Below are 121,896 nucleotides of genomic sequence, written 5' to 3'. Positions count from 1 at the left end.
ATATATTTAAATTTGAATAAATGAATGAATAAATGAATGAATATTACTTAAAGGATTATTATTTAAAAACATTATAAATCTAAATATATTATAATTATTGATTAAAAAAATTAAACAATTTTCAAAATAAATAAAGATAAAAAAAATAAAATATATATTATTAAATAATTTAAAATAAAAAAATAATGATCTGTCAAATTAATCTGTAACTTTATTGTGTATTTTGTCTTTTTTTTTTAGCAACATAACTTAACGAGTTACACTTAGGCCTAATATCTGCAATCACCATATGACCATGCGTGCATTATTAATGATAACCATGATGTTTAAAAACATGCTGCTCTCCTGTTGATACAGATGCATCGTGACGCCCCCACCTTCATGCTCTCCACTTAATTCTTTTTATAAATTCTGCTGCGTTTCGTGAAGCACTTTATGACCTGTTCTTTTCCTTACGAATAAAAGGTTATTATTGTAGTTGAGAGTGAGAAGCAGCTGCTGGCGCCGCGTCTGTCCATCAGGCTGCAGGTTTACAGAGTCCTGCAGAGACCGAACCAGATCCTCTCTGTTCCACGACTCGTGTCTGGAGGAGATTTACAGCTCGACTCTGCTGCCGACATCCACAGCGTTCAGAATTAATCCCCAGTTTGTTTCACCCCCACAGAGTTTTTATTTCTCTAATCTGTTCCCTCTCCACATCCACGACTCCTACATCTGTTCTCCAGGAAGAATTTGGATGGAAACATTCAGAGCATGAAATCTTATCATTTAGACTTTGTAGCGTGATAAACATCCTTATTAGACAGTTGCAGAGACGTTTTTTTTGGGGGGGTCTTGAGGCGTATTGGGAGGGTGGTGCTCTTCCCTTTATCTCCTCTCAGACAGACAGTGTGTGTGGATCAGACCGTCTTCTGAGGACGCTCAGAGAGAATTTAGATTTCTTCAGCTTTTGTTTGATCTGTTAAAGATGAGATGGTTTCAACAAGTGAAGCAAACAGAGGGGCTGATTTCTGTGAGACAAACCCTCAGACTACAGATGGGAAATAGACCTTTTCTTTCCCTCTCTTTGTTTTCCATCTGTCCACCTGTCTGCCTCCTCCTTCAGAGGCATCCCAGTATAGAAGCTGATCAATAAATCAATCAATACCCCTCTGCCACAGAGGAGCAGAGTGAGTCTGTAAAAACAAAGAGTGAGCAGGAACAGACAGTGGAACTAAAACCACTTCAAAGCCTTTTGTTTTCTCCCTGAAAATCTTTACTCCAAGTAAACGAGTTGTAGGTAAAAGAAAATAAAAGTCCATTAAGCTCAGCTGCTTCCTGTTTGTTCCCTAAAAACTACACTGACCTGCTGTTTTAGAAAATAACTGAGTCTGTTGGTTCTTCATGGGGTTTGTTAACAGTGACTTATGAGTTAAATTTTAATGGTTAATAATATATTTTAAACTGAGCGGAACCTATTTTAGCCTCCTTCAGTTTTCTCTTAACAATAAAAGAAGAAAAAACAGTTATTTTTATTTTACAGTTTTATTTTTTTATTTTTTATTTTTGGGTGGGGTATATACCTCAAGTTGTTCTTTCCTTTTGCTCTTATTACTGTAAGGGAATGCAATTTAACAAATAAAGAGGATAAAAATATGTATATTTTAAAGGTAAATAATTGCACATAATCAACATTGATGTTGCCATATATGGGGATAAATTATTATCACATATGCATGTGTGTAAAATTTGCATTAATTATTTCTAATAATGATGGATTTTGATATGATTTAAGATGTTGCAACCATATGTTAACAATATATATTTAATTCATATGTTCAAGTTTATTAAAACAACATAAATAAAGTTTGTATGTGCTTATATATGTTTTTCTGATTAATTTCTCATTACCTTTAAACATCTCTCTTCACATGCTGAGAAAGTGTCTCAGACTTTTGAACCGATATATATATATATATATATATATATATATATATATATATATATCAACATATATTAACAGGCTTTGGGATGGATATATATTCATCTTACATATGTCTATAAGCATCTATACATAAACATATATAGGTTTCAGGTTTGTATCTTATATGTACATATTTCATACATGCAAATTCAATATATACATACTGTATATTACATTTGCGTACATTTCTTCTTGTATTAAACCTTTTGATATTAGCAGATATTTACAACAAGAATTGTGATCTGTAGTATTGATCCTGACACTATTGATCTTATAGAGAATTATCAGCTGAATCTGCAGCTTCTCTCTGTTTGCTGTTCTGGTTCAGTCTCTTCACCCAGTCAGAGAGCAGCCGGTGGACAGAGCAGCATTTAGCAGCTAAAGAGAAGCTGGTGGAGACCAAACACAGAGCTAAAAGAGAGATGACTCCACATGAATGATCATGTTGGAGTTCACTCCATCAGCTTTAAAGGTGGTGATGTCAGTGTTGTGTTCACTACTTGTTTCTCCTGGATCCTGACTAATAGTCGCTCGTCCTCTCGAGGTCCAAACAAAAAACACATTTGAAGAAATATTCACATTATTTACTGAAGTACAAGTTATAATACTACACTGTAAATACTGCATTACAAATTTTACTTGTGTATAGAAGTATTAACAAACAAAGTATCATAAGTAGAAGTACTCATTATGCAGAACGTCAGTGTTGTTAATGATAATTATTCCATGAACGTGTTGCTTTACACTGATGTTACACATACTTTACCGTTGTAATTGATTGAAGCAAAGCTAATTTGAGCTATTTATAAAATGCTGTGTTGTGTAATCTGTAAAATAAATCAGTACAATATTGTCCTCTGAAATACAACAAGACTGATTAATACAGTATTAAAATATAAATGTACTTATTTTCGACAGTTGCAGAAATAACAAAGGGTGATGTAAAATAAAAACACAGTTGGTCTAAATGACATTTAAACCGTCAGCAGAGAAGTTTTCTTCCAAAAAACAAATTAGGAGGAATCTTTTCTCGTTTTTAGCGGGAACTCTGGCCTAATTCTGGTGGACTTATAGCTGCTCTTTGTGGGCATGTAGTGGATTAAAACTCACTGATTTTCTAAGTGTTATTTATTCCTTCCTGAAGCGGGGAGCAGGGTCGGTGTAATCTCCACCACTCAGTCCTGACAGGCTAATTTACGCAGTCAGAGCCTCCATTAGGAAAAAGCAGTTTAGTGTCAGCTCAGTGTGGAGGCCTGGGCCTCATTTAGAGCAGCAGATTTGCACTTTGAGAGTCTGTCTCTTCCAACACAGACACAGCTGCTGTTCCCTGCAGAGAAAAGAGAAAAGACAAAGAAAAGACATTTCCAACACGAGGAGTCCATCTGATTTTTAATAGTATTATAGCAAATATTTCTAATGTTACTGCTGTGGCTGAAATCAGGCAGGACCCCAAGAAGACCAGTGACCACTGTATGGAAGCTAATGTGAAACCAAATAAAGAAATAAGATTCACTTACTTTTTGTCCCCATAAAGAAGACAGGTCCCCATAATGTCACTGTGTCCCCACAACATGAGTAATACCTGTGAGGACTGAACAAACACACACACCTGTAGGAAACAAGAACCTGCAGGATGACGAGCATTAATTAATATTAACCCACTTAACACGAGGGGGAGGGGCGTGTGTGTGTGTCTGTCTGTCCTAGGCTACTTTTGGGGACAAAATTCAGATTAAAGACCAGTAAACTGGGGACAGGTTGTCCAACTGGGGAGAAAAATGTGTCCCCAGTTTGGAAAAAGCAGATTTTTGGGTCAGTAGTTAAGGTTAAGGTTAGGATGAGGGTTAGGCAGGTAGTGGGTATGGTTATAGTTTGGGTTAGTCTCCAGGAAATGAATGTAGGTCTTTTTACTCTCCTCATCACTTTATTCAAAATGACTCAAACAGAAAGTGTTTCATTCCTCAGAGTCCAGTCAGCAAAATATTATTTATGACTCCATGATGCATCTTTACTTTGAGGATAGAATATACACTCACATACGGTTTGGCAGCTTTTTATTTATTTAAAGAAAAGAAAAAAACTCAACTCTGGAGCTGCAGACTTGTTAATGTGTGAATCCTGAGCAGTGTTGCCCCATATTATCCACTGATTTATTAAGAACAACTTGATTCATATGCAAATAAATAAATAAATAAATCGATGAATAGATAAATAATAAAACAGTGTGTGACTAAAACCAGGAAGCGGCGGAGCAGTGAATGCAGCAGGGTCGAGAGAGATAAATTATGCAGACTGAGCGGTGGACAAAGTGGGTTTCAGCAGGTTCACCTTGTGCTACGTCGCCGTTTGTGCCAATTAAAGCGCCCACCAGCATCACCGCCCCTCCTCCATTATCCTCGGGCCTCAGCGCTCAGAGCAGAGCGAAGGTATGTGGGCTCAGCGCCAGCCGGGCCTGGGAGAAAAAACAGCCAGGCTGCCCGTGTGGGGTTCAACTTTGAGGCAGGCAGGTTACCACGGCAACCAACCACCGCTGCCAGACGGGGGGGGTGGGGGTGGTGGTGGTGGGGGGGGCTCCTAAATGTCAACTTTTCCTGGAAATGAGAAGAAAAGAACCTTTTTCAGTCTTTTAATGCAGTTTACAAAAAACTTACAAAAGAGCTTTCAGAGGAATCTGCTCAGAATCGTTTATTCTTTAGATTATTTTAATAAAACTTTATTTAAATTAACAGATCACTGCCCAGTTTTGTAAAGATCATTTTCATAGGTTTTTTCATCACAACAGAAAAAATAGAAGAACAGAAGAAATCTAGAAGCAGAGATCTTTTATATCACACATTCAAACCTGGCGCCTATATTACCCACAATGCAACTCAACTACCGACAGTTGATTTTATTCTGACAACTCTGAGCTCAAATTTCAGCATCCACTGAAACTGATTTCTAATGTTGTTAAATACATAAACCTCTCAAAGTGAAGACTGTTTATTATGGCTGTATAAGTAAATTATATTTGAAATTATTGTGTTTAATATTCTGACTGAACTCAAGCGTCAACCTCCAGGTCTGAAACCTGAAGCATCAGCAGTGAAGAGCTGAGAACTGCAGTTCCTCTAATGACCACCAGAGTCTGGCTCCAGCAGTGAGTCAGTGCCACAGACTCCCATGTTCAAATGTCCAACTTTACAGCAGAAAGAAACATGTTTACAGCCTGGTACAGAAACTGTTCTGGTCTCTAGAGATCATTTCCTCCTTCATGACACCTGTGCGGCTGAATTTATACAACTCACCTGTTTACATTTTATTAAGGACTAAAGTGATGGAGAATTGAGGGCGTGGCCTCTTTGAGTGACAGGTGGGTGATCATATGACTGACACAAATCAACATGCACCAAAGTTGCCCTCAACACACGCCCCACCTCTTTGACCATATTTGGATTAGCTGGGAGTTAGGGGCGGAGTCAGGCACTGCCAAGATGGTGATGGTGGAACAGCTCACTCTGAGCTTCAGAAACCTGTGGGTGATGTCACAGAGGCTCCGCCCATCTTTATTTACAGTGAATGACTTTGCTGATGAACAAAGGATGTAGGTGACAACATGATCCTTCCTCCGGACAAACCACAAAAAAACTGTTTCCTGTGTGATGACCATCACAGATTTGTTGTAAAGTCTCAGTCTTGATCTCCTACACCCATACACCGTGTCACCGTGCCGCTGTTCGGCCTCCCGCACTGTGCCATCTGCCTGGGGCTCGGACGTGATGAGGATCTGATTCCAGCTCAGCAGAGTCGGCCTGCGGTGGCTCCAGGAGCTGGAGCCTCATTAGCAGCTGGGATCCACACACGGCTCAGATGCCCTCCCCTCTGAGAGCAGCTCCACAGTCTGGGGAGAGCAGAGAGTGATGAAGTCACATCCAGAGGCAGATCAGAGTCTAAAGCAGGAAGTGGACTTCTGCAAGGAAAAGTAAATCTGTATTAAAAAAACAAGGCTCCTGAGCAAACATCTCTGAGCAACAGCCGATGTTCCCCCAAAACAGTGGAATTAAATTTATTCAAATACTGAAAACAGACAGTTCTTAGCTTTAATTACTGAAGTTTAGACGTGGCTGTTTTCAGCTCCATTTAAATTTAAGAATATTCTTACAAAACACAAAAGCTACAACACAACATGTTTGCTGTGTTACTGATGAACACTGCGCTGATGTAAAATGCTGAGTCAGTCTGTTTTTTTAAGCTGCTGCTGATTCGCCAGCATCCAACAATAAATCTAATGATCTTCCACATGATGAAGTCTCTGCGGTGCCTCCACCACGGTGTGTGGGCATCAGAGGTAAACTCACACCACTGCCGTCTGTCAGACCTCACACTGTTATACAATAAGAATAATTCTCTAAATAATGCACAATTCAGCTCTAAGCATTAGCTCAATAAAATGAAATTACACTGATGAAAATGTCAGAGTGATGCATGTGTACTCCACCAGAGTCTGTACAAAATGTCTGAATCATGGTGACATTTTTTTTATGTCTGTAATATGTTGCTGCACAGGCTCAGTCACTTGGCAACTATAGCAGACACATATTATAGTAACAAGCGTCCGTCTCAGCTGGTGAAGAGTAGATCCAGAGTCTCAGATTTGCTGCTTTTTCTTATGTGATAATAACTGAATATATTTGAGTTTTTAGAAGAGAAAATCAGTCATCTGAGGACACGTCTGGGCTCCAGGAAAATTCACCTTTTTCACCAAATGACAGATTGATTGATACTGAAATAACAATGAGTTTCAGCCAGTGTGAATTCTACACACTGGCTGAAACTATGGGTGACAAGGAACCCATGTGTGTTGGGCCCATGTGTATTTTATTTATTTCAAATGACGGTTTAAAGACGGGGCCAATGATAAAAACTCATAATAAAAGGCAAAAGACTCAGTAAACCACCACACAAAATGAAATTAAAACACTCTATATCGATATCAAAATATATCTAAGCTAACACTGGATTTTTTTTCATTAGTTAGCTTGACTGTAACCTCCAGCTAAAGTGAGAAACTAGCTAACAGTTAGCAAAACTGTAACTTAAGGTAAAGTTAGAAACTAGCTAGCATTAGTAAGCAAAACTGTAACTTACAGCTAACGTGAGAAACTAGCTAACAGCTAGCAAAACTGTAACTTAAGATAAAGTGAGAAACTAGCTAACAGTTAGCTAATTTATAACTTAAGATAAAGTTAGAAACTAGCAAACATTAGCTAGTTAAATTGTAACTTAAAGCTAAAGTTAGAAATTAGCTAGCATTAGTTAGTTAAACTGCAATCTAAGGCTAAAGTTAAAAACTAGCTAGCATTAGTAAGCAAAACTGTAACTTACAGCTAAAGTGAGAAACTAGCTAACAGTTAGCTAAATTATAACTTAAGATAAAGTGAGAAACTAGCGAACATTAGCTAGTTAAACTGTAACTCAAGGTAGTGAGAAGAAGTGTGGAACTAGTTAACATCCATCTGTAGACAGTTGACACGCTCTAATTCAGAAGCCGTGAAGATAAAGTGTAAGTTAAACGAGCTACACAGTTAGCTCCTGCTGAACGGCTCAGAGGAGAGGAGAGAAATGGTACAGTCCACTTTAGGGGTGCCGCCAGATCCTTCCAGGCATGAATATGAGAAATGTATTGTAATATTTACAATGACAGGTAAGAAGATTATATGACTGTTGTTTTTTTAACCTCTTTCTTTTACCACAGTAATGATCTCTTTTTTTTCTCAGTACCAAATTGGATCATTATAATAGTCGTATAATAAATACTTTTCTTTATGACTTAAATTTCTGTGTCCGTTATGAGATGTTCCACCCTGAGCAGTGACAGCTCTGTTCAGAGGCCGCAGTCAGGGAACCCTCCGGGCACTAGGACCCAGCGGACTGGTCAGGCAGTAATCTTTCGGCGCTAGGACCCCTCGGGCACCGTGATCTTCCCTTTGTCTCCACCAGTCAGCGCCTCCTCCTCCTCCTCCTCCTCCTCCTCCTCCTCCTCTCCGTCCGCTCTGTGCTCTCATTCCATGTCTCTCTCCATCAGCAGCGGTCTGGATGCTTGCAGGGACAGAAACATGGCTGTGAATCTCGGCAAGAACAGACTGGCCCTGCTGACCGCCTACCAGGACGTCATTGACGAGACCTCGGACACCGACTGGTGAGTCCTGCAGCCGGCCCGGCCCGGCCCGGCCCGGCCCGGCCATCCCTCCCCTCCCCTCCTCCTCTCTCTCCGTGTGTCGCTGCGCTGCTCTCGGGGTTTTGTTGTCCGGCTGGAGGATGCGCAGGGCCGGACAGGGCATCATCATCATCATCACCACCAGCATGCTCTTCATCATCATCTTAACGGGCTGGTGTGAAACTACAGAAATGCCCCACACACACACACACTCACACACACACACACACTCACTCACACACACACACACACTCACACACACACACACACACACACGCACACACAGACGAGTGTTGTCTGCAGAGAAGCTGGGAAGCTGCGGCCGGTGGGAGCCGGGGTTGAGAGCAGAGAGCGGCGGCTGCTCCAGCCTGCACTCAGCTGCTCTGCAGACTCAGGAGCAATGTGCGCACTGTGCCAGCGGAAAGCTTTTGTCTCCTCTCAGTTTCTCCCGCTGCCTCAGCCGGGACCCGGCGCCGCTCCGCCGCCGGCTGGAGGCGATTTCAGCTTTCTGTGTGTGTGAATGATGCGATGCAGCGGCAGAGGCTTCAGCAGAGGTGGCTGGGCCTGGTCCAGAGACACCGATGAGCCCCTGCATCCCCCTGAACGAGGGCGAGGCCGGGGGGTGGGGTGGGGAGGGGTGAGGGGTGGGGGGGGGGCGTCCATCATCACTCTTTGTGGCATTTCCTCACTTAGAAATGGTGCAAGAGGTGGTAATGAAATGTCTGTTGAAATACTGAATGTTAAAGTGAAATGAAATAAGATTTTTAGGAAGACCAACACATGATGAATTCATAAACAAGCTGCAGTTGTTTGCACATGTGAGCCTCTTAAAGCTCCATCCAGTCTAAAGGCAGATGTCCATGTGTTTGTGATTATAAAGCAGGTCTAGGTTCTATATTAATACTGTGAAAGTATCAAAGCCTCAGTCCACAGAGAAATGCACACAGCCTGTATTCAGAAACTGAGCCTTAAAACCAGCCGTCAGGACTTCTGCAACTTTGTGATGTCACAACAAAGTCCCCGCCCTCAGCCCCGCCCACCTGGACCCACCATCCAACCTTTACAGGATTTGGTTTCTCTGAGTGTTAACCTGAAATCTGCTATATTTTTATCGGATCACTTAGAAAACAGTCAGCCAATCAGAGGAGAGACTCAGATCCTCTCTTCTGATTGGCTGACTGACCTAGAGCTCCAGAGAGAAGCCTGAGAGAGGAGATGTAAAACTACACTGAGATGGTTTTTGGTTCTTAAAACCACAAATATATCTTCTGATGGAGATCAACACTTCAGATAAAACAGTGGAGAAGTAAGAAAAAAAGAAGTTGGATAATAAAGTTGCAAAATAAAATAGTTTCTCAATCCTCCAAATATGGAAATCCTTTTTTTCCAGTGGAAGTTGTTGTTTTTGATAAATGCTGTGTTGCAGCCGAGGACTTAATTGTGCACACATTTGTACAAAGACACGTCATGCACTTTATAGTATGTCCGAGAAGAGTCGGCTTGAGGGCGGCTGGACGAGGTTGTAGATGCTTGCAGACGCTTTATTCTGAAGGTGTTCAAATCCAAAGGCTCAGTAAGACGTCTGTGAAGACCCTCAGTCATCCAGGTCACTGGGTTGTGTTTGACGTGAGCCAAAATATTGTATAAAAATAATTTGATTGTTGATTTAATCAGTTTATCATTGGCTGTCCTGCACTGCAGCACATGAATACTGAGTCACTGCCAACCAGGAATTCCTGGATGCTGGACTTTCCCAGCAGCTCGTGAACCCAGGACAGGAATGTTATTGGTGAATTAAGTGATGTCAGAGAAAAGGAAAGAGTGCCATGGGGATTTTATGGGGCTGTTAAGTTGGTTTGGTGTTGCTGCCAGCGTCTCCTTCATCTGTCTTTCCTGTTTGTGTGTGACAGACATTAAAATGAGTTTATTCAGTTTCAGATGCTGTTTCACTTTTAGGAGTTAATGAAGCGGGTAGAAGCCATTAGAGGAGGTCATGTTTGACTTTGAAGGTTTCCAGTTAAACTGTAACCTGTTGTCCTTGATCGGGATTCAGCACAGTAGCAGTGTCACAGAGCGTTTGGTAAAGGCCTTTTCCAATCAGAGACAAACATATTTCGATATGCTGTGATCAGCTGACCGAGGAGTGTGACCTCCAGGAGTCGGCTCAGATTTCAGGCCCTGTTTTGAGCTGTTTGTCACCATTTAACTATGAAATGTGAACCTGTGCCATCTGCTGCTGGTCATTAGGCTAAATGAGGTCAGATCGCCTTGAATGCTCGCACCGTGGTTCTGCTTTCAGTCTGTAGCCATCCTGGTTTGAGGGGGGGGTTGGTTTCAGTTCGCAGTTTTGGTTCTAGATATTTAATAATAACATCAGCATGAGTGATAACAACTGACCTTCAGTCAGTGTCGTAAGCACACAACATCTTAGGGGCCTCTCTGCCTCTGGGGGCCCTGGATAAACTATTTAAACAACACCCCTGATTCTGTTTGTTCCCAGTATCACCTCATTTCCAAAGGTTTAAGATGGAAACTATCCAGAGATTAAAACAAATAAGCTCTGGGTGAATTATTGGACTGAAATAAAAGCTTCTCACATGTTAGTATTTGTGGCCTTTAACGGTTTTATGTGATAGTTCACTGCGTATGTTTATCATGAAACTGGTCGACACAGTTTCCTGTTACAAACAATTAATTGGGAAAATAATCAGCAGATTAATTGATTAATTGCTTTACCATAAATAAAACCTTCAGAAAATGCTCCATGATTTTATAACAGTAAAACCAACAATTCTGGGGATTGGGAGTGAAAATAACAAATGATACATATGAGGGCTGCTGTACCAAAATTTGGGTTCAAACAAATACATTTAGGGGCCACTGTGACAGAACTGAGGACTTATCAGACTGGCCTATGTTTGCTTTTGCTCCTTTTCAAGACCAGTGCCAATATATGATAAAACCTTTTTATACCTTTTTGAAATGAGGAATCTGAAGATTTCTTTCTACCAAACTCTTTTTTGAATTAAATAAAATGAGCCTGATGTAACAAAGCAGCAGGAAAAGAACGTATTTCAGTCAGCACTTGTTTTGTGGTTCAACATCGAGTCCTGAGGAAAAACTTCTGTAAAACTGTTAAGTCTTTTTGTGTGAACGGGACCAGCCCTTTAAATATAAACGCTGAATCAAAGCTACACCATTGGTCGGCTGGGTAAGTGTTTCCTCATTGGTTCTATCACTTCTACATCTTTTAATATTGTCCGGTTACAAACGAGGTCATAGGTCGTCTGTCAGCAGGTTGTTATGACCCAGAGTTAGGTTTTGTTGGCAGGCGACATCGTCAGCAGGAGGTTGGGGTGGATGGATGAATATGACACAGGAGAGCGGTGTTCGATTCCCATGTGACAGTAGCAGTTTATGTTGTTTCTATTATCCATGACCGTTTGTTGTTATTGTTGTAACCATGACAACAAGGTCCAGTACACCTGCCACCACCAGAGCGCTATTTCAGGAGACACTGTCAAATTGGAGGGTTGTTCAGGTTTGAGGACTGGTTTGATGATTGGTTGGAGGATTGGTTGGAGGACTGGTTGGAGAAGCAAACAGATAGAAGTTTCTTTGTTTTGGTTTGGACTTCAGTCTTTACCGGACGTCAGGGTTGTCAGAGACAGGAGGATGAAGTCCTGGACTGGTTCCATCCCTGTTGCTGCTCATGTTTGCGTCCTGACGTCTGACAGCGATCTCTCCGGGGATGAAGCCGTCTCCATTAACTGCTCGTTAAGTTGTTGATCTCTGCAGGAAATGATGCTTTTTCCACTCGCACGTCTCCGTGGGCTTCGACCTGTGAGAGTGTGAATATGGCGCCTCGTCCCTGTTCATGTGAGTGAGAGCTGTCAGCATCGACCTCAAGGTTCATGTGTGTTTATGGTGGGTGGTGGACGTGGTGGAGCAGGGAGATGATGCACTGGGCCTCAGGCCTGCCCCCGTTTTTCACACTTGATGAGATTTGAACAAAGGCAGAGACTTCCAAACACGGCTGACCCCAAACAACATGGGACCCCCCCAAACAGCCCCCACCCCCTCTGTCCTAATCTGTCCATCTTCTGTATCCACGTATCTGTGAGAGAAGATCTTCTGTGTTGTTTTATTAATAGAAAATATTTTGTATCTGTGTCAGGGAGGAAACTCAAATCACACATGTCCTGATTTGACCAGTGATTCAAACAGAACTGTGACGAGCTCGTTGACGGCTCTTTTCTCCTGGTTCGACCAATCAGAGCTTTGTAGGCGGGATTAACAATCACCACCAAGAAACAGAGATATGGCCACAACAATGAAGTGAAACAAATTCAGAGCTGCAGTTATTAGTAGAAACATTGATTAGTTGATAGACAACAACAATTTCAATAATGATTCATTCAGTTTTTAATTAAAATGCAGAAATTTAAACCGTCAGCTCCTCAAATGTGAATATTTGAGTTTTTCAACAGTAAATTCAATATTTCTAGGTTTAGGACTTTTACACCAACTGTGATGTAGATTTTCACTGTTTTCTTGACTCTATTACAAACCAAACAACTGATCACAGATATAATTAAGAGGAGGATTGATTGATAATGAAAGTAAAGATTAGTTGATCAGTCGTCAGGTTTGTGTGTAGCTGATGAAAAAATAGGAAAAATATTCAAAACTAAAATAAGAAATCCTGAAAATAATTTGTGGATCAGTGAAATGTTTATTTCTTTGCTCATGGTCGAACTTGAACAGGTTTCTGATGAGAGATTAAAGCTGAAACAGTAAATTCAGCTATCACCTTGCAGCTGTATCAGTTCATGGTCCCAGTCGCTCTGATGTGAGGATTTGCTTCTATTTTGTGTATAAAACCACAGTAAACTGAATATTGTTAGAAACTGTGATCAACATGTGGTTTACAGACTAAACGATCAATCAATAACTTCACTGATAATCAGTAAAATCTCCAGCGTAAATGTCTCCTGTAATCTGGGGAAACCACTGGCAGAAGTAATAATATTCATTTGTACTTTAGTTTGTCTTCTTCATTTCCACAAGTTCTTCATCGTCTTCATCCTCGCTTCCTGCCTCGTGGTTCGAGGTTTGAGTCGTCTGTGCAGCAGCAGGACGCCGTTTCTTCTGCAGAGGTTTGTTCATTAATTACACGACGTCCTCACATCACAGCCGTCCCCAGTGAACAGGCCTCGTCTCTGCCTCGCTCGCTCACACATCCACCGCCGTGTGATCCCGCTCGTCGCTCAGCCTCTCTCCGTCGCCCGCGCCCGGCTCGGCCCTCGTCACGCCGTTAGCTGTGCTGTTGAAGTGATAACAAGCAGGAAGGATCCAGATGACGGATGAGTCGCTGAAGATCTTCCTGCGCTGATGAGAGGGAGAACGATCCCGACGAGGTTTTCCTCCTGCTCAGTCATGAATCTGTCAGACGAAGGAGGACGAAGGAAATCTGCCAAATGAGTCTGAAAATGAGGCTGGTTGGTGTTTTCAGGGCTGTTTTTATGCCTGTAGAGAGAGAGAGAGAGAGAGAGAGAGAGAGAGAGAGAGAGAGAGAGAGACATGCAGTGAACCAGGGACGTGCTGCTCAGGCCTCATTAGGCCCATATGGTCCCAAGTGTCGACCCACCGTGACGTCACCCACTGGTTTATAAGCTGCTGTTTTCAAGCCTCCAGTTTGTAATCTGTCCGCCGCCATCTTGGTTTTTGGAAAGCAGGAGAAACTTGGAGGAGAAGGTGGAGCTGAGGAGGAGAGAGGGGTGGAGCTGACCTGCTCTGTCCTCTATCCTGATTGTCAGGTCAGTCTGTCAGTCACACGGTAGCCCCGCCCTAATGCATCCCCAGCTTTATGGACTATTTTCCTCTAAATGGAGCATAATATAAAAAATTAACATCATGTTGTGTTGAAGAAGACTTGAAACTAGAGACTGAGACATAAACTCATCAGGAAAACGTTTACTGAGGTAATGAATCAGTGAGAAGTGGATACATTTTCCCATAGACTTCAATACATCAGACTTCTCTTTACAACCAGTGGAGTCGCCCCCTGATGGTCAGTAGAGAGAATAAAGGTTTAAGGCTCTTCAGGAGTCTACGTCCAGATTTATAAAGAGTCTGTTATTCTTATTAATCGTTTGATGGAGGAATGTTGCTCAAACTTGTTTTCAATCAGGCATGAAAACGAGGTCACAGGTCGTCTGTCAGCAGGTTACTGTGACCCAGAGTTAGGTTTTGTTGCTAGGCGACATCTGGTGGTTGTAGTAATGATGACAGGAGCAAAGGGAAAAGTGCGGTGACGTAGTTTATAGAGCGACAGAGTCCACGTCAGGTGGAGGTTGGGGTGGATGGATGAATATGACACAGGAGAGCGGTGTTCGATTCCCATGTGACAGGAGCAGCTTATGTTGTTTCTATTATCCATGACCGTTCGTTGTTATTATTGTAACCATGACAACAAAGGTCGTGTACAGAGACGCTCCTCTGGGTCGTATCAGAGGTGGGTGGTCAGGTTGGAGGTCTGGTTGGTGTAAACCTTGGTTTTACACCAACCAGCAGTGTTTGTAGATATGAGGACCTGAAGCTTGGACCATGTTGTTCACCTTGTTGACCTCGTGCTGTCTGCTGAACTGGCTCCTATTGGCTCGTTTTGCAGCAGGAAGCAGCAACAATGACATCATGTTTGAAATATGAAGAACAGCTCAGTTACTGTGAACCAGCTTTGAAAAGTGTTGGAGCTTTTACACTGAAGAGACTGAGCGACATCAGGTGGAGGTGATGGATGGCCGCCACAGTCTGGTCTTTGATGTTACATTCACACCAGCGCGGCTGCATTCAAACGTCAGCATTAAGCCGGGATCCACTTCACAGCCTCTTTATTTCACTGGGTGCCTGAAGCAGAGCGGCGGCTCCTGAACCTCTCGTCAGAGCTGCAGTGAAAAGGCCGCGCAGCGAATCAGGCTTCTCCAATATCAAACAATCCACCGACCTTCAGGAATGCAGAGCGCTCTGTGGCTGCTGATTGGCCGGCGGCTGCTGTCATATGACCCTTTGACCCCCCCCCCCTCCAGCTGTTCGAGGAGGCCATTACCTGAAGAGTCACCTCTGCCGGGCTGACAGAAGCAGATGGTGGAGAGAGTCGGTGAACTCGGAGTCATGTTTGATTAGCTGAGGCCCCGGGACACAGTGCCCTGCAGACCGGGGACAGTTCCGGATGTTTCTGAACCCTGACACACCTGGATCTGTGTCTTCCTGCTCACTCTCAGCTTGTTTGTTTAGCTGACGAGAAGCTGCACTCGGGGTCAGTCACCCAGAGGAGCTCTGAAGCTCCTGGCTGTGGACTGTCACTCATAAAGAGGGGGGGCTCTCAGTCTGCTCACTGGTTTCATGAGGATGAAAATGTGTCACAAGCTTCCGTCACCAGATCCTAGACTCCGGGGGGTCTCCTAAATGCATCACATGCAGACTAGTGGTGGACGCTACAATTTACAGATGCTCCCTGAATGCCTCACATCCTTGCAATAGGTGGAGGTTAGTTTCAGCACACACTGAGGGGGGGTTGGGGGCAGCAGCAGCGCAGTGTACAGCGTCTTTATTGGAGGTTAAAGGGGGTTTGTAGTTGTCATTGCATAATGTGCCAATATGAGGGGCCATTGGGGGCCCCTTTTCCCGCTGGGGCCCCAAGTATTTGGCTGGTTTGCCCCTCCTGCCTCTGGTCGCAGTCATATGTTTCTGGATATTTCTGCAGTGGAGACGTCAACATGAAAACGTCTTGTTTTGGTCTCAGTCAAAATCAATGGGTGATTAATAATTGATCAATCATCTGATGTTTGCAGCTGAATATTAACTGTAGATTAAAGCAGCTTCAGACACTAAGGAAAACACAGCAGGGATTTTAACACACACACACACACACACACACACACACACACACACACACACACACTGTTCCCAGCAGGTCAGGAACCTAACAGGAAGTCTGCTCAGACCGATTGGATGTGTTCAGGTTTGACCTCTGACCTCTCAGATGTGTCCTGTCGTCCGTCTCTCTCTCTCCCTCAGAACAGAGTCAGTGGAACAACATGTAAAACAGGTTTTTACTTTCATCACATCGTGTCTGTCAAACTCACTCAGACATCAACTGCTGTCTTCCTCTTCTATCCTCTTCCTGCCGTTAGTCTACTGCTTCTTCATACTGTGTGTCTTCAGTTCAGATTAGTTTGGCTACAATTAGCATCAAATGATTTATCAATAATTTTTTTAATCTCCTTTTATCTATAAAAACGTCTGTGAAAAACAGAGCAGATGTTCTGATTTCTGAATCCTGTAATTTTGAGATTGAAATGATGAGGACGGTTTGTCTGTATCATGATACAGGACGTTCATTACTAAACAAAGAGGTTTGTATAAAGGTCGGTCGTATTTATTGTTGGATATTGGCTCATGATCCTTTCACAGCAGCCACTCAGCTTAAATCTCAAACATCTTAAATGACTCGAGAGAAAACGTCGGTGCTCACAGATTCTGAAGGTGTCTGAGGAGTTTTGTGAAGATGAATTTTATTGATTGTGTAGTTGTGAGACAGTCATGAAAGAGCCAGTGTTAAAAATCCACTGCAGATTTTTGTAAAGTTAATTATTAGTGTTTATTGACTCTCTCTCTCTTAACTCAGTGTCATTGTCCATTTTGCTCAAATCCATTTCCTTCTGTAGGAACGTCTTCTTTTATCTGGAGTGAGATGTGATGACTGCTGCACTGGGATCAGTGTAAATAAACCATGTCACTGACAGCAGTCAACAGAGCACATAGATCTGGAAGTAAAAAAAACAGGTTAACGACAGGTGAATAAAACACACAGAGAAACTCGTCTCTGCTTCTCTCCCTCGTCTCCGTCACAGGAAGATTTAAAACAGACGAAATCTGAAGGGAAATCAGTTCGTTCCAGTGGATCTGCTGTGATTGGTGGATAATAATCTGAGTGGCTCTTTTACATAGGGATCAACTGAAGCAAACGTTGACATGGTATTTGTGTTGTTGACGAGAATCTGTGACAATTAATCAGTTAATTGATTTGTCGATTGACAGAAAAATGTTCAGCAACTATTTTGATAATCGATGAATCGTTTTGATTTTAGTTCCTGGGATGTGAATATTTCCTTAGTCTCTAATATTAAATATAAAACCTTTGGGTTGTGACTGTTTCTGTTCATTTTTCAGCAGAATTACACAAAAACTACTGAACTGATTTGCACCTGGTTGGGGACGGTCCAGATCCAGATCCAGATCCAGATCCAGATCCAGATCCAGATCCAGATCCAGATCATTTCCTATAAATTAGCATTATTCTCTCTGAAGTCTGGTTTATGTGTTTGTCGGAGGTCTGTGCTCTCTGAATGTCCTTCCAGCCCCTCCACCTCCTCCACCCTCCAGTTCTCTTTCATTCAAAAATAAACAACCTTCCCTCTCCATCACACCCTCCTCCTCCTCCTCCTCCTCCTCTCTTGGCTCAGCTCCATAATGGGGTTGTAACCTCCAGTAAATATCCTGGAGAAAGGTGAGAGCGGGTTTGGATGGTGGCCGGTGTCGGGCCGAGGTCGGTGTCATGATGAGGAATGAGGAGGGTGACGTTACATCAGTCCAGACCAATCAGAGCTGGACGCTCCTCGGTCTTTACAGCGATGAAGATTTATTCTGATGTTTTCCTCGGCAGACACTTGACATATGGAGGGAAAGTTAACCCACTGACACTGAAAAACAAACTTTATTGGTATGGTTAGCATCCTCACTGACGCCAGCGACCACACTCAGCTGTGATTTAGGATGATTGGTTAGGAAGTGTGCAGATCAGCTGTGGACAGTTTCACTGGTTTCCACGTTCAGAGGAAAATAAATCATGAGAACTGAAATACTGTTGATAAAGAGAGGCAGTTTTTCACTGGTTTGTGAACCTTTCACCTCCATCGTGTCACAGTTTCAGCAGAAACCTCTTGAGTCCAAACAGTGTCTCTTTGGATCTGTTGTTATTAATATTATTAATTTGTGATTTGGGTGAACTGACCCTGTAAATGTGTTTCCTGTGGGGAAAGATGACTGGAAATCTACATCTGTCTTTGACAATCTCACTTGCAGTGCTTGATTTTCTTGGAGCTTTTAAACACATCACAGCAGAGAAAAAAACTCCATCTGCTGATGAAGACCATGAGATGCAGCTGAAAGCTTAGAAAAACCTTACAGTTGGACTGTGGGCTGAGATTTTCTTTTTGGCTGGTGAGTGTGTGTGTGGGTGTGTGTGTGTGTGTGTGTCCTGGGTCTGGTCCTGGACCTGCAGGGTCATTAAAGCGTCAAACTGCTGCTGTGTTCAGGACTGAGGGTGTTTGGACCTCAGAGACATATGAGCTGAGATGATGAATTCAAGGCACCGTGTCAGAATGACTTGCCTCAGGCAGTTTCGGGCGTGGGGGGTGGAGGGAGGGGGGTAACTCCCCCGAAGGCAACAAATAATGAAGGTTTTCTGTTTTTATTGTACAGTGTGGAGCTGGTGACCGATGCAGCAGACTGCACTGAGAATTAATTTTCATCCAGAGCTTGTTAATTTTTGATTTTTGACAGTATCCTGGGTTTTGAAGTAACCAGCAGAGTCTCTGTTCAGATCAAACCGGCTCTGATCCCAGTGGTGGATGTTTTCAGAGGGCGCCGCCTCCAACCAGGTCTAGATAAGATATAATGAGTTGTATTCTGGTAGAACTAAAGGTCAGTGTTTTTCTTCCCCTGGCACATATCTACTGATCTGCTGACTCCAAACTGTCCTGTAATATTTTTGAATTTATCTCCATTCTCATTGGACAACAAACACTTCTTCTGAAAATGATGCTCATATCGACCACTGTGCATTAGCAAATGCATTTTGTTGGAAATATAATGAGGTTGAAATTTGTGATTTTAAAGGTGCTATATGTAAGTTTCTTTTGCTATCACTACATAGCCAATGTTAGCATTAACACCACATTAATACCAAATACCTGTAAAATTGACTTTTCCATCAGCCTCAGCTGCTTATTAGCAAATGTTAGCATGCTAACATGCTAAACTCTGATGATGAGCATGGTAAACTCTCTACCTGCTGAACATCAGCATGTTAATGTTGGCACTGTGAGCATGTTAGCATGTTGTCATTAGCATTTAGCTCAAAGCAGTTGTGTCCTAACTACAGCCTCAGTTAGGACACACATTACATTAAAACAGAGGAAGTTGTCACACACAGTCGTCACAGGGAAAAAGGTTCATGATTTGTTTGCAACTCATCCATGAAAATCTATAACAGCCAGTTGAGCCAAAAGCCACTGTTTTGTTAAATGAGCAGCGCTAAACCCACTTCATAAAAATGTTGAGTCAGTGAAGTGCAATGAAGCCGAGTGTCAGGTTGTCGTTTTGCTGCTGCAGTCAAAGGTTCTGAGTTCAACAAGACAGCGCTGTGGTGAAAGAGTCTGCAGTTGTAACCTTGAGCTTTTTCAGATTTTTTTTCTCCTGAGTGAATCACTTGCTCTCTGCCCTCGCAGTTTCATAGCAGGAGGGAGAGAAGAAGAAGGAGAGCGAGATTAAATTGGCCAGAAAAGAGCTTCGCTTCCACACAGAGAACACATTTAAATTCAGAGCAAAGTTACAGGACTCAATCCTTTCTGCAGAAAGAAAGCAAGAAGAAATAATGTTAAAGTGAGTCCTTATTACTTTATACAGAGATATAAGCTTTGGACATGCAGCTGTCTGTCTAAATAGTCTATAACTGTCAAACCAGATTCAACTTGCAATTATATCAGCTGAAGACAAGGTGCTCATTAGTCCCAGACCAATGAATGAAGGAGGAGGCTCTGACAAACATTTCCCACAGTCATGTGGCTGCTAATCTTCCAAACTGCCTCTCAGGCGTCAGCGGACTCAGGTGATAGTCTTGTTGTTTTCTGACGGACGAGTTGCATCAAGTGTTCATGGTGAAATTCGTTTGTGTCCACTCTCTGAACTGCAGGTCACATGACTCACACTGGACTCAGTAAACAGAGGTTCATGCTCTGTCAGGTGTAGCGCTGTCACACCTGGTCACAGCTGATGTTTGATTATTTTTCCTAAAAGAAAAACAGGTTCGAACCATTTCAGTATCTATTTATGTGCATAATGTCCACAATAGGACGAACCAACACAATGAGAGACGTAGTTACTTGTACAATTGCTCATTCAGGTGCATATCTTTGAGATGTGCTGGAATGGTGAGCTAGGCTAACTTTAGCTTACATAGCTGGCGTGTAACTTTAAATAGTGGAGGTCAGTCTCTCAGACTGGACCGGAGGCAGCTTGGTTTCAGGTCGTCCGTCCGTCCCATTGTTGGGGACACGATATCTCAGTAACGCCGTGAGGGGACATTAATTTGGTCTCAAGGATGAACTGATTCGATGAAAGAAATTTGGCTCAAACGTTCACCTGGACTCACCTGGAGACAGAACCTGTTGACCTGTGAACACCAGACGTTGTTAGGCTGATCGTCATCTCTGCAGCTCGGAGCTGGAAGCGTCACTTTTCTTTGTGAAAAAATAAAAACAGCACGAGTCAGATTTAGATGAACCGGCTGTTGAAGTTAATCAAGACATCTGCCAAGTGTAGTACGCTACACACATGATCACAAACACACACAGTTCACACTGACAGACTGCAGTCAAACATTACGTCAGTTAGACAGAAAAACTCTGTGACTGCTGCAGCAACATTAAGTCTCCTGGACTCAGTTTTCGCTCTGAGGTTGGACAAAAAGCACAGACCTGTCCGACCTTTATTCAAACACGTAGTGACGGACGCTCAGGCCAGGTGTGTGTCTGCAGCCGCGCTGTCCTCCGGTCTGCTCCGTCTCTTTGTCCGCTGTCAGTCATGCGTTGTGGAGCCTGAAGCTGTGTCTCAGGCTGATTCATCCACACTGAGAGAAGAAGAGAAAATTGTGGGATGGCTCTTCGAGGTGAATGAAAGCTGTGATTACAAGTGGTTTTTAAATTGATTCTCCAGTGTGTGACGCTCTGAATGGTTGTGTGTGAGTGTCGAGGTTGAACAAGCCTCGCCGTCTGACAGACTCAAGGCTGCTGGAGAAAAGACTCAAGTGACTGTTCTTTAATTCTCAGCTGTTGATCTTTTCAGGTTTCTCACCCTGATGTGTCTTTTTGCTGCCAGATGTTGGCAGCTGTGTCCTGTGGTGGTCATGGTCTCACTGTGGCCTCTGAACATGTGCTCATCACCGTATGTGTTTGAGCCTTGATGAAATCTGCTTCTCGGTCTCATTTCCTGACGTAGTGAAGTTGTGATTTGATCACATTTGGATGATTAAACTGAAGACTTTTGTTTTACTTGGATATTTTTACTGTGATTCACAAAACCTGAGGAGTGAGTGATGACAAAAGGCAAAAGGTGCCAAGTGCAACAAGACGCTGTGATCACATGGTGTGTGGATTAATGTACCCTGGCTGCTCGTCTCAACTCTGATCCTGCAGAACAACCTCCACCTGCAGTGGTTCTGGTTCTGTTCAGACTCTGATCCTGGTTCAGGTTGGGGAAGGATCCTGGTCTGGTTTAGAACAGAACAGGTTCACTGTTGCCTCAATCTAACCACAGGCAGGACTGTGGATGAAAACTCTGGTTTCTGGTGTGACAGTCCTGGGCTCTGTTCACCCTTTAGCATGATTAGCATGTTAGCCACCTCATGTAACTGGGGAAACAGTTACTTGTATATGAACGAGACAGGGCTGGGCTGACACGTGACACGGGAGAAAATGTGGGATCACTGCATCCACTCTACAACGTTTCAGTTTTAAACTTCTCTCTTCTTCTCTGGTTCCTCCTCCATCCACTCTCCTCCATAGTCCTCAGCCCCTCAAACAGAGACTTTCAGAAACTGGACCCGTTTTGGTCTAAAAGCTCCAGGGTTGTGTTGCAGTGTAGACGGACACAAACAGAGACCTTTGGAAACGATGATGTGGCTCCTGATTGGCTCTTATCAGCCTGGACTACCAGTGGTGAAACAACACGGATGATGGATTACAGGTGTTACTGACCTTGATGCTTGCTCAGCGCACCTGAATGGTCATGTGATTGAAGTTTTCAGGTGTGTTGGTGTGGGCGGAGCCTGAATCTGTCTGATACAGTGGAACCTGGCTTGGCAGCTGTTTCACAGTTCACAGGTACATGTTGTCAATGCACACGTTGTTGTGACATCATGAGGAGGCTCTGGAGCAGGGCTGTAGTCACTCAGCTGCTGCTGGTGACTCCGTGGCCCTTTAAACCCCTTTGTCTCCTCTTTTATTGAATAAAAGTCCATCAGACGTCTGAGTCTCTGACTGGATCCAGATTGGAAGTCGATGTAGTTCGGTCTCCGTCCCCTGTGACCGGGCCCCTCCCCCGAGCTCTGGGCTGAAGGTAATTGTTTCTTAAACCAGTTAACCTTTAACTGGAAGTGTACTGAGAGACGTTGAGAGTAAATGTGTCTTACTGAGGACGCTGTCTCTGTCTCTGTCCCTGCAGCTTTTATTCTGGAGGCTGCAGCTGATTTGTTATTTGCACTTCATCTATCTTCTTCATCCATCTTCCTCCAAATCCTCCTCTTCATCGCTCCGTTTCTTCTCAGTTTTCCGACGCCTCCTCACTTTTGATCTCTCCTCCCTTTGTCCTCACCCCCTCCCCTCCCATTTCTGCCTTTTACAAAAACAAAAACTCACAGATTGTCTCTCTCTGTCTCTGCGTAAACAATGGACGCAGGGACGGAGGCCAGTGTTTGTCCTCTGTGGACGTCTGAGTCACACCGACACTGCCTGGGACAGAGACAGAAACATCACCATTATCTGTGTGTGTGTGTGTGTGTGTGTGTGTGATTGTTCTCGGTTTTTTTGGATGCAAGCTCATGAGTGAGTGCAGCAGCACCACCGTGTAGTGTGTGTGTGTGTGTGTGTGTGTGTGTGTGTCTGTTGTCCTGTCTGGACCTTCATCTCAAAGTCAAACCACAAACCTCTCACAGACAAACGCTGCTCCGTCTCTACAGTGATAATTATACTAATATTCTAAGGATCATTATTATTGTTATAACTGAAGATTTGGTTTTAGTCCTTCGACAACATGTTGACCACACTTTAATGTTCACACAGACATCGCTGGGTGTGTTGTGTTGAGCCCTGAACACACCTCTGCTAATTATACTGAGAGACTGACGACAGGTGCATCAGTTTACTGAGCTTTTCATCAGGGAATCAAATAAAAAAATCCAATAAAAATCCAAAAACCTCAGATTTTTATTTTAGGATTGATATAATTTATAATTTTATTATTTTGTTTGGATGTTTGTGCTGTGTTGCACAACTCCAGGAGCTTTCAGCTTCATCTCAGTGAACATCCACTGTCAAAAGCTCCAGGAGAACTAGTTCTGTAAGTGGACCTTGAGTGAACATTCACGCTCAGCTGTGTGGATCTGAAACTAAACCTGGAGGATGTTAAAAAAAAAAACAACCCACTGTAGTGAAAACTGTGTAACCGATGTTTTAACAGCAGATCAGTGACTTTAATTCTGTGTGAAGAAATGAAGAAATACACGACTGAGCTGAAGAAACGAGAAGTAAAAGCAGAAGTGCAGACCGAGGGCGGGGGGGGGGGGATTTGGGAGAGGATAGAAACTGAGACTAGGAGCTAAAGAGGTCAGAGGAGGGAGGTGTAAATACTGGAGTAATGTTGACAAGAGGCCAGATGAGACGCAGCGAGTGAGCGAGTGTGAGGACGAGTTACAGGCAGTGAACACATCAGTGTTTTGATGAAAGGATCCAGAAACGTCTGCAGTTTATTCTCATCCTCACAGGATCGTCTCCACTCACAGCTGCTCGGTTTGGTTTCATGTAAAGACTGTATTTTCTACAGTGTGGACGGTGTTTGTCCCCTCAGCTGCTTTTCTCTGTGGCAGGTTAAATAAACCTGTTGAATCTTTAAATCAGCTGTTTAACGAGTTAATCAGTCAAACGTGTTGAGAGGCTTCTCTGTTTTTAAGACTCAACATCTCAGAGCAACAATTTTTAATAAAAAGAAGTTTTGGTTTTGAGTTTCTACTGAACTAGTGACATTCTCCAGTGGATTTGGTTCCTGTTTTGGTTTAATTCTGTGATTTATTGTCTCAATAGTTTCTAATCAGTCCAGGTTTAACTGTGAACAGGCTGCTGTGTCTCACACAGTCAGGGTTTGGCTGAAGAACAAACACCACCTGATGGGAATAATCTGAGATACTTATTTGATATATAAGACGTGTACCAGCCTCCATCGTTTCCTTTCCTTCATGTTAGAACTAAATATTCTGGGAGAATTTTAATTCTGTTTCTGCCGTTTCTAACGAAGTTAATTTACTTAGTTTAGTTTCATCCGGTGGATATTTAGTCAAACAAGGTAACCAGAGCTAAACTGATGATATGATTTGCAGTGAAAATGAACTAAACTCTGAAATTTGCTTTGAGCAAAAGTTGTTGTAGTTTGATCGTCTGATTAGACCTGATTACCAACACATTACCGTCAATATGTGGCTGTGACATCACATCATCAAGGAACTTTAAAGGTCCCATCCAGTCTAAAGGTAGATGTCCATGTGTTTGTGATTATAAAGCAGGTCTAGGTTCTATATTAATACTGTGAAAGTATCAAAGTCTCAGTCCACAGAGAAATGCACACAGCCTGTATTCAGAAACTGAGCCTTAAAACCAGCCGTCAGGACTTCTGGAACTTTGTGATGTCACAACAAAGCAGTCACCGCCCTCATGCCCCAAGCCCCGCCCACTTTCTGAGGATATCATTACTGCCAATGACCATCACAAATAATCTTCATATGTCCACTGAGAAATCATAGAAAAAACACATTTCCTCTTAATTGCAGAACTTGCCTGAGATTGATCCGGGTTCCTCGGGTCTTCAGGTTCACAGAGGGTCATTGACAGATGTCTCTACATCTGTGGGTTCACTGCAAACAGGAGCTCGTCAGAGCTAATCCTGCTGCTTTTAATTGAGCCAATATATCAATAAAATGTTTGAATCTTCTTGAGCACAAGCAAAAAAAAAGGACTTCCTCCTCTCAGACTTCCTTCATGTCATCAATCAGCACTGACGCCCAGATGATGATCGTCTGAGGCTCATCACACAAACACTGACACGTTTATTCTCCAACTGTAAAACTCACCAGTGGATAAAACAAAGGGATCCTTGTCAGAACTCCAGCATGGTTTGGCTTTCAGTACATACAGTGCTATATCCTCTGTGGCCCTTTTTAAATGAGCTCAGACCACGAACTGAATCTTTACCAGCCCAGTCCAGTCTGGTGAGGGATTCAGGGACCAGAGGATTCTGGTTGTGAAGGTTTAACGGCCAAATCTCTCTGCAAGGAAAGAAAATCTGCTGAAACCTCTCACCCCTGGCTGTGAAGATTAGACTGGGATTTTCTGGTCTGGCTCAGGGACGGCGTCTTCATGATGTTCAGGCCTCTGTCCTGGGAGACCGAACCCTTCAGTCCAGAGGAATTTACTGTCAGTAAATGAGAAATATTATCTGTGTCTCTCCTCCGGTCGGGCCACATGAAGCTGGACCAGCTCAGAGGAATGTGAACTGTATGAGTCTGAGACGTCTGAGGGTTTCAAGCAGCTGTAATGTAAACTGTCTACGTGGAAAAGACACACCTTCTTCTTCTTCTTCTTCCTCTGGTCAACTGACAACAGAAATATCTCCTCCCCTGCTCACAGTCACAAAATGTTTCTGTGCTCCAAAAGTCAACATCATCAAGATCTCAGCAGTTCATCAGGCTCAATTCATCAAACTGATGGCAGCAGCTTTTCAGGTGTGTGTGTGTGTGTGTGTGTGTGTGTGTGTGTGTGTGTGTGTGTGTGTGTGTTTTGGCCTATGTCTGACCTTCAGCGAGGAGCCGTCCCAGCTGCCGAGTGACCACAGTGAATCAGTGAGTGGAAGTGGAGGAACAGTGTGATCCAGATGTGGATCATTCACAGAGAGCCGAGCCGTCCTCGTGTGTTTGGTTGTTACTGTCCTGTGAGGACCTGAATCGAAACCACAGCCAGTGCATGGTGGGAGTGACGTGAGGTGTCAGAGTCATAACTTTATTAAATATCTTTAGATTCAGGGTGATTTACACTTCATTATAATCAGATAAACGTCCATGAACCTGCAGAAGCTGCCTGAGAACGACCAGGTCACAGTGATGCAGCGGCAGTCGTCTGTACGTCCACGTGTCTCTGTGAAGGATCTGATCAGAGATCAGTCAGCAGGATCCACACAGTCAGACTCAGTGAATCCTGTACTGTACCAGCTGGATCCTCAATGTTATAATTCCTGCGCCTCCACAGTGAGGGTGATGATTACTGTAGTCAACAGGAAGGACGGCCAAAACTACCAAAATAAGACTCAACTTTCTCTTAAGCAAACACTCCTTTGATAGCTGAGGAATGATAAGCAGCTTTTCTCTCTCTCTTTCTCTCACTCCCTCTCTCTCTCTCTCTCTGATGATGACGTTATCTCTCTCGCCCTCCCCCCTCTCTGCTCCTCTCTCCAGCCTTTGACCACAAATTGCTGCTGTTTAACCAGGGAAGAAGAAGAAAAATGGCCTTACATGGGCACAACAGTTAACCAGCCTTGTTTTGATCGGAAAGCTTTTGCCCCCCCCCCTCCCCCGCCCCTCCCCCCTTCCGCAGAGTCCACCTATCACACTCTGATCAGTTCCTGGAAGAGAAGTGTGTGTGTGTGTGTGTGTGTGTGTGTGTGCAGGCTGCTGACTGAGCAGCCTGTGTTAACAATTACGCCGCAGAGCTGTTTATTTTCCGTGATCGCTCTTGAACTGCGGCGATAACGACAGACAAGGTGGTTCTGTTTATTGTGATCGTTTTTCATTGACGTCCTAATTTTTTTTTCCTGTAACTTAGTCGTCGTCTTCATTTCTGCTTCAGCTGAGAGAGACGAGGTTTGATGACGAGGATCACAGATACGATTTTATGTTGAAATCACAGAGATGGGCGGAGCCTCTGTGATGTCACCTTCAGGTTTCTGAAGTTTGGAGTGAGCTGCTACACCGTCGCCATCTTGGCAGTGCCTGACTCCGCCCCTAACTCCCAGATAATCCAAATATGGTCAAAGAGGTGGGGCATGTGTGGAGGGAGACTTTGGTGCACGTTGATGTGTGTCAATACGATCACCCACCTGTCACTCAAAGAGGCCACACCCTCAATTCTCCATCACTTCAGTTTGTTTCTGCTGTAAAGACATTTGAACATGGGAGTCTGTGGGGACTGACTCACTGCTGGAGCCAGACTCTAGTGGTTGTTAGAGGAACTGCAGCTTCTAGCTTTGCTTTTCAGCTGCAGTGGTATTGATATTGGTAATTGGTCTAAACTGTGTTATATTCATTTATTGCTGAAATAGAAACTAATGATAATAATACTAAAATTAATCAATGAAGCAGAAAATCTAGAACCAGAGAACGTTTGTTTGGTATTTTTCTCTCTTAAATTTCTCAGACAATTAATTGATGATCAAAATAGTTGCTGTGGATTGACGAGTTTATTGATCAACTACTTGCTGCAGCACTGTTGTAAGTGATTTCACTGACCTGAGGAGAAGCTCCTGCCTTTAGATCCATGAATTATTTAAACATTGAAGTGATTCACTCAGATTCCTTTTCCTGTTTCTGTCCAATGAGCAGATTATACATTTGTATTTAACAAATATTGATGCATGAAATGAAAGGAAAATGGTCCAGATTCAGTCATATCAGGACACCGAGCAGCAGGTGGGAACAGTAGGAAACACTTTCAAATACAGCATCTGATAAAAACAGAGATTAAATCCTTGTTAAACACAAACACACAGTTTCATGACGTTTTAACACTTGTGTTGTCGACTGAAACGAGAGAACCGGCAGCTGTGTGGGTGTGAACCTGAGAGCTGGCTGCTGTTTTAATTAGAAAATCCACACTTTGAAATTACACTGAACTCATGAGCTTTCTGCAGGGGAGACTAAAAATATTCCTCCTCTGTGTCAATGTGACAGTGTGTTTTTATTGTATTGATATCGCACACAGCAGAGGGGACGCTGATGCTGATGCTAATGCTAATGCTAATGCTAATATTCTGATCAACACCAAGATATGTTATTGATTGGTCAGATGTTTGACTCATTAAATGTCCTGAGGTTATGGAGGGAGGAGTTTGACCAAACGTCTGAAGCCTCTGCTCCATGCTCCATGCTACATTAGCCGCTACTAGCATAACACACCTGAATCTTCAGAAGCTATTTTTGTTGCTTGTTGTTTTTATTATTAGCAAAACCAGTTGATAACATGACGCCGTATTAAACAAACGTCAGCGCCATGTTCACAGATAGAAGACGCACAGAGACACAAATAAGACACAAGCGCTAATAAACAGTTTGTTTTTACAGCTTTCACCTCTGTGGACGCGCAGAGCAGCCATCTTGGATTTTAGGGTCAGGGTTAATGAGGTTCTTGTGGCTTTTCCAGTTGGACATCCGACTTCAAGGGGTGTTCAAGTTCAAATGTTCAGACTGGGAGATTGGAAATTCTGACTTCATAGTTTAAATGTTGGCTGGGAAGTTGCATTGTGGGTAACGTAGGCACCAGATATTGACAAGAAAAATATGTGGAACAGAAAAGCACAATCTCTGTGGTTGTGCTACATCAACTGTTACAGAGTGTGATGCTTCATCAGTGGAGTTTGAAGGGGCTGCATTTGTTCATTATTTCAACTCTGCTTCTGAGAAAACCACATTTTGTTTGTTAGTTTAGTAGATGGCCATAAACACTACGATACCCATGAGCCTTGGCAGCTGTTGCCATGGAGAAGAATCAAGTCAAAACCCTTTGGTTCTGAATTCACCAGAATTTAAAAGTGAATTGATTTAAGCTGCAGAACCATCATCTTTGGTTTCCTTCACTGTTAGCTGCGCACTTAACACAGTTTTAGGCTGTTTCTTGCAGAAATGCACCCTGGGAATTGTAGTGAATGTCTTATTTGAAGGTTTTATGTTCACTGGCTTTTACCTTTGACTTTTTTTTATACTAAAAACTATTAATTTAAAAGAGCGTTGTTTCTATACTCGTGTGAATCAGAAGCACAGAAGGTAGAAAAACGAGCCGCCTGTGACAGTGACGTGGCGGCACAGAGATTATGATTTAACCAGAACAGTTTCATGCAGGTCAGACTGTGAGTCATTAACATTATCTATGGGACTTTGACTTCCAGAACCAGGAGCAGCCAAACTATCTCCTCCTCGCCTCCTCCCTGACATAGTATCTGTGGAGTCTGCAGATCCCGTCTCTGTCGTAAAGCGGCCGCTCATACGGCGTCACGTGACATCGAGTGGCGAGGGGAGGCGATGACTCAGGCCTCCACCTCGACATCAACACTCTTCAGTATTTGTGAACACAAGCATGACACCTGCAGGAGGTGATAATGAAAAACAAAGCCTGCAGCAGGTCACGGGTCCTGGTGTCAGGGTTTATTTCAGACCCAGACTGTGATGACTGAAGTGTTTTCACGCAGCCCCTCGTCCCTCCCCCCACCTCCTCAGTCTGTCACAGACATTGGCTGAGCTCCATCTCTTCACCTCTCTTCCTCTTCATCTCCTATTATTATCCATCTGTTCTTCCTCATCATCTTCCCCTCATCTGGATTAATTTCCACTGTAATTAAAGTCAGTAGTCTCTCTCTCTCTCTCTCCCTCTCTCTCTCTCTCTGTGTATCATGTTTTAGCAGAGGAAGCCTCCCTCCACTTGACGTGTCTATAAATGAACTCCAGGTGGAAAAATGTGCCATAATCCACTGAAATAAGCTCATACTTACCCCCCCCTCCACTGAGATGTTCACTTCTGCTCTGTCTCCTCATATCGTATGTTCTCTGGATGACAGCTGAGGTTTGGGGATTTAGGGGAGAAATCAAGTGATTTATGGAACAGTGTGCAGCTTATGGGCTCTGCCGAGGTGCAGGTTGGTTCTTATAGAGAGAAGCAGGCGATATTTCATTTTCAAGAGTTTAACAGGCAATTATTGAGTTTGGAGCAGGAGGAGGAGGAGGAGAAACTGTACGTGTTGAATTCATTCCACTGAGGAAACAGACAGAGATGTTGAAGCTGCTGTTTTAAGGAGGATACGCTTCATTTCATAGGTTTGTAAATTCAGTTTTTTAGGTCAGCGCTGCTGTAGTTCTGTGGGCAAATGTGGCAGTAGGTTGATATTTAGAGTCTGACCCACTCAGACACCAGGTATGAGGCTGGGGAGGGGGAGTCCTGAAGATCTGACCCCAAACCAGGAGCAAAACTAAGTCAAAACCATCCCTGAATGCACAGTTTATAATTTTCTACTTCTCTGTGGTCAATCAAAACAATAAGGCAGTTTGGGATCATGGGAGTTGTAGTCTTCTCCTGGTCTGGATCCTTCAGTGTCAGTGGTTCAGGAGATTTCATCCACACAGTCTCCTCCTCTCCACAACAAACAGAGCAGCTGATCAGAACCAGTAAAAACAGTTTCACATTAAAGTCACTGATTGGTCGACACTCTTCAGTGACACAGGACGTCTCTGATTGGCTGGAGCTGAGCTGTCTAAGATTTCCTCAGCTTCTGAAAACCACTAAGGTGGAGAAAGAGGATCTGAAACATGAGACACATGAGCAGAGAGGATATTCATCAACAACATGTAGAACAGAGGTCTGGTGAGGAACAGTAATTAGTAATCTGACAATATTATGTTCAGAGGCAACGTGTCGTTTAAATGAATGAAGCTCTACATTCATTTTTACACTGAACAGAGGCACAAACATGGTGGAAATGTAATCAAAAAGGGGATTTAAGGTCTGTACTTGTAGCTTTTTATGTGTCCATGGGTGGGACGCTGTGTTTTAAGAGGTGCCCCGACCGTGCCCTCACCTGCCGTCTCTGCCAGTTGTAATCATGGGACATTTCCAGTCACTGTCGTCTGTCCCACCTGAGGTGAAGACGTGGGACCATGACACCACGTCTACATTTACCTCCACCTTCCACTGTAAAACCAAACCAGACCGAGGCAGTGATTTGAAAGGAGAGTTTGCAGCCGTTTAGTTCTGCCATGGTTCTCTCTGCCCTCCCCCCTCTCTCATTTGACTCATACATATTCACCCCCTCCCTCCACATGTGGTAATACTATTAAAATGTCTGTGGATGATGAATTTCTCAGCCTGGATCAGGAGAGAGAGACTGAGCAGAGCTTCCGAATATTAAAGGAATCTGACGTGTTTTGAGGAGATGAGTCAGTTCATGAAAGCAGCTGCTTAATGAAGATCTGTAGTTGTATCCTTCAGTATAATGTTTGCCACTGGTTGTGAATGTTTTTGGCTCGTGACGTCTTAGAATAAAGTAATGTCTGCCTGTGAACCAGCGCTCAGAACAGGAGTTAGCAGCCAGAGTTCGGTTTTAAGGAGGAGGCTTCAAATATTTCACAAGAACAAAACGAATGTGCAAAATTTTGTGTAATTGAAATATATTCTTTTCTTTCTTGTACTTTTTAATCATGTTAGTTGAGCTCTTAAAATGTATCCGTAGACTGTAAATAAAGATGGGCGGAGCCTCTGTGACAAGTTAGCTGCTCCTCCGTCGCCATCTTGTCAGTGCCTAACTCCGCCCCTAACTCCCAGCTAATCCAAATATGGTCAAAGAGGTGGGGCGTGTCTGGAGCTGAGACTTTGGTGCATGTTGATTTGTGTAAATCATACGATCACCCACCTGTCACTCAAAGAGGCCACGCCCTCAATTCTCATCACTTTAGTCCTTAATAAAATGTAAACAGGTGAGTTGTATAAATTCAGCTGCACAGTCGTCATGAAGGAGGAAATGATCTCCAGAGACCAGAACAGTCTCTGTACCAGGCTGTAAACATGTTTCTTTCTGCTGGAAAGTTGGACATTTGAACATGGGAGTCTGTGGGGACTGACTCACTGCTGGAGCCAGACTCTAGTGGTCATTAGAGGAACTGCAGCTCTCAGCTCTTCACTGCTGATGCTTCAGTCGTGTTAATAAATGATGTGTCAGGAGTTGATGCTTGATGAGCTGAACTCAGCAGGTGAGATCAGTTCCCTCTGACCAGTTCATACTAAATCTAATGATAATAATAATGAGCTCAGTCTTTAACTTAAAGTTCAAATCACAGACGATCATGTTAATGTTTCAGTTGTGTGTGTTCAGTGTGTTGTTCAGTGAGTGTACAGTGTGTTACTGAGTGTGTGTTGAGGCGTTGGCCTCTGGACAGATCCAGGCAGCTGTTTGTGACCACACCCTGACTCCGCCTCCACAGTCGACACAAACACATCAACCTCCTACTGAGCAGCTGGAGCCGCTGTAACACACTGAAGTCATTGTTATGACGTCAGAGTGAGCTGCATTCACTGTCGATGTAAATGTCAGTGTCATAAACTCTCTCTCTCTCTCTCCGTTCAATCCCATAAGCCCCGGCGGCCGTGCTGGCACACACGCAGCTGAGCACAGCTCGACTTATGAGACCTGGTCCGTGTCCATGAGGAGTCAGCGCTCTGCTGCGTCCAGCGGCTCAGACCGAGTCCGCTCACAGCTCGACTGTGAGGGGGCGACGTGACTCAGTCTGTCACAGGGTGAAACCCTGCAGAGGCGACGCTCTCCTCCCCAGAGGCTCACAGCATTTTGGCAGAAAAACAAATAATCAGCACGTTAAAAAGAAAAATCTCAGCTCAGAACATCATCTTTAAAACATCATGTGCAGTTTCCTCATTTCTCCAGATCTAACTCATCTCAGTCGCTCTCTCTGTGTCAGTGCAGCTGAAGAACAGCTGATCCTGCTGTTTGGGGGGTTTGGGGGGTTTGGTGTGGGGCCTCTGAGGGGGAAAGGGGCCCCCAGATGACTCCTCACATTGGCACTAGAAACCGCTTTAAATCTCCCACAGTGCACTGCTGCAAGATGATGGGTGGTGCTGCTAGCATCTACCAGTGGCCTGCATGTGAGGCGTTTAGGGAGCATTGGTAAATTGTACGTCTAACACAGGCTGCACCAAAGAGCTTTTGTTGCCTGCAGCTGCCAGGATGTGAACAAGTCTTCTGCATAAACCAAACAAAAAAATAATTAAATATATATTTGGCAGCAGAAATCAGCCGTGTATAGATGTAGTTTCTAGGCTTCAGGAGGTTGCTCGGTGTATGTGGGGCACATCGGAGCCGGTTTACCCTCCGGTGTGTTGACGAGACTGACTCTGCGTGATTTATCTGATGCCGTCTCTTGGAGAGGAAACATGGCCCTGATTTGTTTTTCGCCTCTTTGTGCATCAGACAGCTGATCCCCTGCATGTCTGCTCATCTCTGCTGCAGCAAATCACTGCAAATCACATCCTGAAATCTGACTCACTGACAAGACACCACTTACAAATTGTCTATAATATATATATATATATATATATATATATATATATATATATATATATATATTGCAATTTAACTTAATTTGGCTTTTTGTTTCCGTTTAAAGGGTGAAATACTCCTCACATGTTGACATTTGATTTCAGGCTGAATGTGTTTGATGCATCGTGAAACAAAAGCCAGGAGAAGAGAGGAATCTCTTCTCCTGGCTTGTTATTTTGTGGCTGCAGGGTGATGATCCTCCCTCCCCCTGGACCACAGAGTGAACAGAAACAGGGAATCAGCACTCGCTGTTTCCTGAGACCTCAGGTGGACGAACAAACACAAACAGGATCGGATGAAATGGTGTCGGTGTGTGTGTGTGTGTGTGTGTGAAGTAACGTACACACACACGCGCACACACGTTCAAATGCACCTGGATGTGTGCATGTATGTGCATCTCTGTGTGTGTGTGTGTGTGTGTGTGTGTGTGTGTGTGTGTGTGTGTGTGTGTGTGTGATGGTGTTTGATGGTTGCTGCTATTGTTCTGAGGCTTTGAAGGCTCCATCAGCTGCAGGTCGTCTACTTGAAACAAACTGTGTGATGCATTTTAAACTTAGATAAATGAGTTGAATGGTTTCAACTTCTCATTTGCTGCCAGAGTTTTCAGGTTGTCAGACAAAACAAGCAAATTCACATTAAATACCATTTTCTAAACATTTCATAGACTGAATATTTAATCAAGAAAATAAGCAGCAGGATGAACAGTAATTAAAATAATCATTAGTTGCAGCTCTAAAAGAACCCAGTGTTGAATTAACAGAGACGACTTCATAGACCTAAAAATCAAATGTCCTCCTCAACGGTTTCTTCAGAGGTAAAAGAACATCACACTTCTTACTGCTTTGGTTTATTCCTGAATTATTTATTGGAAGTAGGACAAGTATGTGCAAATAAACAAGACCAATGTCAGACAGGGTTCAGGATATTAAATATAGTTAAATGTAAGTAAAGAATAAAGCTGTAAGCAGCGGAGTGCATTGTCACAACCATCAGACGCTGTGTGGACTGTGTCATAGTGGATATGATGTAATTCATGTTTTACATTTCTAATTTAAAGAGAAACAGCAGCAGTGAAGTCAGTCAGAAAGTAGCAATGATTTCAATTTTAATTTATCTGTTGATTTATTTCTTAAAATGAATCCGTAACCTTCTAAAAACACAGTTAACAAAGAACCAGAAAACAGTGAGAATGATCAGTGACGACTCGTTTAGTCCAACCGGCCCGACAGGACAGATTACATGTGACCGTTCTTCTGCTGAGGTGACTTTAAAGGTCTCACTGGCGTCAGAAAGTCTGATGAAATGTAAAATGTGTTGAAATAATCTGTGAGCAGCTTTGTCACATGTGAACAAGGCCTGGGCCTGATGCTGCTGTGATGCAGCTTCGTCTGCGGCTCTGTTTGATGCTCAGGTGTCCTGCCAAAGGCTCAGTGTGTTTTTGAGAGTACTGGCTCCCCCTCCTCCCCCCTCCTCTCTCCCACCTCACCCCTCTCCATTAGTCTGTCATGTCCTGGTATTAAACAGGGATTTGGATGGCAGGAGTGTGTCTGCAGCGCAGGATTTGGCTGCACACGTCCGGTCCCAGCAGGGGTGAAAGCTTCGGCTCTGAGCCCCACAGGACAGGAGACTGAGGAGCTTTATTCAGCAGAGTACCAGCCACTGTCGGTCCTGACAGCTGACAAGAAATATTAAAACGCACAAAGATGAAAACATCATCTCTCCAGTTATTGTCAGGGATGCAACAAAAAGGCAAAAGCTGCATTCAGGCGACAACCAGGAGAAAAACTCTGAGTCGAGTCTCTGAGGTTTTACAGCTCGACAGCATCCTGGAGCCAGAAAATCCACGACCACAACACCTGGTGTCCACGTGATGAATATACTGTAGGTCCAATATTCCTTCTCCTCTCCGCTGTGTTTAGCTGTGTAGGTGGTGCAGGGTGGATTTTCAGGAGCTTTTTCTATAAATGAAACAGCTTCTGTTGTGAGATTGAACCAAACCAGGCTGTAAAATCTAAAACAATGAGCTGAAAGACGCTAAAACAGCTCAGAGCTCAGCTCAGTCAGGGCTCATCGCTGCAAACAAGAAACACTATCGTGACCCCCAGCCTCAGTATGTGTAACTGATGCTAAATGAGGCGTTCAGGAGCACTGACGGTTTTAGCCAAACACTTGGTCGTCGTCCATTGTGTAAAATGTGATCACGTGCTGGTACTGACACGTGGAAGTAAACTGTACTGTACTAGCTCCTAATGTACTTACAATAACTAAGGGTTTTATGTAGGCCAACTTTTTTTTTTACAGGTTCTATTTCATATGAATTATACAAACACAGAGTGTAGTGATGTATTATTAAAAAGGTCTGAACACAGTTCCCTGCAGGTTCGTGTCACTGGTGAGTGAAAAGCAGGAACACAGGGACGTTTACTGAAGGTTCAGTCCGACTCACGTTTACCTCCAACCCAGAGACGATCGAGTCGATTACAGGACTATTAGAGATGTTGAAACATGTTCAGAATCTGCTGCACATTCGACAGATGCTGCGGAGCTTTGTTATCACTGGGATTTGATGATAGTGTTTGTCAAACAGTCTCAGAGACAGTGATTTGGCTCGATGTTGACATGAGAATCAAGAATCAGCACAAACACATGAACCGAGCTTCTGCAAACACATTTGTAGATGGTTTGACACAGAAAATGGATTTTCCCTGCAGTGTAACTACAGTCAGACTTGGACCTCACACCTGTGGTTTCAGCTGCATATTTCTGATATAATGGATGATTTGTTTTGTGTGTGTGGTTTCGATCATCGTGTGATGACGTTCACTTGGGAACTTCAGTTCAAATGAGAAACAGAAAAAATGCAGCACACACTGTGTTTTCTGGTCTTTCGGCACAGACATGAAATCTCACCTAACCACCTCCTGCTGTCTGGTGTTTATCTCAGTGTTACTGAGCAGCACATTCAGACATCACCTCACAGTCTGTACCGTACACGGTGAAAACCTCCATGTTCATGCTTGCTCCGTCTTCCCGTCCACACTGAGCTGCGCTCTCTCAGCCTGTTTGCTCTGGTTTTGTTTAAGTGTGGTTTTTGGTCGAGTGGAGCACGGAGTAGTTTGTCTCTCTGATAGCCAGGATAAATCAGCTCGATCCTCTGCTGCTCCTGGTGGTAACGCTGCTGCCAGACCAAAACTTTGATTTTAGAGCCAATACCAGCGGACACGATACCACAGGGATCTGAGTGACGAATAGTTTTGGAAGAAACAGAAAGTCCTGCCAGGAAAACAACGAAACCACAACAGGTGTTAGGCATTAGCTGCAACTTTGAGGGTTTGATGCGCTGCATTGGTCATATATGTAGATTATGTAAATAAACAGCATGCTGGTTTTGTGGTTGAGTCTGAGTCAAGTCTCCAGTTCCCAATGCAGCCAAGTCACAGTTTTCACCAAATCAGTTACCAAGCCCATGTCTACTTCACTGAGCTCAGGACTGAGTCACAAAACTCATGTTGTAATCATCAAGGTTTTGTTCAGTTACAACATTTAGGTCATAAAGTCCAAGTCAACAAAGCCATTTTTGAGTCGCACGAGTTGCAAAAGTTCCCAAAGTCACGTACAAGTTCCTAAAGTCATGCTCGAGTTCCCAAAGTCATGTACGAGTTCCCAAAGTCATGCTCGAGTTCCCAAAGTCATGTACGAGTTCCCAAAGTCATGCTCGAATTCCCAAAGTCATGTACGAGTTCTGAAAGTCACGTATGAGTTCCCAAAGTCATGCACAAGTTCCCAAAGTCATGTACAAATTCCCATAGTCATACTCGAGTTCCCAAAGTTTTGTACGAGTTCCCAAAGTCATGCTTGAGTTCCCAAAGTTGTGTGAGTTGTGAAAGTCATTTACGAATTCTTAAACTCATGTGTTAGTTGCGAAAGTCAGGACTAAATCACGAAGCTTGTGTCGGAGCTGCTCTAATCACCAAAGTTCATCTCTGCGTCACCACTGAGACGCCAAAGTCACGTCCGAGCTGAGTCTCAAGTTCTCAGTATTCGAGTCAGAGTCTGATTTTCCAGGTCATGAGCTTTTTTAGATGTATTGTAAAAGCCTCTGTTTACAGCTGTTGGTGCCAAGAGCCAATTATCACAAATATGATTCTGTCACCCAGATGCCAACATTTACAACCAGTACACAACCGGGGGAAATGTTGTACCTGTAGAAAACAAAGAAAATATTTTGTTCCAGTTTATTCAGTCTGTCCCTCTGAAATGTGCAACTAACACATATCAGCAGATGGAATGATTTGATAGCAGTGAAATGAGCCGTTTAAAATCAAACGCTCATGATGCTCATAATGGTTTTGATCCAACATTGTAAACGTGGTCAAACAAACGCTCTGTTAGAAAGAAGCAGAAAACACTGAACAACAAGAGGCTGAGCCAAGAGACAAACAGGAGTGATAGCAGCTTGGCCTGCAGTTTGCTGAGTTAAGCACTCTGCCTTATTGGAGTGTGTCTGTGCAAGTGTGTGTGTGTGTGTGTGTGTGTGTGTTTCAGAGGAGGGAGGGTGGCAGATTATGTGAGTACACAGGGGCATTGTGGGTAGTTCCCTCACAGGTTTTCTCTCCCTCTGCCTGGATACAGGCAATGCAGCACTTTCCTCCGCATTTATCTCTCTTTTAGTTTTAATCTTTACAATCTTCATCAGTTCAGTTTGGTTGTGATGCAGAAGACGAACTGATGAATGTGGGATTTCAGAGACTAGCTACCTTCCACTAGCTTATCTAGTGCAGCCCGACCAGGTGAGCTGAATCCACCTGACGACCAAACTCCACCCATCAGGCTCCTGCAGGGAGAGGCCCACAGATAACTGTCGCCCGACTCTGCAGATTTTACCTCAACAACTTTACTGTTTTCGTTCAGTCTCACAGTTTTTTTATCAGCCTTATTTCCAGCAGCTGCTAAAGCTCCAACAATCGTCTTTATTCTACCGACCCCACAGCGAACAGCAGGCAGATGAAGTGAGCGACTAACAGGTGAATGTTGTGGAGCATTCAGCAGGTAGAGAGGCAGATATTTTTCTCAGGAGGTGGTGGAGACCAAACACGGAGCTGAAAGGACAGAGGCTCAGTGGATGAATAAGTAACTGTAGCATTAAGTGATAATGTGTCAGTGTTGTGTTTACAGCTTGGTTCTGCTTCCTCCAGTTGGTTGTTAATGTAGCTTTAATAATTAATGTACAGTACGAAGGTAAAACTTTATTTATATAACACGTTTCATTCCAGGTGGAAGCACAATGTGCTGCACAAAGACTGTGTGGATACTGTAAAGATAAAACATTAGACATATGTAACATTAAAACACACTTGTGAATTAAAACCATTAAGGAAAGACAATAAAACACACTCTGCTTGAGAAATAGTTGGTTTTGTTCAGTCCAGGTAACAAAGTTAAACACAACGCTCAGTAAGTTGTGCGTCCACTGATGGATTTACATCTTGAGATGCAGCTCAGGTTCATCTTCATGAAGAAGAGCTGTGGATCTGATGGAAGCTGATGTGATGCTGGGGCCTGAATGCCACAGACCACATGTTCTGGTGGTGGAGACATTATTTAAATCATCAAAGCTTCAACAGGAAAAACATTTTCGGCTTCAAATGAGTGTAAAAAAGTTTCAGAGACACTGAAACTGTTGATCTAGAGTTTCCATTCAGTTACCGTGCAACAAGAAAACAGGAGGGCAACGTCTCCTCTCAGTCGGCGGCCTGTTCTCTGCAGCCTCCAATAAATCAGCCACCGACGCTCGAGGCCTCACAGCTATTCGAACATGATAGTGGCCCAGTGTTCACAGCTTTGTGACAGAGGTCCTGAACAATGATCTACAGCTCTGTACACACCCCTGCCTGCCCACGCCCCCTTCTCTGGAGGGGGGGGGGGGTCACAGGCTCTATGATGTACTCAGAGCGACCACAGAGAGAACGACAGATCATAATCTTCCTCCTTCACACGTCGGTCTCAGACCATCTGGGGTAACACTAACCTCCTGATATCAGCTAAACTAACCGCTACATGACAGTTTCATGTGCAGGAAACACTGCATGTCTGACGGATGACACTATGGAGTTGCATCATGGGAATTGCAGGAATTTGCATCCAACCCAGCTGCAGGTTGTGTTTGTTCAGTTTCCTCCACAGCGTCATCCTCAGGCCCCACCTGCTGTTAATGCAACATGTGACTGAAATTGAAGCTCTGTGATAGGATGTTTTGTTTTGTTTTTTGCCAAAGTGCACCTTGGGAGTTGTAGTTAACTCCTTCCTCTTGAGTGTTTGTCCACAGGCTTTTATTTTTTAATTGAAGAACCAGATTTGTTCGTCTGTTTGACTGATGACTCAGCTGGAGAGTTTCACCTTAGAAACTTTGTGACTGTGACTCACAATGTTGTCTGTGGGAAAACTGAATGGGACTTGAGTGGGACCCAGAATAGCTGTTCCCACTCTGCAGCTTGTCAGCATTGTTGTTTTAAAATCACCAGCTTGCTCTTTAAGTCAATCACAGTCTTCCCTGCTTCCCACACTGATTTTATCCTCATGGTTTACATGAGAGGAAAATCATTGCACATGAACCCAGTATTTCCTCTGCTGCGCCGTGTGGATGAGGAGAAAAACAGCTTTAACGTCCTCGCTCTTCCTCCTGAGTCAGTGCCCAGAATCAGCTCTTTCCTGCTCCGTCTCTGGTCAGCGGGTCCCTCAGCTGTCAGCGTGTCACTTCCTCCCCTGCGGCAGCGATGACGGGTGACACCAGCACCAAATGTCCAACAGGTCTCAGTTTCACGATGTTGAACAGACGGATGTGGGAGCTCTGACTTCAGACTAGAATTTCTTCTTGTTGTTGGATTGAAATCGCGTCCTCTCCTGTTTCTTTGCCTCATTTTACCACATCAGTGCTTTGATATCAGCAGAGGAATGAACTGCTTTAATAGTTGATGGTATGAGTAACGACTCCGATCTGAAACTCGTGTAGCTGCAGAAAAGTGAAGTGCTGAGTTCTGAAAACACAGAAACCTGGAGGTGAGGACAGAAAAGAAAGATTAAGGAGCAGTTTCAGGTACAAAGCGTCCAGGAGGCTCCTCCCCCCTCATTCCAACAGCGTTTAAATCCAATAATGAAACACAGCGCCGCTCTGTCTCTCGCTCTCTGTCATTTAAGGTGGTTTCATCTTCTGGGCTCGTTGGTGAATAAACTCCCACAGAGATGGATTAGTTTGTTTTTTTTTTTCTTGGCAGAGCTCGGAGCTGCAGCGTAACAGCAAAATGCTATTATGTAAAATATGAAGCTTACTCTGCACTCTGGGACAGTTTGTGCTTGGTTTTCAGCATCAACACACACACACACACACACACACACACACACACACACACAAACACACACTGAGTGAACAGTTATCTGCAGTGTTTTAAAGGTCATTCCAAACATTTTGTTCATCAGTGCCGGAGCGAAACTGTTATCTGAGACACTGCCTCATTATGACCTTTAATAACCTCTCTCAGATGAGCTGATTATCATCATATCAGTTTGACTTCAAGACCTTTCATTGCAGCTCAAGCAGCAGCAGATTGTGGTGTTGGATATCGAGCTGATAGGAGACAAAAATAGGACCAAAGTACTGAGTCCAACAGCAAAGATGATCCCAACGTGAAAGTGACTTCAGCCTTTGTCAGACACATGACGTCAGATCCCTTCATGAAGTGAAACACACAGAATGGTCTGTTTGTGATCTGAGTTTCTGCTGCGTCAGTTTCAGTTATTCTCATCCAGGGTGAAGGACAGTGGGAGATCATCACTGCAACATGAAACTGATGCAAACAAGAGACACTGAGCTCGAAAAATCTGCAATAAAGTTGAAAATATTCTCAAAACTTTGTCCACGAGAAAAGTCGAGAGGGGATCTCAGATAAAACCGGGGTGAGAAACAGTTTGGTGGAAGAACTTAAAGCCTGACCTCAAGTCCACAGGTCGTCTGTCAGCAGGTTATTGTGACCCATAGTTAGGTTCTGTTGCTAGGCGACATCTAGTGGTTGTAGTAATGATGACAGGAGCAAAGGGAAAAGTGCAGTGACGTAGTTTATAGAGCGACAGAGTCCACGTCAGGAGGAGGTTGGGGTGGATGGATGAATATGACTCAGGAGAGCGGTGTTCGATTCCCATGTGACGGTAGCAGTTTATGTTGTTTCTATTATCCATGACCGTTCGTTGTTATTGTTGTAACCCTGACAACAAAGATCATCTAATGTTGAGGAAGAACTTATTTTAACCCAAACCACCATCTTTTCAACCATAGTGACCAAGATAGGTACGCTGCTCTCGGTAAAGTCTGTGTGTTTATTATTGTAACCATGACAACCAAGGTCCAGTACACCCGCTGCTGTAGGGGCACTATTTCAGAGGACACTGCTATTGGTCAAATCAGAGTGGTGATGGTTGTTCAGGTCAGAGACTGGTTCAGGTTGAGGACTGGTTCAGGTTGAGGACTGGTTGTCTCAGCCAGGTTGGTGACTGACCACAGTCTTGGCTGTATATATATCAGCAGTAGTCGGTACATTGTTTTTGGTGCTATTTGTCCAGAGGAGGAAAAAAAACATTCTAATTATTATTTTTCAGAAACATCTGAATATTTTCATTTACCTTGTAGTTTTGTCGTCTTTTTCTCACCTTCACCAACAACTGAAAACTCATCTTTCCCCATGAATCTCTCCTGCTACACCTCCTTCCTCGGCTCACTCCTGTGTTAAAGTGAAAAACCTTCTGCCTCAGCTCTCATTCCTCTTATTCCTGCACCTACACATCTCCACTCCCACATAACCACTCACACATCACGGGAATAGAGTCGGTCTCTACTGCAGCTCTGGTCAAACCGTTCAAACGCTTGGTTTTCATCTAGGATAAAATATTATTGCAGTTTCTGTGGCTCTGCAGAGGTGAAATGCTCTGGAGAAGAGTGTTGTTGAAACGGCTGAAATGTAAATGTGGATTTGAATAATAGAAAAGGTGAAGGACCAGCAGCAGCATCTGTGACAGATGCTGCAGAGCAGAGGCTATAGATATCCACTGTGGCCTAAAAATAACCCTGCAGGAGGGGACGTGTAATTGGAAACGGATGTGGAGGAACAGAGGAGGGTGTTCTATCTTTTCTTCTGTTTCTGTCGTTTTTTCCTCCCTTTCTCCTCCTGTCAGGGAGTTAGAGACAGAGGAGACAGTTTGGGGGACACAAGCACTCGGTGCAGGGAGAGGCAGAAAAAGCCCAATGAGCTTATTTAAGTGAAGTGAAGTAATGTTAAATATCACAAAATAAAAATACCAAATGAACATACAAAAAAATAAAATGATGACATAAAAATGATGTTCGTTGTCTTTGGTCCAGTCTTGAACTGATTCTGTTAAGTTCAAGACACAACTGCACAGTTTAAAGACTGTGAGACAAGATTTTACAAATGTGAGAACAACAGGTTTTAGGCAACTTTGTATGTTGCAAGTTGCATTAAGTTAAAAGTTGCCACAACACAATGGATTCCACTGATTGCCCCAGGATTCAGCACCCTCACTCACCTTCATTTATTTTGCTCTGAAATCAATAAAGTTTATAGATTTTTTTTCACGCAGCTCTAATGACTGAACGGATATTTACGGCGCTGCCCACACGTCACACTGGGAAAATAAATAAATAAATAAATTTCCCAGAGAGAGACGTTGATTCAGAATGATTGTGCAAAACACTTGATTACATTCACTTTCACCAGCTTCTACGCCTGGTAGCTACGATGTGGTGGAGGTTATGGAAAGATCTGCAGTGACTGAGTGACTGTTTTGTTGTGACATCACAAAGTTCCAAAAGTCCTGACGGCTGGTTTTAAGGCTCAGTGTCTGAATACAGGCTGTGTGCATTTCTCTGTGGACTGAGGCTTTGGTACTTTCACAGTATTAATATAGAACCTAGACCTGCTTTATAATCACAAACACATGGACATCTACCTTTAGACTGGATGGAGCTTTAATGTGTAGGCAGCATGTTCATATTTTCATTATTATATTATTATGTGTTGATATTTTATTTTATACATCATGCAGATTTTTAAAGTAACAGCTGTTTTGTGAATGTTGTGCAGTAAAAAGTTTAAGTGTGCGTCTGAAATGCAGCAGAACAGAAGAACAGAGTCAAATGTTAACAGTTAATTGTTCTCAGTGAGACTCCTCCTCTGCAGCTCAGGCTGTGGTTGGGTTCGTGAGTCTGCAGCCGTCCTCAGTGTGTTAGCGTTGAGCAGCCTGCAGGCGCAGAGCGTCGGCCCATTAATCTAATTATCGGAGTGGAATCACAGATTGGAGGGATTAGCAGACAGCAGCTGATCTGAAGATGTTTGTTAATCTCGCTCGTCTGGCGGCTCATTACTTTTATAAGTTGACGTTTTGCTTCCAGTCAGCAGAAGTAATCCCTGTGTTCCATGAGCGAGATAACGTCAGCGGTTCGATGCTGAGCTGGTACCTTGCTCAGGGGCACGTCAGCTGAGCCTGTGTGAAGGACAAACACTGAGTCACCCTTCTGCCCTTTAATGTAGTTTTATCTCCATCCTTTTATTTGATTGTGTAATGGCTCCGGTTTCCCCTCAGGGATTAATAACAATCTGTTCAGCGAAAGTTATCGATTGGATCTGAGAGGATGGAGGTAGAGCGAGGCAGACAAAGAGAGGGACAGGAGGAGAGAGAGAGAGCGACAGACTGCAGAGGTTAAGTGTTCCACTTTTCACTTTTCTGTTGACATAACACAAACTCTATTGGACACTGAGCAGCACAAATCTTTCTTTACTTCACATAATTTCTCATTTAAATCAATTTGTTCGAGTCCGTTTGTTATTCAGAGGAAATTCTCTTAGAGCTGCGTCTGTGTCTTATTGTTAACTGTATTTCAGCCACAAGGTTCAACGTAATGAGAGTCACTTAAATACAAGGTAGCAATTAGACTCATGGTCCATGGGAACAGCTGGGGGGGGGGGGGGGGGGGGGGGGGGGGGGGGTTGTTTTAGTTGGGGGGAAGTTTCAGGAAGGAATGAAAAATATTTGTGAAACATGGTTTTTATCAAACAAACAGGAGGAAATAGCGCATTAGTTGGGGACTATTTTCAGTGGCGTATTAATCCACATTCTGTGCTCTGATTGTTTCTGGCAGCAGGAGAGTGTGTGTGTGTGTGTGTGTGTGTTGGTGGTGATGAAGGAACATGTCACTCTGTGTCTGACTGATGTGTTTTTAATGAAGCTCTGTGGCTCAGGTCTGATCAGTCATCGTGGTTTGGCTCTGTGTCTGTAGGATTTGTTCACAATACATTTACATTTACATTTACTCATTTGGCAGATGTTTGTATCCACAGCCACAAGTGAAGGACGTCAGTTTAAGAATAAGAACAATAAGAGGAACGTAGAATATTATCAGACGTATCTTAGATAAATGTAAGCGTCACTGGAGCGATGTCGTTCTCTTTCCTTTAGACCATCGTATCTCCTCTCCTCTCAGGCTGCAGGGTTTCTCCTGGCCTACTTCTCTGAGCTGTGACTCCTGCTCAGCCACACTGAGAAGATGATGAGCACATGTTGGAGTTCACGCAGCAGTGAGCATCAAAGGTGCTTTTAAATCTGGTAGATCTCAGAGGTCTGGAGCAGAGCGATAAGGCAGCAGGAGATCCCGGTGTCATCACGCTCCGCCGCTATCACTCACTTCGTCTGGGCTGTTTCTGATTCGTTTTGTTGGTCTGTGTGAGCAGCCAAACAGTCGACCTGCTCAGCCATCACAAACACAACACTGTGTTGATATGAAACGTGGCGGCAGATAGAGCTGAAACTCTACGGATCGACTTCCTCCTGATCTACTCAGTCAGTCTGATTTCATCCCGTTTACTCACCACTGTGTGAGTGACTCAAAAAGCTTTTCAAAGATGACATGCAATGCTCACACACACACACACACACACACACACATACACACATACGCAGACACGTTGTCCTGTATGTCAAAACAGGGAAAATCCCAGCTGCTCTGATCTGTACAAAGCAGAAGGACAGGAGCCAATCAGATTTCACACAGTGCCGATTACAACTTTACAACATGAACCAGGAGTTAATATCACATTTCACATATTTACACTGATTAAAAAAAAAAAAAAAAAAGTGACATCACATCAAAAGATTAAGAACCAAGCACAGCGAGTTATTCAGTGCAGGTTAAATCTCTCAGTCTGTCTCTGACCTGGAGAAGAGTTTTCATCCTTCATCTCATCTGCACTAAATCTTCTTCAATTGGTCCAAATGCAGCTGCGAGGCTTTTAGATGGAGCCTTATGAGAGGAGGACACATTACCCCAATTTTAGCTTCCTTTCATTTGCTTCCCATTGCTTCCAGAGTATACTTCAAAATTCTATTAATCCATTATAAAGCAGTAAATGGATTATCTGGAAGCTGTATTTCTCATCTGCTCAGCCTTTATACACACAGAAGACGATGTGGAATAATAAGACAGTGAATGTGTTTTAGTTTAAATATCAGCTAAAAACACATTTTCTCAATCTGCTTGATCCTGGATTTCTTTAAAATTTATTATTTTATCTAAATTAGTAGTAGTTTTATATTTTAACTGTTTATTTTTATTACTACCATTCAAATTCTTTGTTTAAGTAGTTACCGTTATTATTAATGTTATTATTATTATTTCATAACTATTGTTGCCCCCAAACAACGAAACAAAACTAAATAACTTTCTTCACATAAATTTAAAAAAGTCATTTGCTAAAATTCAGAAATTTCATTAAATATCATACATACAACAAAACCTCAAGTAAATACCATCTAAACACAGGGATCATAATCTTGGCAATGGTGGTAAATCGAGTGTAATTACGTCTCAATCTGTTCAACCTGGAAACACAACAAAGAAACAAAACATATCCTAAGAGCTGCCACAGAAGAAGCGTGTGTGAGAGAGGAAGACGGGACTATTTTCAGCCTCCAGACAGACCCACAAACACAAGAAATATGCAGAGTATTAAAAAAATACCTCCTCTTAGATCACTTGAGTTTCTGTTGAGCTAAAAACTCAGCTATGTTCACAGACAGCTATGAATAGCCCCGGTAGAAGACGTCTGAAAGGAAAAATCCACCATCCATCCAACCACAAGTGATGATTTTGTGTTGATTTCTTTCATCGTTTATTGGTGTTGCGTTGATGTTGTGGTCCACATCAGATGCCAGAAAACAAAAATGTTGGGAATTGAAAGACAATGAGCCAGTTTTGGTGTCAGACCTTTATAAGACATTTAACAGGAAATTCCCCGTAAAGAGTTTCTGACTAACAAATGATGGAGGAACGTGCAGGCGGGGGGCAGAAAGAAAAGATGATTTATTGTCAGTTTATAGATGGACATTTGCAGCAGCAGGAAATTAAAAACATTTGTATGGGACTCTGATCTTTGCATTTCCACACTTTTTATTAGGCATCCTGCCTGTTCACTGTTAAATAGCATTTATTTTTATATCACGTTCTATGCAGACGATAGCCTCTTGTATGTCATTGGTTCTACAACAAACCAGACTGTCTCTGTGTCTCAGTCTTTTTGATTTCCAGACCTCTTTCATTTCATTACTTTAAAGCTTGTCAAAAGGACAAAATGTCAACTGAGCTTTAATTTTCCTTCAGTGATCTTGATCTTGAATATTAATGGATGGTAAATTTGTTCCACAAGGATCAGTGATACGTCCCCTGCTATTTACTCCAAAAGTGTTTTTTATTCTCTAAAGGAACATTGCAATGTCCAGTTTTACGCCGATGATACCATCTTGTATACTATCAGCTCTGCTGTAAACCAGCCATCTCTGTATGACGACATCCAGACCTGTTTTATTGAGTTAATACTTGTTCTAAACTTAAAAAGGCAAAGATTATCGACCTTTAGTGTTCCCACCTCGCTTCATTAAAAATGGACAGTGGTGGGAGAAGTACTCTGATCTTGTTCCTAACTAAAAGTATCAATACCACAATTTACAAATACTCTGTAACAAGTAATAGTCATACATAGAAAAGTACAAAAGTTTTAGCATTAAAATACACATTAAGTACCAAAAGTAGAAGTACTCATTATACAGAGTGGCACATTTCAAAACAGGTCACTGTACATTATTGTATATGATTGAATTATAATTGCTGATGGATTAACGTACATATCCTTTTAAGGCTGTAGCTGGTAACTACACAGAACATACAACAGGGCAGTGATACTGTGTAAACTCCTGCTGTGTGTCACTGAAACATGGCAGGAACTTGATGCAGTCCAGATGTCTGAAAATATTAGCTGCCTGTTTCATTTGTTTGTAGCTTATTTATCAGCTGCAGGGAAAGATGACATGAAGCTCTGCATGCTGAACCTCCTCCCATCGTCCATCTGTTTGTGATTTGACTCCTTTTCCTCAGACAAATCCTAACAAAATGATTTATTGTCTATCCAAACTCATCAGTCGTCCTCATCTGTTAAACCTGAGTAAACTGTAAGAGGAGTTTCCTGCCTGATAAACTCACCTACACCCACCTGACTGCCATATCCTGGTTTCTGCAGAGTTACATCAGATACTCTGAGGAAACTAATGGGAAACAGCTGTTGGTGTAATGTGGTTGGAAAGGTTGGTTCATCCCCTCTGGAGGAAACAGGATCTTTTATATAACTTCACTTTTATTCTCGAATTACAGCGACAGAAACTTGTTTTATTGTCATGTTTTTCTCTCTTATGAAGCAGGACATCAAAAACCTGCTTACTTTAACAACTCTAACGTTGTGGATCTCAGTGAGTAATGTAATCACTTGTTCACTTAAGCCAGACGTTATTTTAAACGTGGCTCGCACTGTGTGACCTCAGCATAATACTTTTAAACACTGCAGCTCTGGACGCACTTTATCTTATGAAGAGATGCTTTAATGTGATGTAAATGTGACTCTATAATCACAGTTAAACTGGTTTTCCATTTGTTTTTCATGCTTTAAGACAAATCCTCTCACTCTCTGTGATATTAAAGCTGATGGAAAGTTTCTCCTGGAAAGTCTCAGTAAACTATGGTCATTACATAAAGTGATCAGCCTCATACATAAGGACGAATCATTTATCACCTCATGGTTCTGCCAAACAGCCTGTCAGCATGTTTTATTGTTTCACTGCAACACCACAACTCTACCACAGTACTATCACTACTATCACCGCCTTTACTTCTACATCACATCTCTATTAGTACTACTACAGTGATGATAGTACCAGTACTCCTACTGCTGCTGTTCCCAGAGCTGAGACCTGGACTCAGACTGAAGTTTCCTGAATGAGGAACTGAGACATTGCTGAGGTCATGTTGATTCAGGTACAGGTGAGAAGCAGAAACACGGTGCAGCAGGTAACAGAGTAACAGGTTCTGTATTATCAGAAACCAAAGCAAAGCTCAGAGGATTTTAATACAATGAGACAGACACTGTAAAGTTATCAGATTAACAGATTAACAGCAGAGTTATAATCTGTTTGTGTGGCCGCTGCAGTGTGATCCCACATGATATGGTGCAAACTGAGACAAGTTCAACTTATGGCTTTGTCAACTCTGCTGCAGCTGCTACATTAAAGTGATTGTGTTGTGTTTTAACACACTGAAACACACCAGTACTGTGACACACCTGTGGCAGTAAAGTTGATGTACGTCACTGTGTTAAGATGCATCCTTCGGTTTGATTCTGCAGCTCTGCTCCCTGTTAAATCTTTGGAAAAGCTGTGATTTCGTCCGTTTCGCTCCCTGGCCTCTCTATATGGGCTTAGACGACATGACGCAGCTGCTTTACCTCAAACTTTTTAAGAAACTTAAATAAGTTCTTGTCACACGTTGAATAAAACAATACTAATTATTGTCTGTGATGTTTGTGCAGATGAGAACAGCTGCATCAAAAAACACTGCAGAAAAAAGAAGCTGTGTAGCAAATATAAAAGAAGCAAACTACAACCACTATTAATTTATTTTCAACACACTGCAGCTCTTAGATAAATCTCCTAAGAGAGCCCGTCTTTCAGGAGAGATACCAGCCACTCGCTCATATCAGCATTAATGAGCTTCTAATGAGTGTCAGGGCTCAGTCAGCCTCAGGGTCTTAGAGTCCATCAGTGGCTGCCCACAGCTGTTCAACTCTGACTGTCAGCGCCACAGGACTGCATGTGGCAACCACTGTCTACACTGAGCAGAGTCTCCACACCCCGACTTAGTCCTCACTCCTCTGTTGCGTTTTAAAAAAGGTGAATTGGACGATCTAGTTACTCTTTAAAGGTCCCATATTGTAAAAAGGAAGATGTCCATGTGATTATAAAGCAGGTCTAGGTTCTATATTAATACTGTGAAAGTATCAAAGCCTCAGTCCACAGAGAAATGTACACAGCCTGTATTCAGAAACTGAGCCTTAAAACCAGCCATCACGACTTCTGGAACTTTGTGATGTCACAATGAAACACTCACCACACTCAGCCATTCCCCAAGCCCCGCCCACCTGGACCCACCATCCAACCTTGCAGGATTTGGTTTCTGTGACTGTTTACCTGAAATCTGCTATATTTTTATTCAATCACTTAGAAAGCAGTCAGCCTATCAGAAGAGAAGCTCAGATCCTCTCTTCTGATTGGCTGACTGGCCTGTTGTTACTAGAGCTCCAGAGAGAAGCCTGAGAGAGGAGATGTAAAACTACACTGAGATGGTTTTTGGTTCTTAAATATATCACAAATATATCTTCTGATGGAGATCAACACTTCAAATAAAACACAGGAGAAGGAAAAACATGGAGCTTTAAAAGCAAAATGCTGCTAACTCAGTAAAACCTGCTACAATAAAGAATAAAAAAAGTTAGGCAGAGCCACACAGCCTGAACATTTAATAAGGCTTCTGTCAGACTTGGTCTCTGGTTTGGTAAACGTCACTGTAAAAATGCTGCATCATTTTAATGATCAGCTGATTAGAGGACTTCAGAGACTGCTCCGACTGCAGCTGTGGTTAGTACCTCTGCAGCTAACAGGGACATGCAGGACACAAGCAGAAAAGTGAACCGTGTCCGTTGGCTGATGCAACAGCGTGTCCTGAAGGGTCCCGTCATGTCAGGCTGCGTCCAGCAGCTGCCCCTCCTCTTCCGCACTGTCAACAATTACAGACGTAAAGACAGACAACAAACAGGCTGCAGCCCTCTGTCCTCTGTGAGGAACAGAGAGCGGCCATCTGTCTGCAGAGAAAACAGCATGTGGGACCCCATGTGGCGTCCTGGCATGGCGCACAGCCACGCCGTCTGATGACAGCCTCTAATCTACGATAAGACAAAAATACTTATTTTTCCATTAGATGGTGAGGCTGTGGATGGAGAGAGTTTAACTGAGGTTGACAGTGAGAGGAAACACTCCAAGCTGCAGGTGCTCATCTCACATCCACCACAGGATTAAACCTCCTCCAGCCCCTCCATCCTCCTATCTGTGTCTGCAGACGTGATATCCCAGCAGGCCGAGGTTTGTCTGACTCATTCTTTGTGCTCCAGCTGAAAACACCTCGACACACTTTCTCCTTGTCTGGTCACTGAGTCTCTCTGCTCTAATCTACTGTGCTGTGCCCTGCCGGGGGAATAACCGGGGCTTTCCTTCCCTCGGCAGAGATGAATTATTTCTGCAGCATGCTGTACACAGCTCAACTGGAGCTGGAGCACAGAACATCTCCTGCCTTGTTTGGATCTGGTATAAAGTGGGAGTAGCCTGGCTCTGTTTCCTCGCAGTGAATGTTGTCTTATTAAAACTGAAATGATGCAGTGTGATATCTCTGGAACAATGATCTGACAGGTTGCATGAAGGCAGCTGGCTCTGTGTCTCTCCGTATTGGCACATTCAGTCGTCATATGGCAGCAAGGAGGTGTGAATGGATGTGGCTGTGAATGTGGGACAGTGTGTTGATGAAATGGAGCTTGTTGATCCTCCTGGATAAGACGAGGTTGAAAACATCGTGACAGACACAGTCTGGTGGAAGGATTGTACAGATTACAGCTGGAGGTTTCATGTCCAGTGTGTTCATACATGTAGGAGTATGTTTATACACACAGCTGCTGATATTTCACAGCCCGGCAGTGGTGGATGGAGAATTCAGATCAATGGAGAAATCCACAGCTACAAGTAAAAGTCCTGTATGTTCTAAAGTTCATCTGCTAAATCCAGCAGGGAAGTAGGTGGTTTAACCAAATCTGTATTGTTGTGTAGTTTAATCAAATTGTAAAGAAAACATAAAAAAAACTTATAGCAAAATAACCCTGGTCCATACTTGGGCCACATGCCTATGTTTCTTCTGGTCCAGTGTACGCCTGGTTCCAGTTTGGCCAATATGCAGATCTGTCCAGATGTGGAAGTATATGGGCCAGATCTGGGCCGAGGACCCAGGCTTCTGTTGGAAGGACTACTTGGAAGAAAACGCCGTAATATTTGATAAGCTAATCGTAACAAAACCAGTAACAGCTGTCAGGTATATGTAGTGGAGTAAAAAGTACAATACATGCCACTGAAATACAGTGGAGTAGAGGTATGAAGTATTTTCAAGGGCAAGTACCTCATAACTACCTCACAAGTACAGTTCTTTGGTGAATGTACCCAGAGTCTACAGCCAAGCTAGCATCATGCTAACATGCTGATAATGAAAATGCTAACTATTAGCATTTTAAGAAGACCAACAGACTACAGCCAAGTTAGCAGCATGCTAACACGCTGACAATGACAATGCTAATGTGCTGATGTAGCATGGATTATCATAAGCACATAACCCTAATCCACAGAAGATGAATCCTACTGACTTTCATCCTCTTGAAAACTATTGGATGAGTTGCCATCTAATTCTGTACTTAACCCCCCCCCCCCACCACCACCACCACCACCATGACTCAGCTGTGTACCAGCTAATTAACAAATTCAGATTGTTGTCATTAAGTATGTTTGTGTGAAAACGTTTGTTTGCCAGGTCAACACAGAAAGTCTTCATGACTCATTTCCCTGTGGTTTTCCTTCACTTAATGGTGTGAAACTATAATGTGGTTCTGACTCTCATGTGTCACAAAGTAATAAGTTAATATTTTAGAGATGAAACAGGTTAATACAGGCTCCCGCTAAGTCGTTTATTGTGGATGAATAAGCAGAACAAAAGCTGATTTACGACAGATATTGTAATCTTTGAGCGGTTCCTCCCACTCAGCGGCCGCTCTGTAGCTAAATGATCCACCCACAGTATCTCAGGGACTCAGTGCAGCTTATTTCCAGGTTTCCTTTAGCAGCGAGCCAGTGCTGCTGCTAAATTTCTGAAGTGCACAATAATGCTTCTTGGCTGCTCGACAAAGGAAAGTCAGGATGAAATCAGAGTCTCTGTGATGACTGTGTTCTTCTCAGCGTAGCAGAGTCATCCCCTCTCCTTTCTTCAGCTGCAGTTTATTCACCTGGAGATTTTTGCGTCCTGAATCTTTTCCGTCCACTAAACACACTGTTTGCTGGATGTTTCACAGTTTAGTTTTCTTATGTTCAGCATCTGCAACTTGCCAAATGTATAAAAGAACAACTTCTAACATTCTGTTAATCGGAAACGTGATCTGGTTGTAATTAAGTTTCCTTCAAAATATATTTGCTCTTGCAAATTAGATGTATGCAAACATGACTTCTTGGAGACAGGGTTGTTAGTCTGTGCAGCTCCACCGAGAGTCAAACTCTGAACCCTGGCAGTGAAGTTGTTTTCTGTCCTCCATCCTGTTACTGGTGGAAAGTTGATGATTAATTGTGGTGAAATTACTGTGAGGTTTTGTGTCCACCAGCCCTGAGTTAGGACGATAACAGAGACATAACTCAAACATTTATTTCATTTTTCTGAACATTTGTTATGAGACTAATGTGGAAAAGAAAAGGACTCTCTCTGAAGGACGGCGTCTCGAACACAGTGAAAACCACTGACAGGATCGGGTTAACATGTGCCAGACAATACATGATCCAGTATTCCTCATTCAGCCTCTCTGAACCATGAGGCTGTTATTTACCTGGGGGGCTCGGAGGCACTCCAGCATCCTCCAGGCCCTGAATGAGTTTTAAAAAGCTGCTGAAGTTCAGTAAAAGATGCCGACTAGACTCTCCTTTAATGGCCGACACTGCCATATTGATTCAGTGTTTGGCTCAGAGAACAACTGTTCTCTGTTAACGAAAGGAAGAATCAACCTTCACCGCTTCATTACCCGTCTGAACTGATGAAGAAGAGACGTAATGTCTGTCATTGACTGATTGGTCAATGGTGGTTGGTTGGTTGATTGATTGGTTGGTTGGTTGATTGGTCAGTCGGTTGATTGGTTGGTTGGTTGGTTAGTGGATTGGTTGGTCGGTTGATTGGTTGGTTGGTTGGTAAGTGGATTGGTCGGTTGGTTGATTGATTGGTTTGTTGGTTGGTTGCGTCACCAGCTGTGCTCGCCCTTACTGTAGCGCCACAAAGCATGGCTCCTGTCACCTAGCAACCTTAACAACACCTACATTTTTTTATTCATAAAAACTTGAGGTTTTCAGGTCCTTGGTTTTAACAGTCGTGCAGTTACTGTTGAACTGAGCTGAAACACAATACGGACATTTAAAGTTGTGATCCACAGACTCTCTCAGTGTTATTACTGTTGTGCAATGAATCTTGGGATAGGTTGGGCCACAAAGGATCAACTTGTTGGAAATGAAGGCTGCATTTCTGAGGCAGCCTCTCAAATGGGGCCCCCTGGACACCCCACTGTGATGCAGTTGGTCTTTAAATGCAATCTTGGAAAGATGCAGCCAACTTGACAGGCAGCTTTAAGGGAGTCACGGTGGCTGATTAATGACCTGACCTTTAGTATTGTACTGTAATAGTATGTTTTTGTGGCTGTGGTCTCGACTGAGGCTGAGCTGTGATATAAATCCATCTGCAGCTCCAAGTTTTTCTTCTTTCTCCAGTCGTAGTAGAAACACTGCCGATCTCCTGCTTCAACCTGTGGTTCCGTGTTTATGTTCAGTGTGTGGTCAGTGTCATGGTCAATTCATCCATCCAGTGTGAGTCTCAGGTTCTGCTCCTGCAGAGATTCAAACCTATACTGCGAGTGCTATCATCCACCTGTGTTAGATCAATGAGACTAACTACTTTTCCTTTTGTCTCTTCTCTTTCATGTTTGCTCTCCTCCTGCGATCTCCTCCTTCCTGATCCTCTCAGGTAAGAACATTTCATTTATTTCATGCACAAATGTTCACAGTGGGTGTGGATGTGGAAGCTGACCTCCCTGTATGTGTCTGGGCGGAGCAAAGCTGAACCTCATTACTCTCACAGCTGATGATAAACATCTGAGGGTCTTTGAAGTTTGCAGGATTCCAGTGAAAGCTGAGGGTGTGGACAGGGAGACGTTATGTAACCGAAACGTTTCCACACAAACCTTAAGATTTCAAACTGTCCCCTGGGGATCAATCAAATCTGATCAGAGGAAGAAGAACACACATCCGCTTTTGAAGCTATTAACAGAGTTTCAGAGGCAGATGAATGGATGAAGTACAAAGAGACATTTTCGGACTGAGGCTGCAGCTTCGTCATCAGACACCAGACGTCAGAGAAGCGTCAGACAGACGTTGACCTCTAACGACTGATGTCATAGTTAGAAAGACAGATAGATACTTTATTAATCCTGAGGGAAATGTTGGCTAATTGACATTGTGATGTTTAGCAGATTTTATGTTCACGACTAGATTGTCAGTGTGTTTTATGTCATGATGGAGTTGGTAGTAGACGTTTGGAAGACGTTGGATTTTGGGGACTTAAAAACACTGAAACATCAGCTGTCATCAGTTTTCTATGTCAAAGAGACGTTGGCATCAGACGATGTACTGACATTAAATTTTCTTCACGACCTACGTTCAACCAAATACCAGCAGATGTGTGACGTCACGTTCAGGGTCGTGTTCTGCTGCTCAGATTTTCAGGTTCTGACTGCAGGTGATGAACATTCATCTGACAGATTTAGTGACTGGTTCGTTTGCTTCTATCATAGTATGATGCTTTGCCTGACAGCACAAGTGGAGCTGCAATGAATTGATTATTTAATTGAAAGAAAATTAAGTGGCAACTGTTTTTGACATTTAATCATTTAAGTGAAAAAATAAGCAATTTTCATGACCCCAGCTTCTTCAACATAAGAGCTGCAGCTTTTCCTTTTAATTCTAATTAAATTAATACGTTTATTTTAGTTGGATTTGTTCAACTAGTTGGTGTTGGTGATGGTGTTTGTTTGGGAATACCCAGAAATCACACTCTCAATCGCTTAATTGAACAAACAGTAATCAGCAGATGAATCCATAACGAAAATCAGTAGTTGCAGTCTTTATATGAAATAGTACATCAGTAAAATGCTTTAAACATCTTATTTTTTCTGCATTATATACCTCTGTACTTCTACTTCCACAGGGTCATATTAGTACTTGTACTTTAGTAAAAGGCTGTGAATACTTCCTCCACAGTCAGATTATCTGTGTGAAATGAGGAGTTAGGAAAGATTATACTGTGTACACATACACATGTAGTGTGTCTATATGAGGGAAATATTGGTTTTTCAGATCTGTTTCCTGCTGACATGTTTGTGAGTCACATGAGCGATGGCTCAGCCTTTGACCTTTAAACACACAGTTTCCCTCCATTTCCCTTCAGACTGTTTCTTTCACACCTGAGCTTCAGACGCTGTAGAGGTTTTTCCTGCTGCTCTCTGCTCCCTGATATTTACTCGTTTACTCTGGCAGGGTTTTTAAGGGTCTGTCCTTCCTGCAGAGCTGGGTTATTACTGTTCACTAGTATCGACCAGGAGACACACTTCCACAGTCTGTGGCTGAGGAAGCAGCAGGAGTGTCGATTATCTCAGTGAGGAGCTGCTGCTTTAAGGTCCAGTCTGCTGAAAAACACTGGGGGAAAAAAGCATCAGACAGAGACAACGAGAGGCTGAAAGTCACAAAGTGCAGCCGGAGGCCGAACGAACCCAACTAACAGTTCAAGGACAGTGAAACGCATGAGGCAACCAGACCCAGTGTCACAATAAATAGATTTTAAGACAGTGTTGACTTCCAGTCAAAGACTGCATGTTAACAAACTGAGTTATGCCCAAGACTCACCCTCCAGGTCTGAAACGAGAAGCATCAACAGTGAAGAGCTGAGAGCTGCAGTTCCTCTAATGACCACTGGAGTCTGGCTCCAGCAGTGAGTCAGTCCCCACAGACTCCCATGTTCAAATGTCCAACTTTACAGCAGAAAGAAACATGTTTACAGCCTGGTACAGAAACTGTTCTGCTCTCTAGAGATCATTTCCTCCTTCATGACGACTGAACAGCTGAATTTTATAGAACTCACCTGTTTACATTTTATTAGGGACTAAAGTGATGGAGAACTGAGGGCGTGACCTGTTTGAGTGACAGGTGGGTGATCGTATGATTTACACAAATTAACATGCACCAAAGTCTCAGCTCCAGACACACCCCACCTCTTTGACCATATTTGGATTAGCTGGGAGTTAGGGGCGGAGTCAAGATGGCGATGGTGAAGCAGCTCACTTTGAGCTTCAGAAACCTGAGGGTGACGTCACAGAGGCCCCGCCCATCTTTATTTACAGTCTGTGGTTACGTCTCAGTCTTTGGCCACTGGAAATACAAGCTTCTTTTTTCACACTTGGAAATGTTCAGACCCTGGAGATTGATGACACTGTGATCAAACTGCAAACTCAGTTCTGACTTCTTGTTGATATTATTCACATAAGGATGGAAAACAGATGTACTGCCCCCACCGTATGAATTTATCTAGAAATGTGGTTCAACAAATGAAACTTTGCTCCCACAATCCCAAACCCATTTCCTGTAGTGATCATCCTGACAAATGGAGGAATGGCTTTCATGTTAGAGTCTAACCTCGTACATGTTTCACAGCTCAGCGTTGGTCCAGCAGGCCTCTTAATCAAATGATGACCTCCAGCTCATTGAGCGGCAGGGACACAGATGTCCTGTGCTGTTTCTCTCTGCCCAGCAGCAGCACTACCAGGCGTTTAAGTCGAGCCATAAACAAAGTTAACGGAGTTAAAAGGCAGGCCTGTATCGACAGAGACGATCAATAACCTGCACTCGGCCACAGAGGGAGGGAGGGAGGGAGCTAATGTCAACATGAAACATGAAATGTCATCCCTGCCTCAGTGTGTGTTGATTTAAAGAAGACAAAGGGTCAGTGGAAGAGACTGAAATATCTTGATCTGGATCCAGTTCATATACGATCACATTCAGTTTTCTAAAACCTGATCAGAACATTAATTACACCAGATGATCTGAAGGTTTCAGTTAGGGAGACATCTGATGGTTTTCTTGTCAACCAATCAAACACCTGCCTCTTTAAATGGTTCATATGACTGATGTTTGGTGATTCCAGTGGCTCTAAGCTTCTCCTCTGATTGGCTGACTTTTTTCTGAGTGATCTAATAAAAATATATCAGATTTCAGGTAAACATTCAAAGAAACCAAATCCTGCACAGTTGGATGGTGGGTCCAGGTGGCCGGGGCTTTGTTGTGACATCACAAAGTTCCAGAAGTCCTTTTAAGGCTCAGTTTCTGAATACAGGCTGTGTGCATTTCTCTGTGGACTGAGGCTTTGATACTTTCACAGTTTTAATATAGAACCTAAACCTGCTTTATAATCACAAACACATGGACATCTACCTTTAGACTGGATGGACCTTTAACATCCACAGTCATGGATAGGTCAGAGGTGTCAGACGCTCTGTTTAAAGAGACTGTTTGCATTTGTTGTTGTATGGTTTCAGAGCTGCTGAAGATACTGATCCTGATCAGCCAAACAAATCCTGGACTGTTGCAAGACCGAGACCTGAGTCTGACTCTCATCACAGACCTGTAATCACTGTGAACCTCTTTATTAACTCTCTCTGATCTTAATATTACCATAGTTACCATGTGCAGTAAACTGCACTGAATGTATTCTGTGGTTTAACTGAATTGTCCAATAAACAGACAGGATATACATGTTTTTATTATTCTTATACGTATATACGGAGATAAAAGCACAGAGAGAGTACGGAGTAAGAAAGGATGAAGACAGGTATGATGATGAAAGTGGGAGTAAGGGGAGCAGCGGCGATGGAGGGAACAGAGAGCAGTGTGTGGTTATGAAAGCTCTCCACCTGTGCAAAAGCTTTTAACTCCAGCTGAAAGTGTTGACCACGGGGGTCTGCCTGTCTTTGTGTCCGGTCCTGTCCACTGTGCCGCTGAGCACAGGAAATGGACTGAGGCACCAGCAGCAGGTTTTAACATCACTGCACTAAAACGCTCTCGGCCTCTTTCATTCGTTCCTTAGTCTGCATTGAAGAGACTGGACTGCAGCTGAGTCCGAGGGGATGGGTTCACGTGGAGCCACAAAGTTCAAGTTTTTACACCTTTGTTGTTTAACTCTGCAGAAATCTAAACTTTAAAGTAAAAGCCCCATGAGACTGTGACGTTCACCACACAGCAGAAAACTAAACTGGGCTGTGAGCCTCTCTTCTGATTGGCTGACTGTTTTCTAAGTGATCAAATAAAATATAGCAGATTTCAGGTAAACACTCAAGCTCCTTTTCCACTGGTCAAAAACCCACTTACATCTTTTGTCAGCAGTGGAAAAGGGAACAATCTGCATTCACACCCTGGTCACATGACTCTGCAGTAGATCTGACATTGATATAAACACCAAACCTGGATGAACCCATTAATTTTCACCCCTTTGCTGCTGTAACTGCCACTCTGCACACAGAGGTGACAGAGTGAGCTGCAGCCCTGAAATAAGTTTTAAAAACACACAATCACAGATCGAAGCGTCTCAGACTGAGGCTCCGACACTTTTACAGGAGCAACAACCACAGGATGAGATGTGACAGATCTGTTTACCAGTTTGCAGCTCACTCTCTCTCCACTGCTTCTCCTACATGCAAGACGTCGCCTCCTTGAAGTTGTGTGTCCTCAGTCCGAACAGAACGACAAATTCGAGTGGCAGTGGAAACGAGGTCAATTGGCTTTTATCAGCATGTTCAGCTGCGTTTAAAAAACCTGCTTATACTCGCTAATTTTGGTGGAAAAAGGGGATCAGAAAAACCAAATCCTGTACAGTTAAATGGTGGGTCCAGGTGGGCAGGGCTTGGGGTGTGGCTGTGTGCATTTCTCTGTGGACTGAGCTCTAAATTTAAAATCCTATTTTGAGTCAACTTTATTGACAGAAAACAGAAAAACAAAACACTTTGGATGAAGTTAAAGGAGTAGAAGATGAAAGGATGAGCAGGAGAGGAACTGTTGTTCCAGTAAATATTCTCAAACGGAACAAACTGCAGCCATGTTTTACAGAACACAGCAGGTGGTTCAGTATCTGCCTGAAAACCTGCTCTGTATGTTTACACTGGATGCTTCCTCCTCTTCCTCCTCTTCCTCCTCTTCCTCCTCTTCCTCCTCTTCCTCTCATTGCTCATGTGGAGGTTTACTATCAGCTGTAAGTTTCAAACCTCAGCTTCTGTCGGATTATTTAATGGGATCAATGTGATGCAGCAGAAAACCTTCAATGAATTATTCTGATACTTACATAACATGAAATATGTCTTCTGAGAAAGGCCATTTTTAGCTCCTTTATTTAGTCCCTTCCTCCGTCTCTCCTTCTCGTGAGCGATGGCTTTCATGTCAGGCTAAATATTGAAACAGGCTCTCCACCCCCGTTATCGCCGCGCTGCCAGGACGCTGTCAGCAGCAGAATGATGCATCTATTTCAAGCTTGGATCATCCTGAATGAGAGGATGATCCAGCACTGTCTCTTTTCTTTTAGGTGAATACAGTTATTCTGCTATGTTAGCTGTGTATTCAGTGGCACTAGGCTGGACTGGCAGCGCGACGCTTCCATAGCAAATCATCAGTATACTTGTGGTTTCATGCCACAGTAATACCCCAGGAGAGATCTCAGGTCTTTGATATATGTGCTCAGTTTCTATTTGATATATTACGAGTAATTAAGATCACTGCAAAAATGTATTCCAACTTTCTTTTGATGGGTCTTGTATAGTGTTTGTATAATATCTGAAGAGGGGTTAGGACACCTCCCTTCATCTCCAAAAGGAGCAAGATAGTGAAATAGAAACACAGGTTTGAACCAAAGGACATTTTGCTCAAACAGTTCTCAGGTGCAGGAACAGCTGAAAAATCAAGTTTCTAGTAGAAAGTTTGAAGCTCGTGTCTTTTCTGACCACACTTAAAGGTTCACACAGTCTAAAGGCAGATGTCCATGTGTTTGTGATTATAAAGCAGGTCTAGGTTCTATATTAATACTGTGAAAGTATCAAAGCCTCAGTCCACAGAGAAATGCACACAGCCTGTATTCAGAAACTGAGCCTTAAAACCAGCCTTCAGGACTTCTGGAACTTTGTGATGTCAGAACAAAGTTCCAGACACAACAAAGCAGTCACAGCCCTCAGTCATGCCCCAAGCCCCGCCCACCCTGACCCACCATCCAACTGTGCAGCATTTGGTTCTGAGCGTTTACCTGAAATCTGTTCTATTTTTATTGGATCACTCAGGAAACAGTCGGCCAATCAGAAGAGAAGCTCAGAGTAAAAACACTGCAGTAAAAACAAGATATTGAGGGGTTGTTAACTTACTCTTTTATCTTATCAAAAATATTTATGGAATACACTTGTGTTTACATAAGCACACAGTTTGATGAGCATTAATCCTCCTGTAGTTATTATCAGCAGAATGTGGCTCATTCACAGGAGTAATGATCCAGAGACGCAGCTCTAATCCAGGTCTGTGTAACCTGTCACATCCCCTGAGCTGCGAGAATAAAAACAAACTCTGCACAGGTTCAGGAGCTGAAGTCCAAAATGTATTTTGTGTTAAATATTAATCACACAAAGTCACACTCACGCCTCAGGGCGGAGCAAAGGAACCCTTCAGCTGAGGTCAGTAATTGAGCAGTGAGTGAAGCAGGTGGCCCTGCCCATCTCTTTGACCATATGTGTGTGTGTGTGTGCGTGTGTGTGTGGGCAGAGTGTCAGAGTGCCTGCGTTCTCCAGCCGTTAATTACAGCTCTTTCACCGTCTGCGTCACTTCAGGACAACAGCCCAGAGACGGAGAGGAGACACAGATCAGATCTCCTCTCCTCTGAGAGCCGTCACTGTCGAGTTGAAATCCTCATCACTCGCAGGCTTGCAGCTCATATCTGGGAGAAATAGGCTACTGAAGAAAAACATGACTTGAAACCAGGATTTTGGTTCATCACACGCAGCCATTTTGTAGGTTACCTGACAAAAACATCATAAACCAACCTGAGTTGTCTGCCAGTCAAACAAACCCAGTTTATATGTATGTTCACAATAAACGTCATTAATAAAGTGATAAGTGATGGACAGTGAGCAGGATGTAAAAGTAAAATTAGCAACCAGACCAAAAACCTGCCCCTACAGCCACAGTGTACTGGACCTTGGTTGTCATGGTTACAATAATAAACACACTGACTGTACTGAGAGCAGTGTACCTACCCTCATCACCATGGTTACTATAATAATGGTCATGTCTTGGTTAGGTTCAGGAAAAGATGGTGATTTGGGTTAGAAAATTAGAAAATTAGACGATCTTTGTTGTCATGGTTACAATAATAACAACAAACAGTCATGGATAATAGAAACAACATAAACTGCTCCTGTCACATGGGAATCGAACACCGCTCTCCTGGGTCATATTCATCCATCCACCCCAACCTCCTCCTGACGTGGACTCTGTCGCTCTATAAACTACGTCACCGCACTTTTCCCTTTGCTCCTGTCATCATCACTACGACCACTAGATGTCGCCTAGCAACAAAACCTAACGATGGGTCATAACAACCTGTTGACAGACGACCTGTGGGCTCGTTGGTTACAGGACGACAGTCTTGATAAAATTAGCTGAACATGAACGTAAGTTGAATTTAATTTTTCCTTTCACAGCACAGTTGATGTTAAGCTGCAGTCAGCGTCTAGTGGCTGTTAGAGGAACTGCATCTTAGACAAAACTCAGTAGAGCAGCAATGAGGAATAATTCACCACTGAAAAAATAGTCAAACACATCGTTAGTATCATGGGATTTGTTTGTGTTGAAGAAAATATATTATAAAGGACCAGCCATATCCTTTAAACACACACTTCCTGGTTTACTCATCAGACTCGGCTGCGGCTCAAATCCTTAAATTTCCTCCAAGATCCCTGTTGATGTTTTCTGGTTTCACATCAGTGAACTGTGAGGAGATGTGGGGATTAGGAGGAGCTGCTAGACTCCAACACAGTCAGGAACTGTGTCTTTATGTTCCAGAGGAATGATCCACTTTATTTTTCAAATCACCAGAATGACCTGCAGTAACACCGCCACATTTATTCAGATGGATCCTGTGCCTCTGCTGACAATCATGATAATCACCATGATATTCAAACAGTGAAGCTCACGTACTGTATCTGCTCACAAAGAGAGAAAAGGTGATACAACATCTTATTCATTCCACCTCCTCTTTTTCCTATGAAGCTCCCTCCCACACACACACACACACACACACACATTCATCAGCCGTGCGCTCATGCAGAGCAGCTGTATTCATCCTCCAGACACATGTGTAGGTTTATCTTTGAGCCACTTACACAAGAACAACATTGTTTTATTATAGTCCAGCTGCTAGTGGTTTATATTTAGACAGCTACTGATTTATCTGCAGCTCAGAACTGACTCTGAGCTTCAAGTAAAATTATATCAGTCACATGTGAAACCACCATCTGCTCTGTAATAATCCCACTTTGGATTTTTCCCCCCAAATAAAGTGGTAGATTTTCATCTGGCAGAGTCATTGGTTTGTTTCTGATCATCTGATCATTTGTACTTATTGTCCAGCTGGACGTACTTTAGGAACGTCTCTGTGTTCCCTGTGTCCTCAATCACTCACTCACTCACTCACTCGATGAAGTAAAGTAAAAAGTTTTGTAGTTTGCTGTTAAATTTCCATTTGTCAGTCAGGGTGAATGCAGGGAGAAGATTTCCCACAGGGTACCAGACATTTCATTCTGCCAAATAGGACAAATCACACAAATCAAACAGTCCAGCAGGAATGCGCACACACACACAAACACACACACACACACACACACAGCCTTTATAATAGTAATAGCCCTTCAGAAATTGTCAGAGAGCCAAGAGGATCAACTTTTAGAAAATGAAGTCGGTCCTCTCCGACACAGCGAGCAGGAGGTCAGAGTGTCGTGTTTGGACTGTGTGGATCTTTGGACCTGAGGGGATGAGATCAGATCTGTAATAAATGGTGACAGTGTGTGAAAGTGTGTGTTTGCACTCTGCAAATCCCTATTATGTGTTTGTGTGTGGGTTGCAACGGCTCCCTGGAGCATGACATCATTTCACTGGGTGGTTTCACTGAAGGAGGGAGTGGGAGGCAGATATCTGCCTGGTGAAATATTAGCATGTAGCATTTAGCTGACGTGTTACAAATCTCTGCAATGTAGGGTACTGTACTGTTAGCAACATTAGCATTGTAACTGACGGAGTTCTGTCATGGTAAATAAATAAATAAGGTAGGACACTGAAGGTGCAGCACAAGCAACACAGTTTAGCATAACGTTAGCATGCTAACATGCTAACAGTGCCACTGTGACAAGATAATGGTGCAGCACTAAAAGGCTGTTCTTCCTGTCTCTGGACCAAATTTCATTAATGCTGAATATTGAACTTAGAAAAATGATTTGAAAAGTACTTTCATACCTAAGGAGTAAATGAGCCAATCAGCATGCAGCATGCTTTCATCAAGGTCTAATAATGCTGGTGATTGGCTGTTTATTTACATGTTTGAGAGTGCAAAGTGTTTAAAGAGACAATAAAAATAAAGTAAAAGTTGTAGCATAAAGTGTAATTGTTATTTTCTTTTTGTTAAAATGGATTTGATGGATTTGGTGTCAAAAAGAATCAAAGTCACTGTGTTGGTTTCAGTAGAGATATTGAACATTTTTGAACCGCACCCAGACCTAAATGTCATGATGCATCACAGGGTTGATATTTCATAAACAGAGACATCATGGAGGCAGCAAAGTCAGTCAGCAGGTTTCATCCTCCGGGGACCATGAATAATGTCTTTACAGAACTGACGGACAGATATTCTTAGATCCTTCACCACTCGTCCGACTGAAGAGAAAATCAATCTTTCAGTATTAATTCCCGTCTGAAATCTGGTTCTGCTTCTCTATAAATAATATTATCCTCGGTGGAGCTTTGGTGTCACATGATCTAATCGTGTTTCTCACAGTTTATCCGTTTGACCAGGAGACTCGGCCGTCCTGTGTGTCCCTGCGCTGCCCCTCGCTCCAGTTAAAGCCGTGGAACATCCACACTGTGTCAAATATGTTAATTCACATGTATTTTAATTTGCCCTTCCCTCTGCAGAGCGTGAGCGCGTTCAGCCAAATGTCATCTGACCTACTTCACATTCAGCATCGGCGCTCAGCATACTCTGTGTGTGTGTATGTGTGTGTGTGTGTGTGTGTGTGTGTGTGTTTGTGTGTAATTTTGTGTATTTGTGTGTGATGTGTGGCTCAGTTTGGCACGGTGCCGTCCATCCTCACATTCACACCGGAAATTAGAAGAAGAGAGAGAGAGAGAGGGCGAGGGGAGGTGGAGAGAGCAGGAGATGGAGACGTAGAGGGAGGAAAATGGTGTGTGTGTTTTAAATAGAGAGAGGCAGAGAGACACAGGGTGTATATTAGAGAGAGAGAGAGAGAGAGAGAGACGGAGGCAGGATGAAAGAGCTCGCTGGCCGACAGCCCACACCATCAGAGACTGTTCAGTCACAAGGGGACTGTGTGTGTGTGTGTGAGTGTGTGTGTGAGTGAAGTCCTTTGAGATGCTGTGGTTTTGTTTTAGGTCCAGCCTGTACGACACAGACGTCTCTGTTCGAGGTGACTCCACAGCCACGAGCTGCAGCGTCTGAATGAACAAACTCAAGATAAAAATCCTGCTCGTTTTTCTATTTTGTCTTATTGTCACTGAATCTCATGAAAGGACCCAGAACAACGATCAATATCTCTGAATAGAAAAGAGCGGCAGCACCTGGTTCCCTCCACGAACAGCCAATAGGATTTCTCCGCTGTGTTTTGGATGAAAATCAGTAACAGTTTCTGATCCTGACAGGTTTGGTTCAGCAGGATCATCTTCACTAATGACTCCACTTTATGATGTTTGAAGCCTAAACACAACCAGCAGCAGTAAAAAGCTCATGTTAGGCTGTAAACCAACGACATCACGGTCACATGACTTCACCGTCACCACCACTAACCTTCAACATCCCAAGATTCACTGCTCGTCCACAAACAACGACAACAGAGAGCCTGAGGATTTCACTTCACTGTAGATCAGCTCAGTTCAGCAGCTAATGATACCTCTCCTCTACATTTAAATATTTCTCTCTCTGGAGACAGAGGCGATTAAATTCCTTCTCGGGACTTTAAAGTGAAGAAGCTCCAGATGGAAGATTTCACTGCAGAGTTGTGATCGTGTGACGTTCACTGACCAGGAAACCTCAGCTGGAGTCTCGGGGATGATGTTTGACATTTGTCTGCAGCGCTGAGGGTCATGATGAGAGGTCAGTCTCTCTCCTGCATTAACAGCTCAGGATCCTGTGGCTCTGTTGTTTCATTGAGCTCCAAGTTTGAGAAGTGAAGGCAGGTGACAGGAGAGGACTCTGGTCCCGAGAAGCAATTTAATCACCTCCGTCTCCAGAAAGAGAAATATTTAAATGTAGAGGAGTAAAGAACGCAGTAGGAACTGTGGTGGAAAAGAAGTCAGAGTTACATTGAATGTTGAAAAACTGTCCACCACTGAATGTGTTGTTTTTTTACCACAAACACTGACATTGTGGCCGAGTCCGGACAGGAAGAAGGCGGCAAAACTGTTTGGTTCAGGCTCATTTATAAGCTCAGAGAAAAAGTCTTGGACAGAAAAAGCTTTGAAGGTTTGTTTTCAGAGGCCTGGACTATCTGTGCAGACCATCGGGTCCCAGTTAAACGTCCAAACACTGTTTTCCCTCCTGTTTACACTTGTGCGCCGCTCGCATGGCAACGGCTCCACATTGTTTCTGGACGCCGTGTTGGTCAGCGCTGGGATCTGATTGGAGCAGAGCGGACAGCGGCTCGGCAGCCACAGGAAGTCCATTGTAACCCGTCCAGCACACAAAGTGCAGCTCTGAAAGCTGCTGTGGCCTTTCATGAAAAAAAAAAAACCTGCCAGCGCCATAAAATCAATACAGTGATAAAAGAACACATCCCAGGAATTCATCTGTATGCGACACATAGAAAATTACTTTTAGATCTCATATTTAAGATGTTTTTTCAGTACAACTCACTGATGTTTTCATCACAGACGCAGGACTGGCTGCTTATTTAAAAACTGTAAATGTAGAACCAGACTGGTCGTCTACATTCACACCAGAAGAAGAAAACTCATCAGACAGATAAAAAGTTGTGAACCAGATGTAGTTTTTCTACATAGTTATACTACTAGTTATACTATTTTGTCCAGAGGGTGGTTTCAGAATAAAAGTCTTTGCGGCCTGTATCACAGTGGTTTAGTGTGGGGGTGGGGGTGGCACGATTACAGCACTGATGAAAACGGAGGCACAAAAAGAAAAAGACGTGTCAACACATGACATCAGATAAAAGTGATTTAACATGAGCTTTCTCTCTTCTCTCCACACCTGGAGCCGATCATCCAATCACTGATCAGGTAGAGGAACAGGTGCTGGTCTAATCAGGTGAGGACATGATGCTCTGAGCAGGAAAACAGAACCTGAGCACAGACGATGCTGCAGCACATCATCCATCAGACAGTCAGTCAGTCCACTCACGTCCTGTCTGTGAAACACAGTCTTTGAGTCCTTGACTCCTTGAGTCTTTGAGTCCTTGACTCTTTGAGACTTTGAGTCTTTGAGTTCTCCACCTCCTTCATTAGTTCCTCTGTCCAGTGTCGTCACTTCTCCCTGAGGCACGTCTGCATGTTTCAGTGCAGAGGAGAGAAGGAGCCGACTGAGGAGGATGAATACTGAACTCTCAGTGACTCTGGAGACAAAGTAGTTCCTCTGTCACATCGTCACAGCAACAGTCAGTGTGTGTGTGTGTAGTTGTGTCTGTCACTGCTGTTGCTCTTGCTGAGTCAGTGTTCAACCAGCGCCCTGAGACAGACACACACACACAGACACACACACACACAAAATACAAAAGTCTCGTCCCTAGAAAGCTGATTAGGGTGAGTGTGCAAGGACCAACGAAGGGTTGGTGGTGGTGGTGGTGTGTGTGTGTGTGTGTGTGTGTGTGTGTGTGTGTGTGTGTCCTGAGGGCCCAGAACGAGACAGGAATCCCGTCCCGCTGACTAAGTCACAGTGACACTCTGAGCCTCAGCTGAGGCAGTTTGCAGCGTCCTGTTGTTCTGCAGCTCAGGACAAACACACTCACTTCTGTCTGGGATGGAAGAGAAGTTCCAGAACAATCTGGACCACAAACACTCTCCACCTCTTCAGGATTCTAGTAAACATGTTAGACCTTTAATAAGAAGAAAATATATATATAAATATTCTTGACCTCACAGATTAACGTTAAAGAACTTCTGTGGCTGATGAACATTGTGTCTCTCAGATAAAAGATTCACTCTCTGTGGAACATGTTCTCTGTGGAACATGTTCTCAACTTCTCCGGAACATAAAGTTGTCATTTCCTCCTTAGACTGTAGACCTCAGTGTCAGACAGAGATCATCTTCCAAAGAGGCGGAGGGTGTTTACCTGGCGTTCGTACATGTTCCACACCTCTAAATACTAAATGCATCGATCTCTTTGTCTCTTAAATTAACGTAGTCGACTGCTTCACTGTAACAGACACAGGTTCCAGACGTCTGTGAGCATCAAACAAAGACACAAACGTTCTCGACCTTTGTGGAAGATGAATATTCCTGACCTCTCTGGCTGAGAAATATCACCCCCCCTCTTTGTAAAATAATGTTACAGACCTCACTGCATCAGTTTAACATCCAGTGAATCTCAGACTGAAGAGCTCTGACCTTTAAACTGCGACGCAGACAAATGATGAAATAATGAAAACAGCCCAGAACACTGCAGAACATTCAGAGACAGATACACCATCAGTCTGACAGAGGAACGTTCTACAACGTCTGAGTTCTAGGTTGTGGTTCCTGCTGGTCTCTTGGAGCAGCTCTGGGATGCTCCACATTCCTCCTCAGTGAGGATCATAGCACAGATGCCTCCGATGTTTCAGCCTCAGGCCCAGAGGAGAGAAATGAAACCTACTGTTCGGGGACCAAAGATAATTTCCTGTTTTTTTTTTTTGGGGGGGGGGGGGGGGGGGTTCAGAGTCACTTGATGACACCGAACTTCTGTTTTATTTGTGCTGGTTTCATTTCAGTTCTCAGAGGGGATGTAAAGATTTGACTCTCTCCAGCTCGAACTGTTTCTGTCCAGTTTTGGGAAACTCAGCTTCTTTGTTTCGTTGATCAGGATCTGGAGATTTTCTTCCGTCGCTCTCCTCTTGTGGCTCAGCAGTGTGAGCAACTTCAGGTTCACATCAGTATTTTCAGAATCATAATTCTCCTAATGACAAACATACATGTTGGTGGCGTCTGTCAGTGTGTCAGGATAGAGCTGCCATTGTTCAGCCTCTCACAAAACAACTGCTGATCCAGGCAGTTTTCCCTCGAAAAATCAAATGCAAGTCAGCCTTTTCCCGATCTCGACACTACAAAGAACGCTCTGCCAAACGTGGAGGCAGACAGTTGGATGAGCGGGGAGCCGGCTGTTTGCTGACCAAATTCTTCAGTACTGATGGAAAATGTTCCCTCAGTAATTTCACTGAGTCAGCAGCTACTGGTTTGGCGAGATAACTCCGCTTTTCCATCTGGTGAATCCGTTATTAGCCGTGAGCCGGTGTCAGCCGAGGCCGGGCCGGGATGAAGGACGTGAACTCTGTCAGACGCAGAGGAAAAGTTCCCGTGTCCGTGCTGCTTTTTAACTCCCTCACTGTGTTTCAGGCTCAGACAAAACACAGCACAGACAGATGAGTAGATATTCAAAGAGGAATTGTTTTCAGCTTAATGTGATTCACATGAGGACGACAGCTGAACCGCAGACGATGAAAAACCCTCAGATGATGGACGTTCGCTCAGGAAGCTTCTCCCAGCATCTGGGCTTCATCTGCTGTCAGAGTAGGATGTAGTTTAGTCTAATCCTCAGGTCTGAACCTCCACCCTCTGTCTGTGTGTGTCAGCCTGCTAACACTGATTCTGTCTGAGAGGTGACCGCTGTGCAACCTCCGTGAGAGCAAGAGTTACCTGAGTCTCTGTGTCTCTGTGCTCAGAAGAAAAGGAAAAGAATACAAAGGAATGTTTCTGAAATATTCATATTTTAGCTGCAGCCTGTTTGAACAGGTTCACACATTTTTCTTTTCCAAAAAAGCAACCAGAAACTTGGGCTGGATGTAGAACAGAAATGTATCAAAAGCTGGGATCGAATGTTTGTACACATTTGGCACCATCCTCAATTATTCTGTGATCAGACAGTTCATCATTTAAATCATAATTTAACAGATGATGTTTATTTTTTCTTGTGAAGTTGCTTGTGTTTAGAAAACACTGGAGAAGTTTGGCCTCTTTTGTCAAAGCTCCACCCAGTCTAAAGGTAGATGTCCATGTGTTTGTGATTATAAAGCAGGTCTAGGTTCTATATTAATACTGTGAGAGTATCAAAGCCTCAGTCCACAGAGAAATGCACACATCCTGTATTCAGAAACTGAGCCTTAAAACCAGCCGTCAGGACTTCTGGAACTTTGTGATGTCACAACAGAGCAGTCACCGCCCTCAGCCATGCCCCAAGCCCCGCCCACCTGGACCCACCATCCAACCTTGCAGGATGTGGTTTCTCTGAGTGTTTACCTGAAATCTGCTATATTTTAATTGGATCACTCAGAAAACAGTCAGCCAATCAGAGAGATGAAGAAGAGAGGCTCAGATCCTCTCTTCTGATTGGCTGACTGACCTGTTGTTACTAGAGCTCCAGAGAGAAGCCTGAGAGAGGAGATGTAAAACTACACTGAGATGGTTTTTAGTTCTTAAAACCACAAATATATCAACACTTCAGATAAAACACAGAAGAAGAAGTTAAAATATTGAGCTTTAAAAGATGAATAAGAAATGATATTTATCACATATAATAAAATAATGTTGTTGTCAGAACTGATCCTCATCACACTTATCCAGCCCTACTGAAATACACTTACATGGAAATAAAACAGGCATTGTTTTTGTGTCTGTTATGTGTTTGACTTCATTCATGATGAAGTCTGAGATTATCCACAGAATGCAGAGTATGAACTTTGACCCCGCTCTGTTTACTGTGAATGTGATGATGTTGTAGCTGGACTGTCACCCTCTTCCCGCTCTCTGTGGAGTCAGCTGCAGAGCCCTGAGCGCTCCGTTTATTGTCGGTTTTTATGGAGGCTGTAAACTGAATTTTCTGGATTGTGTCTTTATTCCTCTCTTTCCGTCTTCATCCTGTAAATAACTGTTGTGTCATCCGCCCCACCTCTCTCTCTGCACCACACGCCACTGCATTGATGTGATTCTCAACGGAGGCCATTACTACAGACATCCTCCTCCACTCATTAGAATTTAATAGAGGCTCAGACACATGCAGACTGATGTTCAGTACATCCTCCGTCTGTTCTCTGTTCTCCTCTGTGTTACTGTAGCAGCTTCTTTCCTCCGTTTCCTTCCTCACTGACCCTGTTTGTCCTCTCACTCTTCAGGTCATGATGTTAGACAGTATCTTGACTGTTTAAGGCGTCAGTGAGACTGTCCTCCTGTAACCAACGAGCCCACAGGTCGTCTGTCAGCAGGTCACTATGACCCGTCGTTAGGTTCTGTTGCTAGGCGACATCTAGTGGTCGTAGTAATGATGACAGGAGCAAAGGGAAAAGTGCGGTGACGTAGTTTATAGAGCGACAGAGTCCACGTCAGGAGGAGGTTGGGGTGGATGGATGAATATGACCCAGGAGAGCGGTGTTCGATTCCCATGTGACAGGAGCAGTTTATGTTGTTTCTATTATCCATGACTGTTCGTTGTTATTATTGTAACCATGACAACAAAGATCCCCTAATGTTGAGGAAGAACTTATTTTAATGGAAATCACCACCTTTTCCTGAACCTGACCAAACCATGACTGTTTTTATAGTAACCATGGTGACGACGGCAGGTACATCGTTCTCGGTACAGTCCGCATTTATTATTGTAACCACGGTAACCAAGGTCCAGTACACCTGCCACCCTGGGGGCGCTCTTTCAGGAGACACTGCTATGGGTCGTAGCAGAGGGTTGGTGTTGTTCAGGTTGGAGGCAGGTTGTGTTTGTCTGATGCCTCTGACATCATCAGTAGGTGGAGCTTAAGATGGCGCTCTCACCAACATGTCAGCGAATTGTTTGATCAGTTGTTCTCTGAGATGAGAAAGTGTTAAAGCCTCCGGCAGCTTTTACCCACAGAGAGAGGACCTGAGTGAGCGAGTGAACACCCACAGCAGTGTATTTATGGAGCGTGGACTCACACTGTACAAGCTCAGCTGAGGCCGGAGCTCACAGTCTGTGTGAATGTCCTCACCTGGCCACCGTACAGATGATTCACTCTGGACACGTTTGTAAGGAGCATCGCAGTCTCGTGTTGTCACCATCATGGCTGCAGATTATTCATCATCACGCCGCTCACCCTTGTGTCTCACTCGTGGGATCATCCCTGCATTCCCAGACCGACAGGACCCCCCCACCCCTCCCCCCTCCCTCTGAAACATTACCCATAATTCTCCATCCTCATGTCTGTCCGGCTCATTTCTTTCGCATTAAGTCACCATGAAGGCTTCTCACTCAGTAAATCACACCATGTTATCCGACCACAGGAACAACAGCCGCTGCCAACATACTTAATCATCCCCCCATAGTCCTCTCTGTCCCGTCCCACAATGCTCTCTGTCTGCCTGCTTCTGTCTTCACAGCTCTTTGTCTGTATTTACAGTCTCTCTCTCTGACCGCACATATTTTTCTGTTCCCTCTGGACATTCAGAACCCAGGAGGAATCCATAACTCTCAGGCCCTGAGGAGAAATAAAGGGTTTGTGTTGGGGAACAAACTGTGGAAGTTGGACAAACAACAGAGAAAAGTCCATCAGGCTGCGGCGGCGTTCGCCTGACGAGACGCAGCTCAACAGAATCTGTTTTAAATAAATGAACCTCGTGCTCACTCCTGTCATTTCTCTGCAGAACTTCCTGCATCTGTAACATTTACTCGTGTGATTGTAGGAGTTGCATAAGCTGAAAAACTGACACTTTGTCATAGACAAACATGACAGATGATTGGCTGGATGTGGAGGCGACTGGCAGAGGCCTCCTCTCCTCTCAGTCCGGCTCTCTCTGAGGTTCGTAGCAGCTGCTGACTGCACTTTTCTCCAGACGAGCCTCGGCGGTCGGCTCCTCTCTCTAACTGCAGCACAGAGCTTCCTGGAAGTCGTCTGAGAGCTCAAACGATGTGGCTGGAGCTGTGGGGGGGTCTGAACTGTTAACTCTGGCTTCAGACTCTACTTCACTCTTCTCTCACATCTGCGAACTGGTGAATTAGGCCAATTTTTAACGGGTTGTCACGGCAACCGATGCAATTCTTACACAATCTGGTCACCAGAGCGTGAATCTGATTTCATGAAACACGCAGATTGCTGAGCTCTCAGAGCAGATTAGATCCTGAAGCTCTCGGTTGATAGGCCCAGCTAACGCCAACACTTCCTGTTATTGTCTAAGTGTTATCAATGTTACTGTCAAAGTCTGACTCACTAATTAAGAATCAATATATTGTGTCCTGTCCTAGTATTTCAATACATTAAGCAGCTCTGACACTTTCTAACTACCTTCAAACTTTTCGAGCTCTGTGTTGCTGCTTGTTGAAGAGGGGTCACGCTGGACCGGGAGGGGCAGCGGGATGATGTAATATGAAGTGGGCGTAACCGTAGGCCTGAGGCCTGCAGCCTGCAGACGGATCCTCTTGGCTTGTTGAGGTGTAAAAGCTGAGCAGGCAGGACTCAGCGCACGGCTGTGGCTGTTTCCTGGAAGCAGTGAAGTGGACGTCTGCAAAAACACGGTTTGGGGGGGAGATAAGTTGCTTCATATTCCGTCATATTTCTGCCAGTTTGTCAGTTCTTGGACAAAACTGTAAAGTTAAAGAGACTTTGCTGCTTTTTGTTAAATGAAAAATGCTTTTGTTGAGATGTTGATTATGTTTGTCAAGATGAGGTTTTGAAGAGAGAACAGCTTCAGTACGTCTGGGTACAGACCCAGATACAGGACCCTGAGGGCTCCACCAGGCCTCCTGACTGCAGCTGAAGCCCGGCTGCAGCACCACCTGCAGTCAGTGTGGAGCTGCACAGAAGCAGGAGCTGCCACAGACGCCTCCGAGTCATAGTTACTCACACAACTCAACAAAATCAGAGGAGCAGCTGCTTCCTGTCGTGTCACCTAGTTCAATTCTTGAGCTACGATTTGAAGCTAATGCAGGTTTTATGACTCCACACATCCTGCTTGATAAGATTCAGAAGATGCTGCCAGACATTTTTTTAGCACAGTTGTGTTTTTGTGTTGTGAAATCTTCATGACACCAGTGTGTATCCTCACATTCCTGCTGTGAAGGAGGCCGAGCTCAGTGCATCAGGGCTGCACATCCTTTTGAAGTTGTGAAGGGAGTCCAGCTGGATCATCCCAACACACACACACACACACACACAAAGTGAGCAAGCACTGCATCACACAACATGCAGTGTATGTGTGTGTGTGTGTGTGTGTACTTTGCCCTTCAGCTCTCCTTCACCCCCCTCCTTCCTTTCCACCACCACTATCTCTACATTGTTGCTCCCCTCAGGTTGCAAACTGCTGTTGCTGAGATAACGATGGGGGATGCTGCCTGGTTGCCATGGTGACACTCCCCATGGGGCATGTGTGTGTGTGTGTTTGTGTGTGTTTGTGGGCAGGTTTATCTTGGCAAAGCCAGTGCCATGCTCTGCTGATCTTTCCTACAGGATGTGGACAAAATAACAGAAACAACAGAAACGAGGCAAATCTGAAGCAGATTCTGAGAGGAAATATTTTCCCTCCGAGCTGCTGGAGGCGTCTTTGCAACTTGTCAAACACACAACCCTGTGATCTGAGGTCTTGTCTGTCTCTCAGTGCCTCTCATCAATCCAGACTACTTCTCTTTTTGTGCTCAGAGCTGCAGGTTTTGTGCTCCTGACCCCAGAGTCTGCATCTATTTGCCTTTAAAACAAGACGTTTCTGAAGGGAACTTCTGTATGGAGAAACCTCTGTGTTGTGTGTTGAGACTGAGCCACACACGTGTTTATCCAGAGCCGTCCTGTTCCTGCTCCTCCTTCCTGATTCTGTTTATTCATCTTCTGTTATATCGTCGCGATTTAAAACCAGAAGCTTCTGAGAATTTGTGATTTTTTTTTCTAATCAGCTTTCAGACTAAAATAACTGCTTCCTCAGTCAAAGAGAGGAGAAGAGAGAGGGAGGAAGGAGGAGAGAGGTTCATGTCAGGATACAAAGCCATTTTCCTATCATTGATCTGTCCGTGAACGCAGCACAGATTTGAACTGAAACAATTAGTCAGTTAACTGATTAGTCGATCAGCAGAAAATTCATCTGCAGCTTTTAAAGCCAAATGTTAAATGTTCTGAAACGTTCCTGCTTCATTCAGTCAGAAATGATGGTAAATAGAAAATCATGGTTTTTGGTCAGACAATTTTATTTTCATTTAAACTTTATTTAATCAGGAAGTCACACTGAGATTAAGATCTCATTTACAAGTGAGACCTGAGGACAGAAAAAAGAAACAAACATAAGAATAAGAAATATTAATTGCAGAGATACCAAATGTTCAATGATTGAAATAAACAAGCAAACGTGTTTATATTAACAATGACCAGAGTGTATATTTAAACACATCTATACGTGCATTGAGATACACAAGCAGGTCGACAATAACAACAGAAACAAAACAAACCACAATAACGACTAATTAATGACAAATAATGACTAATTATTTGCTCATGCGTTAGAAAGGAGATTCGTCACATCCCAGAGTCTAAAGTCAGCTGCTCCTCAGAACGGGTACTAAAAGTGTAATAAGGAGGTTTTTCACTTCCTGTTATTTTATTTAATTGAAATAAATTGAAATTAGATTGCTTGGTAATGAAACTGATCATTAGTTTCAGCCCAAATATTTCTCCATCGCTCCCCGACTGCAGCTGATAGAGCTGCTGCAGAGTCAGTAAATCTCTCAGTCAGCTGATGTAATAAATAAAAAGTAAATGTTAACATCATGCAAACATCTTTGACGCAGATACTGAGACACTTGTCCCATTGTAGTTTCTCTTTTTTTTGTAGTTCCACTGATGAAATGAAATCAACCCTGATGTTAAACATCTGGCACAGAATGTGAGGAAATATTTTGAATTTGACGTCGTCGATGTAAAACTGGATGAAGATGTTTAATTTGTTCCAAATCATCTTTATTGTGGCTTCAGATTTTTTAGGTTTTACTTCGGTTTTGACCCTTTTACTCAGTTTAACTCACGGTTTAAACATTAGAGGAAATTCTGCTTTTCATGATTGTTTCCATCATTTTAATATGAATTAAAAAAATATATATATATGTGAGACCGGAGCTGTGTCCTGATTGGACAGAGCGAGCACAGCGATGATGATCTGACCGACCTCCACACCTGTGATTAATTGATTAGTTGAGTCCAATCTCTCATTATTGCTCCTCTTTGTTCCTCTTTGTTCTTCCTCTCTCCTTCCTCCTCCTTTCCACCTCCCTCTTTTCCTTTCCTCTCATTTCTTTTTCTCTTTTCTTCCACTCCTTTCCTTGTCACCATCTCTTCTTCCTCTTTCCTTCCCCATATTTCCTCCCCTCGTACGATCCTCTGACACACATATTCGTCATCATCATCGTCATCCACCTTCATCTTCATGTTCCTCCCTCCCTCATCCTCTTATTCTGTTTTCTCTCTTTCTCTCTCTATTTCCATCTTTCCTCCTTTTTATATTTTCTCTTCTTTCTTACTGTCTTTTCTTCTCCCATCTTCCTCCCTCTTGTGATCAAACACACACACACACACACACACACACACACACACACACACACACACACACACACACACACAGCTGTTTCTGGGTCATGAAGGCCTCATATGAATAATAAACAGCTGTCTTCTTTAAAGAGAATTATTTATAGAGCCTTGAGTGAGCGAGTGAGGCTCAGTCATGCTCTCTCTCTCTCTATCACTCTCTCCATCTTAAACACTTCCTCTTTTTCTTTCTCATATCCTTTTCTTTTATCCACTTTACACTGTTGTCTTTATTATCTGTCATCTTTTTATTTCCTGACTTTCTGTTTTCTCTCTTTTCATCTATAATTCCCCCCCCCCCCTCTGCCTCCAGGAATCAGCTTTTCTATTGGTCTGTGGTGATGCTGCTGTAGTAGTAGTTGCAGTTAGTCACAGTGATGATGATGATGTGAAGCAACAACAACTAACTCACAACAGCAAATGCATTTCGGTGGAAAAATTAATGTGATAATGTTATTTTTTATTTGTGGTTTAATACAGAAAAAGTTTAATACATTCTTTGTTTTCATTTAACCGAAATCACCACCTTTCAAAATCATACAGAGGTGCAGAAATGTCATGTGTGAGCTGGCAGTATCCCAGCATGCATTTCACATCAGTCAGAGGAGATAGCAGCTGTTTGATTGACTGATGACAGAAAAAGACAAACTTTAGTTAAAATCTAGTACTTTTGATAGTAGTTTAATTTGACGACTTAAATAATCAAACCTGTATCATGTAGTAAACGTTTTAGCAAACAGTTGTTTATTTGCACCTCTGTCATATGTGGAGCATCAACAGTATTAATAACTCTAATATTCAGTTTCCCTTTAGCTCTGTGTTTGGTCTCCTCCATCTTCAGAGAAAAAAATCTTCTCTCTTCAGCTGATAAATGTGTCAGTTCTTTCTTTCTTGTGGTGTTGTAGTGGGTAAAAATGATGCTGGTGAGACTGAGGCTGTTAAAGCCAAACAAAACAATGAGCTGAAAGGAGGTAAAATGCTCTGTGGAGCTGAGGAGAATCTGCTCATATTACATGCTGTCATTTGATCCCATGTTAATCTAGATTTATGAATCAGAGCAGTTATTGTTGTGTGTCTTTATACTTATTTCATACACTCCACTGAAGAAGAATAAACATATAAAGGTGCAGGTATGATGTTAGAGTTCAGTCCTAACTGAACACATTGTTCCCTGAGTTCAGCCCATCAGCTGTTTCTCTGAGGACAGGAAGACTGACCGAGCCGATTTTAATGACGTTAAGGGCAGAGAAATTTGCAGCCTGGCATAAAGAGAGAGATAAAAAAAACAAAGGTTTAGGAAGCAGAGAGTGACTCTGCAGAAACAGGCAGGATGGAGGGAGGGAGGGAGGGAGGGGAGGTCGGCAGAGAGTCAGACACAGGCCAGACTAAAGCTTCAGGCTGAAACAAGCAGCATGAGGTCATCTGGACTGAGCCCAGCTGGTAATCCCCAGCACACACACACACACAGTCACACACACACACACACACACACACACACACAAAGCTACACAGGTACATGCAGCTGTGTAGAAACAAAGCTTGAATTGGGGATTTCTCACATTAAAGTGATTGAGGTTTGTAGAAAATCATATTTCAGTGAAGAGAGATCAAATGAAAGTGTGACAATATTTACTGTGGTAGAAAAGGTGTAAAAGTTTAAACCTTTATAAACTATTTAAATCAAAATTCTAAACTAAATTAGAAATAAATTATTAACATTAACAGGGACTAAAAGTTGCGTAACTTCACTGAACTGCAGCAGTGAAACTCTCCAGAGGCCACAGGCAGCAGGAGCAAGGAGTAATATCCACAGGCTAATAGGCTAACAGAGTAATATCCACAGGCTAACAGGCTAACAGAGTAATATGCACAGGCTAATAGTCTAACAAAGTAATATCTACAGGCTAACAGTGTAATAGCTACAGGCTAATAGGCTAACAGGAGTTAAATCCACAGGCTAATAGGCTAACAAAATAATATTCACAGGCTAATAGGCTAACAGGGTAATATTCACAGGCTAATAGGCGATGTCAGACAGACCAACTCCTGCAAAAACATTTGGACTTCTACCTTTATACCAAATGGATCTTTGAAGCTTGTTAGCTTCTGGCACATCTTCATAGCATCTTCAGAAACCTGCTAGTTGTCATAGCCTCCTTCCTGACCTCAGACTAAGTCATAACTGTAAGATCTTTATCATGGTTAAAAGAAACCATCACTCATCAGAGTTTACCTGCTGAACATGAACACGACAACATGAAACAACACACACACACACACACTCACCATTGATCCATCAGCAGCTTTGAGCTTTTGTTCTGATGGAGAGTTTGGTCAAGAGTTTTATTTGGCAGTGTTTTTAAAAATAATAATAATAATCTTCAATAATCTACAGTGCACTGCTCTCCAGTTTATAATCTCCTGTTTAAACCCTGATAGATTAAAGGGTAATTTCTCTAACCTCAATCCCAGCATGCATTTAATATGTAGGAAAATCCATTCTGACCGCCGCCGCCTCCTCGTGCTGCTTCAGTTTCCACAGCTTCTCCTGATTTGATGGAGCAACACAAAGTCACCTGTGAGAGGTCACACTTTGACCTGACATCACCACATCACACAAACAACATCTCAATGTTACAAACATGTTTAAACCCTCGTGGCTCCATCATTTAGACACATGCTGCATCAAATTATTGTAACACAAATGTTTTTCAGATCGGAATCTCTGTGTTTCTAAAGACACTAAATATATTTACTTAAGCTAGGTACTTGTATTTCCTCTTCATGCTACTTCTGCATTTCAGAGGGAAATATTGTACTTTTTCTTCTACCACCTCTACCTGCAGTCACCAGATGTTGTGACTCATTCAAACAAAACATCTGCTCTGGTTATAAAATATGATGCATGTATGAAAGCTGCAGTGATGAACAATGTTTAGATAATATGATTATATATCACTGACAGGGGCCCTCTCCATCATCACGTTTCCTGGAGCTCAGTTTGGCCACAGTCTGGTCCTCATGTTGTTTATTCTGCAGGTTCATGGATGTTTTTAATGTCGGGGTCATTGTAGCTCAAACAGTTTTAATCTGGAGATGTGGGTTCATCTGTAATCTCTGTTACCTTCAGTTGACCTCGGACAGAGAGGTCACAAGTGTAGGTCTGTGTGAACATATGAGGATGTGTGAGTACAAACTGTGGGTTTGTGGGTCTGAGTGTAGTCACGTCTATATTAGTGCAGAGCAAAGTTTAGCAGAGTGAGACAAAGGTGTGTGTGTGTGTGTTTGTGAGATTATGAAAAGTGTCAGTGCTTTTCTACATTCACAAAGTTCCCACAGTCATTAAACTAAATGCTAACATCAACATGCTAACATGCTGTTTAGCACGTTCACTGTATGGGATGGTCAGACATGAAGTTTGTTTGGCTTTGTCTTTCATGTAGTTAAAGGTTGGATGTGGGGTCCAGGTGGGCGGGGCTTGAGGCATTGCTCAGGGCGGTGACTGATTTATTGTGACATCATAAAGTTACATACCTTATGATTGAAAAAGACATGGAAATCTGACTTTATACAGCGTGACACCTTTAAAAACAATCACTCAAACGATAAATTCTTTATCAAAATGTATTTTTCTGATGATGAACTAATTGATAATTGACTGATCATCTGACATCTATGATATGACAAAGTGGAGACACAGTACAGCTTCTCAAGTCTAAAGTCTTTCGATTAGACTTTAAACACAGTATATGAGACTAAAGGTGAGACTTACCTGTTTATTGATTGACACTCTCTCTCCCTCTCTCTCTCTCTCTGACAGGGCCTTGTACACATATGAGGACGACACTAATGACTTGACACTGGCAGCATCAGGAGGTGAGTTCATGCTTTCCTACCATCATCTCTTCCCTCCTTTCATCTCCCTCCACGGAAGCAGATCTAGCCCCAAGAATTTAATTTCAAATCCCAAATGTGCCATGTTGCTGTTATTGTTCTTATTTTAATGAACACGGGTGCTCGTCGTCACATTAACGTCACATGTGTAATTTGCAGCTGGAGCTCTGATGAGCTCTGCAGGTTCTGGATTCATTATTAAACCGGCTAATCACACGCTGCATGATCATTACAGTTTAATGAGACTCCCCCGTCTCTGATGTGAGGACAGTCACATGAACACACGCAGTTTTCCTCCAGACTGCGATAACATCACTGCACAATCATATGTGATGCACGGGAATTAGCAAATAAACTTATGCACATAATGTAGTTTCTCTGTATCTAACTGATCAGGCTTTGACAAAGGGAAGAAGGAAATTAATTTGACATATTGATTAGAGTCACAAATCTGAGCGACACATTTCCAGGACAATAAACAACAAACATATTGTTCCAGTTTTCAGTGGCTAATAGATGATAAACCACATGTTCCATTAGCATGTTATATGATTAATTCATATTAATTTTACGCAGTGGAAGGAATTCCTCTGTAAAACAGCTGTGAAGTCACCGGAGAAACACGTTGCCATGGTTACCGAGGTCATCCAAAACTGAGCCACAATCTGAAAGCGAACTGGTTGATCTTTAGCATTAGCTCGCTGTTAGCATAGCACATAAAAGAATCTGAATCTGGATGTTTCTGACTGAAAAGCACCTTGGGAGTTGTAGTTGATCTCTTTCATTCTGGCCCGTACCTGTAACACAAACCCCTACTGTCAGACACTGAGTATTAATCCAACACAATATTTCCTCCTGTTTGAGCAGCACTTGTTAGAAACCACTGTAAAAATGAATCTTTATATTTGTCAGCTGTATGTCTCCAGTAGGAACCAAAGGGCTGAAACTACAGTGTTGTTGGTTTTAGTGTTTTTAAGGGTTTGTTAACATAAGAAAATAAACCACCTGTGTAAACAGGGTAGATTTTATTAAAGAGCCAAGTTTGTCTAGTGATTTCACTTTGATTGGCTCTTGATGAGAATCAGGACTTGTTCTGTGAGTCTAATGTAATCACCAGTGCTGAATATAGAAACACTGATCAGACGAGAAACTGGAGCTACTACACTCAAGTGCCTGCATCACTGACGCTGGAGAGCTGCACGACAAAGAGCCTCTGCTGCCAGCAGCTTTCCCCCACGGACACCTGAATGTTTCAGCAGTGACAGAGGAAACACAGTTTGTTCATCTGCACTGTAAACCTCAGGAGGCTGCCGCCCCCTCCGCTCAGAACCAGCAGACCTCGGCCGTGTGGTGTGTGTGTGTGGTGTGTGTAAGTGTGTGTGCACATCTCTGTAGACACTGATATGGAAACAGGATCATAAACTGAGCCATAAAACCAGCAGCCTGGAACACGTTGACGCTGATCTGCCCTGAATTCAAAACATCACTTAAGAAAACTACAGATGTATCATGAGAAAATACTAATTACAGTGTCAAAAGTAAAAGAATGGTCCCTGTTGGAGCTGTGTTATATTTTATATTATTATTACTCATATATATACATGTAATGTTATATCAGGTCGAGGTGAAGCTCATTTTAACAACTGTTTATACTGTAGCCTGCTGTCAGACTGTAATCTATCACAGTGTTGTATTTTATAAACTAATCACAGTTTTCTGGATCAAAACCAGTAACAGTGGCTGTAAAATAAATGTAGTGAAGTAGGAGCCTGGAAAGTGAATTTCAAGCACATCAAAACTGCTCCATCCAGTCTAAAGGTTTTTAAAGCTCCATCCAGTCTAAAGGTAGATGTCCATGTGTTTGTGATTATAAAGCAGGTCTAGGTTCTATATTAATACTGTGAAAGTATCAAAGCCTCAGTCCACAGAGAAATGCACACAGCCTGTATTCAGACACTGAGCCTTAAAACCAGCCGTCAGGACTTCTGGAACTTTGTGATGTCACAACAAAGCAGTCAGCTAATCAGAAGAGAGGCTCAGATCCTCTCTTCTGATTGGCTGACTGACTTGTTGTTAGCAGAGCTCCAGAGAGAAACCTGAGAGAGGAGATGTAAAACTACACTGAGATGGTTTTTGGTTCTTAAAACCACAAATATATCTTCTGATGGAGATCAACACAGGAGAAGTTAAAATATGGAGCTTTAACATCCGGTAACTGACTTAAATCTGAGTCCAGAGATCCAACTGTCATCCAGCCATGAATATTTTAACTGTTAGGGAACAATGATTCTCCGTTCTACCACCAAACACAACACCGTTTCATCGTTTCTGTGGATTTCTTAATAACAATCATAAGAGTTTTGTTTTCTAGATTGTGTCTATAAAATCCCAAGAATCTCACAAAGTTTCCAAACAAAAACCACGGCAGGAAATCACTAATTTAAACTTTTCAGAGAAGAATCAACAAATCAAAAAAGTCTTCAGTTTTAAAATCGAAGATGAACCTCAGTGAAGTCTCCACCACGTCCAGGTGGAGTCTTCACTCCTGCACGTTTGTTTGTTTCAGATTTTCTTTTCTGTTCATTTTGTTTAACTAATGAACATGAAGTTTGGTGGAGAGTTCAGCACCAGGCCAAACGAGACCCGATCATTTTTTCTGGAGCTTTCAGCTGCAACGCACAGTCTTCATGAGAGTCTGTTTATCTGTGAGCAGTTTTACAGTTTGTCCCTGACAGAGGACGGTCCAGCAGGCGTGGCTGCAGCTGCAGGAATAATGACGTGTGTTGTTCTGTGGTGCAGGAGGCGGGTTGCCAGAGATCACACTGACCTTTGACAGCGGCAGGGTGATGTACGGCTTCTGCGGCCTCAAGGAGCCCACCGCCACGCTGCCACGATACATCCTCATCAACTGGGTGAGTCGCCGGGTCAGGGGTGGGGACTGGAACTGGAGGGGAGGGGCAGGATATGATGCAACGCCACACACCCCCGAGCAACACACACACACACACACACACACACACACACACACACACAGAAATGTCCTCAAGGGTATGAAAGGAGAATATCAGAGTCATTAAGGGTCAGAACATTTTTAATGCAGCAGTTTATTAAACGAGGACACGTCATGCCACTGATGTGAAGGACCTGAAACCAGGGTCACTCTCCATCGTCCAATCACAGAGCTGCAGCCTCAGCAGCTTCACACCTGCAGCAGCAGCAGCAGCAGCAGAGGTGCTGCCATCTACAGGCAGAGGAGGTCACTGCAGCTGCAGTGTGGCCCCTGCTGCCACCTGCAGGCAGTGGCCGGTACCACAGCTGCTGGGCCTCACCGTGTGTCAGAGGACGTCGAGTGTCGTCGAGGCTGCAGCAGAAATCTGGGATTTGCAATGTTTTCCTGGCAAAACAGAAAAAACAAAAGACAAGTGTGACAGTTTGATTTATGAGGCAATAATGTTGTGAGGGTTTATTTCCTGGGGGAGGTTTTCTTCAGGGTACAAGTGAAGCAGGACACAGTTTGACAAAGCTCTGATCTTCTGTGTCATCGAAATTAAAACTGTGACCTGTTCTGTAGATCCCCTCTCTCCCTCTCTCTCTCTCTCTCTCTCTCTGTTTGTAACAGATTAGGGCGACCAGACCAGACGTCCCCATTCTCCAGGGACAGGCCTCCAAAAACAGGGACTGTCCCCAGAAAACGGGGACGTCTGGTCACCTGAATCTTCTACAAGAGCTGTCCCTGGAAATGTCTGCGTCACTGAATAAAAAAGGAATCACGTGATGTTTTTCTGTCACAAAGACAGAGAGTAACAGAACCTTCATGAGTATGAAGTGTGTTTTCACCCAGGAAAAACAAAACGGGGGATGAACAGCAACAGCTCAGGGTTTCTCTCTTCACTCTGGGTGGTTTGTGCTGTCAGGTGCTGTTGAACGTAGATGTGGTGCTTTTAAGGTCAGGATGTGAGAAGTTTCAGCCTGATGCTGCAGAGACTGAACTTGTGAACTCTCGGGACCAGCAGAGGAAAAGTGGAGCTGAGGCACGAAAGAGGAATCTGTCCGCCATTTAATTCCTGATGAAAAGTAAATGTAACAGCGAGAAATGAATAATTTGCGACGTCTGAGCTCATTTATTCGCAGTGAGAGTCTCAGACCTGCTGCAGTTAGACAGAGTCCGACTGAGAAACTCAACCTGCATGTTTTACTTTACTGACATCAGGAGAAACAGCAGCAGAGAGAGAGAGAGACAGAGAGAGAGAGAGAGAGAGAGAGACCTGAGTCCCACAAACTCACTTTACACTCATTAGTTTTACTATTTACATTTGGATGGAAACATAATTACTGGAAAAATGTTTCCCTGTGACACAATTTTTTCAACTCTGTCTCCTGGAAATTAAATTTACATACAAATAATTTACAGCAGCAGAAACGTTTTGTGGGAGACTGATCATATTTTCTATTAACGTAAAGAGGATGTTGTTAAAGTTGTTGTAAAAAGTTCAGACGTGCTTGTTTTCTGCAGAACAGTCTCCACCTCCAGCATCACTGAACTGTTCTCTGGTTCTGTTCAGACTCACAGAACCTGGATCAGGTTTCATACAGAAACATCCTGCATGTTATCGTCAGGTTTTGGCAACAAAAGCACTTCAGTTAAAGAGAGATTGTTATTTAGCTGAATTAAAACTGGTACATTTGGTTAAATTGGATAATTTATGTCACTGTTGACTTTTCTATATTTAACCTTTGCTGTGAGACTCAACAGAACCACAGAGATCAAACATCAGAGGATCAAATATGTGAGCAGATATGATAAAAATACAAATAAGTATCAGTCAAGTTTCTGCAGATATGTTCAGTATGGTCAGATATGGTTCTTAACATAATGAGGTCATTTTTGAATAAAGACCATCATCAGGTTTTAGTTGTACATAAAATGTTTTTTTCTCTTTTCATTCAGGGATGAATGAAAAGAGAAAAAACAGAAAGCGACAGAGATCTGGTAATTACAGTGACTGGAGGTTCAGAGAGACAAAGAGACATTTGCTGGTTAAATGAGGCTGGGAGTAGAGCCAGAGGAGTCCATCATAATATAACACAGCAGCACTAACAGTCAGAGCGTGGCAGCCCAGGCCAAACCAGGCTGGACCGGGCCAAACCAGGCTGGACCGTGCCAAAAGTGGGCTGAAAAAAGTGCACAAAGAACACTTCCTACATGAACCACATCCTCTTTATATATGCAAAAACATTCAAACTGTATCCAGCTGACACACACACACACACACACACACACACACACACACACACACACACAGGGCGGTTAGATTTCGTTATTGAGAGATAAATTGCTCTGAATTCATCTTCCTGCTTCTTTCTCTCTTTAATAGCTGCTCACTGTGTTTGCATTGTGTCGTCTGAATGAGCTGTGATTACTGAATCACATCCAGCCTGTCGTAACACAACCGTCTCATGACCACGGCTCCACACAAAGGCCCTAATGAGGCCCCCACAAAGGAAGCTGTCCTCCTGGATTTGAACATTTAAAAAGAAAAAAGAAGACATTTTGGATTAAGGATTCAGGCCGTCGCTCCTCTTCCCTTCCTTTTTCTAGTTGTGTTTAGTTTCTCTCTCTCTCTCTCTCTCTCTCTCTCTCTCAGGTCGGGGAAGACGTGCCGGATGCCAGGAAGTGTGCTTGTGCGAGTCACGTCGCCACCATCGCAGACTTCTTCCAGGTCAGACCGACCACGACACCTTCAGGGACCAACCTCTATTCAACCTGTTTATTTACTGAGAGATGATGTTCAATCATCACCATCATCATCAGTTTTTGTAAATTGTACAAAATGTTTTTGTACGTGATACAATTCATCTGTTTTCATCCAAAAGAATTAAACCTGTAGGAGGATCAAAGAGGATGAACAGGAGTGTGTGTGTGTGTGTGTGTGTGTGAGAGTGTGTGTGTGTGTTACAGTGCATGACTAATACCACCACTTTTAAAGTAATCTCTGTGTGATGAGAGCTCTGAGCTGAATGACGATCCTCTCACCCACCGAGTGTGTGTGTGTGTGTGGTGAAGTCTGTGTGGGAGACAGAACTGCCACTTAGAATAATGACACTTCAACACACACACACACACACACGCCACCTCTACTTTAATCTTGATCTTTTTATCTACTCCACAAATCCAAAAATACACATTCAGCCAGGTGTACAGGTGTGAGTATGACACACACACACACACACACACACACACACACACACACACACACACACACACACACACGTCTTTATTGATATAACCACCAACATCTAATCTATTATATGTGCAATGATCATTGAATGTTAAAAACTATTCTCCTGATAAATCTTATTAAATTTAGCAGAAAATTAAATTGGATAAAATCTAGTAGGAGTTTTGTATTGAATGAAACAGTTTAATCAGAGGTTTAGTCAGAATTGATCATCAGGTTTTCCTCCGTCTCTTCAGGGGGTGGAGGTCACCGTCAACGCCAGCAGTCTGGACGACATCGACCCGTCAGCCATCGGGCAGCGGCTGACCAACGGGACAGCGGCGGTGGCGAGTCCGGTCCTGAGCCGCCTGAGAACCCGAGAAGAAGAGCATGGAGAGGTGGTATGAAGACAGACACACACACACACACACACTTTACCAGAAATCACCTAATGTGGATTAATCCACTGAAGAAAATAGTCCCCGTCTCGTCCTCATGAACACAAATATTCACTTGGACTCAAGAACTGATTAGCTTTCATCAAAAGGTCAAAGGTCTAGGTCACTGTGACCTCACAAAACATATTTTTTGGCCATAACTTAGCAATTTTATTTAACTCGAAATGTCTGAGGATAAAATGAAATATGACCTTTTATGCCCAAAAGGTCAAAGGTCAACTTCACTGTGACATCATAATGTTCTGCAGAAACACCTCTGGTCATTATTCAACACAGTAACTCAGGAAGAGAGAAACACCTTTAAACTTTTTTCTCCTGCAGGGCACGGTGTACGAGAAGACCAACGCAGAGGTGGAGATGAAGAAAATCAATAGAGAGGAGTTCTGGGAGCAGGCCAAGGTACGTGTGGAAAACAGGAAGAGGAGGAGGAGGGAGGGAGGGAGGGAGGGAGTGGAGGAGAAAACAAAGAAGAAGCAGGAGGAAAAAGAGGGAGACGATGAGTGAGACAAAGAGGAAGTGACAGAAAGTTTAATCCTGCATCAGTCGAAAAAAGAAAAATTCTGGTTTATTAAAACTTATTTCTGCAGTTTTGTAACATTGTGTTTAAAACTGCTTTAAAACTGAAAGTAAACACGTTTCTCCAATAATCTGCGGACACAGCCACAGGAAGCACATTAGGTCAAAGCTGAAGCAGGAAGTTGGTGTGTGAACAATGATGATGTTCACCTTTGTTTTCCTCACACTAATGTTAAAGTTTCCCATGATCTTTAAGATTAACACGTAAATTATTCATGAACTTCAGGCCTCATCTACATCTGTTTTTGATGGTTGTTAATAACAGCTCATAGGAAACTTTCATTTATCATCATTAACCACTTGTTTATTCTCAGTGGCTCAGTTTAAAGTCTAATTTTTACATTAGGGGACGAGCTCAGCACCAATCTGACGTCTGTATAAATACTGAGCTGCTGGAAACAGTCGGCCTGGCTCGTCTATAGCTCACTAAATTATTTATATCATGTTTGTTTACACCTGTTTTAATATGGAGTAAAGGGCATGTTCATTAATGAGCTTCACAGGTGCTGTTTCCCCTGTTTTCAGTCCTAATGCTAAGCTAAGCTAACAGCTGCTGAGATTGGTATCAGTCCAAACATCTAACTCTCCTCTGGGAAACTACAGCTCCCAGATAAACCAACTGTAGCTCGTGTAAATCTCAGAGTGTTTGAGTGAAGGACAGAGTCCGATGTCGTTGTGTCCTCCAGCTGTTTTAGACTAAACTCGTAACGACAGCGCGCCTCATCCAGCTGCAGGGCGCTCACTGGAGTCACCTTCACTGCTGCAGAGACTGCGTCCACATCAGATCTACGTTTATCCATCAACACATAATCAATAACTGTTCAGTCATTCATCAAGAAAAAGAAAAGACAGTTCTTCATAAATGTGAAGGTTTTTTACTTGTCACTGGTTTGTATCTTTGTAAACTGAACCTCATTTCAGCTCAGTCTCATCTGTCTGTGTTCGCTCCCCAGCGTGAGGAGGAGCTGAGGAAGGAGGAGGAGAGGAGGAAGGCGGCGGAGGAGCGGCAGCGCTTCGAGGAGGAGCGAATGGAGCTGGAGAGGCAAGAGCAGGAGAACCGAGAGAAGAGGTACCGCGAGAGGGAGCAGCAGATCGAGGAGCACAGGTGAGGCCACACCGATAAACATCTGTTTCAGGAACAAAACATCTGCACAACCAGGACCTGGACATTAACAGATGAGGAGGCAGAATCAAGTTAAAGACGCTAACTGCACAGCACAGGGGTAGACGGGTAACAGAGAGTGGGTTCAACTGGAGCTGGGTGTCAGGGACTGAAGCAGGGGCAGTGAAGGTTGGAGCGAGCAGGTCCAGAGGCAGAGACGGGGGTCAGAGTCCAAACAGGACGTGACTTCGAGGTAAACAGAGACGAGGACGAGGACGAGGACAAGGACGAGTCACAGGGACCAAATGAGGAGAGCGGGAGCTGGTCAGGAGCAGCTGCAGGCTCAGCAGAGAGCTGGAGGCAGAGCTGGGTATTTGTAGAAGTCCTGATTACAGGAGGAGGTGCAGCTGGTGGGGGCTCTGCTCCGACTGTGGCACACCTGCAGGCAATCACACACACACACACACACACACACACACACACACACACACACACACACACACACACACACACACACACACAGAGAGAGAGAGAGGGGAGAGGGCCACTCAGGGGGTGGCATCAGGCCAGGGAGAGGCAGAGCTGGAGGTGGAGGGCGTGGCAGGCGACGCCCCCGAGGCGTGGGAGCTTCAGACAGAACCTCCAATCATACAGTAAATAGCAGACAAACGTCTGAGTCCTGCAGGTGCTGCAGGTGTGATGTTAGTTTTTATTAGTAAAACGAGTCAAAATTAGCAAAAGAGAAAATTTTCTCTTGTTGCAAATGTAGTGAAACAGAATCCTGACTCTTAAAGTGACCTCAGCCTCGTTTCCTGAAAACATCTCAACACTGAGGTGATCCTGAAATCCATGTGAGGAACCCACTGAAACAAAAACAGAGCCAGCAGCATCAGACGAAGCCTCAGACCTGAGGACAGTGACAGAAAATATTTAAAGCTCCAGATTTTAACTTCTCCTGTGTTTTATCTGAAGGATTCAGGATCACCTCAGTGTTGAGATGTTTTCAGGAAACGAGGCTGAGGTTCTCCATCAGAAGATTTATTTGTAGCTTTAAGAACCAAAAACCATCTCAGTGTAGTTTTACATCTTCTCCCCCGGGCTGCACTGGGCCACTCTGACCATGTCATGGTCCACCTGATTCCCACATACAGGCAGAAACTAAAACTGTGTAAACCTGTTGTTTACCAAGAACCTCCGAGAACCTCTAACTGCACCAATCACCAGAACAAATTCCTTGTATGTGAAACATACTTGGCAATAAAATTGATTCTGATTCTGATTCTGATCTCTCTCAGGCTTCTCTCTGGAGCTCTAGTAACAACAGGTCAGTCAGCCAATCAGAAGAGAGGATCTGAGCCTCTCTTCAGGACTAAGGATCCACCTGAGATCAGAGTTTTTGAGGAAACTGGACTCTGGTTTGGGTTCGACACATGTTCACGTCACTTTCTGATGATGATGATGATGTGAAACCAGGTTAAACTGTGCGGCTTCTGTTCATGTCTACACTGGTCACTTCGGGGGGGGGGGTTCCAGGTATAACCCAGGTCACATGTATGTTCAGTGTCGTCTAATCACAGTGTTTGTGTGTGAGAAACAGGAAGAAGCTGCAGGAGGAGGAAGAGGCCAGAGAGAGGTTGCGGAACCAGACCACCATGGTAAGTTTCTACTTTCTGTTCAGTCTGTCTCTATTATCCACGACCGTTCGTTGTTATTATTGTAACCATGGCAACGAAGATCGTCTAATGTTGAGGAAGAACTTATTTTAAATCAAATCACCATCTTTTCCTAAACCTAGCCGAGCCATGACTGTTATAGTAACCATGGCAACAAAGGTAGGTACGCAGCTCTGGGTACATTCCATGTGTTTATTATTGTAACCATGACAACCAAGCGTGTCAGTGGGTTGATGGTTGTTCAGGTTGGAACTGACACACCTGAGTCTCAGGTGTCCAGCTCTGTGTGTTGGTCTAGTTTCTACAACCTGTGTATTTTTTTTTTTTTAGCTGATGCCATTATTTCTACTTCTCCTCTCCCCACCCCTCAAATCACCCCCCCATGCCCCCACCCCCACCCCCCCGTCCGTCCCAAATGACCGTGAAGACGCCTCTGGGTTTTGTCTCGCAGCAACACGAATCCAATTTGTCTGTCAGTGGGGTTTGTTTTTGAAAAGCGTGATTATTCACTGTGTGTGATTTACAGAAATGTAAAGTCCATTAATGTGTGAGTGTGTGTGAGTGTGTGTGTGTGTGTGTGTGAGTGTGTGAGTGTGTGTGGTTCATTTTCACTGGCAGACATAAAACCATTAGGGCGTCCTGTAATCAGCTTCCTGCTGAGTCGTGATCCTTCAGCTCATTTTCTTAAACTCGTTCACACATGTTCAGCTGATTGTTCGCTTTGCTCAAAGAACTCTGGGTAATTCTTTGTGCTGAGGAACAAAGACGGGACCAAACCAGCAGGTGGTCAACAACTCGGCCGCCTGTTCGGATGAATTAAAACATCACACACCCTGAGGAACCACAATGCTTCACTGGAGTCACTAACAGGAGAGCAGGGGTGACGACGCTGCAACAACACATCTGTCAACGTGCAGATAAAAGACAGGAAAACACGCACACCAATAAATGACAAAGGTTTAATGAAGAAATGTGTCATGGCTGCTTTAAGCAGAAAGAGAACAGAGCGACAGAGCCTGGATGCTCAGTCCCTGGTCCTGCTCTGTCAGCCTGGGCGATGTCTGGGGGGTGACGTGGTAGGAACAGTCTCTGCCGCCCCTCGCTGGTGGTGATGTGTAAGAGGAGTCTGGACTCGTGAGGTCTGCTGGATCGTCTCCTGGTTTAGCTTTGAGCCGTTGAGTCACTGCATCTTCACCTGTGTTCTTCTTCTGTGCAGGCAGCAGAGGCGAGCATCGAAGACCTGAACCTGGACAAGAAGGAGTCTGAGGTGGAGGTGAGTCTGCAGCTGTGAACTCTTCAGCTGAAAACACAGAAACCTGTTCGCTCTTCATCCATCTGTGCGTCTCTGTGTTGTCAGGAGGCGAAGGCCATCATCGCTCAGCGCTCGGGAAACCCCCGAGAGTTCTTCAAGCAGAAGGAGAGAGCCATGACCATCAGCGTGGACACCTCACCCGTCTCCGTCCACAGGACCGGTAAACACCCTCAGTCTGTCTCTGGGATCAGGTTTAACGTAGAGCTGGAAACTCACTGAACACAGCACAGAAAAGATGGGATTTTATTTTATAAAGGTAAAGTAGGATTGACAGAGGAGAGAGGACCTGTCGGAGGTGACAAGGAAGAGAAGGGGCTACTTTCCATTAAGAGTTTTCTACTAATGTATTATACATTAGTGTGAAAGCTCAGGTAGGCGCCGCTCATCAGCTGAGCAGACGTCTGAACTTGGGAGAAAGAAAGCTGTGCTCATCTTCAGGTCCAGGGTCTTTAAAAGGTTTTAAAACAGGACAGAAAATGTTTTTATGCTTCACAGACCACGATCCATCCTCAGAAACCCCACGAACCGAACGGATTTAAGAGCTTTTCCTCCTAAATTCATGTAGAAAAGGTCGTGACAGAAACTAAATCAGGAAAAAAAAAAAAACAGCTCCTGTTATTATCTGACTGACGAGGTTCAGTCCGGACTCTCTGGACTCTCCCCATGAAGGAGCCTCTGCTGTGAAACCACCTCAGCCTCTCTGCTCACAGCTGGAAGCCTCATGTGACTAATTCTCCCCCTTTAAGTGTTTTTATGTGCTTTGGATTTTTATATCTATACTGTTGTGCGTTGTTTGTCTGCAGTGTTTCCGTGTTTGTCGTGACCCTGTGAAACAGAGATTATACTCTCAGTGATTTTGCAGCCTCACTGCTTCACTTTCAGTTTGACAGGAGGCTGCACTCACTCACTCACTGACGCAGAGTTAAAAACACAGTGAAGCTAAAGATCAGGCAGCAAAGACAAGTTACAACTCAGGCAACAACAAAACAAACAGATTCACATTTATGACGATTTACCATAAATTTAAACCGTCTCAGTCAGAGACAACTGCAGAAGCTAAAATGCTAATTTCTCCACTTATCTTATTTTAAACATGTATTTTTGTCCTCGGAGCTCCTCGACCAGTGTCCTCTGACTGTCAGCTGTCATTTAGTTGATTCACTTATTAAAGCCACTGTCATGTTTCTCCCGTGGGCTCAGTTCAGCTCCTCAAGCAGCAGCAAGGCTGATGCACAGTTTTCCCCAGAGTTTGGCTTCTCAGGCTGCAAATGTTGGTCTGTAGCTGGAGTTTTGGCCTCTTCAGATAGTTTCTGCACCTTGGAGGTGATTGAAGTTGTGTCCCTGTATGAAAACACACTGCTGCTCACTCCTGCAGCATCGTTATTATTTCCTGACACACAGAGGAACAGTGTGGTCTGGTCACTTCAGCTGTCAGAGGCTCTGAACCTTGTTCTTCTTTTGTGGGATTTAATCTTCAGACGTTGGAGACCTGAGGATAAAAACCCTCCAGCTGCTCGTTCTCACACTAACACTTCTCTCTCTTTCTTTTTTCTTTCTTTCTGTCTCTGGGGATTTTCCTCTGTCACATTTGTGTTCACCATCCTCGTTCCTTCCTCTTTCACTCACTTCTTCCTTTGTTTGATCACTCTCTCCTCTTTGACTCCTCCATCCTCCTCTGCTCCTCACGTTTCTTCTGGGGATGAACTCTGACCTCTCCTCTCTTCCCTCTGCCTCCCTCCCTCTCTTGTTTTCCATTTGTCTTGTCTTCCTGTCTCTTCCATCTTCCCCACATCTCTCTGTCCTGGTGCGTCGCTTCGTGTCCTTGTCATTCGTGTGTGTGTGTGTGTGTCTTCATCTTCGGGTGTGTGTGTGTGGCATCTTTGTCGTCCTGACCGCCAGGCCGTTTGGACAGCCCGTTCTTGAGGCAGCAGCACAGTCCCAGCAGCCCCAGTCCACCTCCCCCGCCCCGGGGCGTGTCGCCCCTCCGCACCCCACCACATGCACGGACGCAGCCCGCTGCTGCAGCCGGTAGGTACAGCACATAACTGATAAACAGAAGAAGAAGAAGAAACAGACGGACGGACATCCGAACAACCCCTCCCCACCCCAGTCATTAACCCCCTCCGGCACCCCCTGGATGCTGGAAATGACGAAGATAGAGGATGAAACTGCATGTGACGTCAAAATAAGAGCAGTTACTGCACGTGACTTCAAAATAAGAGCAGTTAACTAGTCTCTCACGACACAGAGCACGTTTACATGTTCACACGTGTCCTTTTGATCACTTATAATCTTTATAATTGATCCTCCATCATCTACATGATTCTAACATTATCTCAGTCTCTGAGAGATCCAGATTTTGTCGACTGATCAGAAACCTGAGGTCAGAAACCAGGATCTCATGTTTACATTCATCTAAACCTGATACCTGATCATGACGGGATACTAGTGTACACTTCAACACACTCAGAGTTTTACCAAGTTTACGAGCCAATCATCTAGTTCTGATGTAAGGTTCAGATTTAGTTGCAGGTACGGTGGCCCTGAGAGCTCAAAGCACTGCAACTTGCAACTGCAAATCTGCAGCACATGTTGTCAAATTGATGATTGTTTTCTGGATTTATTCATGTTTTGTCTATTTGCCTGTGTTTTCTGTGTGTTGAGCTCTCGGGGCCACTGTATGTAGGTGTGTATTTTTATTAGTTAACCAGAAACAGCAGTTAAAGGAACAGACAAGGTATTTAGGGCCTTGACCAGATGAGACTTTTTTTTTTTAGAGTATTTGTATTTTGTTTCCAGTTCAAATCAACAAAAAAAAAATCTCCTGCACCATCTGTGTTGAGAGACTCAGCGAAGGACTCGTATTAAAGATGAAACCTCTGCTCTCATTGCACTTTTTCAGTCCATGTGCAGTTTCATCATCTCACCTTCTATCAGTTCATTTCCATCATCCGATCCACGTTGCTCACACACACTCTCACACCCCACATATCTGCGTACCACCCCCCGAAAAGCACCAACCCCTGTCGATTTCACCCCTCAGCCCTGCCCCCACTGCCCCCCGACACTGAACCACCCTAACTTTTACCTGACTTCTTCATGTCATCATTTAAAGTAGTTACCTCTCAGTCTTGTGGAAATATTCTACAGGGATATTTTTCTTCTTGTAAACGGATGCAGAGCCAAACCAACAGTGAACATCTGCTACAAACAAATCCTGATAAAACTCTTCACAACAAATGCACCAAGTTCCCCTGTTTGTTAAAAAGCCACAGTGAGCAGATGTTTTTTTTTTACTTTATATTTTGTGAGATTCACATTTTCAGTCGGAAGCAATGGGCTCGAAACAGATGAGAGACAGATGAACACACTGTTGGTTTTGGTCTTTAATGGGATTTGTTGACAGTAAGAAAAAAGCAGAATAACACCTTTTTTTTATTCTTTAGCTGCAGCTATTTCAGCATCTGTAAATTTCAGTTTTGTAAGAACAGCAACAGTTCAACTTTATAAAACACTAAAAATCAAACAACTGCAATAACTTTAGTAAAAAAAGAGAAAAAATCTTTGAAAATATCAGTTTAGAAAAGATGAACAAACTTGGACTTTGTGTGTATTTGTAGCGTGAATGCTATCAGTGTCGGTACATTAAAAACATTAAAGCTCCATCTAGTCTAAAGGTAGATGTCCATGTGTTTGTGATTATAAAGCAGGTCTAGGTTCTATATTAATACTGTGAAAGTATCAAAGCCTCAGTCCACAGAGAAATGCACACAGCCTGTATTCAGAAACTGAGCCTTAAAACCAGCCGTCAGGACTTCTGGAACTTTGTGATGTCACAACAAAACAGTCACTGCCCTCAGCCACGCCCCAGGCCCCACCCACCTGGACCCACCATCCAACCTTTTAGGATTTGGTTTCTCTGAGTGTTTACCTGTAATCTGCTACATTTTAATTGGATCATTTGGAAAACAATCAACCAATCAGGAGAGAGGTTCAGAGCCACAACCTTTTTTACCTATCACTACATGGAACCTGTCTTCTGGCGCACCTTTCCTTTAACTTGTGCACTTACAACCTTCCTTGCTAATAACCTAACAAGCTAACACTTACATTAGCATCTCACTAACTGAGCTAAATGATAAAATATCCTTTATGAACCATAAAGCTGTTGTTGGTTTGTGTGATGGATGTCGAGTCTGTCGTCCCCTCAGTCTTCATCCTTTAGATGTCGTCCAGTCGACTGCTGATGTCAAATTCTTTTTGTGAATGTCTCTTTCTATTCTTTTTATTTCTGATGTTATTTGGTTTAAATTTGCAGTAAAAAATAATAATAATAACTATAATTCTCTCAGGGATGAAGAGCTGAACTTTAACTTTAACTGGAATCTGACTGGTTTTTCTTTCACATTCTGATCTCATGCTTCTGATCCTGGACCACACACACACACACACACACACACACACTTCTGCTGTTGTTAATCCTGCCCTGCTGACCAACCTGTGAGTGTCTGTGTACGATGGAGTGTATGTGATGTCGTCGAGCCGCCCGTCGGTCGTCGTCGCTGTTTGTTGGCCTGTATTTGACTGAATTTGGACGTTTGCTGTTCGACGTCTGTGGAGCTGATTTAATAACCATCACTGAGATTAAAAACCATAATGGTGGTTTTGTACGTTTTTGTCTCACAAACTACAGACACCTGAGGGCACTGCTGACCAGTTTCCACAAATCCACAACGAAATTGTTACAGTCACCAACCTTCCTTCAAAAAACAACATTACACACATAAATGATGCCGCTTCCTAACACTTATTCACACCAAATGTTGATTTTTCCTCAAGATTTTTCCAAGTGTTTGCTTCTTTAAAACTCATTTCAAGCACAAGAGGGTGAAGTGCACCACTACCCCAGTCAAAATCAGTTTCCTTCTAGGTGATTTAATTTCTCCATGTAAATACAATGTGTGTTAGCAAGTTGTGTAACAGACCTAGAAATCGTAGATGTCTGTAAACCTGGACAAACACAGACTGTCTGCATGGATATTTACCTCTGAAGGTGAAGTTAGAGTCAATGAACTCTTTTGGGATGCTTTGGAAATTGGTCAGCAGTAATGTAGTTAATGGGCAGAATCGTGCAGACACCTTTATGGTGTGCACTGTGTCCTCCTGCATGTCTGTAGGTGCTCTGGCAGACATTATGCTGGGTGGAGAAAGAGCCAGTTCATCCCTGTTTCCAATGACACGGAGACTCTTCTCTCTAAATCATTCTTTTAATGTGAAAAATTGGTTTCTGTTATCAGTAGAAGATCAGTTTTTACATCCTGTGTAATGATGGAAAATCCATCTTCTCGAGTTTTAGTTCAGACGTTCTCCTCTTCTACGTGAGGTCCTTTGACCCTCAGAGGTTTTCGTCCCCCAGGTGAATTGGAGAACCCACCCATGTAAGATCCTGCTGAGCTGGATGTGAAGTGTCACACATCCCAGTTTCTCTCCATTTAAATTGACACTGTTGTTCTTCATCTGTGGTTTATGAAGCGAATGAAATCTCCTTGTTGTGGTGTCTGAACAGGACGTCTGACTCCAACAAGCATGAAATCATCAAACATCTGCAAAGACGTGTCACAAGCTGTGTTTGCTGTGATGAATCGTTTTCCTGGATGTGATGTAAACGCTGTGGCTGTGACTCGTCTGTGATGTGTCCACATACACCGATGGTGTAGTAATGACTTGTCAGTGGACGTTGTAATGACTTGTCCGAGTGTAGTGATTATGTCTTGGGCTCGGTGATTTGCCAGGGTTGTACTCACCAGTGTCATTCGGGACTTTAAGCAGCGACTGTTGAAGGGACGGCTGCAGCATGACGTGATCTGACATGGATTCTATCGCAACACAAATGTGTTGCACTTAATTCTGTGTAAGACGCTGTGTCTCAGTTTGCATACGTCCATTAAGGCGCTCACATGTAGTACACTGTGTACACAGTATACCCACTAGAACAGTGCGTCAAGCACTGCCGTTGTGCACTTACCGGAAATTAACATTGCAACATTTGAACATGATTGTCTCGTTTTCACAAGTTCTAAAATAACTTGGTGGTCCCTCCAATTCCTCTACGTAGCCAAGATTGCAGCCGTTGAGGGTAAGAAGTGTCCAACAGTTGACCGTTTGCATCATCTGGGTACTTACAGTGCACTGCATGTTGCCGTATTTGTCATGAACTGAGACACAGCAAAGGTTTCAGAGTCTCAAACCTTCAGCTTGAGATGCTCACTGTCAGTGTCTGTCTCATCCTATTCAAACAAATGACACAACACACCAATCAGAGGAAGCAGCAAAGCCGCTCATCCGTGAACAGTTTACAGCCTTGTTAGGCTAACGTGCTAATGTTTTGCATGTACAATGTCAACATGCTAACCTTAGCTGAGCAACACTAAACCCGAAGTACAGCTGATGTTGTTGAATGGTCATTAGTTTTGCACGTGTTTGGTCATAAACCAAAGAACTGGACAAATAAGGAAATTATTAAATGAAAAGTCAGAGCTTTACCAAAGTCATATGGATTCATCATCTGGGGACCATGAAGCCCTGCACCACAGTCCGTGGTAATACATCCAAGGGTTGTTGAGACATTTTGCAGAAAAGCCGCTGGTGGATCACAGAAGTCGTTAGGACTAATCCTCTGAGCATCGTGAATGTCACTACAGTAATAGGTGAGATATGTCAATCAACTGAGTGACTCAACCCTAGAGCCATACCATTAGCATAGCTAAAAATGAAGCTAGCTGATGTTTTAAATGATTAATTATCAACACAGGTCGACATCTGAACCTCAAACATACACGTTCAAGCACCAAGATTGTTCCTCAAAAATAACAGCGTGCAGAACAGGCCATCACTTTGCCACTTTCTTATCTACTAACATTAAAATATAACTTAGCTAACAGCTAACGTTAGCATTAACAGCTGTTCATTTACCAGTCAAGAAGAAACTTTGTGAGTTCAGTATCAAACTTTATTCCGTTACTCGCCAACAGCTGTCTTTAGTGGTGGAAAGCGACGCCAATGTTAACTCTTGTCTCTATCATGCCTTTTCTTCTACTGAAGTTAGCACGCTAACCAGCTAGCCCCTGCCCATCTCGCCACTCTCTGATAGCGGCTCACTGTCACCTGCTGCTCGGAGGACATATTGAGAGGACGTACGATGGCAACAATCACCACCTCCTGCTCGCAGCAAGAAACGTTTGGCGGCAGAGAAAACGTATAAAAAGCCCCTTTAAGGCGTCTGACACAGCTTGATCAGCTTTAGTCCCACCCACGAGGAGTGTGATTGGCTGTGTTGTTTCATTAGAGGAACATCACCAGACATCTGAACAGTGAATGAGATGTGGGCAGTGGTTCAGAGGTCTGGATCCAGGTGACTGGATCTGTCTGTTCGTTGGTCATGTGACAGCATGTTAACGTGATGAAGTAACACAGGATGTGACTGCGATCGTTACAAACACTGTTTGACCAATCAGAAAGCTTCACAGTGTAGAAACATCCTATCAGTGTATTTGAGCTACTGTGGTCAGTCTGGTTAAAGTTTACAGTTTTACAGTGAATCAGTTAAGCCTCATGTTCTGTGTTAGTTCAACACATCTGCGTCAGGAGTATAAATCTGTCAGATCTTGTACCTTTGTGATATTTTGTTGTTGTGCTGTTCTGTCCGTCCAGGGGATGATGATGACGACACCGAAGCGAGCACAGAGCGCAGCATGGCCGCCGTGTCGCCCATCCCCAAAATAGTCACCACGCCCATCAAAGAGGACCTCAACAGGGAGGAGGAGGACGTCAGAGACGAGTGGGGTAAGAGAGGAAAGAGATTTCAGGTTCAGCCCGATGATCAGACTGAGCTGATTATTCAGTCCGACACTCATCAGAAGTTTATTTTGTTTAATTAACTCTTTCAGTTGACACAGAATCTGTAGCAGCAGCTGTTGTTGGAGGAGCTGACGTCTGTGTTGTGTTTGTTGTCTACACCAGATTCAGTGCCGAAGCAGGAGCAGAAACCTCCGGTCCAGGAGTCGACATCCACCAAGCCCGTGCAGAGCGTGGCCCCGCAGGCCCGCGACTCCTCCGGCTTCTCTGCGTGGGATTCTGGGACAGACAGCCTGGTCAACCTGTGGGACAGCAGCTCTGCTCCTCCTGCAGACCCCTCCCAGACCTCCCAGTCCTCCAATCTGGTGGACCTGATGGGCGACGCTGCTGATGACGTCCTGCCCAGCGCTGCAGCCGCTGCTACCAGCGCCACCGGCGCCCGGCCTCAGCCCCTCCTCAGCTTCGATGAGATGATGGACGGGACTTTCTGCTCGGCCACCAGCGCCGAGGATGACCCAACCAGTCTGGTGGACGTGACGGGCTCTGACCAGATGACCCTCAGCTACCAGCATGCACTGCAGCATGCGTCCGGGGAGGGGCAAGAGCTGGATGATGGACAGCTGCTGATGACCAATGGGGAGACGCTGCTGAAGGAAGGGACGCAGGTGAGACAGGTGGACGCAGCTGCAGCTCGTTCACAAACACGTTTCCTGTCTTTCTGTTTGTTTACAGTTGTTTTCTCTCCCTCTTCCTGTTTGTTGGTTCTCACAGGCGAGCGAGGGGTACTTCAGCCAATCACAGGAGGAAGAATTTGGCCAATCAGAGGAGTCCTCGGCTAAACCAGCGCCGGTCTTTTATAACAAGCCACCAGGTGAGAAACTCACCTGAATATAATATATTCAGTAAAACCAAAAGAGCAGAACTTTATTTAAATGTGCTTTTATTAAAGGAACACCTTCATAATTACCCATGTTCCCCTAGTTCTGTATGAACACAGTCATATCAAACCACCAAACACTCCCTGCACATAGTGTCACCTTCTCATGGTTTTCAAGGCTTTTATTGTTTCGATGAAGATATTTGCACATCCAGATGTTGGAAAGTTTTACTTTAATGTTGAAAAGAAGTAAATCCTGCACACTGCTCTTACTCAGCATCACAGTTTACCTCTGACCAAGGTCTAGACTGGAAACATTAGGATGATCAATAAACTGTGATGCTGAGCAAGAGCAGTCTTTCTTTCAAGGCTTTTATTGTGAAAAATCACCAAGAAGTGTCCTGCACGATTAAAAAAATGTCAGAAATGGAAGAGTTGTGCTTTACAGGATAAATAAACTCCGCTAACATCTCTCTGTGTTTATGTGTGTGTGTGTTTGTTATTGTGTGTTTTCAGAGATTGACATTACGTGCTGGGACACGGACCCCGTGGTCGACGATGACGATGACTAACCAGCCAATCAGACACCACCACCGCCACCGGACCAAGAGGAAGTAGGAAGTGCGCTTCAAGAAGAAACAGATTTTTTTTCTAAAAAAAAAAAAACAAAAACACAAACAAACAAACAAAAAAAAAGTAATAATAATAACAAGTCTTGCATCAAAACTACTTCTGTATTATCTTTTAGAGGAGAAGAACAGTAGCCACAGAAAAAGACAGGGTTTGAGTTGTTGTTGAAGACGGTTTGAAGGCTCAGTTATGGGGTTTTTTTCTGTGTGTTTGTTATTTTATTTATTTGTTTTTTTCTTCTTGTTTTTGCTATGCAGATGTAATAGCTGGGAGCGGGGGGGGGACTTCTGTTTGTGTACAAGGTTTATTACACGTTAACGTAGCGCACCGCTGCATATTAGAGACAATGAAGCCCAGTGTGCGGCGGGCAGCCCACACGCCTAGTCTGTAGTGCTTTAATAACACCCTATAAAACTAATACCGTGGATCATTACAGCTCATGTACGTCTTCACTCTGTTTCTTTTCTTACCTCTTTTTTCACATCCCTCCCTTCTTCTGCCTTCCTCCCAGAAACACTCACCTCTCTGCAAGTCAGTTAATCTTGTATTTAGCCCTCACGTCAGTGGAGAGAAGGTGAAATATTTTATTTATTCTGGTGTATCTGAACTTCTTTTACGAACAGAAGAAGAAGAAGAAGAGATCTGTTCTCGTGATGAAATTCCTGAAACAAGTCAAACTGTGGCTCCTTCTGACCTTTTTCACTCCTTTTGTATGATTTTAAGACTGAATTCAAGATTAAATGGCTTGTAAATCTGGTTGGTTTTTTTTGTTTCTTCTTCTGCCTCCTTGTGGATGAACCGCAGCTCCTCCATCAGCTGTTCATCATTTTTATCCCATGTCTGTATTTACACAAGCAATAAAACCATCCAGTCCAGATGAACATAGTGTAGATATTTTTCCAAGTCTAAATGTTTTTTAGCAGAGTCTGGTTTTGAAGTGATGAACGTGCAACAGAACAAAAACACAGCGACTGCTTTGATTCTCCAACAGGCTAAAAATAACCAGTATTTAGCAGGAGGTGGGAGCAGCTCCTGTTCAGAGGAGGGGGAGGGCACAGGATACCTCACCTTTTCTAATTACAATAATGATAATAATAATTTGAATGGTTGCTGGGTCTGACAGTCCCACTGAGGTAGATCCTGGGTGACAGAGGGAGGGAAACAGCTGGAAGAAACCCTGGACCACCTGATTCCTGTCTTTATCTTCATCTTCATGGAGAACCAGATGTTCAGGACACATCACATCCAGTCCGTTTAATAAAAAATCCCACAATCAAAAGTTTACCTGAGAGGATTTTTCAGACAGGAAGAAAAGTAACATTAACCCCATAACCTGTGCAGTTGCTCAGAGTTTGAAGGAGATAAAAGCAGCAACAAACTTGAAAACTAAATGTTCTCCGTTTGAAAATCACAGCAAAAGTTTTGTTTTGCCTCCAGCGAAGCTATTTGTGGATATTTGCTATTGCTACTTAGCCAACGTTAGCATGAACAGCTGTTTACTTACAGTCTGGTCAACAGCTTTAATCATCTTTGTGTTTACGATATAAGAGATTATAATACATCCTCTGAGCGGCCTGGACACTACAGTGACTCGGTATCAGAAAGAGTTGAGCCAGGCCAACAGGGGCAGGGCTAGCTGGTTAGCATGCTAACTTCAGTAGAAGAAAACAAGTGATAGGAATAAAAGAAAATGAAACGGGTTGCTTTTCTTCTTGACTGGTCAGTAAACAGCTGCTAATGCTAATGTTAGCTATGTAGCAATAGCAAAAACTTAGCAAAAATAGCCTTTAAAAAGAGCATGTGAGGCAGAATTCCTGCAGGAGATGAAGATGAGGAAGAGTCAAACAGAGACGGGGGACAACAGTTCTCAGTTGAGCTACTTTAACACAGGTCTGGGTCAATGACTTAATGTTCATGGGTTCACAGGGACTGACAGAGACTAAGAAACCTCAAAGCTTTTATACCTTCGATACGAAGTCTTAGTACATGTGAATAAACCGTCACAAAGTACAGAAACATCCGGAAACCCTTCACTTCCTCACACAAACTGTGTGAGATAAACATCAGATTCATTAGCATCTCAACTCCATAAAACAAGTTCATCTCTCCATGGTAACAAAACAGGCCGCATGCACTTAGAGGGTTAAACAAAACAGAGAAGGTTCAATGGTTCAAGACAAAATTCTGTGTTATAGTTCTTAATGTTACTGAATAACCTTTCACTGACCTGAAACGGAGTTTGGTAGTGGTTAAACAACAGCGTCTTATTTTTTTATAAATTTATTATAAAATGATTGACTTGAGCTTCGTTAGATAAACAAGTTGGTAAAATTCTCTCTGTGTTGAAGTTCTTCTGTCGTAGCTCTTCACTCGGTGGACGTTGTCCTCCATCATTCACACTGGATTTATTTTACTCCACAGCCAGTAACAGCATCAATCAATAGACCTTAGAATCTACATGTTAGCGTCTCAGTTTGGTATTAAGACAGGCTTCGACTTTAAGTAGCTGGTATCAATCATTCTACCACTGCTAAAGACTAAAAGTTTACATATTTCTGAGTCTACAGTTACCTTTTTTTGTTCTCTTTGTTCTCTTGAAGATCCTGTGTATAGTAGTGAAATCATAATCACACATCCACTGTAGGAGGGAGCCCGACCATCACAGGGTGGCTGTGTCATTTTCCCTGCAGTCATGATGCTACTATAGGTGTCCAAGCTAATTTAGCTCTATGAAATGAACAGTGTAATTATTTGATCCAGAGATGGAGGAGGGCCCGAGCTGATGAGCTGGAGTCAGTGTGAAGAAAAGACATCATGTCTCTGGATTCAAACACCAGCGTCTGTGCAGGTGAAGTGATTCTGCAGAAACCAGAATGTTTCAGCGTTTGTGGAAAAAAAGTTCCTGACATGAGCTTCTCTGACCCAGGTCTGCTTTTGGTCTGCACCAACACAACAAGTACCACAAGTATTTTATTTTTACATCTTATTGATGTGATGCTCAGTCGCTGTGGAAACTGGACTGTAAATCCCTGTAGAACATTAAAAAACTCCTCGACAATAATAACACCTGCATGTGTGCAGAGCAGCTGGATACTGTGTGTGTTCACTTCACCTGGTTTGATTTGTTCCGCTGCCTGAACGATCAGGTGTCAGGAAGAGGACGAGCTCAGATCCACTGATACTGGATTTAAATTCTTTAAAACGAGGCTGGAGATCAAGAGAAGTGTTGATGTGAAGGTTCAGTGTTACATGAGGGTGTCAACCACATTCAGCTGATGACCTCTCACCTAATATCTGACCCAGACGTCCTCTGACCTTTAGGCCAGTTCCATGCACAAAGCACCTTAAGTTTTCTACTTATGATGCTTAAGGTTGAATTTCTCCTTAGCTGAGGGAGTTACTGAAGGTTGTTGCACAGAATCTCTTAAAAGATTTCGTTAGTTACAGAAAAAGAGATTTTACAGCAGTAAAATTTTACAGTTTCCATGGAGACCAGCATTAGCACTTGCAATGCCTCTTATCATCTCACTGTTTCTGTTTCACAACGTTTGGCCTGTAGAAAAAAAATGTAAATGTAAGAAAAGAAGGAAAGAAAACCAAACTGTTGAGAGGAGGAAAAGGTGAAACTTCTGGAGGAAAATAACCAAAGAAAACTCGGTGTTGAGCAGACAGGTCACTGAGGTCAGAGTGATCGATCAGCTCACAGCTGATCGATGGACATGAAATACTTCACGAGCAACTGACTGGAAAGATTCTGTAGCGTCAAACCACAGAACATTCATTAACTGCTTCTCCTCCAAATATGGTTTCCTCTGGTTTTAATAAACCAAGATGGCGACGGCGACTTCAACACGGCAGCTCACAAACCAGTGGGTGACGTCAGAGTGGGTCGACACTCGCTTTCGTTCACACACCTTCTCCTGTGTCTTCTGTGGTTCTGATGACTGAACCTCTGCTGGTCGATGTGATGAGGAAAAGTTTGTTTTGAAGCTTCTTGTTTCTGCTTTGTGACGTTTTCTCTCCACATCCTCCTCACACACTGTCAGCCACTGTTTCCGCCTCTTCTTCTCACCTGCAGTTCACTCCTCCACCACTAGATGCCCTCGCTGTATCTCCTCCACACCTCTGCACCGTCAGTCTCTCTCAGTTAACAGCTCACAGTCCAGAAGTAGCATCGCCACTAACTCATGTTGTGACTGTGAAGCTCTCTGAGTAGATTTCCCATGGTGCAGTTCTCCTTAACTTGGTTTCAGGCTTTTTGTACCTGACAGAAATCTGATTTCCTGTCAGACAGAAAGATGAAACAGTAGAAACAAGATGTTTTCATCTTTGGTGAACTCTCCCCAGACTGGACCTCACTCTCTCCCTCTGCTCCTCTGTCTCTCCACCAACAACCTCCAGGTCTGTTAAACCTGATACCTGAGTCTGAGTCCATCATCAGGTTCAGCTTAAAGCTGAGCTGAGGGATTATTCAGCTGCCATGTTTACAGACCTGCAGCTCACAGTGACTCTCCACTTCACTGTGAATTCTCTTCTCTCAATTAAATGAATTTGAGGATTCAATCTGAAAACGTGATTGGCTGAAAGCAGCTGTCATATTTTTATGAAGAAGCCAATCAATTCTTTTCACCATATAACAGCATGTTATTTATATTATTATGACATATTTACTTAAATTATCCTCTTTATGAGAAACTAGAGTTTGGATTTTCCTGTTAAATTTCAACCCTGCTCTGATTTATCATATTTGTCATTTGGAGGTGAATTCATTGTCATTTATTTTTTTTAATTGTAATTATTTGGGGGGAGGGGGGTGTTAGGATTGTCTTTGCTGTTCTGCTCTGATGCTTTCATCCAGGACTGTTCGTCTTCAGGACATAAAACATTCTTCGGTATAATAACACACACAAAAATTCCATCTTGCAGGTACTTTTCTTGAGAAGCAGAACAGGACCACACTTTGGTGTTCAACCAGGTACATTTTATTTCCTATAATATGGAACTTTAAAAGGTCTGTAAATGAGATTTTAAACAATATAATAATAATAATAAGAAGAAGAATAATAATAATGATAACTATTTTCTGTGTAAAGATATAGTGAAGTCATGTGGATCAGAGAACGAGGCTACACCTCTGTGTGTGTTGTAATCTGAGTTTCTCTGTTTTGGTAACTGGTCTGAGAAAGTGCGATGTTCGTTTTAAACACACAGGCACTGCCCACATGTGAGCTGAAACAGTGCAGTGTGCAGCCTTCAGGTGAAAGTGACCTCCCAGAATTTCCTCCACTGAAGAAACCAGTTTTTCATCTCAAAAGATTTTGACAAAGAAAGAGATGGGACCAGAGCAGAGGAGGACTGGACATGAGGACCACTGGGTCAAATCCAGTTCAGTCAGTGGACCATCAAAACCAGGCTCTGGTGTCCACAGGGAAACTTTATTCAGTTGTGTCTCTTGTTGTGTTTATGATATGTGACTGATGAAGCGTTTGTTCTGGTCTGAGATGCTGGTGGTCTAGTGAGACATCTAGTGGCAGTGACGATCGTTTCCAGAACCTTTAAACCTGTCAGACCTGTGTCGACCCGATCTCCTCACTTGGCTGCTCCACCCAGCATCAAAGAAGATAAGGATCAAAGAAGATAATGAATCATGATAATATTTTAATGCAAATATCTACGACTGATTTATTAATCCTTGTACTGAACTAAATCTTGTAACAGTCCCTGAACGACTGGAGCATTTTTAGGCTTTTGTGACGTTGACGAGTTATTAAAACAGATCTTTGAGAGGGAAGAAGAAGATTTCTCCTGAGTTGTTTGTTGTGGTGTGCAACAGTAATTAGGCTGATGGATAGAGATCATCCAAAGGTTGTCCAATCAATTGGTTCAGCCCATTGGTGAGCAGCCTCCTCTAAATACTCATTAATCAGTGGAAATGAGTTCTGATTACGCTCCATGACAGTGACTCTCAACCGAGCAGCGTCGAGGCCTGAGAGACTGCAGGTTTTCTTCCACCTCATTTCACTCAGAGCGTCTGCAGAGAAACAAGCTGCTGTGAGGTTTGATGGGAAAAACAGGTTCCTGAGGGAACTGCACTGAGTTCTACATGAAATATTAATATTATTTACATGAGCCAACAACACCAGCCGACATGTTTCTAAGCTACTGGGACCAGGAAATCCAAATTTGTGCAAAGAGAGTGGAGCCTGGGTGCAGATGAGGTGGGCCACTCCAAGATACAACAGCTTGGTAATTGTAGGATCATTTATACGTCTGCAATCAAACCTCACTTAAAATGTGTGGAATTTTGGTAAGAATTTAAACTAATGTGCTCACGTTGTTTCTAGCACAAAGTTGTTTGTTTTCCAGATGACGTCTGCAGCTGGAACCAGTGCGACCCTGTTGGTGCGACACGGATGTAACCAGTTTGCATTTACTGATTAGCTATTGCTTGATTTTTTTCTTGACACCTGGGGGGGTTGTAAACACAACATTTGATATTTTATCATCTTATGGTGAATGTGTGAACAGCTAGGTGGGTTCCATAAAGTGATGATACATTCAGTGTTCAATGGAAATATATTTTTACATTTTCCTTGTCCTAAAAACAATTTTAATGTCAAAGTTTAAAACTTGTGGCGTTTGTCTTTATCACCTGCTGTTCACTTCCTCAAACTCCTAGAAAACACACACACACACACACACACACACACACACACACAGAGGAACGTGTGTCATCAGTCGTTTGCTGACACGTCTGTGAGGGCGACAGAGGATGAATGAAAACTGACATGAAGAAGTTCTCATTGAGTCCGAGCTGTTTCCTCACACAGAGGAGAAGCAGAGAAAGAGCAGAGCAGCAGATATTTCAGCTGCAGCTCCAGCAACTCTGTTACTGTCGCTTCAAGAATGTGACACTTTCACACACTTTAACTCACAGACACACAAAACACGACAGCAGCTCAACCCAGAGGAGGAGGTTTTACTTTCCCTCGAGGTTCAGGACTGAGATTTCAACATTTGCATTTAACTCATATAACTCACATATATTTACTGTGTTTCCCATAATCCTTTTCCCAACTGAACACTGAAAAATAAATTAAAACTTTCACTGTGGACCCGACATTTTCTCCAGTTGTCTCCATCTCTTTTCACTTCCCTTCTTCCTGTAAAGCTCATTATAACGTCTGTTTTTAAAACTCCTATATAAATAAAGTTATTTTTGAAGGCTCTCATCTGCTGAACTGATCATTTGGCCTGAGACAAGTCATTATTTTCACTTTGTCCCATAACGATGTTTTTAAACAACCTGATTTGTCCAAACACCAGTTCACAGTTAAAACAGGTTCTGAGTTTATGAGGGAAAAAAAAGCAACAAATCCTTACAATTAATGAGCAGAAACCAGGAAATGATTAATGTGTTTGCTCAAAAATATGATTAAACTTTAATTTATCAATCATCAAAATACAGTTGCTGTTTAATTATCTGATAATTTATGTTGTGATTAATCTACTACTTGTTTCAGCTCTAGTTTTAATGTTTGCAGAGATATTTTTAGGGGGTAACACAGTAACTCACTGTTCACACTGATTCTTCCTTCACTCTCGCTGAAAACACTTTGGCAGCTTCATGAAAACACTGATAAAAATGCAGGAGACTAAACTGAACATCATCATCATCATCATCATCATCATCATCATCATCATCATCATCATCATCTTCTCTCTGGAGCTCAGGTCAGTGAGTCATTAACGCTGGTCCTGGTTGATACATCAGACACACTGAGGCGCATCATCAGTGATGTTTCCTGGGCTCATCGGGTGATTCCAGTCTCACAATATCACACACTCTCACTGAGGCGACGGCTCACCTCCGTTCACCCACAGCCACCTGGAGGCTCTCTGCTGCCCCTGATGGCTGCTCCAGCCCAGCAGCGTGTAGACTCTGTACAGTGAGCGGCTGACGAAGCCTCTGCAGCCTTCTACCACCGGATGGCAGTGTGCTGCCAAACCCTGTTTCCTCCAACAGTCCCTGGTACTTGGTATTCTTCCTTTCTAATGCCTCCTCTGTGCCGTCCTCACAGGGCACGGCCAATTATATCAGGGCAAGTTTGTGAGGCCTCTGACAGGATGACGATATCTGGTCACACAAGTTTTTAGTGCAACCTGTGCAACTTCCTCAGCAGCTGGTTGTGACGCCCACAGTAGTGTCCGTCCCTCAGGCCTTTATGCAGCTGCAGGAAGGTGGATCAGCTGTGCCCCAGAGCTGGAGGTTTGCTGGGCTTGGTGAGGTGTGGTAAACGGCTTGGATAAGGAAACTGGACTCATTACTGCAGGTCTGGTGTGGTGCAGTGGTGCATTGTGGGATACACTTTGCTCTGAATGCTGTGTGGTATTAGCTTACTGTGGATTCTACCTGACTGTGCATGACCCACAATTACTCTCTGTTTAGTTTGTGAGTAAAAACTGATCCTTAAAGTTTCCTCAGTATTAAAGTAAATCAGATCAGTGTTTAAAGCAGCTGCACAGAGACGCTCGCTGCTGCCTGACGTGGTGTTTCACAACCGGCTGTGTCTGTGGAGGACGTGTGACCCCTCTACAAGGAGATGAAAACCCCCCCTGGTTTTCTAACAACTCATTTCCAGCTGTGAAGCTGTGATGTAACAGTGGGGGTGGGGCCAGTGGGATGACAGGGGGAAAGAAGGCTGCCAATGCTCATCTGTTGCCGTGGTGATGTGACAGAGCGTTGGAGGGGTGGGCTGATGTTCTCTCTCTTTACCACATGTAAACAAGGCTGAACATGTTGCCCGGCAACACAAACTCTCGCAGACGCCATCCCAGGCTCTACGAGAGGGACGACTCAGGAAATCTCATTTCTTCTGCTTTGGTGTTTGGAAAAATGTCAACAGGACCCCCCAGAACTGTGCGTCACAGTCTCTGCGTCTTTACACGGAAACGTCAGAGCTGTGTCGTCACTGTCTTGATAAACACCTGCCGCAGACTTCACAACTGAGACCCTCTGACTCTTCACTCCTGTAGAGGCATTAGTGATGAACTCACACTGTTCCTCCTGAATGAGCTTCATGAACCAGCTGGAAAAGGAGAAGCTGTCAGTCACATAATCTATGAAAATATTCATTCTCTATTCAAATACGTGTTGCAGAGATGTGGCGTCACTGCTGGACGATCGGCCCGTTGATGGGTGTTGTGAGTAACACTTGCACGGTCTCACAACATGGTCAGTACAACACCTCCAACCTGTTTGTTGGCTGCTCGTTAACACAGTGACTCAGTTTCTATTTCTACACCTGTTACACACAGAGGGTGTGAGGTGTAGGTGTGGAGGCTCTGGGCTTGTTTAGAGGAACCTGGACTGAGTCACAGTAAAGTAACCGATTACTTTTTATGATGAAGTAACTTTACCAACACAATAAGTTCACACCCTGAAACAGAAACTGGCTTCTGTTTTTAATCTTTTCATTTGAAAAACTGTCATACATGAAGTGTCCAAACACCATAAAATACACCCTTTTACATTCAGTTTACTGTATATGAAGATATAAGAATTGCTGCATCTACACAAAAACAACCAGAAATGGAATAAATTAATTGAACTATATGTAAAATATATCAAGTCTTTAGAAGAAAGATATGAATTTTTTTTTTTAAACATATCTACAAACTTCATGTCCACAGAAATCATTCACTTCAGTATCTGTTAAATATCTAAATCCTCAACATAATTAATGACTGGCCTCCATGTTCTCTCAGATTTATGCTGTTTAACATGCAGAGTCTCTTTATAATCACGTTGGTGATGATCTGTGTCTGTTCAATAAATAATAAGTGAGTGATTATGTAATCATGGTTTTGTATGAATTCAGGTATTTTAATTTTTGATACGTTATCTCATGTAACATCAGAACTAACAATAGAAACACACAAGGACGTCACTCTGTGGTTACTGTAAAGCGTCTCCTCTTTTCTTACTCGAGCACATTTGTAGTTGTGGGAACAGGAGTGATGGCTCCTCTCTTCCTCTCTTTATGTAACCTCGCAGGCTGAATCATCACTTTGTGTCCGTGCTGAAATAAACGTCTTAAATACTCAGATTCAGTTGCGCAATCTGTTTCTCAGTTTCCTCGAGGCCAAGAAATATTGCTCTGAAGGTGTGAACATGTAACGGTTGATCATCTGTGAATCATCACCCTGACGGCTCCAGTGGGATCGTGCAAGACTAAATAAGACAATTACCGGGATGATTGACGGCTGCTTGCAGCGTCTCTGATGTATTTTTACAGAAATGAGACACATTTGCTGTGAGGACACGACTCAACCTGAGCTGGTCCCAGTCTCTGGAGCTGTGACTGCAGTTCACAGCCCAGTTTATCCAGGATTTATGTTCATATTGTTGACGCTGAATTTATCAGCAAAATCTTTGTTTTCCATCTGATCTCACAGAACTGGCTCCAGTATTATTAAGATAAGATGAGTTAAGACTTTATCAATCCCGAAGGAGACGTAGAGTGTTCCAGCAGCTTCTATGCAAGATAAACAGAAACCAATAGAAGTAAGAAACTAAGACAAAATACAACAACAACAACAACAACAACAACAACAACAACAACAACAACAACACCACCACCACCACCACCACCACCACCACAAGAATAAAAATAAAAAAAGATCCTTGTCTGGTTTAATACAGAAAATGTTCACAGTGACTTCAGGCACAATCAGTTTATTCTCACTGCACCTTTGACAAACCTGAACCAAACAGCTGCTGTTGTCTGAACCACAAACGGGACTCTGGACTTGAACCTGGTCTCTGGTCTGATTTGTATCTCCACCACTGACCCCAAACACCCCCTAATCAATCTACCACTTCTATTCATTTATTAAAAACAGAAAAATGTTGCCTCTGAACTCATTAGCAAAAAGTTTAGTAGAATAAGATGTAATTTGTAGGGGACAGTGTTGATTTGTTTTGAACCAGCTCCAGGGATCTGAACTACAGGGACTCCGTTGTGTGTCAGAGCTGGGACTGAGTCAAGGTGTTGGATGGACAGGAATCCAGCACCTGTGGGTGTCAGATCTGATTATTAGTAATAGATGGACCAGGAATCAAATCCCAAACCCTTTAAAGTTCCTTAAAATCTTCTCCCACCATCCAGGATAAAGCAGATCCTTTGTTAAAAGCACAGAGACATTTACATTTCACCTTTAACCAAATGCTAGTTTCATGTTTTATGTATATTGAATTAATATGTGCAAAAACAAATGTTGAGAAAATGTGTTTTCAGCATCATGCTGCACTTTAACCACGTGTCAGTCCCGACACTTCTCCTGTGGATTTGATGGAGCGAGGCTGTGACGTGTTGTTGAGTCTCTCCGCCTCAGTGGAAGCTCAGGCTGCAGATGATTAAAGTCATTTTAAACCATTCTCGCTGTTATTTTGTGGCAGCAGGGAATGAGAGAGGCTGACATTTAAAGAAATCGCTGTGCGTGAGGCTGTGTAGTCAAACATGGCTCTGCAGTTTAAAATGTTATGATCAGAGCTGATGTTCTATTTAAAGGATGAATCAACAATGATTCAGCGCCTTGGTTCTGTGCTGCTCTGCTCTTTGTGCGTAGAAAAGCTTGAGCATGTTTGACCTCAGGCCAAACGATCAGTGACGGGAGGCAGGTGTTGAACACAGCTGCTGCTACGTCACTGATGAGGCTTCGTCAAGAGCAACAAGAGTCAAAGGTACAAACTGCTGCTCTGTCTTTACTCCAGCGCCTCAGACAAGGTTAAGGTGTTTTTAGTGTCGTCAAAGTAAGAGGTCAGAGGTAAAATGATCATCATTGTAGAGCTCAAACAACTGAATCTCAACATCTACAAAACCAGACAAAAACATCTTTCACAACACAACCAAAATAAAAGGACCTCACATTGAATTACATATGAAATGTAGAACTTTACATGATAAAATTAACTTGTTTCCAAATAACTGCAAATACAAAGAAATCTAGAGCCTCCAAAGCTACAGTCAAAGTCATCAGTAGAACTCAACTTCAACCTCAGAGACAGAGTTCTGTAGCCTCCAGCAATTAACCTTTCAAACTTGGACAGCGCCTACTCTATGTTTCCAGATTCTGTCTCTGCAAAACATTTTCTAGAGAATTCACTAGAATAGAGAAACTCCAACATGAGAGTCTACATGCCCACAGCCTCAAAGGACTCTGTCTACAAGTCTAAAACTCCAGCACATGAGACAAAGAATTCAAGAAATGCAGAAAAGCTATGATTCTGGTCAAAGATTTCTGGGAGAACGCTGGACATGGAACTCTACAAGACAGTCAATGGTAGAACTCTACGATTATAGAACTCAAACAAATAATTCTTGATCTTTGGAAAAAGAATTTGACAATATTAGAACTCAAAAGCCCCAACAACAGATCCCTAGAGAGTTAGCCATGAACCTCAACAACCAACAGCAGAACCAACCAACGATAACTCTGGAACCTTAGACATGGAACTTCTGCAGTTTAATGACTATGTGTCATTTTGTTTTATTTTAAATAAGCAGCAATACAAAAGTCAAATTAACACCACGCCCACAAACAGCAGGGAAGAATTAACTGCAACGTACCTTCGTAAAGCACTGATGCTGGGCTGTATGGGTGGTATCAGAGGGTTGATGCTTGCCCAGGTTGGAGACTACATGTGTTGGGAAGTCAGGAAATCTCAAATATTTTTTGGAGAATCGAAACCTTTTGAAACCACGGATGCATTTTGAGCTCTTGTTTTATTTGATATGGATTTTCAGCAGTTTGTCTTGGTGCCTAACACTAATGGCAATGGCAAGTCTAAAAGCAAATGACAGGCCTGCAGATAGAAGGAGAGAGAGGGACTGACGAAGGACTGAGAACGGTTTGGGATGAAAAAATGAAGACGGAAATAAATAAAGAATAAGCACAACAATACTACAGAGGGAATAAGTGTGGGGAGGGGGCTAAATGTGAGCAACTGAAATTCACAGTTTACCTTTAGAGGAGCAGAGAGCTGGAGAACGTCTCTTTAGTTCTGTCCCCAGGGCTGTAAAACTGATGCTCACTGAGAGCCAATCAACTAATTATCACAGCCAATTACAGTATGAAGAGGAAGGAGTCAGATTAAGATGCAGCGACTGAGCTGGTGAACGTGCTGATGGTCACTGGTTTCAGGATCAGAAACTGTTGTTTATTTCCTGTAATAATCCAGTCAATGTAAAAATCTTTTTGTGGAGGGAACCAGAGAGATGCTAACATCTGGGTTGGCCTATAAAAATACATCATCCCTGTGATACTTATACACTGCACACATGACAAATGATAGACACATAAATGTCTCTGTTTTTAATATGTGTCTGTGTTTTTAACATGTTTGTGTTTTTAACGTGTTTCTGTCTGACCGTCCTGACCATGGAGAACGATTTCTCACTCTCATGTATGCACAGTGTTTATTATTGAAGTGACACATCTGATTCTGACTGGTCTTTTTTTATTTCAGTTTGAATAACACGACATTCTCCATAAAACATCAGGTCGATGTAACCTGTCAATTCCTCTTCTCTAAATGTGTTTCTGTACAAAGCGTCAGTATCACACTGGTGTCTGATAACAGCCTATTGGATTTGCATTCAGCATAAAAACACTTGAATGAGCCTGAACACACCAAACAATGTTTCATTTCCTTTATTTTGCCTTTTTTTTAACTTTAATTTTACATGAATTATCGGAGGAAACCTCACGGGAGAAGATGTTTTTACTTCACAAGAGAAAAGGCTTTTGTCACAAAGCTTAAAAGAATGTTATTAATTTTTTTTTACGTGAAAAATCAGGATTTTCACATGAACGTCGCGGTCAGATAACATCATCCTGTTCCCACCGGATCCTCCAGGCCGAGGCCGAACTACGACTGTTAAAGACGACACTGAAAATAACAAAGCAGCATGTTACAAAATGAAATCCTGGCAGGCTCGTTGTTCTCGACCTTCACAGCTGTTTTTATCCGTCAGAGTGAAAACTGGCCTTGGGGCTCTGATGTCGCGAACGTGGCGGTCCGTACTCACCACGTGCTCTTTTGTGAGCGTCAGTACTCACGGTCCTTGTGAAGAGGCAAGCTGCAAACAGTCTTCAGAAATCAGAGCAGATAAAAGAGGAGAGGTCGTTGTGGGCAACAGACAGCTCCCGGGAGCCATGGCAACAGGAGACTGGTACAATAGGTTGCTCCGGCGCAGAGAGAGAGGAGAGGAGGAATGAAGAGGATGGGAGGTGCGACAGGGAAAAGGGAGGCAGGGACGGAGATGAAGGCAGAGGGAGTCTGGGTGAAAGCTTCAGAAGCAGCTGTGCTTGTTGCTCGTTTGTTTGCTCCTCCTCTACCGTCTCAGTGTTTTCTTTTTCTCTCCTCCTCCGCTGTTCAACAGCAGCCTTGACTCAATTAACTTTGATATGACACCAGGATACCTCAGTGACTCAACAGCACTGGTTAAAAACAGTGTGTAATTTCCTCTTTCAGCTGAGAGCCACAGTCCCAGCAGAGTAAGTGGCCCCATCGCCCACAGAGCTGCAAGGGAACTGAACTCCCGACGCCTCCGCAGGACCTCCACCCGCTTTTAGCTCTCTGGGGAATTAAATCTCTACTTCTACCACTGCTAGTGCAGGAAAGGAGGCCTACAGACAGGAAGTCTGTCTTTAAAGATCTCCTGTGTAAGGCCCTTCAGAGATGCACCAAATTATTGTTTGGTTAGTCAGCATCCAGGCCTAGACAGCAGTGCTCCGACCCAGCAGGGGGAAGGCCGTTGGTAGGCCACAGCTGGGCTCGAGTCCCCTCAGTCCATGAACCCCCTGAAACCCCTGTAAGCCTCCTTGGAATCCCTGTATCTCTCCTTGAAGTCCTTGTATGCCTCCTTGAAGTCCTTGTATCCCTGCTTGGAGTCCCGGTATTCCACCTCTGAGCCCAAGTCCATCATGGTGAGTCCTGGCCTCTCGCCGGGGCATGGTAGCCATCGCAGCGGCAGCCTGGAGGGAACGCCCCCCCGGTGGGGTGAAGTTGTTGTGGTTCAAGTCCATGTTGGACAGGAGGTGTCCCAGGGAGTCCCAGCGCTGGGATGAAGGCAGGCGGATCAGGGAGGAGTAACCCCGATCGGGGAACACAGTCGCTGCGGGAGGCTTGCTGGTCTCGGACGTGAACACCGGAGCAGGGTCCTGGTGTTCCCTGAGAGGCGGTGGAGCTGCCCGAAGCGGGGCAGGCTTTAGATAGGTGCCCCCCCGTGGGTCAGCCAAGACCTCACTGTAAGGCGGAGGAGGATCCTCCATCAGGACGGCTTCCTCATAGCAGGGCGGCTTCCCAAATATATCTCCATCTGGAAGCAAAGAGGAGACTGGGAGTTAGACAGTGTGAATGAACCTGGCTGTAAAACTGTAGAACTAAAACTAAAATATCAGGGACACTTGGCAGGTTAGATTATTTTTAAATTATAAAGGTTTAAAATTTGTGAAACTTTCCTGAAGCCCAGAAATTATTAACTGCAAACCTGTTGACCCTTCATTAAAGCTCCACACAGTCTAAAGGTAGATGTCCATGTGTTTGTGATTATAAAGCAGGTCTAGGTTCTATATTAATACTGTGAAAGTATCAAAGCCTCAGTCCACAGAGAAATGCACACAGCCTGTATTCAGAAACTGAGCCTTAAAACCAGCCGTCAGGACTTCTGGAACTTTGTGATGTCACAACAAAGCAGTCACCGCCCTCATCCATGCCCCAAGCCCCGCCCACCTGGACCCACCATCCAATCTTGTAGGATTTGGTTTCTCTGAGTGTTTTCCTGAAATCTGCTATATTTTTATTGGATCACTCAGAAAACAGTCAGCCTATCAGGATCAGAGGATTAGAGCCTCTCTTCCACACTTCAGATAAAACACCGGAGAAGTTAAAATATGGACTTTTAATTTTGCAATTTCATCCCAATCTACAGCTCATGGGATGTGGTTCGTTTGTGTCCAGTTCTCACAACAGACTCAGGATGGAGCCTGACACACTGAAACGCAGCCATCATGAAATATATGAGCGTGCAACACAAACACAGACACATCCGAGTTTCCAATAGGACGGATAAGCACAGAGTCACCATCTTAAAAACTCACACATTTTCACAGCACATTAGGTCTGAACTCTCTCTTCCTCTTTCTCTCACACATTTATTTTCTCAGCTCTGACTTCAGGCTGTTTTCCATCTCTCTGAAGACGTCATCATTTCTACTGAAGGAACTGCGCAACACAAAAAAACTCATTTATCACACAATGATTCTCCCTTCAGTCCTCACTGCAATCAGATCGTTTCCACATCTCTGAAAGGTTCAATGCTCCTGTGCAGTGAACTAATTATCAGAAGCGTTTTACAGATGCTGAGGGTTCGTCATTCAACACAACACGTGTCAGTGATGATGATTCATAAGTGACTGACTCCACCATTAACTGCTCACTACCGACCACAGAGGCTCCTATTGTGTAGAACAGGCAGCGATGAATGAGTGTTTTCAGACACAATGCTGGTCTGGATCCGGGCATGGATGGTTGTGGGTTTGATATAATGAGGCTCGTTGTTTTCATTCAAATGTTCCCAGATTATTTTTAGCAGATGTGTAGCTACACAATCACAGCCTGATGATAAAGTGAACACAGTTTACCTCTGACACCCTCTCAGCACCCACGGACACACAGCATGAGCAACGTGTTTTCAATTCAGCTCAGAAAAAAAGACAAATTCTTTACTTATTATCAGCCACTCATAGTGGATGAGCAGCCTGAAGAGATCTGCTCATGGTCACAGTAATAAACGTGGATTGTACTGAGAGCGGCGTACCTACCCTCGTCACCATGGTTACTCAGTTAGGTTTAGGCAAATAAGGTGATTTGGGGTAAAATAAGAACTTCCTCAACATTAGACGACCTTTTTTGTCATGGTTACAATAATAACAACCAACAGTCTTGGATGATAGAAACAACATAAACTGCTCCTTTCACTTTTCCATTTGTCGCTCTATAAACTCATCACTACGACCACTAGATGTCGCCTAGCAACAAAACCTAACTACGGGTCATAGTGACCTGCTGACCGACGACCTGTGGGCTCGTTTGTTGCTGTCTCAAATATTTATGTATTCACAGTGTTATGAAGTGTGTTTCCATGGCAACAAATCATTTCCTACTGCAGCTTCACATTAAAAGCTTTTAAGTGTTCAAACACCAGGTGACTTCTATTATCTACAGGAAATATTATGTGTTTGTCAGTGAGCAGTTAACACTAATGTTCATCAACAATGCTTCAACAGTACGATGCAGCGGTGATGGAGGAAGATGGAGCAGCCGCAGTGAGATGAAGAGCTGCAGGCGATGGGCTGCACACCTGCACACCTCAGCCAGGTCACCAGCTCCTTTCAGACGGCCCTGCTGCTCAGACTCAGGCTGCTGAACCAGATCACACTCGCCCACAGACTGATGGAAAAAGGCCAAATGTAACCCGACATCTTTATTACAACAACGACAGTTTGTTGTGCTGCCTCCAGAATCCTGTCACCTGTTGTCTGAAACCACCAGAAACTACAGGCGTTGCTGAATCAACCGGGACTGAAGTCGTCCACACTCACACTTTAACACACAGTCACAGTCTGGGAGGTAAATGGTAAACGAACTGCAGTAATGCAGCACTTTTCTACTCTTATCAACCCCTTACAGTGATTGATAAGAGGAGGAGGAGCCAGGAATCAAACCACCGACCTTCTGATTAGTGTTCGACCCGCTTTACCTCCTGGGTCACAGCTTTCAACAGAAACACGTCAGACAATCACTTCCTACAGTTTCACCCCTGAGCTCTCAGATGTTATGAATTCAGTTTGGTGGAATCTGTGCTCATCGTGTTTCTCTGCTGGGATCTGCACTCTGTTCTCAGTATTCGTTCTCTGACAGTCACCGTTTCCTCGCTCACGCTCTGCGAACGGACTCTTCACACCTGCTGCTGTTTGCACTGAGCTCTGACTCTGTTTATATTTGCAACCCATTAAAAGGAAAAAGCCTCAGTGGTGAAATGTTCAGACTGATGCAGAGCTGTGGTCACCAGAAACACCTGCACAGCTTCCTCCGCTGTTACGGAGCTTTTACAGGAGCGAAGCGACATGAACCACAAGTCTCCATCAACCTGCTTCATGCTCAGTTTGAAACTGCGAAAAAACAAGTAATGGAAGCACATGAATTTCAAAACAACTCTCAAATGTCATTAAAAAATCTAAACACACTGTTGAGGTGGTTTTTCAGATTATGTGACAAAGAAATATTTAGCAAAAGTGAAATTCAAACACTTTTCCCACATTTAAGTCCCATGACATGACTTCATTAGTCACGACATCCAAAAACATTGCAGACTTTTATTTCCCAAAAATCCCTGATTCACAGCTGCTGCCAGATATAAGGGGTTTGTCTTTACTGTCATTATCTGAACCAGGTGTCCTCGTCACCTTCGATTAAACACTACGACAGCTGTTGCCGTGGATGCAGTCGTCCATATGACGAGAGGAGAAAGACCAGCTGTATTCACAACATCACTCAATAGGAACATTCACAACTGTGAGTCTCTGTGCTGAGGGTCTCAGCTGCAGCAGCTGACAACAGGTGAGCTAAATACACAGATTTAATTAAAGATTATCACAGGTGATAAAACAGAAATCATCTTCAGAAAGCAGCTGGATATGTTGTTGTACTGCAGAGAAACAAAGCACAGAAATAAAAATCTACTTCTGCAACTTTTCTGAAATACACAGAGCCTGTGGGCATAACGTAAGACTATGTTTCAATGTATTGTCAGTATAAAGGAAAAGATTTTTGGCCTGATAAAACCCCCATGGATGAGATTTTGGAACAACTGAAGGTAGTTTCTATTTCCAGGCTGATGAATCTGCCCAGAACCTGATCAATATCTGTCAAAATGTTGCACAACCTCCTCCTGCTTTCACTGGACCTGAAACATGAACAGAAGCTCCTCCTGCCAGCTGCATGCACAAGCTCAGGGTGGAATAAAGAAAGAAAAAAGTACAGTGTTACTGCTCTTTTTCAAAATCATGAACATCTGAACTCAATTCCTAAAGCTCGACGTGATTGTGGCCATGATGAATTATACATGCGCTGTCACATTTTCTCTGCACAACAGTAGAAGTGGTGTCTGAAATGTTGCAGATAATCTGACAGCTGGGGAAATGAAAAAATCCTGGTTTCCCTGCAGGGTTTCTTTTTTTCTGTGACCATCTTAATTCGTGAGAAAATATCCGTTTGTGCGACCTGGTGAAGCACTTCAAACTTCTTTAAGGTAAAGCATCATCAGTTTAAAGGTCCTTATAGTCTGAAGGTAGATGTCCATGTGTTTGTGATTATAAAGCAGCTCTAGGTTCTATATTAATACTGTGAAAGTATCAAAGCCTCAGTGCACAGAGAAATGCACACAGCCACCATCCAACCTTGCAGGATTTGGTTTCTCTGAGTGTTTACCTGAAATCTGCTATATTTTTATTGGATCACTCAGAAAACAGTCAGCCAATCAGAGGAGAGGCTCAGATCCTCTCTTCTGATTGGCTGACTGACCTGTTGTCATTAAAACTCCAGAGAGAAGCCTGAGAGAGGAGATGTAAAACTACACTGAGCTGGTTTTTGGTTCTTAAAGCCACAAACATGACATTTTGGGGCAGATCCGAATCACTTAAGATGATTTTGAATTTTTTTCTATGAAGTCTGGTGTATGTTGTTTGATATTGGCCTTCAGTGCCTTTCTGGCTGATTAATTTGCTGATTATTTTCTAAACGAACTGATCAATCCTTTGATCTATTGAGGGTCAGGAAATAGTGAGAAAATCCCATCTTAATTTCTGAGGAACCAGGTTGATGTTTCCTCCAATTACTTCTTTTGTCTGAAGCATAATCCAAAGTTAATAATTTTGAGGTCATAAAATTATACAAATGAAGCCAATATTCACACATGAGGAGCTGGAACCAGCACATTTTAGACTCCTTTGTATGAAAAATGACTTAAATGATTGATTATCAAAATCATTGATTATTTATGACAGTAAAAATAAAAAACCAATCCACACATCCTTCCTCAGCGTGAAGGAGTTCAGGGCTATGAACAAACATCACAGTGTTGGA

At 43.3% G+C, this 121,896-nt stretch overlaps 2 protein-coding genes and 2 long non-coding RNA genes across 15 annotated transcripts in view; 1 reads left to right on the top strand and 3 right to left on the bottom strand.

Moving 5' to 3' along the window:
* Positions 1-2,008: 2,008 nt before the first annotated feature.
* LOC139637290 (uncharacterized) lies at positions 2,009-7,956 on the bottom strand. Of its 2 annotated transcripts, none has more exons than XR_011694572.1 (3): positions 7,328-7,956; positions 3,074-5,912; positions 2,009-2,472 (listed from the first exon to the last, which is right to left on the bottom strand). It is a non-coding gene; the product is annotated as an uncharacterized lncRNA (long non-coding RNA). The 2 variants fall into 2 exon arrangements; XR_011694573.1 differs by lacking the exon at positions 2,009-2,472 and having other exon boundaries at positions 2,480-3,290; positions 3,481-5,912.
* Positions 7,937-102,440, top strand: dbn1 (drebrin 1). Of its 7 annotated transcripts, none has more exons than XM_071505878.1 (15): positions 7,937-8,141; positions 80,911-80,966; positions 83,784-83,896; positions 86,630-86,704; positions 87,460-87,603; positions 87,982-88,059; positions 89,190-89,341; positions 90,936-90,993; positions 92,228-92,284; positions 92,369-92,483; positions 94,223-94,351; positions 100,058-100,165; positions 100,343-100,842; positions 100,949-101,048; positions 101,571-102,440. In XM_071505878.1, exons 1-15 carry the CDS (start codon positions 8,011-8,013, stop codon positions 101,624-101,626), a joined length of 1,872 nt encoding a protein of 623 aa, XP_071361979.1. In that variant the 5' UTR covers positions 7,937-8,010; the 3' UTR covers positions 101,627-102,440. The 7 variants fall into 7 exon arrangements, with proteins under 7 accessions (XP_071361979.1, XP_071361977.1, XP_071361976.1 ...); XM_071505876.1 differs by having other exon boundaries at positions 7,980-8,141; positions 87,460-87,600; positions 100,034-100,165; XM_071505875.1 differs by having other exon boundaries at positions 7,980-8,141; positions 100,034-100,165.
* Positions 15,951-26,647, bottom strand: LOC139637291 (uncharacterized). Of its 3 annotated transcripts, none has more exons than XR_011694575.1 (4): positions 26,121-26,647; positions 20,981-21,132; positions 20,656-20,743; positions 15,951-20,293 (listed from the first exon to the last, which is right to left on the bottom strand). It is a non-coding gene; the product is annotated as an uncharacterized lncRNA (long non-coding RNA). The 3 variants fall into 3 exon arrangements; XR_011694576.1 differs by having other exon boundaries at positions 15,951-16,987; XR_011694574.1 differs by having other exon boundaries at positions 15,951-20,743.
* Positions 102,441-115,384: 12,944 nt separating the features above from the next.
* The window catches only part of LOC139637462 (proline-rich protein 7), a 28,308-nt gene continuing 21,796 nt past the window's right edge, over positions 115,385-121,896 (bottom strand). For all 3 annotated transcript variants that reach the window (XM_071506186.1, XM_071506185.1, XM_071506187.1), the window contains exon 3: positions 115,385-117,070. In XM_071506186.1, the coding sequence (XP_071362287.1) occupies positions 116,469-117,070 (602 nt within the window). In that variant the 3' untranslated portion in view covers positions 115,385-116,468. The remainder of the gene's footprint in view (positions 117,071-121,896) is intronic.

Source organism: Trachinotus anak, unplaced genomic scaffold (assembly GCF_046630095.1).
Source record: "Trachinotus anak isolate AG129_WGS33_773 ecotype Australia unplaced genomic scaffold, CSIRO_AGI_Tana_v1 ptg000020l, whole genome shotgun sequence".
Lineage (NCBI taxonomy): Eukaryota > Metazoa > Chordata > Actinopteri > Carangiformes > Carangidae > Trachinotus > Trachinotus anak.
The sequence above is the reverse complement of the archived record's forward strand: the minus strand, read 5'-3'. Positions and strand labels throughout refer to the sequence as shown.

Coding starts and splice junctions, on each gene's coding strand:
- dbn1 (XM_071505875.1), top strand. CDS start 8,011: ATGTCTCTCTCCATCAGCAGCGGTCTGGATGCTTGCAGGGACAGAAAC. Junction 89,342..90,935: donor CAGCAGATCGAGGAGCACAG/GTGAGGCCACAC, acceptor TGTGAGAAACAG/GAAGAAGCTGCAGGAGGAGG. Junction 100,843..100,948: donor TGCTGAAGGAAGGGACGCAG/GTGAGACAGGTG, acceptor TGGTTCTCACAG/GCGAGCGAGGGGTACTTCAG.